We start from the raw sequence: 144,179 nt of genomic DNA on the forward strand, positions 1-144,179 counted from the left end.
ACTGAAAGGAGAATGGTGAATGACAAAGAAAATGCAGAGTGAGAGAGAGATGACAGAGTGCTGACATCAGAGGGCCAGCACTCCCTTCACATCATTCAGCATTCATGGAAAATCAATTCTCCCTGGTATGGACAATGGTGTCAGCAGGCGGCAAGACCAGCCACTCTGTGGCCTTCGTTCTGCCATTAACACTAAAAGACAGAGTGGTAATAGCACCTTCTCTAGAGGTTAACCCCATACTGATTTGTTAAATATCCCAAATCAGTAATCAAAATTATATAGTGTGATTATTTCATAATAGACAGTGAATATGAATATAAATATGGCAGGGTTCTAGCGACAATTGAGGTCCTGTAAGCAAAAGCGATACAACTGCGTAGTCTAGCATATCCTATTATTTAGCAGGCATGGAACACCTCAGTCTAAATAATCTCTATAAGCAACAACCAATGGTACTGCATGAAAACAAGTTCATCACTCTATACGACAGAGGCTAAGGGTGACAGGCTGGGATAAATAAATTAAACACAAAAATTTGCATAGGCATTAAGTATGCCTTGCTAGTACAGTTCCTTCAGAACTGCATTAATTAACAAGGTGCTGGGAAGAAATGCTGTCCCATACTGACATGATAGCATCACACAGTTGCTGCAGGTTTTTGTTTTTCTTCATGTGCATATCTCCCACTCCATCATATAACAAAGGTGCACTGTTGGAGATTTGATAACTGTGGTGGCCATTTATGTGCAGTGAACTAATTCTCATGTTCAAATAACCATTTTGTCCATTTTTTGTGAGCCTGTGCAAATTATAGCCTTCCTGTTCTTAGCTGACAAGACTGGCACCAGGTGTGGTCTTCTCTGTAGCTCATCTTCTTCAAGGTTTGACAAGTTGCCAGGTGTTCTGCTGAATACCTTTATTGTAATGAGTCATTTGAGATATTCTTGCCTTCCTAAGTTTTCAAAGCAGGCAGGACATTCTCCTCCGACTTTTACTTTCAACAGGGCATTTTCACCCACAGAACTGCCCTCACTACAAATTTTGTCTTTCTCAGACTGTTCTCTCTAAACCCTAGAGATGGTAGGGTGAGAAAATCCCAGCTGATCAGTAGTTTCTGAAATACCAGCTTGCCCTGCACCAACAACCATGTCCAATTCAAAGTCACTTAAATAATCTTACTTGCCCATTCTGATGCGTAATCTAAACTTCAAGAGGTTGTTTTGAACATGAATTGAGCTGCTGCCATGTGACTGGCTAATCAAATACGTGTGTTAACGGGCAGCTGAACAGCCATACCTAACAAAGTAACTGGTAAGCGTATTCATGCAGTTATTCACAAAAACACTATTTTAACTTCTTAAGCCCCAACGCCCCCTGATACGGGGGCAAAAGGCAGGAGATCAGGTAGGCTTGGGGCTTAAGAGGTTAATGTAGTTCTAATGTAGGTATAAATTCAGGTCTATAAAGAACACATTTTTAAATTGGCTTTCACCCGCATACATAATCCTTTTGGAGAACTATTCTAACATTTGAAATCAAAAAATCAAACCATATACAAAAACTAAAATGTTAACGTTAATCCAAAAAGAAATCATAAGACAGGGTTTGCGCTAAGAATGCACTCAACCAAACAACACAACAAAAAGTTTTTCGAGGTCATTTCATTTGAGACGACTCAGTGACAGTGATTCCACCTGGGGCCCAAGTTGATCAAAAAGCACACCTACTTGTAGTTTCCACTTAAAAAGACAAATATCCAGTAGTGGTGTAGAGGCTGTGATGATAGCTTCACTTCCCTTTGTGATGGTGCCATTTGTTAAAATGACAGAAGCAGTCTGAGCACTGTAGTCCTGGGACCTGTGTGTTAGTGTGTGCTGTGATGATAGCGCAGAATGTGGTAATAAAATGATTGAAGAGTTAGGATGTGTTTAGGTTCCATAGAGAACACAGACATTACAAAGCCACCAACAAACATCCATCTACAGTATCTTTGAATGTGTGCACCGGTACGTGTGTGACAGCTTAGTGGTCCCTGCAGTGTATATGTTTTCATATAAGATTTCCGTTGTGTCAGCACTGCCCCGCTCTGTGTGTGCTCTTGCACATTTTGAAGAACACTGGAGGTACACAGCTTGTATTTATTCATAATATGCTGCTGCAGACAGATAAACCTGGTGTGAAACAAAGATAATTAACACATGACACCCTGGTTCCTTTTCAGTGAAGTTTAAATCCGGGAAGTAAAGTTACAAGGATGTCATCCTCACAGCAGAACTGGCTCACCAGAGCAACAGAAGTTTGCAACATGTCGTCAGGCCCTGTAAAGCAGCTGCACACAGCTGGAGACCTGTTTTTACCAAAGACCAAAAGGGAAGATAGGGGAGACAGAGCGATGAGGGTAGGCCACAGAACAGGGTTCAAAGGAAGGAGATATCTCTACATGGGGAGGATAGGACTCGTTCTCCATAAGAATCAGGTTAATTTCCATCAGCTGTATTTATGTGGCTACAAAAGCTCCACAGGATGTGTACACCAACAAGTTTCAAGAATTAACCACAACTTCAGCAGAAAATCTAAACACAAACTACAGACCCTTGAAGATGATGGAAAAATGACTGACACCAGATTAAAAACACTGGCCTCAAGTCAACATAAAACTTTTTTTTTTTTATTGTTCTTCATTGTCCTGGTGTCCAACACACAGGGTTGGGGAGATGATTTGAAAACCACAGCAATAACAGTTTCATTGACTGTTCTCAAATGTCTGAGGCCAAACGGAAACAGTGGTGTTTGGCAGATCCTAGAAAGAGGACCAGTATGTTACTGTAAAGCTGTATTTTTCATGATTGCATGTTACCCCTGCTCAAAGTGAGAAATTAATTTTACACATCATGACTCTGTTTTCTCATTATCATTACTCTCCAACTGGAACCGTGTTTTCTGTATCTGCCAAGCAGGGTGATGAATACTGTTGGCTAATCTTCTCTTGCATTATTCCATGATAGTATGCCGTTGTTTGAAAAGTTCTTATCTGCTTAGGCAGAACTACCACCGGCATCATATGTTTAGCACACCTGCCTTCTATCCTCTGGTCTGTGGCTTCATAATCTGTTAACATTCACTCTCTGTACCTCCCCCACTTTCATTCTCCCTCTGTTTTTTCTCATCACCCTTGCGATTTCAGTGCCACAAAGGTCTTCCAGATAAAAAACAAGAGAAAAATTGGTGGCGGTGTCAAGCATACTGTGTTCATTGTTTGAGGAGGGCAATGTCCTCTTATTTCACTGTGCACATCTGCCTGGGACCATCTGGATAATGTCAGCATTCAACACTGAGCAGAGCAACCATCACTCTTTCCCCTCTCTGACACATCTCATCTCCTCCCAATGAGGAAAAAAATAGAGAGAAAACACAGATCTTCCGCATTAAAGTCATGAAACAAATCAACTTTAACCATGGATGATCGGAAGCAAAATGCTTTATTAGATGTGGCTGTGGACACAAGGAGGAGAGTGGAAGAGATTAAAAACAGAGGCAGAGGTGGGAAGCTGGTTAACAGATGTGGAGGATGTGGAAGAGCTGGGTCCAGCATGGATGAGTAGAGTAATAAGTGGTTTGGAATGTGTCTTGTGACAAACCTATAACAGACAGGATGTTAGTAAAAGACAGATTACTACAAATTAATGACAAAATGTTTCAATGTTAAATGTAAGATTTTTAAAAGTTGTTTATTTAAAAAGTTGGTGTGCATTGATACAATGGGAAAAATACATCATTTGGTTTGGTTTGGGGAATTTTGGAATCTTAATACTTTGTTTAATATACACACATGGAGTTATTCTTTTATCCTGGTAAGTGTTTATAGGTAGACATCAAAGACAGAATATGAATAATTACAAAATTGCTGGCTTGTTTTATCAATCTGAGATTCCTATTTAAGTGGCAGAGGCATGTTTGCATATATCTGTGTGTCTTTTTTTAAATCAATTGCAATCAATCAATCATAGTTTTGAAACTGATTTCTTCGTTAACCATTCCAATAAAGGTATGATTCATCCTGATACCCCACCTGCTGGTAAAATATGTTCTTATAACATCATGTTGAACTCATTCCAGCAGTTAAAGAAAGTTTCTTGAAAATTAATGTGACACACGTGTACTCTCTTTAATTCTGTTTTATTTATGTTGCACCAAATCACAACAATAGTTGTCTCAAGGCGTTTTATGTTGTAAGGTAAAGATCTTACAATAATACAAAGAACAAAGGACAGAAAAAACCCAAACAATCACGATTCCCTTTCAGAAAGTGCTTTGACGACAGTGGGAGGGAAAAACTCCCTTTAACAGGAAGAAACCTCCAGCACAACCAGGATCAGGGACAGGCAGCTATGGGCCATGACCAGTTGGGTTGAGGGGAGGTAGATAGGACATCATGGTTGTAAGAACTAAATTGAAATGGTTATTTAACTAACAAGCTAAACCAAGTTAAATAAAATAACATTAAACTCTAAGATCTAATCATTTCTTTCATTTGGAATTTTGATTCTGTGTATTTTAATTACATGATAAATTACCTGATTTTTATTTATATTTCACAAACCTACAGAGTTTAAAATGAAGGTTCAGTTATTTTCTTATTGTAAAGTACCCTATATTGTTATTACCAGTTCCATGAGTGCGGTTTTTGATGGTGCCTATCAGTGATCATTTGGACTATATACTTCAAATCTTAATTTTGGGATTGCTTGAATTCTGATTAAAAAATTCTCTTGGGTGTAAAATTATAAAAAAGAAAGACATTTAATAATGCTTTAGATTTAAAAAAAAAACAACTTCCACTTGTGATCTATTTAAAATGTGAATCATGCGCTCGTAATAAAAATTGTCGGCCTGCATGACTACGACATGATCAAATAAAAAAACACAGGAGCAGGTCTGTCATCATCCGTTTTTTGGAAAATATTTTGAGAATATTTATTATAAAAATATAAATGTTTCCACTACAAATCATTTTACATTAGTAGACAAGGCGATCTACATTTCCACACATAAACTCTCACACAGACACTCGAATCAGACTTGAAACATAAATTTAGGAATCTGGATATAGGGCTCATAACAGTATTGCTCTCTCAGCTGTGTCATTTTTATAAAGTAAGTCTAGAACCAAAACACAGACAGCATTGACACAGTATTTACTCTACGCCCCTCCCCCCACCCTCCCAAAAAACGAACAATGCACTGTATAATGTTAACAAATAAATAACGTAATCATAATTGCCTTTTTATTGTAGAAAAAAAAAAAAACAAAGCTGACAAATATAATTCAAAACAAGATAAAATAAAATACAAATGCTTTTTCTCTTTTTTTTTAATTAAAAATGTTGCACAATTTTTATTCAGGCTTTTATACATACAAACATTTGTACAAAAAAGGGATGGACATGTACATATAGTGGGATCTGTAGTGCTAGTTGCCATAATAACAATGGTTTACATTATGTACATGCTAATTAAAACACATAGCAGCAACAGTAGCATCCACAGGTAGACCAAAGAAAAGAAGACAGGACTGACAGACCGACCAAGGCTGGGTTTCCCAAAAGCACCAAAATCACCCCGTCTGTTAGACAAGTTTAATCTAGCGCCAAGGCAATAACATTTAATTTCAAAGTGCTGCAATACTGCGTACTAAGTGCTTGAAGAAACTTAAATATTGCATCCTTCTTGTTACATATTACCCAACCAAAAGCACAAAGTACCAAAGTGCCAGTTCAAAAAATCTGGGTACATGTTGCACTGAGGGATTGACTGGGTGACATCAAAGCAGGAGACTAGCATCGTAAAGTACTTCACTGTACAAAGGTCTTCTAAGGTGCTTTTAGGAAAGCCCATACTGGAGATATGACGCACTTGGATACTATCTCAGAAAGCAATCATCTATTAGATATGCTGCATCTCTTCCAGGGCAAAATCTAGTTAGTTTAGGTAATAACCAACTCTATATCCCAAAGAGAACAGAGAAAGAAGGCCAAGACTTTCTTGACGTCAAACCAAAACCAAGTCCAACTACAGGAGGCACTCAACTTTTTTTTTGCATTAAACACACCAAAAATAATCGGTTAAAGTTAATTTTACAATATAACAAACTATTTTTTACACAAATTTTTCCAATCAAACAAAATGACAACTCCTAAATGGCTTTTATTAATAAATTATGAATTCAAACCTAAGTTACTGGACTATAACCTCAGATAGGCAGTGTTAATCTCAACCTACTAAACCGATCTTACACAGGCAAAAATTACACTCTTTAGAAAGAAAACGAGAGTTGTGAGAGTTTGATGATGCTAACTTGTCTTCCCTAAAGAAGAAACGTGAGCTCTGAGTATATTACACTTCTGCAATACATCAGCAGCAGTAGCAGAGGGCTGACATTGATTTTACTTGTTGTCTCTCATCATCATCTCTCTGTTTTCCCTTTTCTTGCACATGTATCTTAACCTGAATTCTCAGTTCTAGTTTGCTCCATTTTCCCCATCAGTTTGTCCTTGCTTGAGAAAACATAAGGAAGTATACATCCTGAGATTTCACACAAAGGGGTTACAGAGAGAACTGCACTAAACCTGTACAATATCTGTTCATAAGCACACAGAACACAGATGTCACCATAAAGAAAAATCTGTGGGTGAAGTGATTTATGGCCCCTGTTATTTTTAAAGCACAGCATTCAATACATTTTACATGTGATAGACTCATGGCTTCCATACAATGAAATTATTCCACTGATTATATCATTATTGCTTTTAAGTGACATGTCTACTGAATGCAAATGCTATAGATCAGAGCTACAGAGTAAAATGGCTCGGTTAGCATCTCGGTGTGTCCATTCCAGCTGAGATCTCGCATGGATAGAGACGGTAAATGAAGGTAGTTGCAACAAAATCTCACGCTTCAGACTTCCTCACTCCAGGAGGGCTCTACAAGTGGGTCAGCTGCTGCTGTCCGTCGTACCCTTCTTGGCAAGGTGTTTCAGTTGTTTCACTGCCTTGGACTACAGGCTGATTCTCGGGCGTGCTGTGGGTAAGCCATAATCATGGAGACGTCCGGCTATATGTTAATGCAGTCCTTGCCCTGCATCCCAGTACAGTTCTCCTTTGTCTTCCTGATCAGGTCTCTCTGACCTTCTTCTCTTTTCTCTGCTCTCTACCCCCCTCTTAGTCTGTAAGGCAACTCAACATGGGCACAGAGGGGCAGAGGGTTGAGTCAGCCAGTTACCTAGCAGGTAGAACTGAACTGAGCTCTTCTCCACTTCTCTGCCGGGACATCTTTCAAATGAAACAATGAAAGACATCATTTGAATCATGCCATATTTTTCCGCCATTTTCAGTCTGAATATGCAGCCACTGTGTTAGAGTGCAATTAGCAAACACAGTCTGTCAACACAGACCAACAGATAGGTCTCTGGTGGTTTTCATTTGTCGGGTCCATTTTTTTAAACAGGTACTGGGCCATTCTTGTTGTGAGAATCTAGGGCTTTCAAGCTGCTCACTATCTTCTTCTGCGGTCCTACAATAGTCACTCCAACCTTTTTTAGATCCCTGGTTTGCAAGAAAAGCGAGAAAGGGGGAGAGAGGGGCAGAGTGAGGTTGAAAAATAAATGGGACAAAATCAGACAGAGAGAAAGATGGGAAGGAAAAAAATGGAAACGTGTGCGTTAGTGATAGTAAATATGACATCCGTGTGACAATAGTGGCATGCTCCCAGTGTTGCTCCCTTCGCTTCCCTGTGCGCCTGTCATTTGCAAAGGACTGCATTTCCCAGAAGGCTTCACTGACAGCTGCCATTATGACCCTGTCAGGGTAGAAAACAATAAAATACAAGGGCCACAGTGGCAGAACAGAACTAGTCTTCTGCATTGCATTAAGCTGGATTTTTTTGACAGGTACACTTAATTTTGTGGAGAGGAGCAGCACAGGGACATGTGTTGAACACGACACTGGTTCATAAAGTGCTTCTGTTAAAGCGTTAATACTCTTAAAAGCTCTTAGAAGGTTGGTTACTTGCATTCAAAGAAAAGACCACTTGAGTTAACTAGAATACAGTTGTTAAGAGTGTTATACAGTGTAAACCTGAAATAGACAAAGCAGTTAGTCAGCTTAATTTAAATATTGCACCATTTGTTCAATAATAAACATACACTAGCAAAACCTTTAAAATACATACAAAGCAGTACACAGAGTATTGATTTTACAGCACACAGCAATCACAGCACATGTTAGGACTCCTTTCTCCTAAATAGTGTATTGTATTAGTAGAAGCAGTGGGATTATGGCATTACTGCAAGAAACTCTTTCAGCCATTTAGTGCTTTTTAAAAAAAACAAAACAATGTTTTTATTTTCCATATGCAAGCAGAAAGTTTAGTTTGAAATAGAGTTAAAAAAAATATAGATACAATTTGAAAACCCAGAAACTGACAGTGATCCAAATTACAGATTCTGCCTTACTTTGTGTGACGATTTCAAGGGATAGTTGCTTCAGTGTTGATTATACAAATTATTCTGTTGTCAAGTTGGCACAATACTTGGGTTTACAACTATCTACCTTTGCAACAATAAAGATAAATAATTAATCTGTAATTTATAAGCTTTTCATTTGGTCTGTTTTCTGGTCATTAGCATGCAAAAGAGGCTGAAACCAGCATCTACTGCTGATTATGTGTGCAATACTAATCAACATTTGTAAAGTACCCTATTAGTATTTTGAGCACCAAATCAGTAGCCCTGTTTTAGAACATGTGGCATTTTACTCTTTTTTATAATTACAGCCTAAATGGGATGAAGTTACCACTCAATAAAAACTAACTATCCCTTCAAAGGTCAGACAAGTGAAAGCCCATCAGTGGTTCTGGAGGTTATTGATCTTAGACCTAGGCCTTGGTCCTCCACCCACCATCCAGAGCTTGAGTAGGGTGGAGCTGGGTGTTAGAGAGTGGTGATCCCCATGGATGGCTCCCATTCTGGGCAAGTGGCTTGTGTGACATGGACCTCCGTCAGAACCACTCTACTGAGAAACAGCCAGGCCCAGCAATGTTAACACATTAAACTAGATATTATTGTTATGGGTGGTATTAGCACATTTTGTAAGAATAAACACAAACTGCTTATCTCACCTCTGTGGCAGACAAGACACCAGTGATGACTTGTCTGCCACTGCAATGAGAATGTTTTCTAAGAGATAAGATAAGATAGAACTTTATTAATCCCTCGGGTTCCTCTGGGAAATTCGATTTCCAAAAAACAGGTAATAAAAATAAAGTGTATAGATTGTGATTATATTGTATGCTGATTTAATTTTTTGTGTGTGTGTCTATCACATTGTAAAAGAAAATCTAAAATTTAAAAAAAAAGATCCTAAAATGATTTGAAAACATTTTGACATTGACAGTGTACAGGTAAAAAAAATACTCCAAATGATGCAGTATTTATATGTCAGTCCATCTTCTCTTCTTGAAAAAGGATTAATCAATTACTCCAACAGATGACTCAGCACACTGCGGCCGAGTATGATAACTGTTCCTCTGAGGTCAGAGCATTGCCAGGCCTTGTGCTGAATATCAAGGACTAGATTAAGACTGTACAGATCAATACAGAAATCTATACAGTGCAATTCATAGTCTGAGCCAAGGCTTCTGCCTTGTAGCTGAGCTTAGGTGCCTTAGATGAAGCCTTCAGTGGATTAATACTGCGGTGATCCAATTTAGCATCTAGCCACTGAAAAGGCATTGTAGACCAATATATTATGTTTAGTGCACGATTCCTTCAGTGCAATTTGTCTTTGATGTATTTTGTCAATACTGATTGTGGATTTCCACCTAGTCTGTGCACTAAATACAACATTTTAAGATAACCTTTTCATAGATTAAACACATTCATTTATCACATTGGATAGTGACTTATAAGAGAAGAGAAAAAAACATTTTGTGTAGTACTCCTACACAAGAAAAGAACCATAATAAAAATTACAGGAAGCTGAAAGTATATATTTCAGAATTAAGCGCTCTGTGTGGAAAATAAACACACTTGAGCTTGTCTTAAGGTAGTACAGAGCATTACGTATAATATTTCCAGGAAAAACTATTCTGTTCCAGTTACAAGTCAATGAAGTCTACAGTTGGCACTGTGAGGAGGTCTGCTAAACAACAGCTTTTTTTAATATCAGCTCCAACCAATTTAACATAGTTTAAACTCATGCACAACACACAATCCTTCTTTCCAGCATATTAAGCCCAACACAGTTAATGACTCCCTGCTTTGTACAGTTATTGAGTTACAACTGCTTGTAGTACTGACCACCAGTCCCCAATTGCCCCCGCAACTGCTATCAACGCAGAGAATGGCTGCTTTGATCACAATGATTAGAAATGTCCAATTATTTACTCTGTCACATTCCACATCAATTAAACTAGCAGCAGGCCAACAGAGCGAGGAAAAAGGAGGACAGGGAGAGGGAAAGAAAGGGACCGAACAACAATACACACTGTAGGTCCTACTTTCTTACCAAGTGAACATACTGTAGGTCCTATATTGTGTGCTCGCCAGTTGTGATTTCTCTGGATGTGGCTGCCAAATAATTTTCTAGCAATCTATCCTTGCTCTATTCTTTGCATTTTAATGCTTTACAGCACAGAGAATGCCATGTCTTTGCACACCTACTTGACAGCTATGCCTTCATTTTCTCTTTCAAAGGCCCCTCTCGCTACTCTTTTATCTTGTCAAATCTCCCCTTTCATTCTCTCTCTCAATAGCGTCTCTCTTATTCCCTTTCCCTCATGGAACTCACAACTCTTCTACCCTCTCTTTCTCTTTTTTTTTGGTTTCTCTTTTTTTTTCTCTTTCTTTCAATGCTCTCACCTTCCCCTCTGGTCATACTTGCAGCATTGAAAGCATAGCTAAAGACCTGTCTTTATGAGTTACCATGAGTCTCATCTGGACACCTTTAGTAATGGCTCTATAGCTTTCTTTACTTAGTGAGAACAAGAGAATGTGTGTGCTTGTTCTTCACCAAGAGTCTCTTCAAATTCCTGGGCCTTACCTCTGATACTTGGGCCCTGTAAACACTGCTGACATGAATAGGCAAAGAAGTCTAATGTGTGTGTCTCTGTGTGTTGTTGCCTTACTCTGTGGAGGTTTTGGCCAGTGTGTCACAGGAGCTGTAGCTGACCCCAGAGAAGGCCTCCTTGCAGGGCAAGGTCCTCATTCCATCCATCCAGTCGCCCATTGTTCCCACTGAGGGAACCTCTGAACTGCTTCTGTCCAACAACAAGTTGGCTGGCCTGACAGAGAGGAGAAGAACAGTCAAGGGAGAAGCAAACATATCAATAAGTGATGATGAACCACTTGTAAGATTTTCGTGTCCTAGATGTCATTAGAGTTCACATCATACTGTAGTTTAAGGAAAACAGGAGAATAAACACCACCAGGTATCACAGTTTCTGTTTTATCTACAGCCAGCTGATGTCATAGTGAACTAGTCCTACAACTATGTATATTGTCTTTTCAAGCATACACTATTGCACCATTTACAGAGTCTGAAGCATGTTAGACATGTCAGAGTGTGTGTGCACAATGGTCTGTATGCTTTACGGTCTCAGAAACAGTTTGGCAACTGCATTTTCACAACAGACATCAGCCTTTGTTCATTGTTCATGCTATCATCAGCAGTCATTGCTTCACTGTCCTTTTTTATTATTTTGAGCTAGCAATGTTTCTGGCTAATTCCATCATTATTTCCTGTAGCAGATGTACCATGCAGCAGAACGTAACATTAGATTTCATTAGACTTGATGGTTTCAATTGGATCAAATCATATTAAATGCTCTGCGTTGGGCTTTAAAATGCTCAGTCAACTGTAGAGGGTGTAGGGAAAAACTGCAGGCACTGTTGTGACTAGCTCTGATTGATGTTTGCCAAAGGGAGGGGGGGCTGAGGAACAATGATGGGTAAAAAGACTTACAGAGAGTAAAGGTACATTAGAGCTGGAGAGTGCAGAGGGCCCAAGGAAACAATGTGCTTTATTAATGGCGACTTTCAGATACCGCAACTCATGTTTATACAAATGTGATTCCCTCAGCTACTGTGAAAGCTGAGCACATTAGTGCAGCGAACGGGAAACAAAGCCAAACCATATCAGGTCAAACTACAGCTCATAACACAATAATCAATCCAGTAGTAGCACACTGTGCATTTTCATTTTGATTTTCTGAGTATCATCTAAAACTGGGTTCCAAAAATGAAGGACACACTGCATTTGTCACAAAGATCAGATAAATACACCTGTACCAAGATATGTATGGCACTCAAGGGAATACAGCAAAGCAGGTCAAAAAAAAAGAACAACAAAAAAACAGATAGCGCTCCCTTGGGGAAAACTATTTATAGCACTGTAAACAAACTCATTAGAATACCAGAAAGTCCACCTCTGCCTAATTGACTTGGAAATTGGCAAGGAAGTTTAAAGCCACTCTAAATGTGCCAGGGTTTGTGTACCTACAGAAAAAAAGGTATAATTTCATATAATATGTTACGTGCTTTCGTCACCTGCTCTAATTAAAATGTATTTTATTGATTTGACACCTTTAATTAAATCAATATAATATAATTAATGGTGTCAGAAACAACACACTAAGCCAACAAAATATTAGGCACATTGAGATTATTGAGATGGTATCCCAAGTGGTGACAGGAGAAAAGAAGAAAAAGAAGGAGAAAAAAAGATGCACTTGAGGTGGTGGAGTGGGTGCTGTTACAGTGATTGAGTCTTTTCCTGCCAGATCAGAGGGTTGTCAAAATGCTGAGGGCCCCCAGGACCCCCTGGAAAGATGGTTTGTCTGCAAAGGAGGGAATTGAGGGCTAGATGGAGGGGGTGGTTTGCATGAGCACAAAAAGAAAGTAATATGTGAATCTTCTGACAGTAGAAACCCATTTAAAAAATATTTTAAATATGTGTTACTTCTTTTTGAAAAAAGAGGAAGAGGAATCAATAGAGATTTTTGCTGATATTTGCTGGAAAACAAATCAGGAAAAATCAGTTAAGATATATAAAAGATAACTATCTTCCATTTAAAGTTTTGGGCTATAAAAAAAAATTCTTTTTTCAGGATTATTGATCTTCTTCCCTCCCCTCCTACACCCCTTCTTCTTTCTATCTTTGATCTTTTTTCCTCTTTTTGTCTCATTTTTTCCCTTCTGCTGTCTCCACTGAGAGGTAAACTGCAGATGACCTTGATTCGTCTCCCTTATCATTTTCAATGTTTCCTTTGTTGTTACATTTTCAGCAACATCTTGTTGCAGCTCAAGAGACACGATGATTGGTGAGGAAACAGAGAGATGTGATGAATTGGAAAATCATAAAAAAAGCATCTGTCTGAGACTTGGGGTTTGGGGCGGGGGGGTATAATGTCTACTTAATACTATATAGCAAAGCAGAAAACACCCACTTGAAAATATAGATGAAAATATGACTACATCAGAGAGAAAGGGAGTCGGGTTATATATTCCCTTTTTTCATCTTTTGTTCTGTACTCCTTGTTTTAATCTCCAAATAATCTTCTGATTTTTGAGCTCACAAAAAAGGGAATGAAATTACCTTTCAGCGTGACAGCTCCAAGGCAATTCAAGGACAGTTTAGACTGATATTTAGGGGTAATATTAGCCCTTTCAGTTGCAGCCCTTTGCTGCCACTGCCAAATTGGATGATATCATGTAGTTTTAACCAGTACTCTGGTGGGCTGAGGAAAGCTAAACTGACATTTTGATTTGATTTCAGCAACAATACGTGACTGTGCTCCGAATTCTTTGTTCAATTTATTTTCACTCTGGAGTTTTGGTAGTGTCTGAGCTAACAGTTTAAGAATTTTTGGTAACTGAATTGAAGTATTGCTCATCATAAAACTATTCTATTTAACTTCTATCCAGTTTTTCATACTTGTGACTTTTTAGATATTCTCATCAACATATACCTCTCTGTGATAAATGCCTGTGTTCTTTTCTACTATCAGGCTGTTTCCATTCGCAGTTGAATGTTTGCCCATTTCAATTGCCAAGCATAGTCCAGGCACCAATCCTTGTTGCTTCCCAAGTCCTTTTATCCAACCTGTGTTCCTGGCCTCTCTGGATAAAGGTTGATATTTGAGATATTCTCTATATAAATATTTTAGATTTGATAAAACGTTGAGTGTTATGTATTTAAAGGTAATACTGTAAGCAGCCATTGGCATGCTTTGTTGTGCAGAAAAAAAACTATCTTTGATTTAGAAAGTGCGATTGCAGCAATCTCGTGTAATTTAGACACCCTGAAAGTTAAGTCAGATACACAATGGCTGCTAACCTCTACTGGACACCAGTTGGCCCATAATTAGCCCCTGACAGTCAACCTTGGCCTTCTGACTCTCTCATCATCCATATGCAGGAAGAGTAAACTGACCAGGTCCCACCCTCGAAGTTTCCAGATGCTCTACTTGGTTCACAGGCTTTGTTCTGGGCTTTGTGGAGGAGGGGGTATTGCATTAGCAAGCCAGGACAGCCCTGAGACAAACGAGGTGTGTGGAGCTGAGTGCAGCTGCTCCCGCTGTGCAACTGCCGCCGCCACCACACACATACACACATACGCACAGAGAGTTCTCATAAATCAACGCACCAGCCTCTGTCGGCCAGCCTGTGCTCACCCAGTGTTAAAAGCCAATCAGGAAAATTACATGCAAACTCCAAGGGACCTATTTTCACTTTCTTAAGAAATCATTAGTCAATGTTACTAGCTTTGACGTCTACATAATACCATGGCCGTCTGCTGCAGACCCAATGCCTGTATCCCTTCTTGCCCAGGACTGACAAGTGTATGTTGCCCTGCTTACCCACACACCCCTGGGAGAAAATGACTGATTCAATAAAGGCAAGGAACAAAGCATTAACAAGGGCAAAAAAGAAAGTAGTGTGAGAAACAAATAAGATAACATTTTTGAAAATATCAGAAAAGAGATCTGATACATTTTCTAGTGGTGCTAATTTGCATTTAAATCTTACAAGCAGAAGAAATAGGCGGTGTTTATATTGAGCTCCTTTGTGTACAGGTGGTAAAACGAGTGAAAGAAACTTCCCCATCCCAAATTTTCATGACATTAAAAATGTTAAATTATGTTATTGAGAAGTAGAACTTTCATAAATATGCTGATAATATGTCTAGTGATCACCAGCCAGAACTTTATATGACCTAAAATACAGTACTGGATTGTCTAGTACATGGCAATAAAATTAAAAGAAGAAGAGAAAAAAAGAACAACTTAGAAACCATTCAAGACTAAGAGACATTCACCAGCCTTGCATGGTTTTGACCAGCAGTTCTGGGTTTTTCTTTTCGTATTTTCTTAAGTGTAAAGTTTTATATATGCAAGTGACAACCACCTAAAAATAATAATGAAAACAAATACACGTAAGATGGCTTTGATACCTGGATGTGGTGTTCGCTGTGATTTTGAGGCTACTGGGGTTGCGGATGAGTTTATCCAGGATGCTAACTATCTGCTCAAACTTGGGCCGATTGTTCCTCTCTTTTTGCCAGCAGTCCAGCATGAGCTGGTAGAGAGTGGCAGGGCAGTCCATGGGTGGGGGCAGTCGGTAACCTTCATCTACAGCCTTTATTACCTTTATGAGGAACAACACGGACAGCATTTGAAAAAAGGCAAATAATATTCAGAACAAAATACATTGTAATAGTAAGTGATTTTTTTCTCAGTTTTGTAAGAATACTTTACTAGAGTATGTCTTTTGTCAAATGTGCAAAGGTGGTAGCCCTGCAGATGTGCATGTGTACCTATTAAAGGAATGCAACTTTGCAAATAAATAGAACTTACATCCTGATTGGACATCTCCCAGTATGGTCGTTCCCCATATGACATCACCTCCCATAGCACAATGCCATAACTCCAAGCATCACTGGCAGATGTAAACTTCCTGTAGGCGATAGCCTCTGGAGCAGTCCACCGAATAGGGATTTTACCTCCCTGAAATACAGACAATGAGAGGTCATTCATTGAGCTCATTTTGTATTTCTGTCATTCAATCTGTCATTGAAAAACATCAATAATTCTTGAGCATAACTAATTTTCTACCTAAAATTATGGGATTTTTTTATAAACCTTTTGATATTACATCTTAAAATCTTTAAAAACTTTTTAAAAATAGAATTTCAAAGTTTAGTACTGCTCGTGGATATAAATATTTAAAACTGGATGTATTCTTGAGCAAAATTTCTGAAAACCAGGATTTGGATCTGAGGTGCAGGTTTGTGTCCAATGCAAGAATATTTCTTATGAATATTATTTAGGCTGTTCTGAAACCCCTAAATCCTGGTGGTCTTTGTGGTTTGGATTTAAGGTTTGAGATCACAGCTTCAGATTCAAAACTGTAACAATTGTAAAAATAATATTTTTATTATTTTTTCCAGTCTGGTCTGGAAGAGTCTAAAGTCCATGTTTCATCACAGAAAGGTGAACCATGCATAAGCTTTTTTTTTACCTTTCACTTTCATTTCATTGTCTTTAATTAATTTGTTTTCCCAGACTGGCAAAAAAAAAAAAAGAGTCTAAGACTTCTAAAAAAGACTTTAAAATTGTCACATAAGGGGACATTGAACTTTATTGTAACAAAACACATTAAATTAAGATTTAATCAAAATGGATTATCATCAGTCTTAAAGAAAGTTAAAGCCAGAAAGAAAAACCCATTCATCAAATTGTAATCCAAGGTGTCCTGGATAACCCCATACTACAGTGTGTAGCTGTATTTGTCATTTTAGCTAAAAATCAAGACAGATGAACAAAATGGATTATAGGGTAGGAGGCTGATGGTAGCCAAAGTTAACAGAAACCTTGGCCCAATCAGTTGGGTTTTGCCCAATGCTGTGCAGTCACACTCTAAACTTTACATTCCTCTATTACTATTTCCATACTGAAGTTATGGAAATAATGGGGAATGTATGTGAGAATGAAATGCAGACAGCCAACAAATGGCGGCACACATAAAGCAGTTTACAAAGAAACACTTTATAAATACAAACAAGAAAATACACTCTGCTCTTGCACTTATACTATACCCAGCTGCTGCACAAAGATATTAAAGTCTAAAATGTGCAGAAATACCCTTAAACGTGGGACGCACATGCATGTAAACATGCACATACGACCACAAACTTTTGATTTTTTCCTAAAAAACAATGACTAAAGAAGTGGAGAGAAAAAAATCCACTGAAGCCCACATGTGCTAGCATTGTCAGTTACTTTAATGCGGCAGAGTTTATTATTCTGTCTCATTATTTCAGATTATGAATTTCTGGGAGAAAGGCAAACGGCACATTGACTGTTTATTTGACAAGCCATTCTCAGCCAGAAAATTATACTCTGTCTAAAAGGCTGCACGCACGGTTAAGACCACAGATTCCCCAGTTGAGAATGGCCACACACGCACACACTTCCAACGGTTAAGATCAGTGTCTGGATCATAATTTGCCTACTGTGTGTGTTTCAATTTGAGCATCTAATGCTAAGGCAAATAAAAAATGCTTTTACGATATTTTTTGTTTTTTAACTTTAATGGAAATGGTGGAAAGAAATCAATAAATCAATAAATGGCATAAAACATCCAGGTTCTGGTACTCAAGGTAGGTTTGAAAAAGCAGTCAAAGGCCTTTATTTCACAGGGCTAATGACATTAAAAATACATGAATGCATACCAGGTTATGCTTCTTCAGGATGTAGAGATGCAAAGACACAAACAGAGCAATTAGAGCTTCTCTCACCACAGGTGTGCAAATCTAATTACATGCATACACTTCTTTCTGAAAAATTGAATTGCCTAAACTTACTGGGAGACCATCTGTAGGATTCCATTTTTATGATCTTTCTCATAATACTAATTTTCCATTGCCTATGTGCTATTATTACATTGTTATGGGAAGTATCCTAAGTGGATTTCCAAGGTAAGTTGAAACACAGATTTTCCATCATCGTAAGAAGCACTGTAAATGTCTGAAATTGTCTTCTTGGCATGTGTGCCTATGCCTCTAAAAGCGAGACATGATACTTTTTGAAAGTATCGGTGCTTTTCCTCCTAAAGGATGAACTTTATCGACTTCTGTGTATCACCAAAAAGCAACCAATTCAGAATTTATTAGCCTGTCAAACGGCTTTTATAAGTTGTAATCAGCCCAATAGATCTGGTCAGTAGATGCCTTCTCTACTAGCTAGCAGCCTCAAGAGGCAGTTCCTGCCATTGTTGCACCAACAGATTATGCAGGATACCTCAAAGAGTTATCTGAAAAAAAGTTCAATCTAAGAAGTAAAAACCTCTGTCATATACATTATGAAAGCAAATGACAGTGGCAAAGCCCAACAATATTCTTCTCAATGAGATGCATCGTCTTATGGCACATGGGGCTTTAATGGTCTTCCCTATGACCTTCCAGTTTAGGATATGTGGATTTATGTCTGCCCTTTAACAACTAGTTTTTTATGTGCCGTTCACCCTTGCTGTGATATGTGAGGGGAACAGGTGCACAGTATCTGTGTCTGTGTATGTGTGATGACAAAAACAAAGACCGGAAGAGGATGGAGTGTGTTGCTTTTTGGTGGGGGGATTATTTTTGTTGGAGAGGATAGATATAGAATTGATATAAAACAGTGTTGTCTTTAAATGTTTTATTTGTATTTGTATTCCAACTCACCCTAGTTGTGTAAGCAGCCTCCGGGTCATCCTCCAGCACCCGGGACAAGCCAAAGTCTGACACTTTACACACCAGATTGCTGTTGACCAAAATGTTTCGAGCGGCCAAGTCTCTATGAACGTAACCCATGTCTGACAGATACTTCATGCCTGAAGCAATACCGCGCAGCATGCCAACCAACTGGATTCCTGTGAACTGGGCATCATGTTTCTAAAAAGGGAGATAAAAGAAATAATTATAGAAAGAAAAGCGTGCTTTTCCCTTTATGTTACACGTTAACATACATTATATAGTACACAAAGGGAATCTGACCTTTTGGGGTATTTGCATAAAATGAAACTTTTCTGCATTACTGTCCACAAGATTTTCATTAACCTTTAAAAATCACCTTTGACATTATGTACCTCATCTTTCGTTTCAACTATGAAATCCCAGAGCCAAATACAGAGTAATGTATGGAAATAAGGATTAGACCATAAAAATGAATTTCTTTTTTAAATAAATCACTGTTGTTATTGTGGAGCAGTTTTCATATGCAACATATGTGATGACACACATAGACAATATGAACACTGGCATCCACATATATATATTTGAATGCTGTATCTTCATCAGAAAATCATATCATGTGGAAAAAAGGGATATAATGCATTTCCATGGCACATTATCCAATGGATTTTTATAGCCAAATGTTTGCCAGGTGTTGAGTTGCAGCAGTCAAACATATAGTGGGTGAGATGTAAACACAAAACACATTTTATTGTTTGCATTGGCAAGCAGCGGTGTTTACACTGATTCAAACTGGCAAGAGTTCATAACTAGGCATATATGTTCTATGATCTGCTGCTACTATCTGAATATGAGATAAATATAAACTGAGGAAACACGAGGAGAGCCATATGAATTTTTTTTGTGCTCATTATCCATAGCGCTTTCATTTTGTCTGTTCTTGCTGCTCTTTGTATCTTCTGTTGCCCTGCATTGTCAAATTCATTCCATTCAGAATTTGAGCACAAATACTCTTATCCTATGGTTTATGTGTCTGTGTTGTCTGTTTAAGGCAATCATCCAGTCTTCTCTATAAATTCAATTTAAATAATCATCTCTTCCAAGTAACTGCAAGTTATGTAAATTTTGCATGGTCACAGTTTTTGAAGTAACTTTTTTTCTTTCAAAACTATCTACTTAAATAATCATAGGCTTTCATTAGGCTCTTTTTAGCTAGTATGGCTTGTCTGTATACATTGATAAAGATTTATTTTCACATGAAATGGCTTATTCTGAGTGTATGATAAGTATGTTTTTCTCTAAAAACCAACCAGACCTTCCACTTCATTTTGAACCATTAGTGGCCAGGACACCTGGTTTAGTCACTTCAAAGCTTTGTAGATTCATAACACAGACATAAGCTAAAGCGCAAAGCTATGAATTTCCGTGTGCGTGCTTGTGTTTATGACACATTTTCAATGATGAAGTGCAGGCCTCTGTCAAAACGTCGGCAGACAACAGCCACACGTCCTGGATTTGTCTATGTGTGTTGCAGACGCATGTGGAAAAAGGCTAAAACAGGCATTAGTACACATGCTTTCATGCCAGTGTTGCGGCTTGGCTGCCGTGCTTTGGCTAATTTCAGTAAGGCAGGTCAATTTCTCTGTAAGAGACAGAGGCATGGCAAGAAACACATTCAGTCCTGGCTGAAAGAGCAGTTCAAAATATTTTGTTCGCTGACAAGGTGTAAGAAGAGTACAGCTGAAAGAATTCTGCTAAAACCAGCATATCTCAGGTACTTTATAGTGTATACAGTGCAATGTGTTATAGTGTAGTGTTAAAACTTACTATATTAGCTGACTGTCCTAATTCGTTTCATATATAAAATATAAATAATACTTACATAAATTATAAAATAAGAACCTATGACAAAGCTGACATTGAATGTTTCTTAATTTTCAACTAGCCATTAATCGTTCATTGCAAAACTGGTTTGGGTTTTCAGTGCATTAAAATTCCATAAGTGTGTTTTTAATTATTACTCACTCTTAAGAAGCTGTCAAGAGATCCATTTTCCATGTACTCGGTGACGATCATGACAGGTTTACCTACAACAGGAAGATTTCAATAAATTCCCATATCATACCAGCAACAGGACTAAAAAAATTTAGTGCAATAACATCCTGAATACTTATATAAAAAAACCAACGAAAGAAAACCCTCTTTTGTGCCAGTATTGTATTGATTTTAGATATATTCTCTGAAACAAGCAAAAATAATAATGAGTGGACATTAAGAGCTGTACTTCGACATTAAACAGACGTACACAGACCCTGAGAGTGACCAGGCTGAACGTACTCTCTTTTCTCTCAGTTACACTCACATGCACGCCTACATACACACACGCCCACACACACCAGAATGAAATGATCCTAGTCATAGTTTTAGGGTCCCAGCAGGTCACCTGTCAGAATGTGACATCTTTATTTCTGTGGAAGATCTGGCTGTAAATCCATGCTGCCTGCTATCATCTGTACCTGATCAGACTGTGGCCAGCACAAAGTTTATTACAGAGGGGGGAAAGGGGGGGGGAGAAACTCTTTAAGAAAGCTTTAAATCAGCCATGGTTAAATGAACAGCATCCGTGTCAGGACTTGTTTGTGCCCCAGATGGCTTTGTTCTCTCAGCTTCACTCTTGACTTACCACCAGCCATATTCTTCTTTTCCATTTTTTATTCTGATTAATGTGCCCTGCTCCCTCCTCTTTCATTCCTGACCTACCTTTCCTCTATCATACCTGCCTCTCTTTCCCCATCACCCCATCCCTCCCTCTCATCTCCATCCCTCTTGCATGTATTAATGTGAACCAACCCCACATCTGGAAAGAAAGGGACTTTTTTTTCAGGAATCGCGCAGGCTGAAGGGAGAGGGTGATGGAATTAGTTGTGAAAAGAAGCAAATCTATTAAACTCAATGGAAATTTTAAGAAAAGGGTCGTTTCATGAATCTGCATTGCACTGGTAATTCATTTTCATTATCACAGCACATTTAAACAAAACAGATGTTGTCAATTTCAGCTTGAAATGACTCTGAAAGATTTTGAATCTATTTCAACTGATTCTGTTTATTTACATCTTACCAGAGTAAGCGTAGCTAAAAATGTGACGTTGACAAAATAAAAATAAACTGACTCTCACTGTGTTATGAGGTATGCACACGATAATTTATGCTAGCAATTGTTTCTTCCAACTTTTTACCTGGAAAAAAAAAAGGAGTTTCTCAGTAAGACATAGCTTTTTTTTAAAAAAGGGAGATTAAACTCACAGAACAGCATGTCTCAGGAAAGTTGCACCAATTTCACTTACAATTAGAGCAAAAATCTCTCATCATTTAAACACCGTCACAGGACCAGTACAACACCCTCCACCCACACCCTGTCCCAAAAAGGCTGTGATGGATTGTTCAGTTTAACAGAGAACTGCTTTTATAGTTGCAGACGGGCATGCACGCACCCGGTCCTCCCTCCTGTCCTCCGCCCCTTCCTTTCCCCTCTTTCTCTCTACTTTCAACATTGGCAACAAAGATAAAGGCCCCCAAGCCCCTTTGTTCTGCGGACCCAAGTGTGAGTGTACTTGTATGTGTGCAAGTGTGGATGTATGAGCTTGAGCAAGAAGTGTGCATGTGTGCGCGTGTGTGTGTGCTCCTGCAAATATGCAGCCTGTGGATCAGCCAAAAGCAGCAGCAAGGTAAATGGGGTGTGAAAGTCTCAGGATTATTAAGAATTAACAGGAGCAGCTTAATAAATCACCCGACAGCAGCGTGCATTTGTGTGTGTGTTTGTGTGTGTGTAGGTGTGTGTCTGTGTGTGGGAGCATATCAAATGGACCTCCTAAAACTATGCCCTGCACTCATGCTGCTCCTACTTATGCACATGTGCTCAGGGCATCTCTCCAAATGTCATGTGCGAAGTAGTGAATTTGGGGCCTCCCCTATTAGTCTCAAACCAGCAAATGAAACCGCAGTCTTGTGTTATTGCAGCATTTCTCACAGGTCGGACATTAACAGGAAGAGTGGTTTAAGATGTATTAGGCAAACAATGTGTGATGAGGGATCACACACATACACACACACACACACACACACACAGACTTTCACTTTCAGAGTGGACTGATTTCATTCATCAGTACAGTGCAGAACCATGCCGCACGTTCTAACTGAAAAATTATTCTAAAAGAGACAAAACTGGATGAAGGAGTATGATTAGCTTCTGTTGTTCTGGTTACTGTTTTCTATTATTTGACCTTATTTACTGACATTATTTTACAAATACATGCGTATTAGCATGTTTAACAAGTTTCTCCTACAAAAACTGCATAAGTGACAGTTTAGTAGCATAATTTGTGCCACTGTTGACTCAAAATGATATGTTATAAGATATTAACTGGTGTTGTTCTGTCTTCCTTCTATTGTTTTGTCCTTCATCCCTCCTTCCTTCCTGCTTCCTTTGTGTTATTTCTTTGTGTTTTTCAATTTTTCCATCCATCCTTCCTCCCTTCCTTCCATCCTTTCTATTGTTTGTTTATTTATTTATTTCATTCTACTGTCATTACTTTCTTTCTCCCTTTGTTCCTCCCCTTGTTCCTTTCTTAACTTCTTTTTTGGTTCTTTCCTTCCCTCCTGTTTCCTGCCTTCTATCATTCTTTCCTTGCTTCCTTTGTTTCTTTTGGCGTTCCATCCCTCCTTTCTTTTTTCTACTTTCCTTCCATCCTTCATTCCTTCCCTCCCTCCTTTCCTTCCCTTCTTTTTTCTTTTTTTCCTTCTTTCTTTGTAGAGATGAAGCATAATCAGAACAATATGGTTTACATGCCCAGTTCATTGCTGTTTGGAAATTACATTACATTGTAAGACTGGGCTGTTTTTGATTACAAGTCACGGCAGTAAGTTGCTAAGAAGATAAGTTAGGGAAGCAGGTAAAACAAGTTGATGTAAGACAAGGTGGAGACGAGGAAGCAAAGAACAAATGAGACGGAACAGAAAAACCTAAAATCCAGAATAATAAAGAGAAGGCAAGTTCACTTGGTATTTTATTCTACTCTTTAGAATAACAATACTGGCAGAACTACTTAACAAGCCAAGTGCCGCAGGGAAATATAGAGGCCAGGACTGTTTCTTTGCGACAAAGTTCAGACTCATTATTTCCCTTTTCTGCAGTCATTCCATTTTAAAGAGGCCTTCTGTGTGCTAATGATAGTCTTATAAAGAGGCCCAGAGGGAAGCTAGTCAGAGATATGGATTTATGGATTTATGCCTGCTTTGGACACAGGCTTTGATCAGAGCACATTGATCTGCAGAGATTTACACCACGGCAACTCAATAAAACTCCTTTGCTCTTTCACAGAAGTGTCGGCCACTTTAGAGCCATTTGTCAAAGACAACTGCAAATCCGGAATCGGTAAAAAGACTCTCAGGAGAAGCCTGCTCTCTTATGGAATGTGACTAAAAATTGTTGTGTTCTCTGAAACATCATGCTTCTGAAAAAGTAAGTGCTTCATAGATTAATATTCTCCAAGAACCAGAGTAACATATAATTATCAAAATAGCACCTGGTAATTCAATTCTCTTCAGTTTGTTGTGGAACTTACTGCGTGTTACCACCCCCTCCAGCCTGATGATGTTAGGGTGGTCAAACTGTCCCATGATTGATGCCTCAGAAAGGAAGTCCCGCCTCTGTTTGTCTGTATATCCACCTTTGAGAGTTTTGATGGCCACGCAGATCTCCTTTTTGTTGGGCAACTTCAGGCGACCACTGCAGACTTCTCCAAATTCACCTAAAGATAAAATAAAGGCAAGTTTTATGTATGATGTCTATGACATTGCCATGAAAAGCATTTTGGAGTGAATATGGCTAACTTAACTAGCTCTCTTGTACCAGAGTACATGATCAGCAGTAAAACCACAAAGACAGGTTGCATGCTGATACTCCTTAAACCTACGGCTAGGTCAGCTTCACCACTGAGAGCCCAGCATCTAGCATAGCATGAGTCAGAAAATCCTGACTGCTCTGATGTACAACAGGGGTTCAGATGCGTTTTAAGGTGTTACAACATGTGATTTTTACAGCTGCCTGTCAGTGATTCATTCAGACAAAGCTGCAGATCATGAAGGATCTTAAAATTTCCATCTGTAATAACTTAACTCCAATTAATCAGGAAATGCTTTGGTTGATGTTGGACAAAAAACAGCATTTCCTGATTAATGCATAGCGTGTACCCATAGCCAAAATAACAAAGTGAATAGACAGCAATACAACTTTTCAGCTTCATTTGTATGTCAAATTAAAACACAAAATGACTTAACATCCACTCGGGGAGAGCTCAATTAGCATTCTTCGCTGGTGAGGGGATGCATGAATTTCAGTTACTACTTGTAAGTATGTGCATGCAATGGGGAGCTATCCAGAAGGTACTGTAAGTTTTGTAGGTATGCTGGCCACTTCAAAGGCAGTCCTGGAGACAGAGTTTTGGCTGGACTGCAGAAGATGAGGGGTGTGTGTATATGTGTGTGTATATATATATATGTGTGTGTGTATGTGTGTGTGTGTGTACTGAATGTAAGTAGGTGTTTGAACAGAACGTACATGCATGCTGAGTGTGCTCAAGAATGGTGATGTCAGAACTAAGATATGCAGATCTCATTCTTCATCCAGTACAATCATGTCCCATAGCTGCTCTGGATCAGAGAGCATGGGTCAAATCCTGGACTTGAAGCAATGGCATCTGGAAGGACTTAAGCCTGAATAATTATAACCTGTCTAAATACCCAGACCATCCCTGTTCTTTCCTTCTCTGCTTTGCACCTCTTGTCCTGAGCAGTGGACGGGCAAGTCAAGCCAAGGCACCTTTTTATGTGGTCACTCAGAGAAAGAAGATCTTCGTCTAATAAGGCTTGATTAGGGACACTCGTTCCTTTCCTGTTATGAGTAGAGCTAGGTATCTCACTTTGATGTTAAAGTCTAACCCATGTAAGCAGAGTGGAGCATGTGTTTCATGTCTTTTAACACACAATCACCGATTGGCAAGAGGATCAAAGTCCCTTTAACGTGTTTAATGAAGACAGATGGAGTTGAGGCAGGAATGGAGAAAGAGAAGGTATGTTGTATATTGTTCAGAGTGCTTATGTGGCTTTATAAAAATCACACAGATGGGTGGCAGGGTGCATTGAAGCTGACGGACAAAAATGTTTACATCATGGCTGGAGCTTTAATGTTCACCTCTGGTGTTCGGTTCACATTTTATGAAGTTAAAATAGATTAGCAAGAGCAGGCCAAAGTCCCCTTTCTTCTCCTCTCATCTCACATTTGGATCTGTAAATTTATGGTTTTCTCATATAAGGTTTCTGGCTTTTATCTGAAAATCTTTCAGGGATTTTCTGTCCACCTTTCTAAAATTAAACTGCTCTGAACTACTAAGTTGCTTTTCAAAAGTAATCACCCTGTCAACTTGTCATTTTATTTATATTGTCCAGAACATGTTCTCAAAGTTGCACTCTCCTTTCTTTGTGTTACTATGGAAGAACACTAAAATAAATACACTTTGAATCAGCTATGCACTGTACACATTAAAAATGTATAGTACAGTATAGACTTTTCTGCTGTAAATCGACTATGGGTTAAGGTATTACTCAGCTAATACTGGTTTAGAATGACGATAAATTGGAGCTACTCTTCATCTATTTGCATTTTCGATAGATCATGTTTCACTGCTGTTTCACTTTTCATGCCTCAAACATCAAATTGCATGTATTTAATAATATTAAATGAAGTATGGACATTAGTTTGTGTGCATTTCTTGCAAATGGTCATGCAGATTTGAAGAAGTTAATGCTTGTGTAAAATCAAAATGACAGCCACAGTGAACTGTGGACAAATGTGTACCACATTTTTTATTATATTAAAAGAGAACGGCTGATTTTGTTTTTTATATGTGGTTTTAATATATAAACAGTTATCTCCTATGTACCATTGCAGCCCTGTGAAAATCATTGTGCTTTGTGTCTGCTATGTATGAAAAATATATTGTGGTTAGCACTGCAGAGTGTGAGTCCAGTGTATACTCAGGTAATAGACTCTCAGGCTGTCCTGACAGTTTTACAGTGTGAAGGGCCGGTGGGACTCTGGAGACCAGTCTGCTGTTATGTGCTGTGTGCTTTAGTCTCCATCTATTCTGACTGCACTCGACATGAATCATAATGCATTACCCTCCCGTCTGCACTCCTGCTCAAGTTATCAGGGAGTACATGAGTGGAGAGGAAAAGAGGAGACAAGGCTTCAATTACTATTGCAATTACTGTACATCGGGAGTTACGAACTGGAGCTTAAGCTACGGAAAATGGAAAGAAAAATAAAGGAAGGAAAGAAAGGGTTAAAGGAGACATGAACCAACTGAAGGTTTTCTCATTTCACCACCTTTCCCTCCATCCTAGGTGAGGGCTGGAAAGAAGAGACATCAAGCTGGGGCATAGAATGCTTTCTCATTCCCGGCTGTGCAGCATGACGCATAGATAACTAGCTCACTGCTATGAAAATATAGATGTATAGGAGCTCTGTATATACTCCATTTTCCTTAAAGTGGTTGTGCACTTGGTTTGTCTTTGTCATTTAAATAGAGCATGAAAGAGTGCAAAAGTAAAAGGAAGTAACTGATACGAAAGTGGGAAAAGTCTTTTTTGATTTCCCTTTTTTTATGTATCCCACCAAGCTCATTTTGATTATTGTTTTGAAAATATTAGAAATGACATGAATTTTTTGCAATATTGCCAAACCTATATGGAATCTATACAAGCAGCAGCATCTGGCCATACATTTTCCTTTGCCTATTCTCACCTGCTCCCACCACTTTATCTATGGCAATGCAGGAGGCATCCAGTTCCTTGGCAAATTCGTGCACAGCCTGGCTCGGGTCCTCATATGTGTGGGGGTCCACATAGGTTCTGATCCCTGGCAGACGCACTGCAGCAGCACAGGAAAGTTGCATTGGTTACCAACTAGTTAAAAACTCCAAAATAGCACAGCTTACAGTAATATTGCACTTTCAGAGGAGTCTAGGAAACACACAGGGTGGCAAAAGATCCAACTAACCCTGCACAATGAAACCAAAACCATGAAGACGATATAGTCCTGAGTATTTCAATGATTGAATTTTAGGGAAGAATTTCCCTCAAGGAGCAGACAGGGCTGAGATTTTCTCACTTAATATATTATGCATTAAAGCAACAGTCACTTATCAAATGGATATGAAGACACTTTTAGCTGTTTTAATGGAAAGAGTTTTTTTTACAATTCCCTCTTTTCTCTTTCCCCAGAGAGTCTCTCTTATTGAGATTTGATGGAGGAACAACAACAAAAAGAGGAATTATACCCTTCATAACACATCAAGTTTAAGAAACACTATGTTTCAGAGATATGTTTTATTTTATGATAAACTTGAAAACGAAGGGAAGATATGTAACACAGCTGTATTTTAGTAGTCCCTGTGTGTTAAAATTTATGCTCTGGGTTTGACCCATCCAAACTACTCATGAAGCAGTGGGCAGATGCTCTTCAGTACCCTGAGGAATTCTAGAAGCCTTGGTCAAATTTAAAGGTAGGACTATTTCAAATAAATAACATCTCGTAAAGACAGAAAGAGAGAAGAAACAAGGAATAAAGGGATGAGGAAGTAGAATGAAAAGAAAATTAAATTACTATTTATTTAGTACTGACTCTAATAGTAGAAGTAATATCAAGAAACTTTTTTATTTGGAAAGTAGAAACTAAAGCGCAGATTTAGCCACTTCACTTGGCTGGTTTGGAAAACAGTGTTATTTTGTTCTCCTTTTAAATGAAGCCTCAAGTACTTGTTTCTAAATGGGCCAAAAACATGGTCATAACATGGTCTTGTTTGATTATTGTCTTCTCGTATGAAAAAACAAAGATATATCTAAACTTAAAGGGGAAATCCACTTCAAGCTTTGACCATACTATACTTTAACCACTACTCTAAAACAACCGCTATTGGTCAAAAGGTTCTCAGAAGGACATGCATATTCAAATAACATCCCTCAAATTATCTTTTATGTAACTAGCTAGTTCTATCTGTATTCAGTGACTAGTAAAGTACGGCAAGGAGAGACAGAGCCAATTCTCAGATAAACAAAGTCCAGTACTTACAGTGTCCATTGCCAAAATGCAGTCTTTTTTCATCAGGATGTTTGGATTTGCTCCGGCAACAAAACCTGCCAATGCAAACAGAGAAAGACCAGAAGTAGTGCCACATCTTCAATAAAAATTCGCCCACAAGCCCAGCCCAAACGCTACCAAGATCCATGTGTGCATACTTATGTCTGTGTGTATATACTTCTGGCTCTTATAACCCAAAAGAGTATCAGTAAGTCTTATAATGTGATGTGGATTTATACTCTTTCCTGAAACCTGCTGACCACCAACTTCAGCCGCGCTCACATTGGCATTCAAACGCCCGTGTTGTGCATGAACGCACTGAAAAGATTCCATTTATTGAAGATGCTCATGTTTTTTGATTGAGTGGCAACTAAGCCAAGAGCAACTTCAGCTGAAGTGTGTATAGATCTGGACTTTAAAGGACCATACAGGCTATCAGAATTAACTGGTGTTTTTTAATTTTCCCTCTTTTATGGCACATCATTTAACTTGTTTCTTCTAAGCTTTTGAAAGTACATTTTGGAAAAGTGCACACAGAATCAACTGAAAGGAGAGAGTACAGATGGTGTGACTAAATGAGACAATGCTCAAGGCGAGAATCCAGGCAAGTGATTGGTGGACAGACCTGCTAATCAGGACGTAGAGAAGCACAGTGAGCAGGATGATGGCTACGGCAGAAGAAATGGCAATCAAAACAACCTGGCTGCTTTCACTTGAGATAGAGAAGGCTGCTGAAAGACAGAAAGAAACAAGTAATAAGCAGTGCTAACTTTGTTTTGTTAACATTACAGCACATCACAATACAAACTTCAATTACCTGCTAGTCCTATTCCAACGTACTGCATGCACATCAAGAATAAATATACCTTTGATTCAATAAGATATTGTATTTAGTTCCCACAAGAGCAGGTAAAGGTGATTCAGCTCACTCTAGAGACACTTACACATATTTGGCAGCAAAATTGATATAAACAATAATGTGCTTTCACAGCTTTTATCCCATGGAACAGTAACAGCTAAATGAAACAACTTGGGCGTGTAACAGACACAAAGTAAAGCAAAAATCTTGGGCAGTATTTTCACATTTTCCCCAAAGCACTTGCATGTTTGCTGCAATAAAAAATGTGATGGTTGAATTCACTTCTGAAATTCTGCCAAAGTTACTGCATGAATATCTAAATTTCACCAACAGCAAGAAAGGAAAGAAAATTGTTCTTGTCAGCGAACATGTTTGAAACAGCTGCTACACAACTGGACATAAGGTCTTCTAACAAAAAAAAAATAACATGCACACATCCTGCCAGAGAGGTTTCATAACCCCACAATTCAAAATAAAAAATTGTATGTAAAAGGCTAATGGACTATCATATAATTTAATTTCATTTTAATCTCTACTGAGCTTACAGTCAGGGCTGGTCTCGAACTGGAAAGTGGGGCTGCTGGCTCCATATCCTGCTGCGGTACGGGCTCTGATTTGAAGTAAGTAGGCAGTGTTGGGCTTCAAACCATTCAGGGTCACATTACAACCTCGAGCACGGAGGATTGTGTAGCTGGTCTCCTGCTCCTCCTGTAGAAAAAAGAGAAAAAAGAAACAGGATGACAGATGAGAAATCAAATCATTTTGAGGAATTAAATATTTATTTAACATACTGATTTAGTACTATGTAATTTATAGATGCAGTAGTGTAAACTAATAATGAATACAATGTGTGTACATATATACATATATATATATATATATATACATAAAATTTTCCATAGTAGAATCATGTATCTCTGTTTTTGTACTGATGCAAATGCGTAAACATCCCAGACAGTTTGATAGCATTCTTGCAAATCTGATAAATTATGCCCTTTACGTTTTATGACTTCTCTCCTACTGATCTCCACTGATAAAACAACAAGAGGATTTACACACCAGGTCTGTATTCAACACATTGTTTCCAGATGTGGAAGGAAAAGAAAAAAAGAGAGAAAAAAAACAAACTGAAAGAAAAGAGAGGGCAGAGAAAAAGTGGGATGGTGGAAAGTAGCACTCTATGAAATTAATTAACACTGAGTACATCTTACAGAGGTACAAAACAAGATCTCATTGTATAATAGAATACACATGCACACAGTTCTGTATTTTATAGCCTTCAACTGTCCTGAGTAAAATTTGCTAGATTTGTCCATGCCCACAGAGGACTGCAGGCACATTATTGCTGACCCAGTTCTGGTATAAAACAAACTTTGGATTAAGAGGAAAACCGCACAAGGCCACTTGTTAATATTAATGACAACCTATTAGGGATGACTTCAGCAATCCTAAAAATGAGCTACATGTTTTGCAATGTAGCCAATGTTATAAAATTCCTGACACTGTCATATTCTCTTTTTTCAAAGACCCTGGCATGTAAAAATTCAGTCCCCCAAAGAAACTTAATGCTTATTAATGGACTAGATCAGAGTTTTATGGTGCACAAAGCTTTTTAAAATGGGCATGTGTGTGAGGCAGTAACTGATACACCAGACCTGCACTGGAACAACCCTTCATCACAGCTATAAATCTCTTACAGCTTGTCATTGTTCAGGACAGCATGTCATCCCCTGAAAATCATACACAGGTGTGGCACAAGTATCTTTGTGTGTGTGTGTGTGTGTGTGTGTGTGTGTATATATATATATATATATATATATATAGGTAGATAGATAGATAGATAGATGTGTGTGTGTATGTGTGGGTGTGCATGTGGACTTTCTGTTCTGTGCATGAGCCTCCATGTACTTTTTTGTGTGTTGAACACCAGAACGCTGTAAGGATTTAATATGGTCTCAGTGCTGAATTGTGCTTTGATAACATAAACAAAGCTGCAGTAAATTATAGCTTAAACACACACACACACAAGACACAGAGGCAAAAACATACAGATCCTAAGATGGGTGATGTACAGCAGAAGTCTTGTGAATTGTTTTAGTAAAAATCCCTTTTGTCTAAGACTAAATAAACAGCCTAAATAAATTTTATCTGGAGTTCTCTCTCGGCTCTCGGCTCTTTAGATTATAGTGATAAAACACGCAAAAATAATTAGCAAAGTGTATTCGCACAAATTCGATTTCCACAAAGTGCACTAGGAACTGTCTTATCGGTCTGCCCTTTAGGTTGTTTAACGGACACGGAGAGCATGGGGCTACCATGGGATTTCCAAAAGATGAAACACCTCTCTTCTTCTGGGAAGCCTTCTAGTTGGAAATTCCCAAGATTATTACAAAACCTCCCCATCCCCAAATATGGGACATAAAATGTGCAGCCCCTCCAATTCAGACATTCTGACCCATCAGTTTTACAAGTGTGCTAGCGAGAGCAAAGTGAGCAAAGCCAGAGGTAGAAAACTGGTTAGCTGTGGTTCATTTAATTATAATGAGTTGGCTTGTTTGTCTGGTATAACCCTTCCCAGGTAGTATTCATTTTAGATTTAAGCTCCTCAATGTATAGTGATTTATTGAGGCCTCTCTTTAATGTTTTGGGTTTTTTTTACTTTTCAGAACAGTTCTATGTTGACACAATATTTGCGATGTTTTTTACAGCTCTGGGTTTTATTTGGTTTGTTTTTGTTAGGTTTTGGCTGCTGCTAACCTCAACTTTTGGGATTTAAAAAAAAGTATCTCTCTTTTTATTATTATTCCTGCCATTCTGCAATAAAACACTTTTTTGTATCCAGTGCTTTTTTTCACTTATGTTATATATAAAATTTCACATCTGTTGAATACTGGATATCAAAGGAATATGATTATTTTTAATCAAGCCGCTAACACTATACTTAGTGCCTTATCTTCACGTGGTTTCATCTTGAAGTAACGTGGTCTATTAAGTTTACACAGATGTCTGGAAAATACACATTTTTATCAGTTAGCAGAAAATACGTTGCAATTTGGTGCATTAGGAAGGCCAATAATCACAGGATTTAGAGCGGTAGCCCACAATATGAGATGAAATGACTTGTGACAAATAACATTTTTGTTTTGCCTCACATTAACATCCCAGTAGAGAACTCCTGTTTTTAAATTTTACCAGTGAAATATGTTATGGTCCAAAATTAAACTATGAAGTGTTTATATAAAACAGTATTTGATTTTATCACCCAACAAAAACAACAAGGCTGTAATTTTATAACTTTCCTTTCTGGCTTCAGTGGGTTCACCCCCCCAAAAAAATGTTGGTCCACTGAGGATCCATTACTCTATGCACTATATGCTCGGCATTTTTTGATATGACTGCAGTTTCTACAGTGACAGATGCTAGGCTGGAGTCGCTGGTAAATTTCTACTGGATTACTGAATTCTTCTCACTGCAAATGTCTGTTTTAAACTTGTTTAAATCCAGACAGGAAACCACAGCAAAAAAAAGAAGAAAAAAAGTCTGGCTGTTGATGTAAACCTGAACATCACTTCCTTGGCAAAAGCTCTCTCTTTTAATCTCTTTAATCTTAGTCTGTTTTTGTGTTCTGTTTCACCATCCTGTTTATGTCTATGTGCAATTATATCTGTGTGTCTGTGCATGTGTCTCTAAAAGCCTCTTTCTGTCTCATAAGTGAGTCATGGTGTGGTCTTGGTGTGGGGAATTCGTGTTCCAGTGTTTCTCCTTCTGTGGCCTTTATCCTTGGCATGCTAGTTGCCCTCAGTGTCCCTGTGCCTACAACAAGAAGAGGCCTCTGTCTGGCATTCGTCTTGGGATCTACCATGATTCTCCAAGTTTGCTCTTCTGCGTGGAAGAGCCTTTTGTCAGGGGTTTAAAATCCCTGGGTATGTATGTCTAGTGAGGAGAATCCTATGGGAACTTGCTTTGTGGGTATGCGTGTTTGTGTCTCCAGCACTTCCTGAAAGATAATGCGGTTACCAAGCAAAATACCCAGAAGGCTTTATTACAAAATGCTTTACTTTAGCTCCACCCTCATATTTTTCCTGTCCTTTTTGAACGAGCGTGCATTGGTGATAAGTGAGCATGTGTGTGCAATTGGAAAACCACAGCTGAGAATAAGACCTGCAGTGAGCTCTGACCCAGCATCACTCATTAACTTTTCCTCTCACTGTTTTCCGGCCTTGTTTTAACATCTTAGGTAGGGATGGCTGAGCAGAGACCAGAGTTTAGAGAGGAAACAGCTTCTGTCAGCCTACTAATCAAGAGATTAGGGGCCACTGTTGGCATTCAAGCAAACTGATTTGGGGCACACACACACACATATACACACACAAACACACAGACACACACACTGAATCTGCCAGAGTGATTAAACTTGCATCCACGGCTAATTTCACCATCAAATGTCAGCCATAGCCCAGCATTGGTGCTGAAAGCCAGTGTAATTCGTTCTGCACTAATTTCCCTCACAGAAGAATGAGGGACCCCACAGATGCATTTACTGTCTGCCATAAAACTTGTCTCCATTAAGGAGTGGACTAGAGAGGAGGGCAGCATGAGAGATGGAAGGATAGATAGAAAGAGAAGAGAAGCAAAAAGAAAGGAAGAATGTAAAAATTGTCACATGAAAAAGAAAACATGGTGGAAAGGGAGGTCTTCTGATGAAGAGATTTCTTTTATTGTAAAAATAAAACATTATGCACAACATAACGACAACTACATTTTCATTTCATTTTAATTTATATTAACTTAAATTGTACCTGAAAACCCAAAACTACAACTTGCATTAGTTCAAATAACATTTACAAAGACTATAAGGGTTAGAGTTGAGTTAAATTTTATTATTTTCACAGAAATTCAGTCTACTAGGCCAGAGAATAAGTCCAGGATGTGCTTCCAAATGTTAGAGAAAGACTGATGGATATACTACATGGGCCTAAAAAGGTGGAAATGTAAGTAAACCTTTTCAGTCTATACCCCTGGTGAGAAATATTTTCAGGAAATTCAAGTGACCAGTTTTCAGGGTATTTATTTCTCTTTGATGCCTAAATTGGAGACACAGCTGGATTGAAATAATAAAATACTAGAATCTATTCGCAAGCAGCTCACGAATTACTATGCCATATGCGTTTATCTTCTGAATTTAGCATCATTCTTACCAGACGTTTAGAGAATGCTTACAATCTTCCCATCTTAGGTGTACTCCCCCAAATGAGTTTGGGTTAGATATTTTTTCTCTTAGAGAGGCACATTTTATGATGCAAATGCACACAAGGAAAACTTTAACAGTGATATATACTGAACCAACCTTTTCGTAGTATTTGATCTCATAGTCGAGGATGATACCGTTGGGTCTTTCTGGCTCCTGCCAGGACAGGGAGACACTGCTTCGAGTTGTCTTCTCCTTTTTGATCACTGCTACTGGAGAGGGAGCTGGGCAGGAGACACAGACAGTCAGAGAGTGAGTTCCGTTAGTGTAAGGTTCAGTGGAAGTTCAGTCCACAGTGTTGAATCCTGGCAATTGTCTATAGTTCCTGTTAGCCTAATTCAGTTTGCTGCTTGGTGGGGTGGCATTCTAAAGCAAAGGCCCAGGGTTGTGAGTGGAACAAGACCGTGTGAAGTAATGTACAAGAAACTGCACTGGATCAACATATCGGAATTTTCTACTGGTTTTAAATTGATCAAAATGTGTATCGATATTTGTCGTTTTAAGTAAAGATTAGGACCAGTAAGATTTACATGTTTACCAAAAACAAGCAAAAGCACGATAATTTCTGCTATTTCTGATCAGAGTATAGTAGTTTGTCCTCCATCACTTATATTTAAAACACTATAAACAATTTCCTCTCTGCTGTCCTCATCCATTTTGGTTAGTCGCTTTCTCTCTCGCCAATCTTCCTCGCCAATCCTTCGCCCATGCACCGCTTTGCCTCAGGGAGTTCACATGGTCCCAATCTAGTAATTCAGCACATCTCTCCTTCTATCAAGACTCGCACCCCTCTCTCGTTCTGTGTCTCTCTCCTCACTCCCTTTCTCATTTCCCTTTTTTACTGCTCTCTAATTGCCAGGCAGCTCCAGGGCCAGCTCGGCATCTGAGGCATCGACTTTTAATTTTATTAGACCACAGGAAAAAACATGTTTGTCTTTGAAATGTTCAAGCCTTTCTTGATTGTGATTATATGGCTGCAGAATGCGTCTGAGTGTGTGTGTACATTTACTCGTGTGTATTTCCGCGGGAAGTTATTTTTTCTCCTGTAATGAATCCAGATGGGGAGAATCTGTTTCTATACCCCCTGCTCCTCCTCTTCTCCTCTCCCTCTGCTTCTGATAGTGGGGTGAGGCTGTGCTTTTTATTGGCTCTGTGGTTTATGGTGGTAATGATTTACTGTGTCTGGGTCGCTTAGAGGCAGCTTCAAGTTCCTCTACTCCTCTGTTTCCTTTGCCTTGCTTCCCTTTCTATCTTCCTCGGCATGTCTACTGCTAAGCACTTAATTTGCTGTCACTCTGTTTTTTGTCTGAGGCATAACTGATACAGTATACCAGGCCTGTACTGGTGTTAAAAACTGTCCTTCTTTGTCATTCACTCGTAATTTGAGGGCCATGCTGCAGATGTTGAAACAGTGACCTCTACAACACTGGCACACAGTTAGAAGTAATTATTATTGGAAACTAAATTAAACAAGATGCTATTCAATGGCAAAAATCATTGCCCAAATGAGAGAAAATATACAACTTTGCCTTTACTTTCTCATTGTTTAACAGCTATCATCACCAACCATATTATCATATCACTAGAGATATGCAACTAGATATTACTCTGCATCTGAATCACAGTTACTCTGTTCTTAGCATAGTTATGAAATAAGTGGAGGGCAAAGGAGGCGAGAGGAGGAGAACTGTCTGACAGCACCTTGACAGCACAACCAGGACACACTGCTCCTTCCAGGGAAACACTTAATCCAGCTTTTAACAGCTTTGGCATCTATACGTGTGTGCTGGTGTGTAAGTATGTGTGTTTATTCGAGGGAAAGCATATAGACGGGTGGGGCAAGTGCACTGACATACTTAATCCTTGTAAACTCTGAGGGCTGATGGAGAGTGTGCAGCTGCAGGCTGAGATATTTGTTAAAGAGAGAGGGGATTGTAAGTGTGTATAGCCGGGACAGAGGGTGTAGTACTGAGGTGTGTATGTTGTCCTTCTCGGTGTGTAAATCTGCTTGCATCTATGTGAGCACACTGATAAATGGTAAGTAAAGATGAGTTTCATTTCATCTGATTATCACTTAGGCACTAAGATGGCTTTTGATATTCTGTGCACACACAGACCTCTTAGTGTTGATAAGCCCTCTTCAAATCTAATATATATTCAGATTGCAGAGATAATCCTACTAACTAACCACACACTTACAATATAATGCTTACTAAAAATGTGCTTATTTTTTTATTTTTTTGTCCAAATTTGTATATTTTTAATTTTGCTTTAATCTGAACTTTTGATGCATGTGCACTTAAACATACGAGCACCCAGAAAGACACTTAAAATCTACATTTAACGCTTATCCCTATTTTGTCATTTAAAAGGCACACACACAGCAGACTCTTTATATGGTATGTGATTTATATATACCAAAGCTCCTGCATTTCTATTTGTGTGTCTAGTTTAAAAGTTTCCACAAGTACACTGTTTACTCTATGCAGTGCCTCTTTTGAGTCTCCCTCTTGGAACTCTCTGAAGCTTAAACTACATGCTGTAGTACATGCATGTTTTCTATCACAAGAAAATCAGCCTGTCACCAAGTCAGCCCAACACGACATTTCACAAAGACTGCTGCAAGTAGTGAATCAGTTATCCAATACAATCCAACCCTCATGGTATTTCCCGTTGAGCGTACCCACAGGTGTGAGGCTGTTTTTACAATTTTGGATCTGTTGTTATAATATTTAACATTTTACATTACTTGATTTTCATTTTTCTCCACACAGCTTTCCTGATTTACAGGCATGTGAATTCCAAGGGGACTACATTACTGATACTGATACTAAGAATAATCAGTACACCCTGTAACCTGTGAGAGAAAGCGTCTCTTTCATTCATAAAGCAGAGGCACCAAGACTCGATATTTGCATGCAACTTTTAAAACAAGCAAAAGACTTGAAGTACTAAAGGTTTCATTGCATTTTGCTTGAAGGCATCTCTACTCTGACTCTGTTTAAATTCATTGCTCTTGCCATCTGCCTATCATCATCGATGTGATGGAGTCTGACCTTGCTGTATGACAGCTTATGAGAGAAATTCGCATCTGTCTGGTCTGTAAAAAAAAAAAAAAAACACCCTTCCAGGTGCTAAATCAACCTTCAAGGTTTAGAAGAAGAGCCATACAGAAAAAGAGAGGAACACGTTAGAAAAACTGGGTGTGGGGTTGGTTTGGGACATGACAGGCAGAAGTAAAGGAGGTCGGTAGGGCGGTGGGGGGGATGTAGGGAACCACACTGCTTGAGAAAAAAAAATGCTGAGCTTCCAAACACAAAGGCAAAATGTGTAGGGGAACACTGAAGGAATGGCAAAAAGAAGAAAATAAGCTGATGAACTAGACTGGGACCTTTGCGCATTCCTTGCTAGAGTCATGGATTTCTGAGGTTTGGCACTTTCTGCTGCAGCTAGATTTATTTTACCCTTGGAATTTCACGGCACTGCTTTCCTTTGCCGTCTTTTTCTTGTAAGAACTGGATGTGTGGAGAGATATTTGTATAAAAAGATTGATGGGAGTTTTAGGAGCCCATCCTCACGTTAAGAGAGTATGTTAAAAGGAGGAGTTATATTTTGGAAAAGGAGGAGGACATTCGATCCTGGTCGTTAAACAAGAGAATAGCGGCCTGGGATCGCCTTGTAAATGTCCAGGGTTGATGGTTGTAGTACATATGTTTGAGGTATATAAACCATAGGCTAGGGTATTATTTTATGAGAATATTCAGAAGCACAGGGGGAAAGGGGGTCGAAGCTCGTGTATGTTATCAACATGGTAGCTATTTTTATTTACACACAGTACTTGTTATTACATATATAATATACTTGTATTAAATGCACTTTTCTTCATGCATGAATCAGCCATTCCATAGTTCCCAGTCCTCAGACCAGCTAAAAATAGAGATAAGCAAGATCTTGCAACCTGCAGGAGATGACCAACCTGCTTATCCTAAGATCTGCCAGAGGCTATTTTTTCTTTGTCGTTGGAGAATGGGCCTATGTTTTTACATCAGTGATCTATCTTTTTTATTGATTATACGCAGACAACTTTCAATCGATATCCAAAATGGTTCAAAATTATTGCTGTTATTGTGTATAGTCAATCGTCTCAGCTCATATCTTTAGCTAGCCACCCATACATCATGACATCTCACCCGCTTGGTTGGTGGTGATGGTGACGGCAGCGTACTGTCTCATCTTTGGTGCCAGCGATGACACACCGTTCTGTGCTTCAATCTCAAATGTGTAGTTAGTGTGGGCTAACAAGTCGCCAACCGTCACTGTGGTGTTGTGTAGTCCCATGGCTCTTGGCAGAAAGCGAACATTGCTCCGGCAAGGTTCACAGCGCTGGGTCCCACTGCTGCTGCCATTAGCAGCAACAGCACGGCAACGTTTGCAAAGGACAGTGAAGGTGATATCCCTGCGCCCTCCGGTGTCCTCAGGCCAGCTCCATTCCAGGATAACAGAAGTTTCATTGATGGAAGAGATTACGTTCCGGGGAGCTGAAGGAGGTCCTGGTAGACAGAAGGAGATGAGGTGAGATCGAGAGGCAGGTCACTGGATTTACAGAAGGACAGAACGCTTAGTAGTATAAAAAACACACAAAAACTGATTAGCATGAGCTTTAAATCTAACTATATGGTCATTTTACTTCTTTGCTGTTATGTCTTTCTCTTTGAGAATTGGAGCAGGGTTGTGAAAAATCACCCATTTATAGCTGGATTTGGTGTTTATTCTTCCTTAAATTTCCCAAGGCAAATATATATATATATATATATATATATATATATATATATATATATATATTTCACAATGCATTATTTGCCTACTTGGACATCTTCATGGAAGAAAATTCTTACTATGAGTGCTATACAGTGAATGAGTTGTCGTAATACTAGGGTTATGTTAATGTAAATCAGTGAATCTACTACAGTATGTATGTGTTTACATCTCACTTTCAATCAAATTCCGTAAGAAATAAGAGGAGCATGGCACAGTCGGAGCAAGTGAGTCTGACTCACTCAGACTAACATAAAATCTGTCTTATTACAAACAGATTTCCAGATACTCATATGAAAAACTATGACTAATTACATGGGGGACATAGCAAAACTGCCAAATAGCTCAGTGGGGGAAACTGAGAAGGCAGAGGAAGGGAAAAAAAAGATTCAAATGGGCTTACTGGATTGTGTCTTGAGATAAAACGCTTTGTTTAGTTTGTTTTGCTGAATTTACTTCACTCCTAAACTATGCGCAGCGGCTGTCTCAGTTATCTGCATCGCAGATATTTATGTGCTTGAGCCAGAGAAATCAAAAGAAAAATACACACACGATTTGACTGCAAGGAAGTTCTGATAACTTGGATATCTGCAAGTCTCATGAATCTAACTTTGAAAGACATGTCAAATTACATGTCAAGTTACATGATTCAAACTTTTTAACTCTAAATACAGTTACACACAAGAAGTTTCTAAAAGTCAGTCATTTAAATATCTAAATGGTAAAAACAGGTCTGAAACATCAGTAAAAAAATGTACAACTAACATAACATCCACTGACCACATCAGAGTTTTGAGTCTGCATTTCAGCTTAGCTTTTACCCATATGTGCATACATGTATATGCACTGCACTGCTTGTATGCACATGCATACAGGGAAGCTAAAGTAAAAGTCAAAATGATTGAACACATCTTGACTGGCACGTGAAACCAAACACAATGTGTTAAAGCTAAAGGTGCAAAACTACTGTGGAAGAAGTTTCAGTCACTTATATTTTCTTTAACTTTAACAGTTTGGATTCGTCATTGAAAATTAAATTCCTCCAAGACGTCATTTAACTCATTTTACTTTCAGCAATGTACATTTTTGCTGTGTACTGCATGTACTGCAACTTAGAACTACAAACTCAGAATTAACAGCCATGAAAATACTCAATATGTCACGGACCCAGTTCCAGGGATTCGGGGTCCGTGAGCAGTCTGGACTACTATGGTAGTTATTATCATTATTATTGTGGTTATTGTTATTATGGTTGTGTCTGCTGTCCTGTTTTCCGTGTTGGTGTACTGTCAGGTGTTTATGGGTGTGTGCATGTGTGTGAGGGTGCGGTCGTGGCAGGCACTTCTAGGCCTGGTGGGTGTGGCCCTGCCAGCTGACCGGTCCCACCCAGGAATCCACACACACCTGGCGCCGATCAAGCCTCGTCAGAGGAGCTTCAAAACAGTGTGGCTGAGAGCTCCTCGACGCTGGATCGTTGAGTGACTTCCCGTCAGTCTTAAGTGTATTGTGCAAGGTTAGTGCAAGTCTACTGTTAGGTTTTGTACTCACGGCTGCCTTTGGTATACGTGTTTCCTCAGGAGGAATTGTGGCGACCAGGAGGCAGCACACGGAGAGTACACAGGGAACGGAGACAGAGCACGGAGCACGGGACAAAGGAGAAGACACGGAACGGGAGTTGGGATCGCACGGGGGAATTTATTGTTGTTCGGATTGTCACCACTGTAAATAAACACTGTTGCACTGTAGAGTCCTGCATTTTGGGTCCTCCTTTCCCCACATCCCCACGGTCTGCCAGCGAGACCGTGACACAATACTCAAATACTCAGATCAATACTCAGAGTTATCCACAAATACAGTAACCAGTGGTGCCTCTGCTTTTGAACACAAATTATTTTGTTATCCTACTAAACTAACACTGTTTATTAATGTTACAGATGTGCTGGGCTGCGCCATTAACATTATTGTTTTATTATATATATAGTAGCTAGCCAGTAAACGCCTTAGTTAAATGACAAACGTTATCATGTGCTATTTAATGCTTCCGTGATGTATAAACGGGAGCATCAGTGACCTCTCCAAATCCCTCAAAGTGTTGTTCATCGTTCTGAAGGTCAACTACCTTACCTGCTAGCAAGGAGAGGGGCTGCGTACCTGCCTGTCTGCAACTGTGCTGTGTGATAGGGTTGTGCTGATGAGCGACGATGTCGTGGATCAACAATGATCGAAGTAAGCGCAATAGCTCATAACTCAAGGTGAATTTTCTTTCATTTACCAATTGGTGCATGAAATCAATATCATTATTATAAGGTTCATAATAAACTTCAAATAGCACCTTCACATATAAGCAATATTTGTAAGAAAGACATGTCTGGGCATGCAGGGGCGTGCAAACACAAGTTTACACCCAGAATTCTGTATGCTTTGAAGTTAATGAGCGTGGAGCAGCTACACTAATCCATCATCAGCATCAAGTGAGAGAAAACAGAAGAAGATACTTTTGACTGCTGGATGGATTTTTAAAACCCCATTATGTGACTTTCATTTGCAGATGCTGGCTTATCTTGTTAACTTTTTTTTTCTCCACAGTGTGTATGCAGCGCATGGTGAAGACCGAAGGGAAGACAGATGAAATATTTAACACCTAAACAAACAAACAAACAAACAAACAAAAAAAAAGAACTGTAGGACAGCTATACTATAGGTCTAATTTAAAAAAGTAACAAGCCAGAAAATGTGATGAATTAATACAGTTTTAGCTGTTCAGCTGATATCTGTCTAATTATGGTCAGCTCTCACCTCTGCGCCTTTTACATGTGGGCCACACTTTGTGTGTCATGAACGGTGCTACCATAATTGTGCAGTTTAACTTCCTCTGCTGCCCTGCAGCAATGCTATCGGTCATCGGCAATGGCACGGTCATGATCATGTGCAAAGCGCCTAACCCTAATGTGTGAAGTGGTCAGCTAAAGCAGGAAAAAGTGGCCCTAATCTCTAATTATTAGTCGGTCAACATTACAATACGGTTGTGGAAAAGTCAAGTCAAGATGAACAGCAACATACTGTAATTTTTTAACGTCATATGTAAGTGGTACTGTGCGACATGGAGGGACCGCATTGTTACATTTTAATAATAGCAATAATGCAATGATTCATACTGAATGAAGAACAAAATAGAAACATTTTCTCCTTTTCTTCAACCTTCCCTCTGACCTTTGAAATTTTCTTGCCAACAAATTTCCAAAGTCAGCTTGAAACAACCTTTATCACACCGCTAACAGTAAAAGACCTCTCCTGAGATAATCACGATCATTATCTCCTAACAACTTATCTATTCATTTTCAGCTCCAGCGCTGCTCAGTTTGTCCCAATGAGATGAAATTTGCGTAGTTGACAAGATGATGTTGAGATAATCACAACAGGGACCTGCTGTGATTGTCGTTGTAATTAGCATTCTGTCTGCGGCTCCGGGCGTTGATTTATATTTTCCACCAATCCCCACACAGTTTTTTTTCTTCCTAACCCCGTTAGTAACGGATGTATCAATAATCTGACATCAGGGAATGCAGTGATTTATTGGTTTAGAGAGAATGCATTTTTGAATACTTGCAGGAGTCGTCTGCATCTGCAATCCATTTGCATGAGATGGAGGCAAAGAGATTCACACAGGAAGTGCAAAAGGTGGTAGAAAATGTGACCTTTTAAACAAAATGAGGGATTTTTATCTTCCTGTGTCCACTTATTCACTGTTTTCCCAGTGTGTTATCTCTGGAATTCCAATGTTGTGCTGAAGGTGTTTATTTTCATGGGCAAACATGGACGACTGCAAAACAATAAGTTGTTTAAAATGTCTGGAAACCTTTATATTAGTGACACAAAACACAAACTGCAACATATGAGACTCACTGACTCACTATGTGATAGCTCACCAGGAAATGTTAGTGCTATTTACACTGGGGGAAAATGCACACTTACGAGTACAGGCCATAGAAGCAGGGTCTCCCTCAGCACGGAAGTAGTTTTTCTCACAGCCACAGTGAAGAGACCCCTCATGGTGAGAGAAACTATGAGGTGGACACTTTGAGCACTCCATATTCCCGAGAGTAGATTTGTAGAAGCCTGCCCTGCACGCTGAAAACAAAAACAACACAGACAGATACATGAGCATCGCGCTGAACCAGCACATCGGCAGCTGTGTAATAGCTGCATTCTTCTTCAGAGCACCTTCAACAATTGCAAGTCAAAAAATGAAAGATTGGACATGTTTAATGCACTCTCTTTGTCTCTCACACACACACAAACACACAGACACACTGACACCAACAAAGTGCTGGAAGGAGACAGAATGTATATCTCCTGTTAATGTAACAGGAATCCATTGGCTGCTAGTAAAAACAATAATTCTCTGAAATGTCTTTGCATCTATTTCCTCCTCCCTTCAACTCTCAGAGGGCACAGCATGAATAATGCAGATTGTCCCCTCAGATAAAAGGGATGTTCTCTTTAAATATCTGTGGTATTAAATGTGCACTCAGCAGCTCTTTTAACTCCTACTCACCACTAATCTGTTGCAATCTGTGCAAGTAGGGTGACACTCTACCTGTGTAAAGTATATTGCATGTGAAAGTAGACTGTATGTGTGTCTGTTTTTCTGTGTAGGATGGAAGATCAAGGGGGGAAGATTAAAAAAAAAGACTTTCCCTTGTGTTTTTCTGTTCTTCTTCCTTTCTCTACATATTTAGTTCCACTCTACTTTATTCAGTGCTCCCCTTTTCTCCCACCACCAAAGGTTGAAACCTCTGTCAACTTATCCAGAGTTATAGTGAGATAAAAAGCATTTAGGCATACAAACTGTCTCTTTCCATGATGGTCAACTGCATTTAGAGTTCACCATCAACAGTACTGTATTTCCAAGCATGAGCGGTATCTCCACTGCCGAACCACAGTAACTGGAAATTCAAGCTCCTATAACCATTCCTCCAGTTCCTGCCACAAAAATGGCAGAAATTTTATATCTTAGAATTGGAATACTGTATGAATGTCCTATCCATCTATCCATTTTCTTAAACATATCCAAGTCAAAGTCAAAGTGATTATAAAATCAATTCAGCTAAGTGTGCATAAGCTGTCTAGATGGGATGTGCTAATATGATGTTAATATAGTACGATTTTTACTTATGGCAGCTCATAGGTGTGTCTTTATGGCATGCTTTTATGGATGGATCTCTTAGGCATGTGTTTCACCAGCTCTTTGAAGACAGATATTTATCATCTGTTTAGCGTAGTATTGCTTTTAATTCTTCATCTCTTACAGCTTATAAATTAAAAGTAAAAAAACAAGGTCTCAGAGGACAATTTCAGTTTGCAAGTCTTCTTTGTTTAGAAGGAAAAAAAGAGCATAATGTATTCCAAGACTGAGTCCATGTGCAGAAAGATCGAGGCAAGGAAGTAATCAGGTTTAAATGTTTATTTTGTGCATTTTTCACTTTTTATGAAAAAGTTTAAACCAACAGCTACTGTGTTTGTCTTTTTTGGCCATTAAGGTGTATTTGATGACCTTTTTATTTTCTGCTGGATTTATAACCAATTGCAGTTGTAATATATGCTCCTTGTAAACCCAGTGTTGTGCACATACTCAGACAAGCTTGCGCTCTGTCTCTGTCTCTTTCTCTCTCTCTCTCTCTCTCTCTCTCTCTCACACACACACACACACACACACACACACACACACACACACACACACACACGCACACACACAAGCGATTAAAGAAATAGCTAGCAGCAATAGCAGCCAGCCAGCAGAATGTGTGGGCTCAGCAGAACAGATCTGACAGATCCCAGTGGTGGACAACACACTTCTGCAAAAGCCAAGACTGCTGATCCTACTGCCATATCCATCACTGACACTGCCACACCAAGGTCCCTGTGCTGCACTAAATACTACCTCTCCTCCACAATGTGGTAGTCTGTAAGAGAGGGTACATGCATGCTTGTGTGAGAGAGTAATATAATGTGAAGCTGATTCAAACACCCCCAGTATGATCCTACTGATGGAAGAGCAACCCCAACACTTGCTGACACACAGAAAACAGACCACCCTGATTGGAGGACACGCCAGGAAATTACACCTGACAGCCAATCGTATAACAGAAGCAGAGGAAATTGCTGGGTTAACAGAATTGTGGAATATAAAAGAGAATTATAGATAATAGGCAAGAGTTAAAATGCATTAGTCTCATACTAGCGGGAGAGACTGATTAGTCTAGCCATGAGCAGACTTTGATAGAGTATGTATGCCACTAACAATTCACCACTGGATAACACCAAACAAAGATGCATTTACCATATATACTGGCCAGCTAAGTCACTGGGCTCAAGTCCAAGTAGATCTGTTTTCTTTTAGGTACCGTATTATACCAACTTCACTCAAGGGTAGAAACAAATCACTTATGCAGACACATGCATATTCATAGGAGAAGTTATTTTTCACATGTGGCAGATTTTTTTCCAAGTCATTTATATCATAGCTTAGAGTTTTGCATGGATATTGCCAGAGAATGTAAATCAAGTTGTTTTTTCCCCTGCATACATGTTAGAAATAGACAAAAAAAAAGGCATGTATATATATACATGTTTTTGTTTTTGTTTTTTAGCAAAGCTTGCTCGCACAATAAGGCATTGCAAATTAGCTTGGACTATTTCCAGCTATAGATTAATACACATCTTAAGTACTTGAGCTCATTTATAAATTTCATAAATTTGTGGAACTAAAATTAAATTACTGAGTAGCTTTATTAACCTCTGCACCTACTAAATGAACTTCACATCTTCCATCCATTTATCCATTTTCTTAACTGCTACAGTGTCATTATCCTATTCATCACAGGGCCAGAGGCGGGGCATAGCGTGTAAAGGTGGCCAGTCCATTGCAGGGCATACTAAATGACTCTGGCGAGTCAACACTGAAGACTTTTCAACACATCTATGAAACTTATTGGATACCGAGAGAATCTTAGAGAACAAAATCTCTACTTACAGTATGAGATATTTCATATGTCAGTGTACAGATTTTTTCATGACCACAACCATATTTTTACAACTGCTGGAAACGGATAATATAGGTCTGCCAGAATAAAAAGCCGCTCTAAAAGAGACTGATGGTAAAATCATATTTGTACCCAGGGGATAAACTCCTCATCCAATCAGGAAGTGTTACACTGACATTCAGAGAAAAATATGAAGGTTTTCCACCATTAATTATCTTTTATTTATTCGCAGTCAATAGCGTGCAAAGGCTCTGCCACTATTCCTACAAGTACTCGTTTCTTTAACCATATAAACAGCCGTTCAACTGATGGTCTTAAATACTCACGCACACATAAAGGTATAACATGATGTCTTTTTACTTTCTACATATCAGCAGATGGAACAATCCTTTTACACACTTTGAAACAGCAGTTATACACGCACAGAAGTACACACGTGTACACATACACAGCTGCAGAAGCCACATGACACGGTGGTTGAAAAATAACTGGGAATGCATTCTGCTCAATCAATACTCCTCTTCTTGTTTCAGCTGGTCCCTTTAGGGGTCGCCACAGCGGATCATCTGCCTCCATCTCACCCTATCCCTAGCATCCTCCTGTGTAATACAAACCCTCTGCATGTCCTCCTTCACTAAATCCATGAATCTTCTCTGTGGTCTTCCTCTTTTTGTCCTGCCTAGATCTTCAGCATCCTTTGTCGAATATATCATCTCAGCCTTTCCTGTCTAACTCTGTCTCAAAATGCTTAACCTGAGCTGTGCCTCTGACATGCTCATTTCTAATTTTTTCCATCCTGGTCTCTTCCAATGAAAACCTTAACATCTTTAACTCAGCTACCCTACAATTTAGCCTCCTGTCTTTTTGTTAAAGCCATCATTTCCAAACCGTACATCACAGCAGGTCTAACTATTATCTTGTAAACCTTCCCTTTCACTCTTGCAGCTGTTCTTCTGACACAAACGTCCTCTGACACTCACCTCCAGCTATTCCACTCTCTTCTTCACCTTTCTTGTGTATTGTCCATTGCTTTAAATTTGGTTGACATTGGGTATCTAATCTCATCTTCTGTACATTTAATACCTCTACTTCTTGGATCTTCACTGTTCACCACTCTTCATCTCATTCAAACACATGCTTTCTGCATTACTTCTACTGACTTTCATTCCAGAGCATACCTCCACCTGTTCAGGCTCTCTTTCACCTGCGCTTCACACTCACTACAGGTCATAGTGTTGTCTGCGAACATCACAGTCCATGGAGTCTCCTGCCTGACCTCATTTATCAACATATCCATGACCACTGCAAACAAGAAGGGGCTTCCTTTCCAATAATTAGCATAAGTGCTAGATCATTGGTTTAATTTTGTTGTATTTATCCACAAGGCCGGTCCGTGAAAATATTGCCGGACATAAACTGGTCCGTGAAAAAAGGTTGGGGACTGCTGTACTAGATGGTCTAGCCATCATCCATTCATCCATCCATCCATCCATCCACTTCCGCTACACCCCAAACAAGTCGCCAGTCTGTCATAGGGCTAACACATAGACACAGACAACCATTCGCACTCACATTCACTTCCACAGTCACACCTATGGGCAATTAAGAATTTCCATTTAACCTATTCCCACTAACTACATGTCTTTGGATTGTGGATCTAGTTCCTTGATTTTTTTTACTAGTAGTGACCATTACCAGTAGTGATCATTATTATAATTTGGTGTCCAGTCCAGTACTTCAACAATTCTACATGCTTTGACTGCTGTTTAGGATGGAAGGTCTCATTTCGTACAAGACTTCCGTTCAATGTCTTTATCATCTTCCATTAAAGGAACTCAAGGGGAAGAAAAATCCTGTTACGCTGATGCTGTTTCCCTTTTTTTTAAGTTGAAAATCTGTGATATACAGCTTTCAAGTGGCACCTGCAGTCTGTGTGTGAAAGGTCGCCAAAACTCAGCTACAAGGTAAAGAACTGGGAAAATCCAAATCACTACACTATTAAAAGACATTAAGCTCATTTTATTAAACTACCTTGTGATAATTTTATCAAAATGTGATGACATTCAGAATGTTACTTGTCACATGATCAGTGTCTTAACCCCTGAAGATAACTTGCAAATTGATACATGTTACAACAATCAATTTACAGTGGGAAAGTGGGAAAGTGCTCTGCCCTTGACTCCCTATCATTGCATCATGCTTCAGTCTTGATCCCAGCATAGTGCTTTCTCCCATTCTCACACTTCAAGGTTAAGTCTAGCTGCAAACAGAGCCAAACCAAAACGCAGGCCCAACAATTGATTTCCTGTTTCCAAACCACCTCTCTTTTTCACTCCAATAAGATTGCAATGACTTTCACTCCTTCTCTCCTCCTCTTCCATTTCCCTCCATGTCCGCCTCCCTTCCTCTTGCACTCCCTCCTTGAGTTCTTTTCTGCGGCTTTTCCCTCTCATTCTTTTGCTCCAACTTTCTTTCCTTAATTGGAATAGCTCTCTTTGAAATGGAAAAGTTATTTACTTTGACAGCTTAGGCATTTGGCTGGCGGTCTTATCCGGAGCCACTTGTAATGTTACTGGAGACATGGCAACAGTAAACATCTTGCCCCCTGCCATGAAATCCTGCTTCAGGCAGAACCAGTAACAAGTTACAGAAATCTCAGAAAGGTCAAAGTCTTTTATGAAAGGGTGGCATATTTTGGTGGGATTTTTTTGTCTTCCTAATAATGGGGTTGATGTAGAAACATGTTAAGCAAACTGTTGACTAACGCATAAAAATACACATGTTTTTTTTTAATATTCAAAGTGCAGTTTTGCAGTTATTTTATGATCTCCCATCTTAAGTTTTTTCAATGCACTTCAGTTTGGCATGAAATGTTAGATATAAGCGGCTATAATACACTAATATTACCATTTTTATTACCTTAAAAAAAACCTGCAAAATATACCCTAGAAAGTCTTATTGAGGTAAGAAAAACTAATTTATGAATATATAACTCAGTATTCTGATATACAGAGTAACATGGATATCCAGTACGCTGAATTGCAAACAATTTGCTGAAGTTAATATGTCTGTAACCCAATAAACCAAATTAATTTTGTCAGAAATATAAATGAAAACAATCATCAGAATTGATAGGCTGTGTCTCAAGGCAAATCACTACACATTTTTATCTCTTTATGTTCAATTATCATGTCATTTACCCTGCTAATCACTACAGGGACATGTGAGAATATATTCAGATGTCAGTAGTCAGTATTGTCGACCAATGCAGAAGTTATTCTCTGCATTTTCAAGCCTCCAGAAGGTCAGGAGCAAGAATTCATTTTAACAGTGCCTCCAATTCAGGTTTGTTTTTTGTTTTTTTGTAAATGGGATGAAAGCTACTGAAGCCAATTGAATAACAAGAAGGGTTTTATTAGACTCTAAACTTTCAGGGTCATATTTTTTGATCCTTATACTGTTTTTGTTTGGGTCACTTGTTTGCACATAGCTTGCAAGAAGAAGAGGGGATGTAGAAGTGACAACAAGTTTATTACAGTTTCTTATTTTTTCTTTCTTTTTTTTTGCTAGATTTAAACTATAAATATTATTTTTTTTGTTTGCTACTTTTTAATACCAGTAAATAAACCAATCTGTATCGAAAAACTTTGGTATTGCTGTATTTAATTAAGACTAAGTTCAAATTCCTCACTAATATTAATTAATGAGCTAGCTCTGTCAAGAGCACCTATACATGGTACATCAGTTTCAGACCATGCTATTTAGTTTTACCACCACAATCTCATAAGTAGCACTTTTAGGAGCAATAGGAATGAAGCAGTTGGCATTGTAAGGTGAGCAGCGGAGGGCCAGATTGGAGTATAGATACTAACTGCAGGCTAATGACTTGGGAAAACCCTCCTATTCAAGTCTTTTTATCTGCGCTCACTCAAAGAGGTGCTTCTGCTGCACAGAGGGACCGCTTGTGTGTTTGTGAGCATGATTTCAGACTCCGAATACCAATCATTAAACCTCCCAGTTCCTTTAATGTTTGTTTAAAAGTTAGGATGAGTATGTGTTATTGTGCCTGAGAGTGTGCTTTGTACATGTGTGTTAGATTTCACACGCAAACTGGCATAGTAAAGCTTAATTAAGTGATGCGGTCCAACACTGATTTGCATAATAAAGCAGCCTGATGAGAGGGTAAGTGGAGGACCAAAGGAAATAGAGGAGGATGAAAGGAGGAAGAGGAGGAGGAGGATAGGATGAGTTGAAGAAAGGATGAAGAGGAGGAGGACGGTTTATACTACTGATACTTTGATACACAAGCAAAAAAAGCATATATTTTTGAAGTTAGATACTTAAAGGCACATCATCATAGTAACAAACCAAATACTATATGTGTTTGTTTTAAATATATATAAAAGAAAATTATATGATACAGGGTTTATGTGAAGTAACGGATCATTCTTTGTGTTTTCTAAAAGCAGATTCACCAGATGTAGCCTTTGAAATTAAACTTCATTAATTCCAGCAAATTAAAATCATGTTAATTAGTGTAATGTAATCATAAAACAAGCAGTGTGCTAACTGCACTATATTAGATTTTAATTGGAGCAAGTATCGGCCTTCATATATCAGTCTAATCTTCTTGATTTAATAAAAAGAGGAAACTCAAGCTTCCCCCCCCCCTCCCTTTCATATTCACAAAAGCTTCAGTTTGAGAGAAAATGATCAAAATCAACAGAACAGATGCCAATTAAAATATATTGTTTACTGAGATGCTACACGGTGAAATCAGCGTAGCATTTTTAAATCAGAAAAGCACTGAGATGAAAACACGACATGTTTTGAATCTCATATTTATAGTAAATTTCACATTTTTGTTGTTTGTATCTGCGCAAATTACATAGGTCAAAAAAATCTCCCCATCATCAGGAATTTAAAATGTCTTGCTAATTTATTTTTTCCATTTTATTATTAGCAAATACAATGAAAGCTACTCTAAGTCACATTACTCCACATTGCATTTGATTTGACAAGGGCACTTTTATTAAAATAGCATGTGTGCGTATGTATGTGTGCAAAGCTGCTGTGAAGGACAATAAACTGGGACAAAAACAGGGCAAGGACTCTACTAACCCCACACATGCAGAGGCATGGATCAACTCCCTGCTGTATCCATCAAGGATGCAATAACTGTTTCCTACACACTCCACACTCCAGAGATTAGCCAGGTCAGTAAGAAAATCCAGGGCAACCGGCACACCAGCCGGAACAAACTTCAGAAACATACACACACGTACCCCCACACACCCACACCCCTACACACCCACCCACCCACACAGTGAGGTTATGTTAATTTCAATAATAAAGGGGTGATGTGACTGTAAGGAGGCAGAAGTTTAACCTTGCACTTGATGGAGTGATAGTGGAGAAAGTATATAGCAACTTTTTTTTTCGTTGCTATACACTTTGGTTTTTCTGCCAAGAAAATTTGTTCCGATGTCTCTATTCTGCAACTGGCTCAGGATTTTAATTTGTACCTGCCACACATACTACGAGGCATAAAAGTGTGAGAGACATAGACCCTGGGGACTAAATTTTCCATCTCTAGCATTAAAGGAAGGAAATGTTTGTTATATATCAATAAACAATGAATTATGGTTAACCTCATTCCAAAGACACAAATGATTTCACCTTCCCTAATTATTGAAAATGAGTGGACAGATATCAGTTGAACAACTTAGGGTAACAATGTTATTAGCAAATTACTCCCCCCCTTTTTTTTTTTACCTCTTTGAACTCATTTTATGAGCATTTACCAAACAAACAAGCATTTTACTTTATAGTTAATGCTTGTTTCTAGAAAACCTTTTCAAAATATTTCTGAGTGGTTGACTTTTGCTAAAGTGCTGAGCGTCCCCCCAAAACCTGGATTCAATTCTTGTTTAAACGTTTATGATACAGGTTATAGTCAGTGCACCGTTTATTTAACTGCATGCTACATCACTGAGTTTGCTCGCTGCAAATAATAAAAAGTGTGTACTTACTAAGTGTGTACATTTAACAGATGGATTCTAGGTCTTATATTAATGATCCCATAAAGAAATTTCTACACTTTACATAAGCCCTTTTTTTTCATTGTCCTGATGTCTGCAGAAATGTTGCTTGTCAATAAAAAGTGAGTAACTCATTTCTAGATATCATACTCTTTATCATCATATTAACTTTTCTGCCTTTATCCACTACACAAGACAAAAAAAACACAGTCCTTGTTTTTAAATTCAACACATGTGGGGTGTTTATCTGTTTGTATGCAGTCACTGTGTTTGAAGAAGACATTGGCCTCTTATTGCCCTCGCACTTGCCCAAATCCAAGTGCACACACATACATAGACATTCCACTTTTACAGTCCCTGGCAACACAGCAGTCAACCCAATCAGCATTTAAACCCATTGGTCTCCCCTAATGCCCTACAGGGCTATTGTGCTTCTGTTAACACTAGCGATAACCAGTCATGTACACATGTCGTCATCTTGTTGATTTAGCTGGCCAGGCTATAGTACCCTAAACCCATTTATGGCAGTAGTAACAAATGGCAACTGCATTACTATTTGCAAGCTTGTTTATGAGAAACTGATCTGTAGTTGACAGATTCCCATCTCTTGCTTTATTTTCTAGTTTATTTTTCCAGAAAGTTTTTTTTTTTTTTATTATCGCTATTGAAAAAAACTTCATAATAACAGTACTGAGCATAAGCAATCCATTATTCGAGATGATGAAACTCACAACATCCTCTCTTTAAGTGCATGTCAAGCATTCTGTGTCGCTGTTATTCTCTGAAGAAATACTTCAAAGCCAAACATATTTATCATTTGAAATCGTTTACTGTAAGAGCGAATACGAGAAATGGAAACTGTTTTTAATGAACGATATTTTTTTTGTATGTTTTACGCGTATTGGGGGTTCTTAACAGGAAAGAAAAATATTTTTTAAGATGCAGACAGATAAAGAGTATAACAAAGAATGGATAATGGGAAAACTGAAAAACATACTCAAGTTGTAGTGCAGTTTTCAATAAAATGAGGAAATGTGCTCATATTTGCATGTCTGCTTGGGTGTGTGTGTGTGTATGCGTGTGTGTGTGTGTGTGTGTGTGTGTGTGTGTGTGTGTGTGTGTGTGTGTGTGTGTGTGTGTGTGTGTATAGGGGGAAAAAAAAATCCTTGCTTGTCCCCTCCTGTTTTTAGAGTTAAGCTCCAACAGGGCAGTTTTATTGACCAGTGCTGCAGAGGACATGCTCTCTTCTTTAAAAGAAAATAGGTCAGCTGCACTGCTGCTGGACACACACACACACACACACAATGAAAGTGCAATGACAGTGACCCACTTCACCGAATGAACTCAGTCGGCAATACTTTAACAACTAGTAGTAATTGATGTGATGATTGCCTGCCCACAAGACTACAATATTGAAATACTACAATAATGATGCATATTACACTATCACACTGTGTACTGGAAGTGATTACAAAAAGGCATTCTGTTTAAATGTAATTCAAATATTTTCTCCTTGTTTAAAATTAATGATGATACAAATTTTATTTTAAAGGCTTCCCCAACATTACATCTATATCTATATTTATTTGATGTCTTATTACAATGGCTCATGCGTTCTCACTCCAGTTTAAAGTCCCCTCAGTACTGTAATTCAGATTAATAGGCATCCATGTGATTGCTGACACTGAGCCTCAGTCGGGGACATGTTACTCTGCCTGCTGAGGTGCGTGTGTGGGGAATTAGAGTAAAGAACACTTTATTGCCAGAACACCTGAGAACAGCTGAAGGAAACATGCAGACAGATGCATACTAACACGCACATAAACACACATCGCATATGACTATGCTGACAGGCACCTCAGGCACAAGCCTCAGAATGTAGCTGCTGCCATATGCTAAAGAGCCCCCGGGCTCCTTTCACTTCAGACAATATGACACTCTGGTTTTCATATAGCCCACAGTGTTACTCTCAATGGGATCTATGTAACCAGTACTGACGAGGGGTTGTTGGGAAACAATTTAAATAGAAGAGAGAAATATTTATTGGAAACTGGTAAATCCTGGGGGTTGCTTTCTCAGTTTTGATATGCTTTATTGCCGAGTTAACACATATAAGTTTAAAATCTGATCAGCACTTAGCGTCGATTCACTCTTTCTTGTTTTAATAATGTGTCAATTATGCAGTCTTTCATTCTGAAAACAAATAGCGACAACACTGGTGTTCCGTAATCTGACACCCCAACATCTGGTTTTCATTTGTTACTAAGGGAAACAACATAAACTACTGTAAAAACAGGGATATAATTCAAGCAATTGTATCCACTTTGAGTTTCCACTGTGTAAAGCTAAAAATGTTTTTTCACTTGGGCTTCAGTGAGAGCCTTCTTAGATCATGCTTCCTAAGAGTGTGTTTTGCCATGTCTTGGACTTTGGAAGGAAAATAAACATCCATGTGTGTTGAAATTTAAATTCAGTAGAAAACTGTTGTTTTCAAGAGTTTAGAAATGGTAAAAAAAAAAAAGGTCCTTCATCTAAAGCTAGGATGCACCTGATTTTAAAGACTTAATTACCCTAGTGCATTGCAATGTTATCTCAAAAATCACATTAAATCAGATATGTTGCACGTACCTCATTAGTTCTCACCTTGAAAGTGAACAACACAACAAATTTCTGACAAAGACAGGAAGGTCAGAATGTATTTGTACAGTGCAGGCGTGAGGGGGCCAATAAGATTCCCCCATATGTAGCAGGGAATATAACAGGCAATTTAATCAAGGTTTCATATAAACATAATAATAATGAAATTCTCAGCTTTATACCAACATTGAAGCCCATTCTACTTACAGTGTTGACCATTCAGATTAGTGTTGTTTTATGCTTTATTCCATTATATACCGTAACTAAACAGAAACACATCTGCTGTCCTACAATGTGCAAAATCAAGCTTTTTTAATGCTGTCCATTACAGCCAGTAACTGTATTATACTGCTGTAATGGAAAAACACATCTCCTCAAGGAAATAATGTACAAATGCTGTTACATATTTTGGATTACTTTTAGAGGAGCTTGAATAAATCGTTGCCGTATAATTAGTGAACAGTGTTTCAACATCTTTGAAACTGGACAGTGGCCACTTACAGGTCCCCTTGTAAAAGATTAATTAGCTAGTAAAAAATGGGGAATATACAGAAGAATGCCTCAGTTCATGATCCACTCAGAGCTGGTATGTAAGAATTTGTGAAAATAGCACAATGGGGTCTAATCAGGCTGTAGAGACCAGAGCATTTAGAGGTTTTGGTAGTGCTTAACCACTTTGTTAGTATGTGTCCATCATATGCTTGCATCTGTGTGTAAATGTGTGTCTCTGTGTGTGTATAGAGCAGGATTCCTGGGGCAGGTGGCTCAGCAGTGGTTGGGGTAGAACAGCACTAAATCACTCCTCAAATGACACACCTCACCACGGGTGTCCCACCATGTGTTGCTGCTAAGAAAGAGGAGAGAGAGAGAGAGACGGCGGGAGGGAGGCAGAGAGAAAAACTCATGGGCAATGGTTAGTGGGTCACACAGAGAGAAAGACAGAGAGACAGAATGAGGAGAAACCTCTCTAAAACCTTCCTATGAAACAGAAACTTTTGATTGAGATGTGTGTATGTTATGCTTTGCCTATTCCTATCAGTGTTATGAGGTTACGCGTGCGTGTGTGGGCTTGTGTGAGTGACAGACCAGCGCAGGTGAACCACAGACAGGGCCAGACATCCTGGCACGATCAAAATACACATCAGGACTCTCGTCTTACCCTCTTCTTCCCAGCTCTTCTCTCTGCCCCTACTCTCAGTCTCCCATCACCCTCGGCTGGCGCAGCGTACAGACATGTAAGGTGAGTTAATGTCAGCGAGTAATGCTTATTTTTATACATTTGTAATTATTTTCACATGTGATTACACGCCATCCTATGTGTTACTGTGTGTGACATTTAATACCTATGAGCGCATGTGTATTCAGATGAGCGCACACCCGCTTTAATCAAATTAAAGGCACATGCCCAAACATACAAAGACAGACACAAAATCCTGCTGAGTGTGTAAACAAGATGTTGTGTGGAAAGTGGGTTTGGGATAATGAGTCAGCACTGACTCATAGATAGAATTCACATGAGTCCATTTAAAACAAACTCCTTGAACACGCACACAGATAAACCGCACACCACCACAGTTGCTGTGGGAATGAATAAAAGCCCTGTGAAACAATGCACTGGAAACAAATTAAGATAAATTGAAATAATGGCAAAACCTTAATTATTAAACATGCAAAGACTGTTTAGGATGAGGAACAATATATGAAGTTTATGAATATGAAAGAAGAGCTACACTAGCATATTTTAACTATGATATCATTGTCATATAGCTGGTAGGTTCATGGAGAATGTGGACTTAATTACCAAGGCGGAGCCATAGATTACTGAAGATAAAGCAGAATGAAAAAAACTGTAAACTGTATCATAGAGCATTATTATATTAAATGTAATTAATGTGTGCTTTATATGGGTATAAAAGTATCCAAGACTAAAGAGTTATCCTAAACAATGCTAATAAATCAAAAATCTGAAATGCTTTTCACTTTCATTTATTCAGAACTGACACAATCATGCCTTCCTAAACTTTTGTTTCTGTGACTTTCTGTGCCCTTGGGATGCAGAGAAGATGATGTTTGGTGATAGTGAGGCTGAGATACTTGGAGAAGTGCAGGTTCAGCAAAAGTGTATTTCTAGTGTGGCGCCCTGCAGAGCTAATGTTAGTGGGAGATTGTGAAGCTCCAGCACATTGCAGTGGGACACAAATGTTAAATGACAATTACAAAATATGCTCTGCTCTGGATCCTACATTCTTACAGGCACTCATACAAACCTTGCACACTAACTGATAAACTCAATCATGTATATTGTGTCGCCAGTTAGTCACGCTGATGGAACTGGCAACTGAGACAAGAAATACAACATTTCCAGACACCACTTATGTCATTTTTGCATCCCTACAAATACAATCTAGTGACACAAACATATTGTACATGAATGCATATACACAATCAACAATGAACTTCACACTGTGTAAAACGTCCCTCACTCTATCTCAAAAAGCTCAAGACTTATAGTACGTCATGATAGTCTAAAAACTGTTTCAGAAGCTTTACCTGCCATGGGAACAGTTACATGTTGCAGACACAAAGAAATCCAGTTTTAAGGTCTTATCCCGAGTGCCTTATGTGAAATTAATGAATACAATGACAATCTGCCAAGGACAGCATCAACTTAGTTAAGCTCCTCTTTTCCCACAGTCTATACTGTTTGTGGAACATTTAATTGACGGCATTACTAATTCTCTTGTATTTTGCATAGGAACCAGAAACCACAACAGTAAATCAATTAATTAATCCTTCCTCCTGAAAATTTCCCTTCTTAAAGATATTAGTTAGCATTACTTAAAGTTGTTATTATGAGGAATGGCAGGAGCCAGAAAGGTTCTCACTGGCATCATTCATCAAGGGAGAAAGAGGACATTCATCATAGGGTTGCTAAAGAGTCTTGTAAAGAATGTGCTTCCATGGGCCATTTAAGCTGAAACCACAATTTGAATCCTTTTGTGTATTATTTTAGCATTAAGCAACATTATTAAGGACCCATGTATATTGTTTCTTTCTACTTGAGAAATGGCCTGCAATTAGGGTAATGGCGAATATTTAGGAAAACACATAGCTGGATGGACGTTGTCTGTTTCCCCCGTTTCACACACACAGAGACAATCATGCATACATACGCTGGTGTCCCCCCTTAATACTGGGGCTAGTGACAGGCTGAAAGGCGAGAGTGATGGATGGGAAGGGCTTAATCACCTTTAATCAGCTCTGTCCTTGAATAATGATGAACAGCCATCTTTGCACACACACAATGCCGGAAAAAGGGGAGAATCTTTGAGAAAAGATGTGTGACGCATACTCGTTGAATTTATAAGTAGTGGCAGATGTTGTTCTTCTTGCTCTGCTTTCACTCCACACATCCACTTTGTCAATGCAGCAGATGCTGTGAATTCTTCTGCTTTGCTCAGGCAACGTCATGAAATTATCTTTTGTATGTAAAGGGATCAAATAGCATTTAACTCAGAAAATACCAGGCGGTTTGGATTTCCTTTATTATGTGCCTGCCACTTTAATACATATATTTCATGTTAAGCTGAGACAGAGATGAAATCAAGAGACAAATCGAGAGCGAAGTGTAGTTTAAGGCAATTGATTTTCTTCTTTGCCACTAACTTTTCCCCTCACTTTTTAGTTTATGAATTATACTTCACGCCTCATATGAGGAAATCTAAAATATGCACTTGTGATAAGCAATTCAAATTTTGCCAGAAACTTATGAAAGTCATACTTGTGGTGAAAAAAAAATGAATAAAAAATAATTCAAGCTAACTAAAAGCTATATTAACCCCATCCTTGACCCCATTCTCCCATTGAGCTCCCATCAACCATCGTGGACTTGGTGTGGCTGACAGGCAGCTGAAGGGCAGTGCTGTCAGGGAGGCCAAAGGGGGAAACGTGGGGGGCCTAGTGGGGCAGCTGAGCCCCAGTACAATGCCATTACAGTGGGGATGAGAACTGCATGAATGACCTGAGGAAATCATGGGGCCAGCAGGAATGTTATCCTGCTGGGCGAGCACATGGTATTTCACTCTACAGCAGGGTGATAACCCCACTCTTCCCAATAACAGCTACTCAGGGTAGTCCATCATTAAAAAGAAACTTGGTGAAAGATTGTCATCTCAGGCAGATGCAGAATGCATAGAAACGTGAAAACAACTTCAGGATCTTTACACGTTATCTCCTGAACTCATCACACTCTTTATTTCTTTTTAGATAACTGATTAGTTGCACCGACGAGAGATTTTCTGAGTTATGATGATATTCTCAGATCTTCTTTCAAACCTTCAGAGTACTCTACTGCTTAAGCAAACATAAAATCATCCTTCCAGTGTATCTGACAACAGTACATGTGAGCGGCCTCCTGTTAGGGTTACCTTGAGTTCTATGTATTCTCATGTAAGCCCATTTTTTTAAGCTTTAAAAGACCCAGCAAGCATGTTACAACCCCTCACAGACTAATCTTTAGTGCATTTTACACTTCATTGTTAGTCACTACAGGTTACCCAGGTTCACTGGCTGACAGAAAGTCTTGCAGTTTAAAGTCACTGGACTTCAAATGGTAGGGAGAACATTCCCAGGACTACAGGGTACGGGTAAGGAATAACTGCACAGTTGTCAGCCAGGCTAACTATGACCTTATTTTTGTCCCCACAAATCTAATTCTGATCATACTGTGTTTTTAACAGTGAGTTATAATACAAATTTAATTCAGCTGTCAATCAGCTTACAAATAAAAATAAGCAACAGTCATGTTCATGTAATCAAAAACCCACATGTATTTTAAACACTGTCTTACTCGCACACTAATGTCTTTTATTTTGATCACACAATTCCAGATTGGCATCATCAAGTAGCACAGTACCAGACTTTTGTCTATCTGTTGTTGTTGACAGTTCTCTTGGAACAATGCTTTATTTTTTCAGCTGGATAACAGAGATAAGGCTGCTGTAGATGTTCTACATCTCACTGCTGAAGTTTATTCAACTTGAGGCATGAAGAAACAATAGAGGGCTATTGGGTAGATATGGTTATGGGTGCTGCAAATATACAAAGTGAGGCATCAGCTTCTAAAGACAAATTATAGCATGTTAAACTTACACCATACTTGTGACAGAGGTGAAGTAAGTGCACCCAGTACAAACTTGTATATGTAAGGGTAAACATACAAAAATTACCACAATAACACAATTTAAATATGTGCTTTTTACAAACAGTAAAAAATAGCTTCTCAATTACTTTGTTTCACGGACATGCTAAAGATGATTGAGCTTTCCTGCCATCATGAGCTATTTGGGGTAGAGGGTTTTGACCAAAGACATTTGAGTGGAGTGTCATGGATCAAACCACTAATGTCAGGAAAACCTGCTCTACCACCTGAGGCATGGCTGCTCATATTAAAATTGATATGAAGTTTACAGTTCAACAGTTTGTGAAAGTTTAAGAATGTGCTATAATTGTCCTACAATGCTACCGTCAATATTAATGAATTCTAACCTCAAATTATTGCATTGTAGTCTGTGTTTGGTTTTCTAAAAATCTGTCTGCATAGCCAGAGTAAATTCCCATTTATTTATTTTAGTTTTTGTATGAAATATTGACTTAAGTACTTTTAATTTTTCAAATGAATACTGGGTATTTGTAACCATTGTCCAATGTTAACCAGATGTTAAGGGTCAAGTGCAATTAACTGAAAATTATGTGGTATGCTCCATCTAATTTGACAGGCTTCCTCATCTTTCCCATGCTTTGGAAGTATCTTTTTTTGCCAGTAAAACCCTTACTCTCTTTCCTTATTGTTTTTATAGGCCCATAAATAGTCCGGGCTAAATTAATGAGGCCACAGAGACAGTGATGGAGGAGTGAGGGGATAAAGGAATGGAGAGATGAAAGGAATGATAGATGGCATCATTATAACACAGCACATCTCACTTAACAGAACTGTTGGCTTTGGAAGTTTCGTGTTTTAGCATGTGCCAATTGTAGTCTCGCCATGCTTGAATGTACAAACACACCCACCCACACACACACACACACACACAGAAAAAGTGCTTCAAAGCATCATATCCACTCGCACACACAACTCCAAACAGATATACATAAACATATACACAGACATACACACACACAGTGCACACCAAATCATACACATACAAATGCACGTAGAAGCTTCCACTCTCAAGTGGCCCTAAACATACACAGATGACAGAAAAGGCTTTGCCAGCACAAGCCGCTTGCACACACTCACCATCATAATTAGCTCAACTGCAGTTATGAGAAATGACGATAGAGCCTATTCTTTCCCCACCTGGGGACAATTTACTGAGTATCTCAGTTAAGCTGAGCACATTCGTAATTAACGCTGAACCTCAGCCAGTATGCTAGCTGATAGCAAGACTCGGGAAGAGCACAGCTAGGATGAGCTATTCTTCACACTTAAAGGAAACTTAAAAATGATACTTGGAATATCAATTACTGTAAAACTAGAATAGGTTTGCAAGAGAGGAATGCAGAATAATTGTTTATCATGTGACACTCAAATGACACTTTCATGATCACAGATATTACAGAGTACAGAAAGGTAAGATTATTTCTTATCATTATAAATTTTATGACTATTTCTAGCTTTTGAGACTGTAATGAAACACAAAAACTCAAATAACTACCTTTTTTTTTTTTTTTTTACGAAATTATGAATATCAATGAAGTAAAAAAAATATTGAACCTACATAAAAAAAAACTCCTCATGTGCAGGGGTCTAGTGGGAGATTGACAGATCAAAGATGTTTGTTTCGTAATTAAAAGGTGTGTGCACCCACAGTTGATGTATGGCATTGCAATTAACACCCTATTTTGCAGATAATGGGATGTGGCGCAATCTATCAAAGATCAAGCAGTCATGTCTCTCTCTCTCCCTGAGACACTTTTAGTCTCTCAGCTCCTAAATTTCTGCATTCGTGTTGAGTGTCACTCAGCACAACATTAGCATGGTAAGTACATGCAGATGGCAGCCACAGCCAGTAACCTTTCAGGAGCCATTTACATGTAAATCGATGGATTAATTGGCTAAAGCTCATTAGATTTGAGGTCTCATCAATACAATACACCTAAATTACCTCTGGCACCGAGCTGTCATCCTCAGCCCACCCCCACTGACACACACACACACATGCATAGCAACGAGTGAGGCTCTTTGACCAGGAAATTGCAATTCACCAAGAATGAAAATAAATAGTCTGAAAAGTGGAAATTTCTTTAATATCTTCTTATTATTATTATCATTATTGTTCTATTGTCTGAATGCTGCTATTATTCTATTAATTCATATTTATCACATGCTCACTGGAGAGCTTTTCTATCATATTGTATTGACATCTGATAATACTAAATCCACACACACACATACACAAGAAAAATATTGCAGTGTCACACTGCATAATTAATTTCTAACTCAATTTAGTGAATCAGCTTTCCTGTTTACGTGTTTATGAAATTAATGTATCAGATGGACAGGACAAAACAAAACAGATTTTTGTGCAACACAAGTATCAGCACAGTGCACATCACTGTAGGCATTTGCATCAACAGCAGTACAAAGCCACTAGAAACAGGCAGGAGTGAGTGCAGGGGTGTTGCATTAATCAGTGAGATTTCTCTAACATTCCTGGAGGCTTTGCTCTTTGGCATCACCTCCAGGTGCTGAAATTGAACACTTAATAGCAAAAGACTAGCAGAGCGGAAGAATGGAAAAATTGGTTGGTTGTATTGCGAGGCATGGGGCGCTCTACCTTCACCTTGACAAATGTCTGGTGCCATCCATTTGAACAGACAGAGGCGGAAGGAAATGAATTGGTGGAGGTTGGAAATCTGTGGATGATGAGTACAGTAATCTTGTTGGACATTGCTGTCTGCCATTTTACTTTGCTCATCTTCACACTGCACCCCCAACCTTCCATGCATATTTGTGCGTGTGTGTGTGTGTGTGTGGTGAGTGTGTGTAATTGTAAGAAAGGTCATCTCTGCAATATCCCTCAACCTTTAAAGGTTGGATTCTTTGTCCTGGTATAAGTGGCACTTCACTCAAGCCTCTAGAAGAGGAGAGGCTGAGAGAAAGGCACACAGAGACACCTCTGTTTTGAGGGAAGTGGCGTTTAACATTTTTGGCAGTGCAAACACTTCCTGGCACACAAATCTGGGATTAATAAAAGACAGCATTATGGGGCTATGCTGAAAAAAAAAAGAAAGGGCTGCACGAATGATTTTGAAATAGGTGTTGCATCATGCATCTTATCATGATATTATTGTGATGGCTCAATAAGTCTGCAAGAACTTGCAACACAAAAACATTAATATTGACCAAGTTCTTGGAACAGACGTTTCCTTTAAATGTCAGGGTGATGAATTGTGGCGTCGAAACTCCCATAGTCTAACTTTTGCTCGTACAGCATGAATGACTTAAAAATTTGCTTGACAAATCAGAGTTAAAGCTTAGGAAGGAATACATAAAGACTAAGACTCGCACACTCAGTAGTGCTTTGTTTAGATGCTGAAAATTGGAAGATGGAGAAAAAGTGGCTTTTTGAAAACTTTTTTTCCCCCATCTATATAACTTTATGTTGTAGTAAATGCAGGCCATTTACCATGTTGTCTGTGAAGAGCATAAAGGAGAATAAAAAGATGAAAAACATGCACACAGCTGCAGTCCTTTAAGGTTGTCCAGTGTGGTCTAGCATTGCAGACTCTATGCTTGGCTGCACTGGGAATCCTCGGTTGTGTTTGGCATTCGAAGTGCAAGCAGAAGGCCCGATCACTGAGGCCTGACTGCCTTTAATCAGCACCAAAAACTGTGCGTGCACTCACATGCATACACAGCAGCAGCATATTTCTCACACACAAATGGCCCATTCCTCTCTCACAGATGAACACTTTCCCACACACACAGATGCATGCACATTTACACCGTGGGGCATGTCGTTCCATTTGACACCATTTTTAAGTTAACCGCCACTGATGAAGGTAAAATGTCACCACTCTTCTTCGTGCGCAAGGATGGGGATGGCTAGAGTATGCATTAAATGAGTGCAGAGACCTTTTACTTTATCTCTATCAACTGTTGGAGGAGGAAGAATCAAGGATGCGTGGCGTCTGAGTCTATGGATCATTTCAGGAAGACAGCACTGTCTGGGACATCAGAAACTTCTGCAGGGGCACCAAAACAGATATATATTATCCTCTGCTTACTTTATTTTGTGTTTCTTCACATAAAGAAGAAGGCAATGCAAGGAGGAATGAGTAAGTAGAGTACACTTATTTGTCTGTGCCATTCGCTGATTTTTCATTTTTTTCAGCAAAATGGCCTGTCAAAAAAACTAAACAAAAACCAAAAATAAAGAGATAAAATAAACCTTTTCAGGTAAATATCAGATCTACCTTGAAATACCACTCATTTCGGCCTATTTTGTCATGGTCCGGGTGAGTGCGGGATTTTCCAGCATGCCAGTGAATCCATCACTGGGCAGGGGTTTGCCACACCTCCTCGTTTGTTGCACCTGTGTGTAAATCAGCTGGCAGGCTCTTAAGACCAGCGTTCTCAAACTTTCGTTGCTGGAATGTCAGCCAACTCTCGTCAGTGAAAGTCACAGACATGTAAATCCTGTTTTAGTGTGTCTTCTGGAGCTAAACTTGTCTTCTCGCCCTCTGCAGCTTCAGGGAAATTTGGATCTCGCCGTCATAAACCTGCTCAACTCTCAGTCACTGGTTTGTTTTCTGTTCTCGGCGTACTCTGCCTGCCTCCCTGCCCAGGACCTCATCGTGAGTGACGTGAACTGTTTTAGCCTCACCTGGACCTTTCTTCCCCCCAAGCCTCACCTCCACCTAGAAAAGTAAGACTAATGCATTTTAGCCCTCACTCCCCAGACTGCTGCTTGGGCTCGCTCTGACTTCACTCTCCTTTGTTTCAGTGACTCAGTGAGTGTTGCCCTGTAATCTTCCACCTAAGTGTGCCTGCTCTGGAAAATACCCAGTATTGAGCCCAGGCTGTTTTTCCCCAGTTCATTAAGAGCGACCTTTTCTTTTGGACTCTGCTGCTGTACTCGCGGTGTGATTCTTGTTTACATGTTTGATTATCGTTGAGATTGCTCTAGCCAAGAATAGTGCTTCATAGTTTTGCTTGCGTCACAGCATCTCATAGAATACTTTTGTGTAGTATTTAGTGATTTTGAAGTTCTTGCCAGTCACAGTGTCTGTTACAGGTTCTTAGTCCCCTGGTGTGAAGCTTTATGTTAGTATTGTAATTGAGCAAACTCAGAGGTTTAGTGTTTTCCCTGTCGCCCTTAGTTCATGTTTAGTACTTCTGTTTGCGTGTTCCATTTCCATGTGCCAAAATAAATCTTCACAAATCTTTTTTTATTTTATTTTTCCACTATACCTCCGAGTCTCCATATGCTATCTGCATTTGAGTCCACTTTCCAGCGTTCGACCTCCCGGTTGTGACATATCTGATATTATTACCAGGTTTGCCACCTTCATTGAGCTCTTGCACCAACTAAAGGAGCCTAAAGTTCAACTTCAACTGCTGTGTCCACAGTGCTTGTCGTCATAATTCTATAATTTTCCAGGAGCAAGCTTAAGTTTGTGGGTCAAAACAAAAACACATGTAAGTCATTTTTTCTCTTAACCACAGAGGCACAATATATATACATATAAAACCACAGACATATTCCCAACATGTTTTTCATGCACACTTGTAAACAAAATCAAAGTACACCTAAATTCAGGGCAGCAGGCACTGGTTCAGTCCATTTCCTGTACAGCTTCAAAATGGAAACCGATCCAATCGTGGCCTCTTTAACTAAAAGCACAGCTCAATATACAGAAAAGTAAGGCACTTCTTTATCAAAGCCTTAATCCTACTCTCAAAGGCAACATATTCTGTTATTACATACAACTAACTGCGCCTTAGGCATAGAAATACAGAAATTGGATCTGGAAACTCAAAAACAAAATCTTTTTAAAGGCTAGAAGTGCTGTATTAAAACAAACAACTTCTGCTGGGGTTTATTTAAAACATAAAGCGGGAAAGTCATTTATGGCATCTATTTTTTTTTTAAAAAATGTAATAAAAGAATGAATAGACACAAAAAATTAAATAATACTCCACCAGTAAAAACAGACTCAGATTTGGTGTGTGTGTGTGTGTGTGTATCGACATGTGTCAGTGGTTGCTGTCATAGTAAGCACCTTCTCTCTAATGATCGCTGTAACATTAAAAGGCTTACTGTACGTCACGTACTAATTCTCACTCTTATACACATAAGCACATATAGATCCCAGAGGAACTGTGAAGCCCCACATCTTTCAGAAGTGATTAAGATGGAAGACGCAAACAATATTAGCACCAAGGTCACGGTAGTAAGGTCAATGACTCACAAGCAAACACACGTAGAAGGAAACAAGCGCATTCAAATATACAAAAGAGGGTAAAGAAGGAATAAAAGCCCCACTCTTAGATATACAGGGACCAGAGACCATAGACATTCGAGGACTAAATGTGAAAAAAATAAATAATATATAATTTTAAAAAACTGTGAGCACGTCCCACTAAACTTTTCTCAACTTTGAGGTGAGTGATTTAAGTATCCAGCGCAGCTATTGGTGACTAACTAATGGCAGAGTAGTAAATAAATTAGAGGGTTACCTAGGCAACTGGACCCTGGGATGAATAGTCCCTGCTCACTCTGTCATCTTCTCCTCCTTCCTCTATGTAGGCACTCTCCTCCCTCATCTCAATGTCATTCCATCCTCCTTACTTAAAGCCTCATGTCCTGAACTACAATCAATACTTTAGCATACAAAAAACCCATACATAAACAGCATTGTTGCATTTAGCTAAGTTATTGTTAGCAGATGAGATGTGAAACTCTCCTGCAGAGGAAAGTAAATCGTCTCCGGACAGCTGACCATTAGCAACTATAGCAACAACAACAACACCAGTTTATAAGCTAAAATTATACCAGGACCATAATTTGGACTCAAGTATCCTAAAAAAGGAGCATACTTTCCCTGCACTGAACAGTTTAATTTCATAGAAACCAGCTGCTGAGAGGATTAGCTTTACTTCAAATAACACTTCAGTAACACCACCTAACAGAGGCTAACAATTCCTAACACCACTGGCAGTCATTAGCTAACACTAACAAAAAAAAAGCACCTAAGGCAGTAAAGTATCACCTCAGTATCACTGTCACTAAACAGAATTGATGCTCCATTGACTCATTGCCTTTCCTTGGACTCCTTTCACAAAGATTTTCAGCTTCTTGAAGAGTTAATAGACATGCCACACTGACAGGCTATTCTTATTACAGACGAATGCCATCAAGGCATTTGAGGTGACTCAGGAGGAAAAACTGAAAAATACTGCGAAAATATGTAATTGACATACGAGAATTGATATTATTCACATAGAATAAAAAACAGTCTGTATAACAATGTTTTCATACATAGACAATCATAGAAACTACGCAACAGAAAAACAATGAATTGTATGAATTTAGAAGAGCTGCCCTCAGCTGCTATGGGATACACGGGGTTAAATCAAAACTGAGCTAAATAAAACAATTAAACTTGATTTGACTTTGTGTAACAAGGAATTGGGTTAGGTGGACATTGTGCCGTCCTTGTTGCCCTTGCAGATCATTTGTGGTTGCTTTTGCAGACTGTAGGCTGCTGTGTCAAATTAGCCGTCAACTGCATTATAGTATGCTAATTAAGTCTTACCTCTGATGTTTACCTGCTTTACCATATATAGCATATAGAGATTCCCTGTTTGTATATTGCGCAGTACAAATAATTGACTTAAACTGGCTATAGCCAAGTCTAAAATACTGTTATCTTACACAACAACCTTCCACAACAAAGTCAATCTGACAAGGTTTTAGATCATACTGATTATGATGTATTGATATGTGTCACATAACTTAGCATTAGAGCAGCATATGAATGCAGAAAAGAATAAAAATATCAGATATCATAAAACATCTGAATGTCTAGGAGGCTTCTGTAGCAACAGAGGTATCTGACAAATAAGTACATCAGTTCTAATGTGCCACCACATCAACGGTAACTGTCTCTACATTAACTGACTCAGGCCTCACTGCAGAATTACCACCAGACTTCCATGCTGTGCCCTAACCTTCAGAAGTTTTAAAACAGACACTGCCTTTTGTTTTCATTTTTCCTTTTTTTCTTTTTGCTTGGCTGACATTAAAGAATGTAGCGTTTGTTAAAACGGAAAGGTTGTTATGCTGACATCTGTGATGCAGCAGCACAGCAAGATCAGACAGCTGCTCGAAGACAGACATTTATGTGGTGACGCTAGGGTTTTTCAACTGAAATGACACTGAGAGGGCTCTCTCCACTGAACGCATCTCATCTATACAATAAGATGATGCTTCTGACAACTACTCAGTGTCACTATACATGCCTGCAGTGCGGGCTTAGATAAGTGAGACACTTGACAGTCGCAGCCTCTAGAAGTGTCTGAGGTTGCAGCTTCAGCACCAAGGACAGCAGAGATCACACAAAATAGATTTACATTATTAGGCCTCTTTTATTCATAACTTTAATTAAGAATGTGATATAAGTGTAGGCTGCATATCAATTTCTAGTATAAGTAGCCATATTATTGGTAGTAGTAGCATTCTAATGAATGTTTCATTACAGTATTTTCTGACATTATATGGTCCTCTAATATGTCTTTTGTGCAGTCAGTCAGCTCCATTACCAACTGAAAGTGGTAATGGAGCTTGGTTATGGTTGCACAGATATACAAAAAAAAAGTCATTGCAGAAGGGGGAGAAATAATTTGAAATACAAAAGAGCTTCTGATTATGCTGCATCCAGTTTCCCAAGAAAGAATCACACACACACAAATATATAGATAGATAGATAGATAGATAGATAGATAGATAGATAGATAGATAGATAAGGCTTGCTTACTAATGGTGTTTCTAGAATTCCTTATCAAGAAAGATTTTGTAATAATATTGTGTTTTCCTTTGATTCGTCTTTTTTAAATAAAAAGTGAACATACAACTGAGTAGAATATGTTAAGGTGATAGGTTAAATTACAATAAGTTAAGCAGTTCCAAAGAAAAACTAAATATGCACTGACTTTTGTAAATGTCACACATAGTCATTTCATCTTGTGACACACCTGCCTGTTTTAAACTATCGTGGATAATCACTGCATGGGCTAATATGCAGAAATGTTTTAAAATAGCACAAGTGGAAAACAATTTGAGGAGCAAAGCAGAAAGAACGACGCAGATGTCAAATTAATGCCGGTGACATCATAAATCATAAAACCGACATTCAGCACCAGTTAACAGCGGGGGTCTACATCCCAATGACAGCTGCTTTCTTTCTTCCTTGCCTTCACCTCCCCATCTCCTCCTCCAGCTCTTTCCAACTACTTGCTTCTCATCTATCAGAAATGATGGAGTGACTGCCGTGTTGTACTGCACCGTTTCCCTCCTGTGTTACATTACATGTATACTAAACATTTACTTCATCACACAGGATGTTTCCTCTGGTGTCCATCCTTCAGTCCTTGACTTTCCACTGAAACAATGACACATATGCTCACATGCATTCTTGGAGTGGTCAAATACTGATGCCAAACCTGTTGCAGTTGCGGATTTGGTGACAATATTATGATGGGGGTTTTTTTTGGTAATGGTAAGGAAGATCCTAATTATGAATCAACATATAACTGTTGTTTAGGCCCCCTCGGCTTCTTATTTAAATGTTTTGTCTATGCTTAAGTAGCCTAAAACTTTTTTTTTTCACCAAAGCTTATTTTCCTAAACTTAACCACATACTTGTACAAGCACTAAAAGCAAATGAAGATGAAATTTATTGTCAGGTGAAAGCCAAACAAAGCAAAGTACAAACACAAAACTTCCAAACTTTCACAAAGTGATAAACTTTGTCTGATGTATCACGGCACTGAAGCCAAACAGACACTTTGCGCATATGTCTGTGATAGAGCTGCTTTTGGCAAAATGGGAGTACTAGATGCCCTGAGATTAAAATGTATTGCTAAATCCACAGTTATCATCCATCAGTATTAAGCTACACCCATGGGCTGCATCTGTGGATATGGCCGTAACACCAAAATCAAAGCTATGCATGTCCATCTATACATATGCTGTTCTTTTCTTTTGTGTATTTGTTTTCTGTCTGGACACACATACTGCCTGTACACTCTATCTCTGTGAACAGATCAGGCACAAACACCCACATGCATCACACACATACACAAAGACTGGTCGCTGTGAAGAGGTTCGGTCAACTGGCAGGGGCCTCTCCAACAAATAAACACCCCATCTATCTATCCCTCTTGTTTCTGCTACAGGCACGGTTTTGTGTGTGCATTTGTGTATATTTGTCTGTGACTGTGTGTTAACTTGAATTCCTGAGCCTGTGGTTACCAAAAGCTTTGAAGTCCCAACAGCACCAGTGCTCTGGGTTGACAGGCTTACCCGCTACCCCCAGCCTGCACTGGAAGGCTCATAAAGAGAAAAGTAAACAGGCAGTAATACCAAGAATGAGCAAACCTTTCCTGCTTCCTTGGCTACCGCTTCCTGAATGCCAGCCACATATGCACACACACACACACACCTACACACACAAACGATGCATCAATATACTATAAGACTACACAAAGAGATAAGGAAGTACACAGTGATTTAAAGATGAACTGAGACTTTGATGCTATATTTCAGGCTGCAAATGAATCAGTGGATGAATGTGGTCTCTCTCTCTTTGTCTCATATACACCGTATACGCCCTACAGTAAATAAGCATATTCAAGATCATTGCTGAGGTTTTTCATCCACTTACACTACAGCTCAATAAAATCTGTAATTATGTCTGTTTTTGTGACACTTCTTGTCCTTTTTACCTGCTTGAACACACAAACACACACATAATTCACACATACAGTATAGTCTCCTAGCTGCTGTGAAATGAGAGTTAGTATAAGGGTGGCAGGGCGATTGATATGAATCCCCCCCGATATTTTTTTAACCTATTTTTTAACAAAGACTGTGTAAAATAAATTTTGATCTACATCAGGGTGGGGTGTAAATTTTGTGTAACTACATATAATGTAGAGTTAGCATCATGATCTTGAACCTTTCTCTCCGAAGCACTCAATCCACCCCTTGTCTTTCTTCTCTAGCCTCTTTTCTTCTTTTCAGCTCCAAAGCGGCTACACGCCAGGCAGCACACAGCCAAAACGCTGCAGCAGAAAAAGCATCCCCACTAAGCTAAACTGACAAGAGATGAGGAGACCGATGCAATGGAACACCAGTGTTAGAACAGAGCCGTGTACTGTATAATGCTCAATTCACCCATCCAAACACACACACGCAAACACACACAGTGACACATGGGACAGATTTAACTGATGTGATTGCCTGGATTCGATTTTTAAATGTGTGTGTGGCAATAGTCTAAAAAAGACCTCCATTCTCAACCACAAAGAGCAAAGGTGCCCTTCATTAAAGAACCGAATACTGAATAATACAGGCTATTGCTATACTGAGCTAGGCTGCTTTCTTCATCATGAATGTGGGAAGGACGGTATATGAAGTGCAGGAGGATTCTGCTGGAAAACTGAATAATGTCCCACCACACCACTCAGTGAACGGGACACATAAGTGCTACAACAGACAGATGTGTAAAAATGTACCTGAATGCAGAAAAGAAGGCATGATAAATTTTAGTTTTGTCGTGGGTTAGAAATAATAAATGCAGTTTAGAAGGCAGTGCTACGTATATGTGCATTTCAATTGGTTTGTGGGTTTGTGTAAATTTGCGGGTACAAGTGACATGTTTTGTGAGAGCTAGGCAGTTATATAATGGCCAACACAAACAAACAGAGTCCTTCCAAAGCACCAGAGGAGAGCCAGCAGCTCCATGAATTCACAGCACTCAACTTCAACAGTCTGACAGAAAAGTATACAACAAAGACACTACAGCAACAGCATGGAAAAAACACACACACACGAAAAATATTAAGCATAACTGTAGGAGCTCTGCAGGGATATTAAGAGTATTTTTCTCACGTGTGTGTGCATAAAATACATGGGCCATTGACAATGTAATATTTTTTTATAAATCCAGGGTTTTTATATGAAACATGTAGTTGCATTAAAGGATTTCTGATCACTAGGGGGCAGGGAGAGTCCAAAACAAAAATAGATGGACATTTGTCACAAAAAGAACAACAGTGAAACCATGCTGGCATTTAGCTCTTACAACCAGCTTCATGCAAATTGGATTGGCCATATATTTTCCTGTTATGGTGATAATATATGGGCCATCCAAATTGCATGATAGCGAGTCAGTAGATTGGGAATAAACAACAAATAAGTGTGTCAGGGAAGAAGTTATTTTCTTGTCTTTCTATACATAATCGTCTTATAAGACGCTAAAGTCGGTGTTGAATATCTTCAGGCTAAGCTTGAGTATTTCTTTGACCAAGCTGTTGCAGGTTTGCGTGACAGTGTCAGTGAAAGATGTATAATGTGAGTCCAGAATGTCTGCTTGAAAGCCATGCAGTTCAGTGCATGAGGGCAGCAGCTAAATCACTTAAGTGAAAGAGTGGAGAGTGAAATAAAACATTTGACATGAGATGGACGACGGGCTTTGATCCGGCAGCCAAGTCGATCGGGCGCTGGGATGAATGGAGAGGAAGGAAACAGAAAGGGAAAATGAACTTTTATTTGGTGTTGGTCCAGTCGCCAGTGGCAAATGATTTTAAAAAGAGAAGTTAAAACCACTTTTAAAACAGCTCGCCTTCCTCCTCTTATCGTGAAAGCATACGGTAAGCAATGCTGGCGAGTAACAACTGAGGCTTATGTGTGACACTTTGTCTGTGTAATTGTAATAAGCTTTACGTTACTGGAAGGTTTCAGGATTGTGTGTCTTGATAAATCCAGCAAGAATGTAAACTTAGGTCTCTCGTCAACGTATGAGCGAACAGCTGCTTGCATTTGCAACGTGCATGCGCAAACACACAGTCACACACGCGTACACAAACTGGCATGCGTTTGCTGTTTTAGGATCAAATTAGGGTTGCAGGAATTTCACACTGATGGTAGATAGGAGTTGGTTCACCTGCTCCAGTCTGTTCTGACAGATGAAAGAGTGCCTTAGCGAGATTAAATCTGGCCTCACATTCTCTGTGTGGAAAGGCTGAAGGCTGCTCACAAAACATACAGTAATCCAGGCGATCAGCGACACGTCCATTCGCATTGTACTGTATTATAATCTTCATCTTTATCTTTTCACAGAGTTTCATCGCAACAAAAATTGGATAAAAGTCGCGGCTCTGACATGGATTCAAACCACACACACACACACACACACACACACACACACACACACATATATATACATACATACATATATATATATATATAGATAGATAGATAGATAGATAGATAGACATAGCGGAATATTGTAAAGTTTATATTGACACACAGTCTGACTCAGATGCACAAAAGAGCATACACATGCTCGTATAACTGCCGTGTCCCTTTGCCTAAGCCAGACAGAATTCACATGCTCCTTTGAAGGCGCCACTGAAACAACATCCTTGCTTTGACAAACACTGCTGACTATGGACACAAACACGCACATACACACATACACAGTCTAGAAAGATAATGATGGTTTAATGCTAGAGTCGACTTTATTAAAGCCCTTAAACACACTTTGGAGTCTGTGTAAACAAAAGCAACTGCTTGCGAACTCTTTCTCTTCCCCCTTCACTCGATCAAAAACAGACAGACAGACTCACGAAGTAGAGAAGGAGGAGAGGAGGTGCTGCAACAAGGCATCTTATCAAAGAAAACAAAGCATAAAATATTCAGTAAAGGTGCTTAATCTTCACTGTCAACAATACTTAGTCCAAGCATTTTTGTCTTTAAATCCACCTTGTTATTCCTGCCAGAAAAAATAAATGTTTCATCAGTTCAATGTTTGTCTGTGTTTTTAAGCATCTTAATAACATATTTGTTTATTTTTGTCAAATAGCAACAGAAATTTCTCAGGACACCGGGGTGCCTCGGAAGAGTTTACCAACAGAAGAGTTTTCTTTGTCTATAATTAATATCACTGAAGTATCTCTCTACAATATACAGTGCTATTTATTCTCCACTTCTCCATTTTCTTTTTCCCAGAAAATGTTGTGGCTTGTTGTTCGTAGCACTGTAAATATGTCTTTTTTTCTTTTTGCTATCAGTTTGGGATGACCTAACCCCATTCAGCCATCTATCTGTTAACACAGAAGGCCTGGAGAGCAAGCTGCATGATGGGGCCCCCAACGGCTGCATGCAGGGATTGTGGGGGCCTGTTGGTGCAGCTGTCCCACTCCATGGTAACATAAGACCTTATTAGAGTCCATTAGACCACTCTGAAACTAATAAGAGATTGTCAAATACATCTAAACATTCACACAATTCACAGAGGCAGGAAGTGAGAGGAGGGGGGAGCAGGGGGGGGACAGGGGTGAGCCATTTGTCTGTACAATGTCCCATTCTTGAAATGACATGTCGTACTCTTTCAAATATAGGGACAAAAAGCAGAAAAATAAGAAAGATATAAATGAAAAATTACACTTTTTCTGTGTAATTTGGAAAAACAAAACCAAAATAAATGCAATCCAAAAATGAAAATCACAGGTGACACTTGGGAGAAATTCTAATTACTCTGAAGATGTTAATCACCGGGGACAAAGGGGTTCAGCAGTAGATACTAGAGATGGCACGATACCACTTTTTTATGTCCGATACCGATACCGATATCATAAATTTGGATATCTGTCGATACCGATATGAATCCGATATAGTGTTTTTTAATCAACAAAACTGTTTTTTTTAAATATCTTGCTGCATTTTGTATAAGTTCATACTCAAGTTTAAAACAACAACTACACTAAAGCTATTCTGTTATACCTGTATGCAAAAAAAATATTTCATAGTTCAGCAATACTGATCAATCTAATAAACTTAAACCTACACCATCCTCCCTATTCTGGTATTTTAAAGAGTACTTAGCGTAAATATTAAGCAACCTAACTAATAGGGTTCCAACTCCCAGCAACAACAAAAATAAAAAAATAAAAAAATAGGGAACCACCCCCCACCCTCCACCTCATGATGCTTAATCGACGTAATCAACCTTAATTTGATGCAGTTTGAAAAAAAATGCACAGAAATCAATTATTTTTCAATATATTAAAATATTAAATAGATTCAACATCTTTCTTCAACAAAATTGCAGACTGCACAGATGGTACCTTCCCAAAGGAAAAAGTACTATAGCTTACTAGGATATATATATTAGACTTAATTGTTACTATATACAGTAATGGACTTCTATACATTTTACATCAAATTAAAACTTTGGGTGTCAGATAATTATTTATTAAAAGCTAGACATTTTAAATGAGAATAAGAAAGAAAAGTGTGTCTTTGTGCCCAGGGGCGGAGCGTGGGGGTGGCTTACTGGGCTTAAGCCCGGGTTGTTTTGTCAGAAGCCCGGGGTCTTTTGGGGTGTAATTTTTTCATAGTTAGATGCCTGGCTGACAACTGTATAAAACAAAAAGTACACACAATATTCGAAGCACATAGTGCACACTGTGGGAATTTACGACTGTGCGTGAATCCCCCCTGATATTGGTATGATCCGAGCTCAGGCACTAAGCGACTGAGCGAGGGGGCGGGGCAGCTGCCGCCTGTGAGTGCGATGTTGGAGAAACGGAGCCACCCATACTAAGGAGAGCTTAAGTTTGACCAGGTACCAAAGCGAATCATTCGTACCGTACAAATAATGTAAATATGACGGTGAATCACGAAAGATTGATATCAAACTGATCACTTGACCAATATTACGTTACTTGCTCTTCAAGTGAATCAACAAATGGCGAAATGAAAAGCCGAACAAATGCTATTTTTTTTAGAGAGTCTTAGCTTACGTGTGTTTTTTTCATATTTTCAGTTCTTACCCTCCCCGACTAGATCGGTTTCAGTTATGTACTGAAATATAAGAATGGACATTAGAGGCTTCTTTCAAAGAAAAAACTCAGGTAAATGTTATTTTATATATTATGCTTTGTATGTTGTTCAGTATATTTCTATGCAAAACAAGAGGGATTTCAGTACACAGCAGGATATTCACATTTGTAACCAGATATTTACATACACTTTAGGGAGAAAACATAAAACATTTTTACTGTACAACATCAATTTAGAGTAAAGGTTTTTTTTAGATAAATATTGAAATATCTTTTGAATTATTTAAATGTCAGAATAAAGAGAGACAGAGCTGTCTATTTTTTATCACTTTGATCAAATGTAGGAGTACATGTACACTAAGTTTGTTAATTAATAAGAAAACTCCAGACGATTCCATTCTGAGCTGAAGAAGCTTCTGATAGGTTAGTAGAGTCCATGTGGATAAATTGGTGGCACACCTGTGGATGCATATAAGGCAAAACACAGAGCCTGTTTCTTTGACATGGGAAAATCAAGAGATGTCAACCAAAACACCAGGAAAAGAACTGTGGAGCTCCATAAGTGTGGCTCAATTTTGAATACAATTTGGTGCCATTTGCAATTAAGAAATACAGATAGTTTCTCTCTTTACTCTTAAAGTTAACAAATATGTTTTTTATATTTATCAATCTAAAAAAATAAACATTTAGTCTGATTTGATGTTACAATTAAAAAAGTGTTTGTGTTTTGATCTGAAGAGTACATAAATATCTGGTTTCAACTGTATATTTGATGATTGTCAGCACAAAGAGGGAGAGAGAGGAACAGAGAGGGAGATGGAGAATGAGGACAGAACAGAGATGGAACAAGAGCAGGTGAGACACATGTTAGTCAAATGGTTGTTTACCAAAAGTATCACCGTATCATAGGTACTCATGTATCTCGTACCTAGTGTTTCTTTTTAGGTTTGCTATTTTTCAAATTCTACATTTATTAAGTTATGCAGGCTTGTTTGCACAACAAGGCTAAATAATTATATAAACTTTTCTCAATCTAAATAGTGTACTTTGGTAGAATTAAAAAAATAAGTGTAGTGCAGGTCTATGATGATTTTTAGTGCTACTATCATCTAGTTCTGATTGTGGTTCTGTCTTGGTTAAATCCTAAGTAGTCCTGATTTTGAACTGTTGTAGTCCTGTTTTAATTCTGGATCAGTTCTGCATCTGGTTGAATTGGGGTTTAGTCCTCGTGTCTTGATACAGCCCCGACTTTGTTCTGCCTTGCTGCTTAATTAAAAAACTAGTTTAAGGTGTCCTGCATGTGTGATATATATTTTTCCCTATATGAAGTCATTCTTTTTTGAACAAAACTCAAAACAGAGCCTATTAATCTTTCAGTCATTTCTAACCCCCCCCCCCCAAAAAGAAAAAAAAAAAAAATCCCACATGCATACTACCCTTTAGGGCTAAGCCCCGGGTGTTTCAAATGTCTGGCTCCGCCTCTGTTTGTGCCCCCTTTTCCCTGTTAATGCCCTATCGGCCCCCCTGGCTAAACTTTGCTAGATCCGCCCCTGCACAGTTACCAGCGTCAGCTGCGTAGAAAAAGATCCTGGTGTAGAAAGTAATATTAAATAAATTCTAACAACAGCTTATCAAGCTTAAACGTGCTGCTGTTGTTCAGCTGCTGGTTTCCTCTTTCTGGTGCAAAGTGGGCCAAAAACAAACCAGAGAGATGGACTCGTGACAGAAAAGCCGATCAGCTGATCATTAAGCAGTTTCATGATTGAAGTAGCAGCAAGATGAGGCAGTCGCTCCATATATCGCTTGTTAAGCTTAACGCAGGAATGCTTTACAAACATTCAGAGATGGACTTACACACTTGCTTTACTTCTCTGGGGGATAACTTTGTCGGAGATGAAATGCCGGGTTGCTAGCGAAGCTCCAAATGCTATCCAGACCACCGACAGGTCCCGCATGCCACAGCCGCTCTATCACGTGATGCATACTGCTCCGACGTGCTAACGTTCTGAGGCGAGTTACGGCGTGTTGCAAGTTTTGTGAGGTGCTTTCGTGATATTTAATGGATCGGATTAAATTTTTTATTTTTCTCCGATATCCGATCCAGGAATTTTAGGTCAGTATCGGACCGATACCGATACGTAATATCGGATCGGTCCATCTCTAGTAGATACCATTGGCTTTTAATGAGTAAATTCAGAAAAATATACTGACAAGTGTGGAAAAAGTTTTCCCTCCTATCTGTACAGTTAGACAGGTTGGCCTGGAGTTCACAGCAACAGAAAAAAAAACAACACTTCCCCCTGGCCCTGACAGCAGGGGCTTGACCTGGGAGACCATCTTTGATCTTTAATTAACACTGGGCATGGCTCTGGAAAAGAGAGAACTGATGAACAAGGGACCATTTGGGACCCACTATAATAACCTAGAATGCTAAAGACGGATTTCCTTTTCAGAAACTTCAACACCGTTTTAACTTTAAAGTCATTCTGGGACAGCCGCAGTGCAGGGGTGGCTGCTTTCAGATGGATGCTGTGTCTGGCTTCTTAAGCAGAGAAGATCTCACAGAAAATAAGTAAAGAGGAGCAGATATAGAGCATCATGGAAACCTTCAGCTAACTTTGGTCTTGTTTGCCACTATTTTATATTTTGTATAATCAAACAAAAATGTATAAATGTAATATAATGTAATCATATCCATAGTGGCATTTACATTTATATGAACTGAACACATCTGCATTGTATTGTTCACACCAGGGACCACTTTCTACTTCTTCTTTTTTTTTATGCATGGAAACACCGATGAAGTACTGTAACTGTAATTGATGAAAGCTGTTATAGCAGCCACAGAAGCAAAACAGAGGAAATTTTATTTTGTGTAAAGTGGTGTAATGATGTCCTATCTGTGTACATGTCTACAAGATTTAAAACCCAGATCCAAATATATATGTTTGGGAAGTTTATGATGCATTACACCATGAATATTGAAGACTTTGTTATTTTCATTTTTTATGCTAATCCCTTTTTATCCCAAAATGGATAACTTTACTTCTTTTGACAAAGTTGTTAAGGCAAAATGATGTGAGGAGGAACAACAACAATCAGAGGCATTTTACATGTTGTCTACTATACTTTAAACTCTCATGTAGAGATGTGTTGCAGAGCAAGGTGTCACCCCACTGGCCAAGCACAACTCTTTAACTCTAGCAGCCAAAGTATCACTGCAATCATTCTGACAAGCTCACTTTAAAAACCATCCAGCAGCAACAAAAAATAGTCCCCTGCATAACATGTGTGACGATAGTACGGAAGACCAGTCCTGTTGGTCAGGACATGAAAGGCAATTCTAGACATGCAGATTTGCATACTTTTGAAACCACATCAAATGACTACTCATTGCTACCTTCACCAACACCCACAACCATCACCGCAGCTATCCCATCATTCACCATCCACTCCAGCCCACTCCTTTCTTCTGTGTTATCAGTCCCATCTTTCTGCTCTGCTTAAAATCTTCCCATAGCTAATGATGTGTCACAGAGAAAATTACTATTGAACCTCTATATGCTGCACCCTGGACCTGGACAACACTCTACTCACATGTATGGGAATATGCACGTATAACTACCGACCAATCACCTAGCACCTTGGGAATTTGGGGTTAGTTTGAAGAGCTCACATAAACAATGCATACACACACAAACATATACACACATGCACACAGAGAGTGTATTTGACATTAAACCTTCTGGACTGACAGATATGAAGCGTGAGAGTCCTGATATCACACTGTTTACTTTTACGGCTTTAAAAAAATCTGCTTGTTTAGGCCAAAGGTTCAAATAAGGGAAATGTGTAGAAGAGAAGTGACACGTGCATTTATACATGCAGAATCAATGCATGGCAAGGCATGTGTGAGAGCACTGTTGAGAAATAGTTGCAAAACAAAAATGTTTCTTACTTTGGCAGGTGCTGCTTCTCTCCTCATATCCTGGGTTACACAGACACTTCCCAATAGGCACAAGCCACTCCCCTTCTGTGCTACAGTACATTCGAGGAGGCTCTTCCTCTTTGGAGTGATTGACGCATGAGCCTTTGACTTCCACCAGTGACTGGGAGTCCATGGGCACAGTATCAGGGAAAGAGGCAAGATTCCTCACAGTGTGTGGGCACTTCTTGAAGTAAACCCTTACTGACACTAAAGCTACACAGGCGCCCACGTCCTGGAATGCGAGGTAGAAACCCTTCTTGGTCATGGGACCCACCTCGCGTACCTCAGTATTGAGCTTGAGAATGCGATCTCCAAGGTCAGTTTGAGTAAAACTCTCATCAGCAGCAATGGTATCAATCTTGGAGAACTGATGCTCTTGGAAGTGGCTGCCCTGGTCATCATCTGCCTCTAGGTAGAGGAGGTTGAATGTCTCCTTGCAGGTGCCCAGTACCAACGGGATTGAGTTGCAGTCCCTCAGAGTGAACTTCAGCTCCACATAGATCTTCTGAGCAGATTGGCGAGGGATCCAGTTGGTCCGAAGCCAGTTGTTCTGGCTGTAGTCCATCACATTGCAGACCTGAAAGGTCCTGATGGGAGTGTAGTGCTCATCCACCCCACTGATCTCCTCCCACTGGAAAAAATAGAGACAAGGAAAGGTCGAAGGGAGAAACAGAGGAAGACAAGGAAGAGTAATAGACAAGAGAGACCAAATACAGAAAAAAGGGGAGAAGGTAGATTTAAAGATTGAGAGCGATAGATAACAAGGAATAGATGCAAAAGAAGGAAAAGTAGAAGAAGCATAGATACAGGAAAGACAGATTTTTTTTATGAGTAATGAAAAGGATCAAGTGAAAATATATTAGATTTAAAAAAGGAAAGCAAGGGGATTGGGACGTTTGGGGTCAAAAGAGAAGCAAAGGGAGTAAAGGGAATGGAATGAGTTAAAGACAGAACAAATGAGGAAAGTGAGAATTTGCAGTCAAAGAAGGAGGAATAAGAGGAAAGGAGGGGAAGATAGCAGAGAAAAAATAAAGTTATCTCCACCCTGTAAGCATTTAGGGATGAATTATTTAGATCCAGAAACATTCTTGCTGAATACTAAGCATCTAATAAACACTTAAGGGTGAAAAATCACACTACCAGATCTCTTGTAAATTGTTGAAATTAATTAAAAGCAAACTTGCTGGCTTAGCCAAATTTTCTACATTAGAAGGCTCTGAAAATATCGTCAAGAAAAAAAGCTAGAAAACGTGATCTTCAATTTTTTTTAAATTTGTGTGAGGCAGCTTAATTAATTTTAAATATTAACAAAATCTCATAGTGTTTCTTTTTTCCACCCTTATACTAAAATGTTTTTCTCTAAAAGTGAGGACTTTCAAGCTGCAGTCTTGGTTATTTGCATCACAGTACTACTTCTACTAAAGGAAACGTGCTGAATCCACTATGAAACAAAAGGAGCTACGACGTATAGACAGATGAGAGTGTATACCAGGAACGTTTGTGTCTATCTTACATTTTCCCTCCACTGGGAGAAAGCAAAGAGAGAGGAGAGGAGAAAAAGAAAGTGGGGTCATTCCTTTTGAATTCAACACAGCGGGTAGACTCATTGATCATGTGCTTTGGCTTTGCTGTCCCGGCAAATCAACGCTGAATCAGAGTGATGATGAATGGACAAACACCTGAAATAGCAGGCTCATAGTGGCTGAAATGGCAGTCATTAGAACAAATGGGCGTAAATGCGTAAATGGATGCTTTTGTGTATATTTTCTCATGGTGAAATCCAGAATGCATGTGTGTCTAAATGAGCAGCACTTTCTTCAGAGACGGAGAGATATACAGAGAAAGAATTTTGTGGTAACTGGAACCTAAATTATTGCTCCTTTCACCCACAAGCATTAATGGTAACATAAACCCACACACGCACTCACATAAAGCTCATGTGAAGTGTTTAAAGTCTCATAGCAGGCAAACACAGCAGGTGCCTTCAGCTGAACTCAGAAATTAATGACGAGCTAAGAAGGAGTTGGTTCTCTGTTACATGTTTTTGTCTGCCTGTGTGTGGGGGTGTGCGGGTGTAAAGCATATGTATGAATGTCTGATGTTCAAGAGGCTCTCAGGCTGAGGGATAGCCACTCACTTTTCATCTCACGGCAAAGTTAATGAAACACCCCTGAGAGAGCGAGAGAATGAGGAGGACAGGGGAGAGAAAACAAGAGGAAATAAAGAAAAGCGCTAAAAAAAAGGAAAAAGAAGAAAGCAAGAGATAAAGTGAAATGAAAACTGAGGGCCGATACTTCTTTGGTGTTTAGTCTCCCCCATCACCCTCTTTGGTATCACGTCATTCATCAGCCAGTAGTCCTAGCTCTTTGGAGGTCTAACAATAACATGGAAATGTCTGCAGGAGTGAGTGGGACTAAATATAGAGAGGTAAAGCTAAACTTAACATTTCACCTTGCTTTACTCAAAGGTGTAAGAGCACAACTTTAAACAGAAGCATAAAAATGATGTGATGACATGCAAAAAGCTATGTTGAAAGACTTTGACATAACAAAAAGGAAAGTGAAGGCAAGGACTGCCACTTTGATTAATGATTTTGCTGACATTAAATTTTACAAGATAATAGACTTCTGTGAACATGAGAATAATAATATATCCTATTATGCTTGTCCTTTATATAGATGTGTGCTTTTTGTCATGGTTAAAGCAGTGTGTTTCTGCCAGGAGAGTTCAACCAGTAATTTAACTTTTTTTTGTGGTGACCTGCTTAAAAGAGAAGTGACAGATGTTTGCGTTCTGTCTAAAAATACATGAAATTGGGTGACTTGTGCCAGTGAAGGTGCTAAGAACGGCAACAAAAAAGATTAAAGCTGAGGATAGAACCATACTGCATATGAGTAAATTGTAGCATATCAATCCCATAATACAGCATATATCATTCAATATTACAGTGGAAGAACAGTTATTTTCCAAAAATTGGATGAAAAACTACAGTTTTGTCATGTAAAACATCAACATTTTTTCAGTTGCTGTTTATTGACTTTTTATACATTTTTTAGGATTAACAAAGGATGATACTGTGGATAAAGGCTGTATCAGGTGACCCTGAATGTTCTATGTTACGCTGCAATAGGCCTAGTGTTTGTTCTTTACTCACCTATTTTCACTCACAATGTCTTTATCACCACTTAATATACCAGATTGGTTACTATTAATCTCTGGATTTCTTTCTCAGTGGGTCTTTTGTCCTCCCTCCCATTGCCGCTAACAGGTCGCAGCAGATGGCAGTGCCTCCCTGAGTCTGGTTCTGCCAGAGGTTTCTGTTAAAAGGGAGTTTTGCCTTCCCATTGTCGTCAACTTCTTGCTCATAGGGGGTCGTCTAATTGTTGGGGTTTCCTTTCTATTAATGGAGGGTCTTTACCCTACAATATAAAGTCCCTTGGGGTGACTGTTGTTGTGGTTTGGCATTATTATAAATAAAATTGAACTTAACAGGAATGAAATATAGCAGTTTATGGACTTCTACCATTCTGCAAACAGCCTTCTCCTCCATTTTCCTTTTTTTTTTTTTTTAAACAGGTGACAAGTCCAGTGAGACATTGTACTTCTTCTTCAAGTTAGGCTCATAGAGTACCCCTTCAGGTAGGGGTACTACCTACTGTACTTTACAATGAGGTAACAGACTGCCCTGTTCAACCATCAGTTCTTTGTGTAATGAGTTTGGAGTGAGACAGCCTTTGTGTGAATCCTGTTTATTCTCAGTAGTGCAGATCTCAGTGTGAGCTACTAGCTTTGTGTCATTCCTTTTTATACTCGTCCAGTATGCTCCAAACTGGGCTTAATCTAAAGCAACTATGACTGATGGCAGTCTGTAAGCTGTCTTATGGAGAAGCTTGCCAAACACAAACACAGAAAGGTTTTCAAATCAAATCCAGTATATGTCTGTATGTGCCTGCGCAAGTGTGCATTAAGTACGCTATATGAGAATATGACTCAGCTTCAGCAACTTTCTGCCAAAGTAAATGAGAGGGATATAAATGTCTCCCCATCATTGTCCCTAAACATTACATCATAGGAGTTAACTTGTCTAACCTTGAATCACTTCACTTTATTTCTAAGTTGCAACTCTCTGTCCTTTAGACCAGAAGTAAAAAAGAAATAAGAAGAAATAGAGAATATGTTAACATCATTATCCGTATTTAGTTGATTGTTACATTATGTGTGGGTCAGTGGAGGTGTACCACAGTACCCATGAGTTTCTAGACCCAACATTTCCACTAATATTGCTATTACTCACTCATTGCAATACATGAAAGCTCTTCCACCTACACAAGAAACGCTGAATGTCAGTCAGGATGAAAAAAAGATCTAGTCAGCAGCTATTCCCTTGTTTCTCTTCAAGGGGTTGAGGGTGTAACTCCCATCCCCCTGCCCTCTAATTGATATATAACAACACTAGGACCCTACAGCAGTCCACGTGACCTTTGACCCTGACCCCTGATGGTCACAGCTGGGACAAAGTTCAGTGTAATCTTGCCCCTGGTTTCTCTGATCTGTGCTGTAGGTGAAGTAGCTAAAGGGACAGTAAAATGAAGTGTGGTAACTTGATCTGCTCTGGACATACCTAGAGCAACAGGCACATCTCTGAGTCACAGAGTCAGCACACCAGTTTATCCACTTCAAAGACACTCAGGTCAATGGTAGTTAATGGGCCAGTATATGGACTTGTAAAGGGCAGCAATACATTAAAAGCAAGTCTTGTTAAGTGTAAGAAAACAAGCTCAATCATGCTCTTATCACAAGTCTAACTTGCTCAACAAGAGCTTAACATAACAAATGTTTCATTATGTTATAGTTTAGATAATTTATAACATAGTGCATAATTCAGTTTAATCAAGTTATGTAAAATATATTTTTTTATTTAAAGATTTTGATAATTATTTCAACTTAATTTGCGGGAGAAAAACAATTACTTGCTGTTAAAATCAAAACCAGAATGGTTCACATTTTGGTTTTTACTTTTAAAATAAGCTCTTTATTTACTCATCTGCCAAAATTGGCTATTTGTGATTTTGGGATATCAGATTACTGAACGGAAAAAGAAAACAATTATAATTACAACGTTCTGTTAAATCTCTACAGCTGGAGAGGGTGATCCTAAAAGCCGGAGTGTCTGCAACAAATGCTGGTCGAGAAGCTTAGAGCACAGAGGTCTTTGGGGTTACAGGCTCAACAACTGCAACATATCAAATAGAGGATATTTCATCACTCTGTCCGGCCAAAGGAAAACCTGAATGTTTATGTGATCCCTCCTTGTATTCATCCCATCTCTTGTTTATCTGCGACCCTGAGCTTTGCCTGACTAATCATTGTTTGTGTTTTGTTCAAGGACAGACTAGCTGATGGCAATTGTTTGGGGATGCTGGAATCACAAATGCTGTTCATTTATATTTAAACAGTACTCAAGAAAGAAAAATGTGAGTACTGTAATTCTCAAAGTTCTTAATGTTCTTTTTCTTTACTTTTTTCATTTTTTAAGATACGCTTGCCTCAAAAATGTCATGATCTTCACTGCACTGGTAAAATATATGTTTACTTGTTACTAATTTCCCTCTTTGTAACACTAAGGTCTAAGATTTTCATAGTTTAGGGAGGTTTAGTACAAAATCTGACTGTGCTTATCAGTACAGTTGTATAATGCATAAAACTTTTAATAGGATGTAATAAAATAAACTCCTCAGGATTTGTGCCAACTTATCTCAGGAACACGAAAGTAACAATAAATCATTTTACCCTCCCCCTTCCTCCTTACCTCTGGTCTCTTGCATTACCAAACTAATCCTTGTTTAAGGATAGGTTTGCTCTCTTTCTCCCTTTAAAGCAGTTTATCTGGTCAGGCTGATTTTGCACATGAAGTAGACGCAGTTCGTGGGGGCTTTTAAGCACTTGGATGATTAAAGAAGCTGAAACAGCAGTTGTCAAAATGAAAGAAGACAGATAGAGAAAGAGAAAGAGTAGGCTGACTGGTGGGCCTGATCCCAAAGCATAATCAGCCCTGCTATTATTTGCCTGTCACCTCACCCTCTCATTCCAGACCTGAGAATTGGAATGTGAGGTGTGAATGTGTTTTGGTTCAATTTTTTTGTGCGAGTCCAGACACTATAAGCAAAGTTCACATACTGTGAGCACTGGCTTTTTATTCTACAGATGTCAAGCTTCTTTATCATCAACAATACAAATGTTACTGCGCTTTTACTAAAGTCTGACACAGTAATGTAGACTGTTGAACCCATGTAAAAACAATTACAAGGCAATGTTTTTACTGTATAAATAGTTTTAAACTTTTTTATTTTTGCTGATTAGCATGTAGCAAATAACTGACATAAACTTGGTATTTAATCAGAAAATCAAACTACAGTTAAACTATAACTTGTGGTAAACACTTTGGGTCTAAATGCTGCAGCGACTTTATTTATTTGAAAAACAATGAATCTAAGTTCCAAGTACAACCAGAAAGGACACTGTATTCTCCCTTCTTATGAAGAATGGACTTTAGTTTGTAATTATCCATTAATTCTATTTTGTATGCACAGCCAGTGTCTAGGGTGTTGGTTTGTTGCTGAAGAATGCTTTCAAAGCATGCAAGAATGTAATCTTTAACACTCTTTAGTGATGGGCTAAGCCCCCTGGACACTGCTAAGCAATCAGCCAGCTTCCAAGACAGATAACTGTATATCTGGATCACACGCACACAGACACACACGCACACACACTCATGCACTCATCAGTCCAGTCGGTGGCTCTGGAGTGAACATCCTGGGGAGGCTAAGCTCTTAATTTGTTCTGACCGGAGCACGTTGTGTCTCGGTAGGCCAATAGCCACGGCCTCTCCATCAATGTGAATGAGTGTTTGTCTGTGTATGTGTGTGTGCGTGAGAAAGGGAGGGAGTGAGGGCTCAGTGCCACTGCCACATTATGAGAAATCATTTGTGAGCAGGAGTCTCTCAGGGCACTCTGCTTATCGGAGCGCAGTCAGTGGATGACGTGAGTAATTACAGATGATTCACCTTGAGGACTTGATCATCAGCAATATCTGTGTGTGTGACTCTCTCTCCCTCATTCCTTCCTGTCCTTTCCTCTCCCTGCTTCCGTCTCCCTCTCCCCACCCCTCTCTCTTCATCCCTTTTGCCTCTATCAGTCTCCTTCTTTTTGATCCTCCCCCCATTCCCTTCTCTATCTCTCTGGAGTTATTCTCATTTAACAATGACATTGACTCACATTCCTGCAGCATTTTTATGAATTATATAACCACACGCTCTTCATCTGAACTTGGTCAAAGCAAAAAACTTGAAGTAAAACAGACATGGTTGCACAAATTGCCTAACCTCTGTCAAAAAAGTCTGGTGTCCAGCGCTGGATCAAATAGCCGTATCAATGAGTATTTCCCTAGCTGCTTACATGTGAATAATGTCTATCAACACAACATCAATCTGGCCTGTCAGCTGGTCATGCAGTTGTTGTGTAGGTTGCAATTGTCTTTTGACTAAATACATTTTAAGGACCTGAAGTTTTTCCTTTGGGTAATTTTTTCATTGTGGTTGAACCTCATGAAAAAACCGAGTGCTCTGTTGGTGCCAGCTCTGTATATGGCCGAGAGAAACAAGGTTTGGCAGCTCAATGGAACAAATGACTGGATTACCTTAAGCCACTGCCAAGGAGTAATTCTAACACTTAATAAAGGAGAAAGAAGGAAGTGTGTGTGTGCGTGTGTGAATGAGTGTGTGTGTGTGTGAGAGAGAGAGACAGTGGGCTTGCTCAGAGGCACAGAAGTCTAACTAGTTGGAGAAATAAACACTGAACGAGAGCCCATTGGAGGATTTTAGAAGCAGAGACTGATATATGAGCTTTTTTTTTTTTTTTACATCCAATGAAATAATACTAATACTAAAAACAATATTAATGTGATTCCTCCTTGTGCTCCTGTTAATTTCAATTGCATTAATGGATAAAACAAACTTGGAAAAATGCTTGATAAATGGTTACAGTAGTTTCTGTAATATAATGAAAGACAGACAAAATGAAGTGTTGCATATTATGGATTAGCAAATCAAAGGTTTACTTGATATTGCCATGTGGGTGGGTGTTGTTTATACGACTATAAATTAATGTTGGTCCATGGCGACTGACTGAACTGACCTATCAGATTGCTGTGATGTCCTAGCTGTGCTATTGTGAGAATAAGGCCATAAAACACTAGCCCCATTAGCCCTGTGGGGCAGAAGTATTATCAATAGAAGAAAATACATAGAGTTGACATTGTGGTAAATGAATAGATTAAAACACAGGACTATCACTAGATGTGTTTATGAAAGTCAAAGTTGAGTTAATATTTTTAGATGAAGTTAATGTTTTTGCTTGTTTTCAGTCACATTCTGTTGATTTTACACAATACTTGTGTAGGCTTCAGCAACACAGGCCTAGAGGTTGATACATGACCCCTTTGTCAACCTGCAGGTCACTAGGGATAAATATATATTCCCCGACCGGATGGCAAGCAGTTGCTGACTGATTGAAATCGGTCGCAAAAAGGGTGCTCTAAAAACTTCCTTGCGATTGCTTTAGTGACTGGCAGTATGACACAACTGCCCATCGTTTGCAACGAAACTTAAAACTTGTCCACAAACACTCACTAAGTAACCACAGAGTGATAGTGAGACATAAAAAAGTGCCACACAAACTGGAAACAGAGAACACCATCTCCATTTCCGATTGCACTGTTCACAATTCCATAACCTCTCCGTAAGCAATTGGTGCATTTTTTGCAGACAACTCATCATCTTCCAAAGAAATTACTGGCATCCACGCCAATGTGGTAGCGATCAAAGCAATCACAAGAACCTTTTCAGTGCATCACTGTTCATGACCAATTTCACAAAACAACACAAAGCTACATCTCACAACCATTTGCCAGTCAGTCAGGGAATGAACATTTTTTCCAAGTGATCGCTAGTTATCATGGGGTCATTGACCAGTGTTTAGGCCTGCATAACTGAGATGTAATTTGTTTGGTTTAATCACCAAAACTACTTGATGTTAAGAAAACAAAAATATGATTTGGGTTAATATAAACCCATTTGATGATGATTATATAAACCCATGATTTCTGGAACAAAGGTATTAAAAGTATGACATGAGAACGGTGTGTCTAGTCAGTGATGGCCATTTAACACCATTATTTAAGATACTGTAGGAACAATACTAACATGGCAATATCACATTGTGCAACAAGTCAGCTTTTGATGGAATTTCCTGTTAAACGCTATCTGAGTTGTTAATGGGAGGCTGGAAGTAAATCTGGAATTCTTTTGCAGATGTTTTTGGACCAGAAGTCCAAAATGTATGCTTTTTCATGTTTAATCTTTATTTATACATACATGTATTCAAAAACACAAACACATATACAGGCAGTATGATTGTATGGTGAGCTCTGAATACTTTACCCTGCTAGATAAAAAAATGAACAAAATGCCTAAAAAAGTGGGTTAATCGTCATTGGATGATTGTTTCAACATGACATAGTGAGAACGACAAAAATCTGAAAAAGCTGATTTCACGGTTGAAGCTGACATTCAATTCATGTTATTGGATCTGTTTCCTAAATGCAAACATATTCAGGCATGATGTGGGTAAATATAGAGATGGAAGATACTCACCCCATGTGATGGGTAGGAAATCCATCCTAACTCCCCTTGGCTTGCTTTTGAGTCTAACAGGTTGACTGTGGTGAGGAAGAGAGAGAGGAAAAACAAAGAAAACATATGAGTGTCTAGCCCTTGTTAGCCCCAATTAGCCTTTATCTAATCCCACAGGAGGATTCACCAACCTCAAGCACTGATCATGACTCTATTTACTCAGCTGCCCCCCACGCACACACAGACATATGCACATACACACAACCACAAGCACTTGTACTGATGTCTTTGTGAGGACATTCATTGATATAACCCATTCCCTAGACCCTTAGCCTACCCGTCCCTAAACCGATTTAACTCTAAAACTAAGTGTTAACACTTAAGGGGCTCTTGGAAGAGAGGAGAAAGTTAAGACTGGTCAAATTGTCCTCACTTCTCCGACACATCCTTGTTCTGAAGGTAAGTGAATAAAGTAGGCTTTGTATCCTTGCTTTGTAAGGCATCAAATCAAAACTTCACTGGGCAAACAATGAAAATATCCTGAAAAGGTACTAAACTAAAGTACAGTCAGTTTTTCAAAAACCACCAGATGTCTTTTTTCCTTTTTTTTTTCTTTCTTTTTTTAAGGACTTTTCTTTTGACCCATCTGACCCCCATTCTACCGACCCACACACATATCCATGGAAAATAGAGTGTAACCAGGTGAAGCAAAACTCTATTGGATCTAAATTCAAATGCAATCACCGGTTTCAGAGGTGGTCCGAAATTCAATTGGCCACACTGAAATCAAAATATAAATCCAATCCAGAATGAATGGAAAAAAACAGTTTTAAGTGTGTCTCCTGCCAGAAATTCGTTCTTTTCAAACAGACATCAAGCAGCAGAAGGGGATCCATGTCTAATAGAGGAAATATGACTGAGGACAAATAAGACAAGGAGCTTCAGTGGTTTAATCATGCAAGTGCAGGCTCTGGCTTTGCAAAACAGGATTCAAATTATGGAATTTAAGGGACCGAACGAATAACTATGTCAGTTGTGCAGCAGTTTTGAAGTCACAAATTACTTGTGAAAGCGCTTTTATTGCCTACCTCCACAGAACATAATTAGAAGTACACTTGCGAATAGTAGATGTGATGGCCAAATTGACTCTGACACAGAGTATCTTAAAAGGAGCTGAAGCATTTTCTATTCTTAGTGTATACACTTGGCTGTGGAGTGAATAATTGTCATTGAATACAACTGTCAGCATGGGTCATGACACATGGAGTGAGGAATGTGAAGGCAGCTTTATGCTCAAAGGATGCCCCACTTCAGCAACCAAACTGTCACGAGCAATTTGGCAATAGATTCTGTCTAGCGACACAAAGCTCAGACAATAGCTAATAAAGCTTTTGAGTGCTCTCACCTCAAACAACAATTTATGGAGTTAGAATAAAATACACAAAAAGATTTTGGTGGTGTTCATGACGTAAATTATTTACAGTTAATCCATTTTAGTCCTGTTTTTCAAACAGTACTGAGGAAAAATAGGATGCTTAAATATAATGTTTCTGACAAGCAATGGTATGGTGGAGAAAAAAAGCACATAAACCTACAGTGGGCTAAATTGGGACACATTATACTTTTAATATGTTACTGCACAATAGAAAATGTAGCTTAGGATTATGTGAATTGGGTAAAAAAGTAAAGGACAGACAACCATTTATTATAAAGAAAAAAAGAGCAATACACTTCATCAGTTCCAGCAACACTGACTCAGCCTCTTTTTACTTATCCCGTTGAGAGCAAAGCAGTCGACAGCTCTGAACACTCAAACAAGTAGCAAACACTTAACAACGCAAGTGGACACATACAGCAAAGTGAAGCAGCAGTGCAGTAGAGGCCCTGCAGCTGTAACTCTATTCACTGTGAGAATATGAAGAATGCATTCTTCCTTCATTCTCCTGTGCAAGGCTTCAGTAAGCAAGAATGTCCACATATCAAGTATGTATCAAGTCATGATGGACCGCTGGCTCACAGGGAAGCCTTTTAAGTCAAACACAATCTACCCCTGTCAAGCACCGGGATCTAAATTTGCAAGAAGAAGCGATCTCACTTCTCTGTGAATGGGTCGTTGTTTTGTACTACAGGAAAAGTTGGAGAAGGAAGTGATTCTTTGTTTCAGACTTATCAGGTAAACATCAGCCAATGTGGCATAAAAGGACCTTAAAAATGAAGCACAGAAAGGCAGACACAAACACCTAGATTTATTATTCTGGACTCAAAACACAATAGATGTTCACCTGAGCTGCAGTCATGCTAAACTGCTGAGCCAGTTGAGTGGCAGTGGACACATTCATATTAGAGTCTAATGAAGCTATCTGTTCATGTCAGATAATAGCAGCTCAGCATCCAGGGCCATTGCTTCCAATTTACATTTCTCAACGAGCCGAGCCCAACACTCAAATTGAGCCGAGTGAGGGAATTTGAGAGCAGAAAATTAGACAGCTCTCATATCGCAGGAGTAAAAAGCCCCCTCCAGCTGCACTTGGCTGAAGAAATCAGTACCCACACATGCGCACAAATGCATGTACGTTCACAAATACATGCAAAGCACAACAAACACAAAGGACGCATCCTCAACTAAGAAGCAAGAAGAACTGAGATACTCTGAAACACAAAAAACGCTATATACTGAGAGGTAGTCAAATGATGCCAACACATGAAATCCTCCAAAGGAAAGCGTTTGCAAGAACATGATGTAGTTGGACATGGACACGCACATCTACTGTATGCATTCATTTTTTGTAGAACCTGACCAAAACGTGCAGTTTTTCTCACACATGCGCATTCAAGCAAACACAAGTGCACACATCAACATTTGCTGACAGTCTTTTTACTCTCTCGCTCAATCTCTCTCTCTCTCTCTCTCTCACACACACACACACACAAGTTAGCAAGCTAGCGTCAGCCAAGCATATAGCCCCTGCCCCAACAGGGAGTGCCTCTAAACGGGAACTACGAGTATTAATAGCAAACTCAGCCAGCCTGTCTGGGAGGGAGCAAAACATCACAGAGGTAGAAACAGGTGAATCAATATATAAAGCAAACTAAGGTCACCATCAAACGCCCACACTCATAACCCTAGCCCCGAGGAATGGAAGACATCCTTTTTTCACTTGCTGGTGACCTATATCACTTGGCATATTATGTGTTGAACACTGTAGCAAACAAAGCAAGAAAGGGTACTTTTTCTGATGCCAGTGTTACCATGAGTAACGGCTCAGATGAAAATAATAACTGTACAATACAAAATCTCATGAAATAGTTCTCCACTGCAGCCACATATTTCACAGCTGATGTTAGAGGGGAGAAAGAAGAGTCAGTCAGTCAGAGACTAAAGAGAGGGGCATGACCAAAGAATCAGCTTCCTCCATAATAGAATAGCATAGAACACATGTCCTTATCTATCAATATCTGCTATTTGACAGAGTGGATGATGCTTTGCAGCCTGGTTCCATGCATCTGAAGGTTGGCAGGCCGCAGTGCAGGCAAAGCAAGCGACTTGTGTCTGTGTTAAAGGGTGAAGTGTTCACCTCCCATTATGAATTATTCAAGAGCAGAGTCGCTCTGTCTGATGTTGCTGCTGCTTGCCCAGCCCCTCTGCTCCCATTTCTTTCTTTCTTTCTTTCTTTCTTTCTTTCTTTCTTTCTTTCTCATATAATTTACACAGACGTAAAGGCATGGAGCACTCCTGCACACCATGACCACGTACTGTATATCTACACATGTAGTGTCCCTAAATACGGATTTTTTTCGCCTAACTCTGAAGATGAAACGTTAAAATGAGGATGACACCCTTCGGTCAGCATACACATATAAATATAGGCATTTAGAATACATGGGGACGGGGGTGAGGGGTATTTTGCGTCTGCGCACATTTCCATCCCCTCTGAAAAGTACCATCGCTCTGAGACGCACATCAGCCCCAGCGGGACTGCTGAGCCGGGCTCTCCGGGCCAAGCCTCCCTAACGCCGACTAAAAATACCAGAGGCCTCCGGACGTCCCGCAGCGAGCCAGCATTACACCACCTAGAAGGACATGCTGCACCACATCATAGAAACTAATGACTTTCGAAACTTTAGATATTTTTTTCTTCTAATTATGTGGAATTTAAACGATATCGGATAGCTAATGTCAGCACAAAGTCTCCTCAAAGGCTTCTCAAAGTGAAAATGAATCCTCTCCGCTGAAATCTATTACTGAGGCGTTTCTCTGTATTTCCTTAAACTTTCCCTAAAGTTTTACGGGATCATTAAGACCTAATGAAAACCACACAGTAAAATTAAATAAAAATGCTTGCTAAGGTGCGGTGCGGAGACGGAAAATTCAACGAAGTACAGACGCGAGGAAAACATCATAAGTTTGTCGTCATCCTTTTAAACTTGAGGTTTCTTTTCTACTGATGCTTTTTTTTTCCCCTTTACTTGTTATAACGCACTTGATTCATTTCCTAATTTACTGATAGCTTATATAAACTACAGTAAGACGTCAGCGAAGTCACAGAAGATGTTTTTATGGCCATCGAGTTTTAAACGTACAAACAGCCCCCCATGGTCAAGTGGACTGTTTTATAATCTCTGCGCCAGGGTAGATTTTATCACCTTCAACTTATTGGCGTGAAATAAAAAATAAAGCCTGTAAAAGTGACGTTATGTTTCGGTCGTGTAAACAGTGACCTACAGTTCAACGTAAAAGATCATGAAAAAAGAGTGTCTTCGAATTCGTCACATTATGTTTATGAAAATCAGTATTTTCAAAATTGGTACAGCTTTCCAGCGTGTTTATTGTCTGCTTTATTTTTAAAGCAAAAGTTTATGATCTAAATAAAGATTAAGAAAGATCCAAGAAAGCCCTTTAAGTGCATATATACTCTGTGATTATACCTCTGATTTTCTTTTGTGTCACAGAAAAAAAATGTGTGTGGACCTCATTCTAAGGTTTGTAGTAAATTACTATGTTTTTTCTACTTTGTTACTTGTAGAAATTAATGCCGGTGAACGATCGATATGAGTTCTCTTTCATCGTGAGGACTGTCAAACTTGACCAAAACAGACGTGTGTTTCCATCTGTTTAACTTTTAACCCGAACCGGAGAAACAGCGCTTAAGTGATTCAAAACGTCTTTGTCGTCTTCATATTTGTGGTGTACAAGTCTATATGAATTTCTATACAATGTGCTGTATAGACGAGGCAGCTCGATACTGACACTCTCTGGCTGATTTATGACTCTGGAGGGCGAACGTAATTGCCTGATTTCTTCATTGTATTGACACTTTCCCTGTTCCAGCTAACATGCAAACTGTTTAGTTAGTTTATCTGTTTGTGTGTGTGTGTGTGTGTGTGTCTTCTCATCGTTTCTTTTCTCTCTGATATTCACTCGTATAAATTACAGGTTTATCCTAAACTCTTAAATTATCCCCCGCCCCACTCACTCCGCGTTCTGTATCGTCTCACTTTCTCCCTTTCCTCCAAACGCACAATAAAATACTAACACATTCCTACCAGTGGAATTGTGTGTATTTTTTTAGGGTCAATGTGTATTTGCTTATTTTTTTTACCATCGTGAGCCAAACTAAAACTTCACCAGTCTTATTTTTCAATCAAATGCTTATATGTGGATTTGCATTAGGCCTGGGTGGCTTTGACTCTTTTCTAATTTTTTTTTTTTTTTGCTTCACCACAGAACTGCACATTTTCCCGACCCATGCCTTCGTGTCAAACACCATAAATTAAATCGTATGCTCTCTTGCATTGCGTTAACAACTAAGGAGATATATTTCCCAGACACCAAATGCTGTGCGTAAAAAAGGGGGACAGTCTTTTTTTTTTTTTTTTTTTTGCATTAAATGAATGGTTTACATTCCACAAACATTTTTCGTTAAGAAAACATTGATTTTAGGCTTGATGGCTTAAAAGAAATCACAAAACTTATAGGGTCAGAAGAAAATCCACTGAAATGTGACTGGCCTGATGAATTAATTCATTTATTAAGTGCGCGACAAGTGAAACTTTTAGTTTGATAATCGTTGGATTATAAAACAGATCCTTTGGCGTGACCTACAAACTAATGTCCAAAACTTTCCAAACTTCTCCAACAACATCAGCCTTAATCTGGAAGTTTACACGGGGTGGGTTTGTCTCTGAACATTCAATTACTGTGGTGTAAACTGAAACATCTACAGTATACGGACGGATTCCATTACTTTCTCGCCATTAAGGTTTAAACTGTTGGGTCCTAAACTGAGACCTTTGAGCCGGCGTGTGCTGATAATTCACATAAAGCACCATTTAGATGGCTATCGTGTTAATAGGTTCTATTCATATTTACAGACTCATTTTTCATTTTTTCTTTCGGACTTTTACCCATAATAACTTTAAACATTATCCTTTACTTGATGTGACATAAACCACAGAGAACTGGACATTAAAAATAAACTCAATTACATTTTTTCTGTCTCTTGTGGAGTGCTAAGGGTTGGAGCTCATCCTCAGAGTGCATTTGCATTTACTGCCCCTGCTTAACACACACACATACACACACTTTGACCCGAACATGTTAAAGTTTTAAAGATGTCAGGATGTAAACCAATAATTTACAAAGTTCAAACCAAACCTCCCTCTGTTGCGTAAAGTTTTTTTTTCCTTTCTTTATTGTTTGTAGTTTAGTTTCATATGTTTGAATAAATGACTGTGCTGAGAGTGGACGTGTCTACCGTAGCCTTTTTCTGCCCCGGCTTCAAAATACTGCCACAAGCTTATATTCGCCTAGAAAGCGACCAAGACCCAAAGAGAGATAAAGTGCAACGTCTTTGTCGCTCATTTATCATGAAATCGGCTTTAAATGCAACTTTTAAAAAAGTCGTGAAACTGCAGATTTACATGATCACAAAGATAGACTTTAATCTTTATTCGAGTCGAACCCATTAAAAAAGCAGCCACGTTTTTACGCACTATGCGAATATTCTCATATTCTATTTATTGCCTTAAAACTGAGTTAAGCTCACAGTTACCCAGTAACTGGGGCGTCTACCCCAAATGGATTCTTGGGTAAAACAGACAGACGCGCACATCTCATATAAACACAAATATCGGAGTTTCTTTACGTCCATTCGTCCCACAATCACGCGTCTTTGGGAGCTGTCTCGACATCACTTAGTTTATTCATCTCTATTTGAAAACTATTAAGTCATCTTAGCCAAATTATCGGAAATCGCGCTACCTTGTCTGGCTTGTTCGGATTTGGATTCAAGTTTACTCTCTGATTATTACTATCTGCTGGCGATCTGATCCAGTTTTATCGGTGATGTCCGGTGTCATCGTGATTCGCTCTGGATAGTCCTTTGATTTTTGAGACTATAATTTAGACAGTAAGCCCTCGACGAGAGCACAGCTCTGACCGCGATACGTGCCGTAGCGCACCATTCATACATAAACACAAGTGCGCACATACACACAAACACACATGTCCGCAGCCTGAGTTCCCTTACCTTCATTGGGGGGATAGAAGACGGGAAACGCGGGGATAACGCAGGACAACAAAAGAAGTAAAACGAAAAGGAGTGATCGCGGATTGCAATCCATGGCGGCGGATCAGAGACACATAACTCCATGAAGCCACTGACTAATCTGGGAACGTCTTCTCCCCACTCAGCTTTCTCACTCTCTCTTGCTCCGTCTCCCTCCGGTTGGAGGAGTTTTCCGCTGGGTCCTACAGAGTCTTAACATACATCAAAACAGCGTTCAAGTTCATCACAGGTCATTTTAGAATTTCTACCACAGGCGTCTTTAAAAAAGAAAAAGAAAGAAAGAAAAGAATGACGAATTCAACAGTTCAGCGTATTTTATCGTCTATTTCACCGAAATCTGTAACATGAATCAATTCGAATGGAGAGCAGGGGCTGAGATACATGTAATGGGTTTATCTAGAAACAACAGTCTGCACTATGTTTTCTTTTACCAAATCTTCCCTTACACTTAAAGAGTGTTTATTCTCTCCCAAAATATCTGATCATAATGGATTACATTTGGCTCAGTTACTATTATGAATGAAAATGCAGTGTGAGCCCGTGTTTAAACAAAGCCACATAAGCACCATGAGAAACTTTATTTATTTATTAAATATATAAATAACACAAAGTCTGTGGTTAAAGGCCATACATTAATTTATTTGTTCGTTTTGGTTTAAGCTTTGACTTTTAGTGACCTCTTGTTTTTAAACTGGAAACTGGGGCAGACAACAGTATGATGTTATGGTGTCAATCCTGCTTTGGCAAAAACTGTAAAGCACTGCAAATGTGCAAAAGAACAGTGAGTCACACGGGATTATTAAATAAGGGTACAAAAACAATTGTTTTGTCATATTATGCGGCTGTTTTGTAATATAACATTGACAAATTTATATTATATTTAAGCTTATAGCTATGTTTAACCTATAATTCATACTATATAAACATATAATTCTGAAGAACCAAAATACCTATTTGTTTATACTGTTTTCCATGTTGTAATACTCACCCACAGTAGGATGAAGTTTTATTTATCTTTGTGCTGAAGGACATATGTTGTATGTGTATTTCATCCTACTGTCTGCATTTTACTTTGAAGGCCATTAGGGGCCCCTGACACCACAATACTTGACGTATACTGAAAGGCTGGGGTGGCAGTGTAACGTCATGGCACTTGCTGAGACGCCAGCTGTTGTGGTGGGGGGTTGAAGGCTTGTGATGTATGGGAAAAGTTAAAGGACATAACACACACAGAGAAACAATGCCGCTTCACTTGGATTTGAAATATCTGCTCGTGAATATAAATCATTTTATCAGTTTACTGATGAAATATATTTTATCCTGTCATAAATCAAATAAAAATAAATATTGTTTTAGCCTCTATTGAAGGTTTAATTTACAAATAAGGCTGCTAAGGAATATAGTACCCAGTTGAAGTAATGATAATAATATGGAGTCACTGAATTAAACTAAACTTTAAAACAAACCACTGAACACACAGCTAAATGTGATGTGAAGAAACCTACAGATTTCACAGCTTTAGAATAACATTTGCTCCATTAAATTATTGCATATATAACACAATCCTGCAAATCAAGGACAGCAGTTTTAATTTCGCCATCTGTCGAGCTCAGTGAGTTATGTAGCTTGTAGGATGTTAAACCATCCTTCGGTAAATCAGTTGTTAGTTTGCAGTATATTTAACCTAAATATTAGAAACAATAATAACTTAGCAGTCAGCTTAAAAAACCACCAGAGAAATTTATGAGCTTCAGGTTGTCAATGGATACAGTGAAGAATGATGCCAGGAGGTCTCTGACTGCATTATTAAGTGACTGTGGCATGTGGATTTACAGCAGGTTTTAGACATGCCAGCCTTTGTCATACATCATCTTCTACATCCCACTAATTCACTTATTACACACTGAAAGAGATTAATACAAGAGGCCCCACAGCTAGCAATCAATTCAAAGGATGGTCATTCTGGGCTCACAGTTTACAGGCTTTAGCTTCACAGCAGAATCTCCTTTTATTTTTTTCATTCTGCATGTTTGTAGAATATTAGATGAATTATACTCAAATCTGGAAAGGATTTTATTTCTTTTAGACACCAAAGTCACTGCTGCCACAAAAGAGCACAATTAAAAATGGCAAACTCCCATTAGAATGAAAATAATGTGAACTAATTCAAGTTCTCAATGTAAGTGACTAAGATTATAACTTGGCATTTAAAGGATCTTCATTCTGACAGTCAAACATAATTAGTAGTTATCGTTTTCATTTGGTCGTCTGAGAGGCACTGTCACTATGGCTTTAGTCAATAAACCTGCAAGTTAGTTCAGACTAATTGCTGGAAATCTGTTTCTGATTGTGGTGAATTGAAAGAATGCAATGGGTGCCTCCCATCTATCCACTCCAGCATCCCCCCCCCCTCTCAATGAGCGCTTGTCCATCTTGAACTCTTGCCAGTGGAACAATCCAGTATGAGATGGAGGAAAATATTGATTTAAAGCCGCAATTGTAAGTCATCATGTGCTCTGACAAGGCTGTTTTAGCGTTCCAAACTCATAGAACAGATGTTTTTTAGAAGCAGCTTTGAAGCCTCCAAGACTTGGCCTTCTTATGCAGTAACATACATGCAAACAAACAAACAAACAGAAAAGCTGACTGTGATTATTGCTTGCTGTCATTACTCTCTTCCTCCCTGTGGTTCTCAGACGGCACATTCCTCCATACGCACAGCGTACAGCAGGAGGAGAAGCCAGCAGGCTGCTGGCATGTAACACTATCCCCCCCACACCAAACATCATACCACGGAGGCTTTCTTACCATTGCCAGCACCACAACTTTTCACCCTTTCCCCCGATCCTTTTATTTTCTTAGAAGGATTATTTACAATATTATACTCATGTGGACTAGAAGAACACAACTAAAAAATTTTATGCATCCATTAAAGAGAAATACTAATATTTGTTTTTAAAGTAACATTTGTTCGACAGTACCATGTGTCAGCTTGCTACCAGAAATTGAATGGAGGTGCAATATTTCTTTGAATGTACTGAAAACAACGTAGTATAGACAGGATTATTCCCCGTCTTGAATTTGCTGATGGTGTCAAATTGATTAAAAGTTGATTAAAGGGAGTCGAAGCATCTGATTACAAAAACCTTCGTGTTTTTCACAGATGCAACCAATTCCCCGTGAACGTCTGTGATCTAAGATCACGGAAAGGAAATCTTTATGCTGGGAAAAGACGTTAATTACAGCATCACACATGGAGCATTCACTCTTATCGTATGAAGAATGTGTTCAGTTGAGTGTGTCTAACTACACAACTAAACAAAAACTCAACTGCCCCTCCATTTCCTGGATTTGCACCAATGAATAATTGGGTTATGGTTCATGTGGTAAATCCCCCCACTCTTACCCTTAGAGAGAGATGGCTCTGATAAGTCTGAATGACCAGCCATGACAGAGTGAAGCAGAGCAAGGCGTCTTTCCACATCCACTCATGATCATGTCCTCTCATACTGTCACACTTTAGTGGGTGGGGGTGACAAGGCCAAATTTATAAATCATGTTGGGGCAGATTTTTCAGTTGTTTTGTGAGTTTGTTTTGATATAAATAGGAAAAAGACTGGTTGTTAAATGTGACTATTGTTCTCTGTTAACACTGTCAATAAACAGTTCCCATCAACAAAACCTCAAACTATATGGAGCTCTTGCAGAAATCGGCATGCTCTTCAGTTTATCATTAATTTCCTATGTTTTCCTGCATGACTCTTGACTGGCTTGTTTCTGCTTTGGTGCAAGTATCGGTTAAATCTGTGTCCACTCATGTAGCACAAAACCAGTGTTAGACAAAAAGTCTTTAACTAAAATCAAAGGACCAATACTGCAGTGCAACGCTATGTTGCTCTATTCAAAGTATTGCTTAAGACATATAAACAATTTCCAGCCCAATCTTGTAAAATTGCTGCAAGCGAATGCTTTGGACTGTCCAGGGGATGTTCCTGGTTTGAGATCAGTTACAGAATGATGCCAAAAAAAAAAAAAAATCAGAAAGAGGACAGAAAGAACTGGTGTGTTTAACCCTCTGAAGCACTTATGCATTTTTTAATCCCATATAAATGTAAACATGTGCAAAAGTTTCCTTCCTTTCTGTCTTTCCTTCGGTATTTTGAGACATGACATTTCAATTACCTTTTATTGAGACAAGGAATTTCTGCTAGTTTTTAACTTTTTTAATTAAAAAAAAACAGTTACTTGTAAATGAAACCGTGTGGAAATGGTTTATTTTTATTTCCCGCCTCTCTCTGTCTTTCCTCTTCTTTCTCACCTCTTTTCTCTGACTACTTAGCCAAAGTGGGTATTGTTGTTCAAACCTGTTCCCTACTTTTTGTTTTCTTTTTTTTTCACTTATGATTACATTTGGTTGCAACATAATTGCTGGCTGGTTAACCTTGTTATGTGAATGAATGCATTGGCATGGTTTGTGTTGTCAGCAGGGGGTGATAAGGAGTGGATGTCAGGTGTGCACAAGTTGCACAACTCTCACCAAACAAGGAAACCTGGGAGTTCCCTCAGTGGTTAGATTTGCGAGACAAAAACACTTCATGTTTAAGAAAATAAATGTAATCTTAAATATCAAATAAATAAGACATGCCCTGGGCCAATATAAACATCTTTCTCACAGCTTAACCAAGCCGAAAGATGACAAAAGATTCCAAATATATTCCGTTTTTCTTAAGTTGCTACAAATGTAAAAAGAGATATTGTCAATGAATATATTACTGATGCATATGTGTGGCTTTATGAAAATGTTAGTTAAAGGAATTTTGTTATTAGATTCATTAAAAAAGTAATTGGTTTTCCTCAAAATAATTTGCTGATGCAATTAAGTTTTATACAGACGTAAACTGTCAGAGAGCGGCTTGTGTTGCTGTTGCGTACAGACCATTTCAAACTAATTAACTAGCAAAATGACAAACACATAACTTCCCACATGCCTGAGGATTCTCCCTTGGGAAAGCAAATCCGTCATGAATTTGCTACAGCTAACAGCCTTACTCATGTATGTCTGCCGTATACGTTAGCAACAAGGAACACAGTGACATACATGTGGATACTTTTTTCCTCTAAAAGAATGTACACAAAAACTCAGTCCCACCTGGCAGCATATTTAGCTAAAGAATTGCTCGAAACTAAACAGTCTGACATAAGGGTTTATTTACTGTAGGACAACTAAACAAGGCTAGACCATAAGAGCCGGTAATTAGAGAGCGAGGAAACAACATGGTCTCCTTGATGGCATTGAGGTTTTGTCACGAGGAGACACAAAAATCCAAACATGCTGACAGAAACTTTCTTTCTGAAACTCAGAAAGAAAGTTTCCTCTCTCTCCTTTTACTTTTTTCTTTCTGCTCCCTCTCTCACACACACATGCATATGCACACACACACACGGCCTCGACTGTGTTTTGGAGACATTCAAGGAGTTGGCTGTAAATGTTTAAAACTGCCCCGATGATACATGTACTTGAAATTTAATGAATATGAATCCATAACTAATCCAATTATATTTACTTCTGCACTCCTTTATGATTTTATAATACGCAAAATAAATAAATATGTAAAATAATGATCATATGCATGCTATCTCCAACTCAACTCAAACTGAAAAGCTGTTTTGGCTTCATATGTGAAAAATCTATTGTTTCCACAGGCGAAAAAAAGAAAAGAAAACCCTCCTGTGAAGCACTTGATCACTAATTTTACTGTAATAATAAACTCATTTCATAGTGTTGCAACATAAGAGTCCAGGCCAAATACTGCTTGAGATAATTAGCTCAAGTGAATGAAAGGGTTGTGTTTTGTGGGCTACGCGGAGACGGCTCTGTCCTGATACAACAATGTGTTCATATTAGAACCAGTTTTATTCAACCTTTGAAGGACAGCGTCCTTACTCCCTGCTCACTCCCTATAGCGTTCCTTCTGCCAGTATTGTCTTGGATACCAATCCTCCTCCATCTGCTAGGATTAAACTTCTGCACACCCCAACACACATGCCTCCCACCCCCCCCAAGACAGGTTTTATAACTATGCCAAATGAGACCTGGACGGCAGTGCACTCCACTTCCTAAACAAATCCACTCTTTTTAAAATTCTTTACTTGAAAAGTTTAGCATTTTGCATTTCTGGTATTTAGTTTTAATAAACAATAACTATTTAGAAGGAATCAGTAATAAAAGTCTGTATTTCCACTGATTATTCTTTCAGAGTGTAGTTAGATTGCATTTTAAATCTCAGTGTAAAAATGTTCAATGTGAAGGTCTAACCAACATAATGTTATTGAATGAATAATTGTAATCACGCCTGTGTAGTCTGTGTGATTTCTAATGGTTTCACTCTGAGAGCAGCATACTTCAGTGAGAAGACAGTTCAAAGAAGGCTTGTTGCTGCACTGTTGCAGAGACACTTAACTAAAATATTCAGGAGAAAAGCACCTTAATTATACAGATGATAGAGTACAGGCCCTGAAGTTGTGCGCGTGAGTGTGTATCAACATTGCACAGCTTCCATAATAGCTGCTAATTGGCTAATGGCTCTACAGACTTGTCACTTTCATTGGTGCATCTTTGTTGCTGTTGTTGTCTAGACCAGTGGTTCCCAAACTTTTTTTTTCTAGGCCCCCCTTTGTTTTACAAGAAAAATGTTGCCCCCCCCCAGCGCGCGCGCACACACACACACGTACAAACACATCCTCCAACCACATACACACATATTTTGCTCCATTGCGGTTTATTTCACACCTCAAACAGTAAATAATTAAGCAAATACAAGTAATCTGCAATAAATTACAGGTAGTAAGAAAATAAACTACTAACTCTTTTACGCTACGTCCACACCTACATGGGTATTTTTGAAAACGCAGCTGTTTCGTCCACACGTAAACGGCGTTTCGAATCACCAAAAACGGAGATTTTTTAAAACTCCTTTTTTGCGTTTATGTGTGGACGAGGAATACAGAGTTCGTCACGCAACATCAAAGGTATGTGCCTTTTTTCACGTCACGCTGTGCGCCACGTTATTGTTTACATGAGATGAACTGCAGAATGGCAGATAGTCAGATTAACAGTATTTTGTCTCTATCTTCAGGTTTTACACGCTTACATAAACACACGCAGTTACTGTCCCTCCATTTAGAAAGGCAGAGGCACCACGATGTAATTATTTTACATGCAGTTGTTTTTTTCCTGTGTAATAATATTCAACATTGCTTTCAATACATTTTTCAAAAAATGCTTCTCTGTGCAAAATGGGTTTAAAAACATAAACAGCTGTGGGATACTATTGGTCTGTGATTTGAACCGGAGGAACAAATCATGGCAGGATCAGCCTGATATTATTTGTATCCTGCTGTAACTTTACTGTATAAAGAGCTAAAATCTCCAAAATGTCAGGAGTAGTTAATTATTACAAGTGTTTGTGAACTAAAAATCAAGAATGTGGGATACTGTTTGCCCATGATTTGGAGAGCCCAGCGTGTGCTCCCGACGCAGGGAAAACCAATTATGCAGGAGAGACCTACCTTGGCACTTGTGCAGGTGAAACCAAAGGGAAAATATGCTTCACCATATTTTCTAGTCTTTGGCTTAGAATGAAGTTGGTTTGGAAACATATTCAGCTATGCTTCATCTCCTGCTTTGCGTTTGTGTGAGCGCCCCGTGCTAGCAGTGTCCAAGCCTTGTTTTTTTGTTTTTTTCCCTTTTCATACCGCGCCCCCTGCAATGGCTAGGGGGAGCGGGCCCCACACTTTGGGAAGGTCTGGTCTAGACTGTTGCTGCACTTTTTATTTTTGATACTCAAACATGCGTGTATGTATATATAAATGCAAAAGCACAAAGTGTCTCTGAATATTTGCACACCATAAACATGTAAAAGACACAGTGATCCACAGTTAAAGTAAACATTTCACATCAGTAAAAACAAAGATGGGTGAATCGTGCAAGTCTATTGGTTTTAAGTCTTGTGAAGATACACAGATGCACACACACACACACACACACACACACACACACACACAAACACACACACACGTGTTGCTTGAATCCTGCCAAAGCTACAAAATGAGGTGTTCCTTTCTAATTAATCATGGCTGCTTATAAGGTTACCTGAACAACAGTTCAAGCTGTTGAGCCAAAAAGCAAGACAGCTGGAGCACTGAGTGACACTGAACAGTGTCACGTGAGTCCTAATTACATCACATTAATATGATTATTTCAGCACTTATTCATCAAATTACACTCTTGCAGACTGAACATTTACACTGAACGTTGATTTAGGCGTGTAAAGAAAATGAACAGGGGTCTGACACAGAAGAAAGTGCTGCAGATACAGAATGGCATCAAAATTAATGTGCCCTTTGACAGATGATGCAAAACAAGTCCTAGCCAAAGCTAAAACAGAACAGAATGTAAAGTGAAAATCCTAATAATAACACCTTTTTCCAAGGCCGTAGACCTAAACTACCCTAGTTTCTGTCATCTGCTTCTAGTCTTGCCTGTGGAGCTGTAACAATTTGGCACGCCTGGTGAAAACCAAGCCTATGGGTGTGGTGCACAGCTACAAATTTAATCCCAACTGCGTTACTAAGACCCTGTGTTGAAACATTATGAATGTCCGGGCTAAGTTCTTACTCGAGGTCTCACGGGAATGTTGTTTTGTTTGTGGCAACACTCTTGAGTGTGCTACTATGCATAAAATGCAAATTACAAGCCCACTGGAAACCCAGCTAGACATTTCATACAATATAGTTATTCATTAGTCAAACTTCTCAACCACAATATATTTCACTTTAACAGTAAATCAGTATGTATGGTATTTCACAGCAGCAAAGATAAACTTTTCTTATCATCTAACAACTTTAACAAGCTATGAGATTTAATACTGCCTTTGGCTACGCTGTTGACCGAAAAAGTGCAAAACCTCCACCTTTTACATACTGGATGGGGCTTTGAATGCAGCTATAAACACACATTTACAGGGCAGTTATGGATCATTAAAAGCTTTATAGAAACTGCAGTTGTTCATGCGTAAGCAAGCAAAACTCTGCCACAGAACTCAAAAGTAAAACGTTTGAGGGAAAGTGATGCTGAGCTGCTGATGTGAGCAAGTGAATAATTGGTGTGCTTCTCGGACTGGGGGTGATTGTGTTTGTTCGGTTGAAAATAATCACCTCAACTCATAATAAGAGGTTGTCACATCCATGATTACACATTGCTGACTCATCAAATTAAGTTGCACACTCAGATAAAAACAGCCATGTATGATTATTAACACATCGTATTGCTTTCCCACAGCAAGTGAGTTGAATGTTTTCATGCTTTTCTAGCTATACAATAACACTTCTAAGATATTAAGTACAACCAGTTCAATGTGCCTGCACTAAGAATTTCTAAGCTTAAGCTCTTGAAAACAAAGCCTAATCAGTGTATTTTCTTTTCTCGAAATTTGAACCAATTTGTTTGCCAGATCTGCCAAAGGTTCTGACACATGAAAGCATTTAGGAATTATTGAAAGCTACAGTAAAGTATAGGCAAAGGCTCTTAGCTTTGCTGATCATAACCGAGCCTGTTCCCGTAAAACCCACATGGCACTTCATCATGGAACAGGTATGCTGGCAAGCATTAGTGTATTATTTGTCAGCACAGTCAAAGTATGTATGTCCTCTGGAAACACATGGTTACCATCAGCACAACTCAAGCCACAAAACCACAGTGTTAGTCTAATCTCTAAATACCGTGTGTAATGGACTCTGTGTCATTATGCTCCTTTGCTTTATGACACACACGAAACAGCGCAATGTATTTGTAGCACATTTAACCAGAGAACTGAGTGGGAAAACCTTCATCAGTCATCAGTCGTGACTCTTTCATGTAAAACGTGTCTGATGCTCTTCCTGTCTTGTTTAAGTCGTTTTGAAATGATTCTGGGGAAGGATTCGCAAGCTTTTGCTAACAAGCACACTCAGTGGCTGAATACGAGTTTGAGCAAATCTTTGTGATTTAGCGTCTGGTTTCGGGCCTGGCTTGAGGTGTGGCCTGACTGTCTTTAGCCTACACCGCTTCTCTGACTAAGTGTCTCTGGCTCATCTTTTCCTCTACAAAGAAAAAACTGAGATTACATCAATTTGCCTGGATTAGAGTATTTTGCAGGACATTGCTTCAAGATAGCTTCAAGCTAAACCACTGAAGGAATCCATGTATGGACTTTGGAGAACTTCAACTTGCCTCTCTTGTCTTGTTCGCCTCTCTTCTGCATCATATCTATGTGTGTGTGTAAGAGTGAGCGTGTGCGCGTTCACCTCATGTGAGAGAGTGCGGGAAGTATTGAGAAGACAACAAACCAGAAAATTACCCTGCGCAGCCAGCTGTTTCTGAATCTCATCATAGGAATTTATCAACACGCATATTTCTGGCTCCAACCTCCTACGGTGCTACAAATATTTCTGTGAAAAGAATAATCATACAACTTTCTCTCTCTTTCTTGAGAGCTAGCTGCTTATCATGGGTATTTTGAGTTTTTCATTTCATTCGGATGAATGCATAAATGAATTATTCTTGCATATCTGAAATTCTAGGGAGGAGAGGGTGTTTGATCCATTCTAATATATGGATGATTGCAATACACTGTGATTCAAATTATGAAGCATGTACTCATCCTCAAAAACACAGTATACAGTCCAACTGGCAGCTGAAATGCTCCTAATTGCAAAGCAAAAACAAACATGAAAAATGAAGCAACTGTGCCCAATTAGGAGATATTTTTTGCTTTGCATTCTATGGTTCTATGGATGATTAGATGCCTGTATAGGTAAGCAGTTAAAAAAGGAGTGCTTTTGAAATGCGAATAGTCAGGTCAGAAGTGAGGATCCAAAATTTGGAGTTGTGCTATACCATGATGTATTCTTGGCATGTTAATTATACTCAATTGTTAATTGAAATGTGAGGAGTTAATTGTGTTGTAACATACTTGTTTTCTCTTGTCCAAATGTCTTACTGAACATGCACAGGGATAGGAAACCGACAATGACTAAAGGTGGTTTCCGTTGGAAGACAGCTTTCCACTCCTCTTCTTCTTTGAAAAAATATCACAAGTGATTTGTTTAGTGACTTAAAATTTTAGAATTTGATCCCTTTTTGTGAAGGTCAAAACCAAGCACTACTGGTGTCCACAGTAAATTAAATTACATTAAATTAAGAGCAACTTCAGGGTAAAAGGTATTTGCATCTTTGCTGCGTACGCCTATGACCAAGAAACTTCTACTGATGTAGCGCTTTAAGAAGTCTAAGCACTTTTTTAGCACAAGCCTCATTTACACACACATTCATACACCCACCTTTCTATGCCCAAGCCATTTTTTAACTCAACACTCACACATTCAAACTCCGATGGATACATTAGGGGCAACTTTGGATTCAGTATCTTGCCCAAGGACACTTTAGCAAGTGGACTAGGCAACCTCCTGAGCCACAACTGCCCAGTATTTGCCCAGTAAAAAATAATCAATTATGAATATATAAAAAACACTCTGACAGCTTTCCACAGATTTCAATATGGTGACTAAAATCTTGATGTTTTTTTTATGCAACACAAAAATAATTAAAAAAGAACTATTTGTGTCATTAAAACGTGACAACACTGACCATTTGTGTGTGGTTGCTGGAGGTTGCTGTCACCTTATAAAGAATGATGGAATCAGTTGCAAAGAGGCGCTACATCAAAAACCTTCTCATGATTGCTTTATTTGTGACCAAATGCATCTCTTTGCAACTAGTTTCATGCTAATGACTCCTAGCACTCACCAACTTTTCACGGGCTAGACGCTTTTCCCTAGGTGCTAATGATTGCCATTGGTCACTCACTATGCCTGTGTGAATGGGGCTTTAGCAGTTGATTTTGACTGCCAGCAACCTCTCAAAAGTGCACAGACATTCCTGGTTGTCAGTTAGTTGCAGATAGGTCACTAGGCCTGTTTGACTGAGGCCACATTCAGAACTAGTGAGGTAATGTTTGTTAGGCTTGTTGTAGGCTTGAAATTCAGTGGCTACAGTTAATTAGCTTACCTCCAAATCAGTGCGCAGGTTAGATGTTTAGATTTGGTAAGAGGTTATATAAACATTAGTGGGTAAATAAACTTTACTTAAATATGGATAAAAATTCAGCCTCAGCATTAAATGATTCAAATCAGATTTATTAAGGCCTGTGTTTAAGTCTTATGTGCTCAGTACACACACATAAATCGACTTTGTCAAAGTAATTTAAGTAATTGTACTTCCAACTTTTGCTTCCAATTTTGCTTGACAAGCAGCAAGTCTTTATGGACTTGGCCCAATAATCATAGCACTATTCCCATCACACAAATTATTTGCACACTTTTCCCATGTGAAAATTGTGCAAGCACCTTCCTTGTGTATAGCATACCTAGTTTGCTTAAGTGAACATACTGTAAAAATCCTGTTATAATCCCAAAGGGCAACATTGCATCACTGTTGGTTCAGAGGGTAACAACAGAGAAGGGCAACACACTAAAACAAAAACATGCAGAATGCTGAATGTATCTCGTGTCAGTGTCAGGACACAGTGCACTGAATTTGCATGATGTCTCTGGCTTGCGTGTATACACAAGCTAATATACACACACATGCATGTTAGACAGACTTAAGCGTTGTGACACAGGCCCAGTGGCACAATTTCTCTGACACACAAGCTTAGCATCATGGCATCCATTACTTTGCTTCCAAATGACTATTTTCTTGTAACTTCTCAGCAGACCTGCTGTCATTAATTGGGGCTGGCCTTAAGCCAAATGTGCTCTTTTCTTTCGCAATCTGTGCAACAATGCACACGACTATTGGTGCCTTTCTTTAGTCATTATCTCAGGTCAGTGGAGTGTCTAACAAGGGATGGCATTAACACATAAAACAATGTTTCGCTAATTTCAAATGAGTTGACATGCCAACAAAGATGTTGTTTTACAAAGTTACAACTACTCTGACAAGATTTTTTTTTAAACTTAAGATAGTCCTCTGATTGCTATCAGCTGGACTAATAGACTAATAGTGTATGAGATACATTCTTACAGGGAGATGTCATTTGTGAGAGGCACTTACCAGGGTTTGTTTATAACTGAAAGGTTTACAATCCAAACACCTTGATTTTTGGCAAAAAGAAATAGGATTCACACAATAAAAGGAAACCATAAAAGTAGGTCTGCTATTCAAAAATGTGTTACTTACCATATAAATATAATATAAAATCCGTTATAAAATGTGAACGCTACAACAACTGAAAACATTGTTGTACATGGAACACAGTGTGCTTATTCTAACAAAGTCAAAAGATTTGAATGCCATTATAGCATAATCAAAACATTAGTAACCAGTTTTGAGCTTTGGAGGCTGTGATGATCACAACTTTAGATGGGCCTGCAGTAAGAGAAGAGAGAAAAGAAGGACATAAAGAGACAAAGACTAGATGCACACTATGGGAGAAAGAAGAAAATGCAGTAATGGCATGCAATAGTGGCATATAAATGCATGGAGAGTGAAAAATGGGGCGGTCCTTACTGTATCATGGGAAGTCCCACAGCAGCCTGAAGCTATAGCAACAGAACCCAGGGATGATTCAAGGTCAACTGATTGAGTGCTAGCGCTGTTATAAACCTAATCTTAAAAGTCGAGAGGATGTCTGTCCAAACTGGGAGCAGCACTTTTAATGTTGGAAGAAGAATTTAAATTTAAATTCTAGAATTAATAAGGAGTGATTGAAGAATTCCCAGTATGAGAGAAATATAATTTCTCCTTCCAGTTCCCTCTACTACTTTCACCATGTCTTTTGAGGAAGATTTTAGAATTGCGTGTTAATACAGAATTAAAATTGTCTAGCCTAAAAGCAACAAATGTTTGAGCTAGGTTTTCAGCATCACTCTGAGTCAAGATGTTTCTGCTAAATAGTCTTGGGTCAGAGCACAGCTATCTTCAAATTTAGCTTCAACTAGCCCTCTCATGCACAACACTGGTGAGAGACTGGTGGAGTTTGGTAGTGATGTTGGCTTGGGCTTTCTACAGAGGATTGATTCAATGTGATTAGAGGTGCCATGCTGTCTGCCAGAGTACTCAGGCACCACTTAGATTCTGCTCAATTTGCCAACCCAGTGTTATACTTCCACTGTCCTCCCATCCTTTATTTCCTCCCATCCATTGGAGAGTATGCCAGGGCCAGAACCACACGGGCAGTTTCACAGAGAACAGCATTGTAATTGCACTGAGCGAAAAAAAAAAAAAGTCCTCAGTTGACCTGTTTGGTTAAACGAAGAAGGGTAATACCATCCCCTTTTTCCACACATGGTTTGTCCTGTCTTTCTTCACTTCCTTCCCTCACTGCCTCCTATCCTTCAAAGTCAAGGCCATTCCAAGCCTTGCCAAGTTGAAGAATTCAGCTGCACGTCAGAGATCTCACTTTAATACACTACTGCTCCATTTTATTTTATTTTTCTGCCAGCCTCCCACCTCACCATTCCTCAGGCTTTCATGGAAAATCACGCCCTTTGTTTTGCCAAAAGTTGCATCCTAACACCCCATCCCTCCTTCTTTCAAGGTATTGAGTGGGAGCCGAGAACTTCAAGAAGGATTATTTTGCTTCTTAACAAAGTAATAAATCATACTGTGGGCCATCCAAGGAAGGGCATTGCCATTTTTCCCATTACAAAATAACAGCAATCAGGGCAGCCAGAGTGTTGCCTGTTCAAGGATAAACAGCCACAGAGTTACTCTGATATCTTCTTCGGGTTTCACACAAATATTGGATCAATCCAAGTAAACTTGAAGTTCTGAAAAAAATATACTTGAATATGTTAGTTAGATTTTTTAGTTTCAGCAGGAGTAATTTTCAGTGCTTATATTGATGTTAGAGTAGAAATCTGACACTCAATTTACAACTCCACATCACCACTATAGTAACAATTATATTAGTAAATGTCTAACAAGTTTATAGACACATTTTTTAATCAATTCCTGTTTAGCTCATCAGATGACAGTCACTGTAATACCAATCAATGACAGCCTCTTAGATATAGCTGGCTGGTATTTAGCTTAACATATGGAAAAACTGACATGCTGGCTGAAATCTTGCAAGCTCAAACATATGCAGGCATACTGCCAGAACAGTGGGCCAAAATTTAGACATCTTTCCACTAAGAACACGCAGACTCCCACCTTCACCCCTCATAGCCATTTCTGTTCTGTTTGTTTCTCTCTGATCACCTATAGATTTACACCAGACCACCAGCGCGGTTACAAACCAAGCATATACACAGACATGCACAGACAGATTCACACACGAAATATAACCAGAATCTCTGCTGCTGGGAGGCAGCCGAGATTACTGAATCTCAGGAAAGGAAGTGCTGTGATTGATGTCTAAACACCGAGGAACAAATGAAACCAATCAGAACTAATCGGGACTGGCAGCTCTATACAGCGGAAGCTGAGCAAACATAAGGAATATGTCCGCAGGTTGACAAGGATGCAGCTACATCCTCTGATTACAATACCAGCGTGCCGTACTTTGTGCAGTTTGCTTCAGCGTGAGTCTCACTTCAGTGTACAAATGTTTACTTTGAGCAGCGGATGATGAACAATGACTTTCGTGGGAAATTCTGCAAATAAACATTGTTTTACTGACAGTTACTTGCAACATTCAAGAGGTGTTTTGGCCAGAGACGGTGCAGAAGTAAACAGACCGATCCACATTCGTCCTCACATTGCAAAGCTATAGGGAGGCAGATTAAAACTGTAGAATGTGAACTGCCATTTGATGCTTTTAACTCCAGACTGTTAAATTATAAATGTGAACGATGGTCTGTACATCATATTGTTTATTATGATAAGACCTTGGGATAAGCAATTAAAAAGGAAATAGTATGATAATGGTTGTAGTACAGCACTGTCGATGTATGCTAATATCCTTGAAAGTCTTACAGTTATGAGCACTGTTTTTACAATATATTTAGAATTGTTACTTGAATCGTGTAGAGGCCTTCTCTGTCCTGCACAACTTCACCGTTTTGGTTTTTCACTTCTTTTAGAGTGTCCTTTATAGATAAAACAAGAACCTGTTGAAAAATAAAATAAAATAAACTGCTCCCATAAACCATAGCATATACTAACATAAATGAAAACATTATTCCACAGGTGCTTTGTAAGCAGATGTTAAATCAATTTCACAACTATCCCTAAACTGGCTTACCATATTTTTTTTTTTTTTGAATAACAAAAAAACAGCTATTTAGTTTTATAACTCGTGCATTCACTGATGCTGTTGGGATATAGGGATTCATGAAATTAATTTCAAAAACATAAAAGGTATTAAAAGATACCTGATATTGTTTTCACTGTACGCAACATGAAATAACATATGGAAAGCATTCATACATCGGAAAATCACTTTGCATGTTATCGCATTGCATTACATATTTTGTGTGAAGTTACACCAATATGTAAAGTGACACAAGGCTTGACCCTTACTTTATCTGTAACCTGCTTACATTTAATTCAACATAATAAAATAATAGGCAGATGGTTAAAAGTGTATGTATGACTCCATCACTAAAAAAGAAAGAATTTCCTACTTTTGGTCAGGAAGGGGTTTTAGCCACTTTATTGGTGCACAAAAAGGAACATCTGGGGGGCTGTATATTGGCTTCAAAGCTCAGAAATGTATGAAATCAACAAATAATGGATAAACGACGAGAAAGAAATTTTCAATAAAACAGGGTGGGTATCTTTTAATGGTTCCAAAGAAATGAACAGAATACAGTAATTGAGTGTTGCCAGAATTACAGTCACAAAACTGCAGAAATTCTTTGATTTTAATTAGAAACAGGGGATTGGAGCCATATTAATGACTTCGACTTTGAATGACTTTCTCCAGTCTGAAGGTTATTCATGAATCCTTCATTGTTATTATTGTTCTGCATGTTGATGACAGATGTCTCTCGTGTCAGCCAGTTACTGGCATTGCAAACTGCCTGTAAGAAAATGTAGTAACAGTAACTGTACCATTGACCACGTGTCTGTGGTGAACTTACTCACCCCTCACAGCAAACACACATATATAAACACATTAGCACATAACGGTGGTGCAGTTATTCATTCTTAATAAAAAGAACCTTGTTTACTTAAGCAACCGCTACAAGTAATGAAGTTAAACTCTACATATAAGGCATACAGTGCACGAAAAAGCACAAATCACTTCAAGGGAGACACAAACATGACTTTTACGACGAGATGCTATTTTTGGGGAGGGTTTACAATTATTATGGCTTTATCTTGGACCTCAGGAGGAAAAAATTTGGAAGAAAGCCACGTCTTACTGCCGCATGCAAGTTTAAATGAGGAGTAACCCATCAACTCACCTGAGTTTTCAGACAATATCAGCTATTCAGCTGTCTTATGTCTTAAATATTAGTAGACTTACAGTGTTTTGTTCTGCTCACTCTACTTCCAAACATACAAAAAACATATTTAATATTAAATTTAATTAAATATTAAATTATTATTACTATTACATTTATATTAAAATAATGAAAATATTAACATGAAATGTAAACCTTTAAATTGCATTTTGTTTTACCCCAAATTGTTCAAATTTCCAAGATGGGAACACATGGCTCATAGCTTTACATGTTTGAAGAAATAGTAAAACCAAAAAAAAAAGTCACCAACTCAACCAAAGCATAACCTTATCAATCAAACATGTTTGGATTCTGTTATGGCTTAGACATTTACTGCTGGCAGTGGAACTGTAACTGGCATTTATGGCTATTTACATGAATAGTCTATGTGCTCAAATGCAGATAAATGCATCAAAACATATTTGTGCTGTAGACATTTCACCAGGCAGCAGTTCAAAGGCATACAGTGCTTAAAAAAAATTATTAGACCACCGCCCAATGTAAGGGGTGCAAGCCTAAAATAACACAAACTTATTAAATGGTGTGCTTGATTAATTTCTGACATTTCCAGTGTGCTGGCTCAAATCGTGAAAAATGTGATTTCTGTTTAGTGAATTCAATAATTTAAAGTTTTGAAAAAAAAAAAGTCTTCTTGTTTTTATGACAGGTGATCTTATAACTTTCTTTAGCACTGTACATCAGTAAAAAAAAAAAAATACCTGCAATGCAATCAAAGTACTTTTCAGACTGATGAGTTGGAATCTGGTTGAGTAAACCATGTGATCTCAAACCAAAGAGGCGAAAAATGTTTCCTGTTCCTATATATTACAAGAATTCGATTAGCTATTATACATATTAAAGCCTTATAAAATCCGTCCCAACCTATATTTTATTCTCTAAATTGTATTCTAAAGTGAAATTATAAGTGGTGAGAGTATTTGCTTGTATAAGCCAAGTTTCGTAGGCCTCATTCCTACTTTTGTGTTGTGATGTCCTGTTTGTGCTCATTAGTATTCTTGTTGCTTACCCCTCTCAATAGCCCATTAGATTTTATGCTGGAAGAGCACCCACTATATTATAATGCTGGTACTGTATCCAGTTAGCTGACTCTACATAATTTGGCAGTTGTTAGTACAGGGATCATGCAACGTTGTCTACACAACATGGCCAAAGCACAGCAACAATGCTGTGTGAGGAAAGAAACAATGACTCATGTCACCCAGTAACAGCCTTAGGCCATGTTTTAAGCAGACTTTGGTGTGTGCATCAAAGGCATATGCCCGGTGCAACTTCATTATTGCAGATTTTTATGTTATTGCCTTTGTACTTATTTCAAGAAATAATTAACTGAAAAAGCTAAAACCTCTTAGAGTCGATAAATATCACAATAAGAATCATATGGACAAACATGCACAAAACCAATAATTTCTGCAGATATAAAGTAGTGGATAAACAATGACTGACGTGTTTATATATTTTTTTCTTTCTTTTTCTTTGATCACTTTTCAAAAAATCAAAAGCAGTGCTGTGATTTCTTGACCTTAGGTTGTATTTTACAATTGCACCTTCTCACACAGCCAGTCAAAGCTACTCTAAAAGGATCAATATTTGTAAAACTTTCAATCCTAACCGGCTAGTCTTCGCTTCAGCTAAAGTCATTAAGGCCACATGCCATCAGTGAACCACCTTGGAAAGGAGTACATCCTGTTTTCCAGACAATCACAGTATTGAGTTGTTCTCCCAACAGGCCTTTCCTCTGCTCCAGACACGTTAAGTCATTACACAGCGTGAGGACGATGAAGTCTCCCCTGGAGGTGGTGAAGAAGTAAATTGGAACTGAAGTGAGGGGTTCTGTGTCCACGGTGCAGAGCAGGGTCCGGAGAAACCCTGGGGTCTTCGGGCCCTTCGTTAGCAGACTGGCCTACATGTTTTCATTTGCTGGCAGACTGCAGGAGGTCAATTGCTGCTAAATTACAAGCTTTGGCTGGGAAAACAGCATGCAGATAATTAGTTCACTCTGCCTGTCCACACGATTAGGTTTTCTGAAAAACATTCTAAGAGATGATTCAGGGCTCCAGTGCTGCAATTAGACCTACATTAGTCCAGCTTTCGTGCCTGCATGTGGATCTGTTGCTGAGGGGCAAGTGGGAAGCATGAGAGAAGAACACTGCTCAGTGTTTAACACATAAAAGCATCTTGTGTCCGATGCAGCTGCAAATATGAGAACCTGTGTTGGCTGAATTTTGTTGAAATTACATGTATTTTTGACAGTTCAAACATATACTACTGAATATGGTAAATAACACGTTGTTTGCTATTTTAAAATCTAAACAAAATACAACCTAAACTTGATTTAAGTGATAAATCTCATTTTTTTAGAGTGAAAATTACAGATAAATTAGCTTTATTTTTTGCCAGTTTCCAAGTACTTCTCTAACTTTTAAAAGCACTTTGTGCAAACCCTTAAAGTTCATGTAAATGGTCTTTATATCCATGCTGAATATTGCAGTTTAATTTCATATTTTATTATTATTGTTGTTACTTTACGCCTGTCTAACTACTTCTTTAACGGGAGATTGCACATGCGAGTAAGTACCGGTATGTGTGTCCACTTGTCTTTCTTTATTCTTTAGAGACACCGCCGAGACTTTTAATTAGCAGGCAAACCAAAGAGAATCCGAAATAATATATTGTTTAAAATGAATGGAACTGGTGTAAGCACTTAAGTAAAAAATATATATATAATATTTTTCTTGAGTTTCCCATTTTTGTCTAAGACAAAAACAAATATTCACATTTGAAATGGAAAGGTTAATGGCACCATTGCCCGGTGATAGAAGCAACACTGACAGACTCTATAAGCAAGCTTGTTATCTCTAATTATCTGCAGTTTATAATCCATAGGATAAACAGAAAGTAATATTTGGGTTGTGGACACAAGGATTTCCTCTCTTATGTGCAGAATCAGGGATGCAAACACAATTATCTGTGACACATCCATCCAGCCGCAGGAGAACTGCTCAGTTTTAAATGCAAGATTCATGCAAGCTAACAGACAAAGCAAACGTAAGCTTACACTAATTACTTGCATGCATGCTTTAAATGGGCAAACATAGTGAATGGGAGAATTCATGCATGTGTGCAGGCTGTGCACAAGGGCATATAAAACACAAGACATAATATATATTGTTATTCTATTATCTGACCCTCTCGGGTATCTCCATCATACAGGCCTCCTGTGACCTCAGGGGTCAAAGCAGGGTGTGTGTCCTCCCCCACAATCAATGACCTTTGTTGAGATTTGCTGAGGAGACCCCCAGGGATGCTCTGCAGCAAGGACACATGCACACGTGCACACAGACGCACACACACTTCCCACACGCTTCATACTGTGAAATAAAGATATAAAAAATATATAACAGGATAACCATAGTCGTAAAGTTCCTGTCATATGGACTGGTTGGGACAGAAGAAGAAAGAAAGTACAATAAAGAAGCCTAATAAATATTTTTACGCTGAGACACTTGCAAGCTATCATTTTTGAACCAACACATCCCTTCTTAGCTGAACAGGGATCAAACTGCATCATTCTCTTATGTGTATCACCAAGTTATGTGCTGATGTTCAGAAATAAGTCAGTTTATTATTGCTTGGTTACTTGGACATCTAGTTAATGGTTCATTCTATTCAGCAGTGAAACATAAGACTTGAGATTTCCTTGTTAGAAATTATAGTGCAGTCTCAGTCTCCCACAACTGAACATTTCTCAGATGTGCATAACTGCATTAAATTTTAATTAAACTTGTGGTAGAGAAAGGATGTAATTATGGACTTACCCTACTATATGTGACCATTTGTGTGTGTGGCTATGTTACAGAGCAAGAAAGTGTGTATTCCATTGTCCCAACAATACTTCTTTTTGTTTTGCAAAATTACTTTTAGGTGTGAGATATCAGTCCAGAGAATCAGTTTGGTTAAAAACTCAAAAATAAAGCCATCTTCCAGTCTGTATGACATCATTACCACCATTTTCAATGTGCAAATCTGAGGGGTCATTACTGGCCAAATCTCCCCCCATCAAGGATTGGCTTCCAGTTAATCCAGCAATTGTTATTCATTAGGCCTGTCTCGTATCTGAGCTTCATCGGTGACCTTTGACTCTTCTGTCGAAACAGATTAGCTCATCATCTTTAGTTAGGACATCATCTGCCCCACCTCAGGGGTCAAGTTCATTATGCACCATCCTAATTACAGATTTACCTTGCTTAATTGGATGTTTGTGGCTGAGGAACACAGCGTCATTTGAAGATGGATTAAGAGTTGAAGTTAAACTTTATCATATAACAGGAAATTTAGGAATTAAATTATATGGGCCAGAATTAGGTGCTGATTTTGAATATATTATGCTGAGTGAGTAAGGATAATGTAAGTGAGTCTCCACAGAGCACTACTGGGAATAAATGAGTGTCATCATAAAAAATGTCCTGAGACCAACCATCAAAATAATTAAACCTTCCATTGAAGTGCTTCACCCTGGTTCTCTCATCTATTTCCAATTCATGTTGCAAAAGTCGCCTTTATCTGGCTGGTATATGCGATTGCTGGCCATAACTCAAGGAGATGGAGTGAAAGGAATGAGAAAAGGAAAGGAGTGTGAACAGTAAAGTGAAATATACACCTGACGCTCAGAAAGGAGCTTTTTTTTTTTTGTCCTTTTTTTCTCTTTCTGAATCAAACTGGTAGAAATGGAATATGTAATGAGGTTATATTTAGGGGCTGATAACATGACTCCAATGAGTAATGGAACTGCAAAGGTGAAGATTCATTACCTGCCACATTATGATTTAATCAAACTGCATAGAATTATATTCATTTTTCTCTCACAAATGGCTCCTTCTTATGTGGCCTTTCCCCCGTGTGCATGCATTAGGAAGGTGGTTTTACAGGAGAAATCTTGGGCCTATAGCTTAAGGTCTGCAGCAGAGAAAAAGAAAAATCCTTTAATTTCACAAGCAGTAAGGAAAATAAAAGGATTGAATTTTTAAGATACTTGCTGTTTTATATATTAAATGGTCCCTTTAATTAACCGAATCTGCAGAATTTAATTAATAATTGAATAATGTGTTGTAATAATGTGCAGTCCTATGGTTGAAACGCATACATCACCAGTAGGCTGAATATGCAAGTGTGTAAAGACCCACCATAGGAAGCCTTTCTGGAAGGACGGCCATTTACCATTATGCACTAAAGGGAAACTCCCCTGACTATGGTTGTTGTTTTTCCAGAATTGTGACTCATTAATTCCAATGTTTCTCCAGGAACATTAAGAATGTGTGTGTGTGTGTGTGTTTTTTTTCCCGAATACCTTCAATATGGCAATATCAGATACATCTGCAAAGCATACCTCCTAACTTAACTAAACCTCAAAAAAACTATACTGCCATCACACAAATTCGAATGCTTTGCAGAAGTCTTGAGCCATCCCTTATTTCTTTATATTTTGATGGGACAATGGGAAACATGTGCAGCAATTTATTGAAACTTGTGCAAACACACATGGTAATACAGTATATGCAGAAAAGTCTGCACAATGTTATGAGGCTTGAAAGCCAATATTTATGTAGTATATTATATGACCAGATCTTCTCTTCAACACAGTCTGAACTCTCTTAAACAAGCATTCTTGTAATTTCTTTAAGTAGTCTTCAGGAACAGTTCTATAGGCTTGCAACAAGCTCATTTTTGAATGTTGGTTCCTTTTTGTTCTATTCTCTGTCAAGATAATCCCACAATGCTTCAATAATGTTAAGGTCTCAGTCTGGGGAGGTGAATCCATGACTCACAGTGTTCCACCGTGTGATTTTCTATCCAGGTATTATTTTAGTAAATGCTAAAAAATTTCCAGACAGTATTGTATGGTGGATCTAAATCTGAACCGTTCATAATTCCACCTATTTTTCTGACAAGATCCCCAACACCGTGGCTGAAATGTAGCCCCAAACCACAACAAAGTTGATACCATATTTTACAGATGGCTGTTGACAATGTTTCCACTGATTTCCAGTCCAGATCTTTTGGATCCCTTTGGTTTCCCTTTTGTAAAAAATGTTTGTTTTGTTTTTTTCATTCCATTCATCCAGCACTGCATCTTTCAGTCCATTTTCCTCTGCTATGTGTATCCAGGTTGTGGGAGCAGCAGCCTAAGCACAGAAGCCCACACCTACCTCTCCCTAGGCACCACCTCCAGTTTTTCCAGGGGAACACTGAGGCGTTTCCAGGCCAGGAGAGAGATATAATCTCTCTAGCATGTCCTGGGTCTACCCCCCGAGATCCTCCCGTGTGACATGCCCAGAACACCTAATCCAGGAGGCGTCCTTGTCAGATGCCCCAACCACCTCAACTGTCGCCTTTTGACATGGAGGAGTAGTGGCTCTACTCTGAGCACCTCCTGGATGGCTGAGCTCCTCAACCCCTATTTCCACAGTCTCAATCTTTCAGTCACTACCCAGAGCTCGTGACCACAGGTGGAGATAGAGACATAGATCAACCGGTAAATCGAGAGTTTCGCTTTCATGCTCAGCTCTCTCTTCACCAAGATGGACCGGTACAGCATCAACATCACTACAGAGCAGCCCCAATCTGTCTGTTGATCTGCTTCTCCCCTCACTCCTGACCAAGACCCCCAGACACTTAAATACCTCTACTTAGGGTAGAAATTTGTCTCTGATTGGGATTGGATTCTCCACCCTTTTCTGTATGTGTGTGTGTGTACACAACCATTCCATTCAGTGAACAGTAAATGGATCAACTGAAGGACCAGATGGGTCTCTTGTGTCCTGTATGAGTGTAAAAGTTTTAAACAAGATTTTTAAACAAGATTTTTTTTTCCCTATTTCTTAAGGACATTACTTTCAGATACTCTTAATCTATTTTCATGCACAAGAACACTTGGGTCTTTCAGATCAAAGCATAAAGAAACGAGGGGTGGATCATAAATTTTACACACCGCTGTATGCAAGGACCAAATTTATAATATTACATCCATTTTCATGGACAAGGATCTCTGACCCAGAGATCCTTGTTGCCATTATAACAATGGCCCTTGTTTTCTTTCCCTTCAAATCTGTTGACTGTTACATACTGTCACAACCCGGCTCATAGGAAGTGACAATCAAGAGGGAGACCACACACAGGCTTTTAAAGATTTCTTTTCTGGCGATCCGGGGTAGCAATCAGATAATTCTGTTCAGACCATTTCTGTACCACGGTGTAAGGCCCAGCAAACCGTGCCTGGAATGGTGACCCTGCAATCGGCAGTAAAGCCAAAACCTGGTCACCCGCACTAAACTGCTGCTCTTCAGAACGCCGGTCATGAAAATATTTCATCTTGACCTGAGCCTTTTCAAGGTTCTGTTTTGCCAACCGACCTGCCACATACAGTCTGTGCCGAAAATCATTAACATAATCTATCAAGTTCACTGGTGGTTCACCTGACAACCACTTATCACACAGCACTTTCAAGGGTCCCCGAACTTTGTGGCCAAAGACCAAGTCATTTGGGCTAAACCCAGTACTCTCCTGGCACACTTCTCGCACTGCCAACAGAAGCCACAGTAAACCTTCCTCCCAGTCACTCCTCATTTCGGTGCAATAGGCACGTAACAAGGACTTCAGTGTTTGATGGGAGCGCTCTAAAGCACCTTGGCTCTGTGGATGATAAGGAGAGGCTTTATTATGTGTGATGTTTAACAGCTTGAGAACACACAGTCAATGAGCAAATGTTCAAATGGGTTACTCACAGCAGGGATGGGACAAAGTGGAGCAGGTTTAATAGACTGATTGAAACATCACGCTTAAGACGTGGCCAAAAGAAGTAGCGCGAGATGTAATTGTAAGTCTTCATCACTCCCAAATGCCCAGATTTGTCATGAGAACACTTCAACACCTCATCTCGGATTTAGTCGGAACCACAATCTGGACAACTGGACTTCCAACACAGTCCAACCCTTGCAGAATCCACCTACGGACTAGTACATCCTTCTCCAGAAAATAACCAGAGCCCGCACTTCTAGCGTCAACACTAGGTTGCACTTTGTGAAACAGCCCAGTCAGTGAAGCATCAGCACGCTGTGCTTGAATTAATTCTTGCTGGGAAACTGACAAATGTTCAGGAACAATCAAATCTGGTTCAACCTGACACTCTTCTGCTTGAGTTACAGGCTCTGCATCCCTTTTAGCTGCAGCCGTTGTAACAGCACAAGCTGCAAAGTCAGAAAAACCCTGTTCACACTCAGGGGACTCATTCAGAACTCTAGATTCAACAGGTAAAGAACTGTCAGCCCAGACTCGATTTCCAGCCAAATCATTCCCCACGCCCTCAAGTAGCAAAGCAGGACGAACACCAAGGCAGATATCATCATCCACAAAACTGCATGACAGCCTGACTTTATGCAATGGGGCACAGATAGTGGTTAAACCCATGCCTTGAACAAGTACACACTCACCAGTACCAGTAACCTGTGAAAATGGCAACACGGAGGCTAAGACAAAAGAATCCTTCGCTCCTGTGTCACGCAAAATCTTTACAGGAACTTTATGAACATCACCTGGGAGTGATACAAACCCATCTGACACAAAATCCTTTAAAACCCAGAATAGCTCTCTGAGTCAGACTTAGGCAAAACTAGCGTTTCCCGAGGGACTACTGAAACTTCCCGTGCAGGAATGGTAAGAGCTACAGGCTTAACCTGTTTGCCTGTACGCGCCAACTTGCTTTTCAACAAGGGACATTCTGCTTTCCAGTGTCCATCGCCATGGCAGTAGTTGCAAGCTTGACCAAACTTACTGGGCTTCACACCACCATTGGCCTTCGCAGGAACCGATGACATAAACTTAGTTTGACCAAAAGCTCTAGCGGGAGCACCAACTGAAAAACAGTTTCTACCAACCTGCCCCTTATGTGCCAAGATATATTCATCTGCCAATTTAGCAGCGTCAGAAACGGTTGTCACTTCCCGTTCAGCAATGTAAGTGGCAACCACAGGAGGAACACAATCTTTAAACTGCTCCAATACCATTAACTCACATAAATCCTGAAAAGTAATCACTCCCAGTGCAGAACACCATCTGTTGAAGTGCTTGGTTAAATCCCTCGCAAACTCTACATGCGACTGCTTATCAGACTTCCTCCATGATCTGAAACGTTGACGGTAAGCTTCCGGTACCAACTCATACGCTTTCAGAACTGCATCTTTAACAGTAGCAAAACTCTGACAATCAACTGCACTGAGTGCTGAATAAGCTTCCTGAGCCTTTCCAGTCAAAACAGACTCTAACATAATCACACAGTCAGCTTCTGGCCATCCTCTCAATTCGGCAATGCGTTCAAAAAGAGAGAAAAGGGCATCTGGCTCTCTTTCATCAAATTTTGGCACCAAACGCAAATTACGCACAATATCAAAAATTTCAAATCCTTGTAGAGAAGACTCTTCAGCCTCAACACCACCTGATAACTTGCCCGCCTTGATTAGGTCTAGGTGATACTGCTCTAGCTCCATCTTTTCCTTTTCTAAAGAATGCCTCACACGTTCTTTCTCAATGCTCAGCTTGTCCCTTTCCATTTGTAAGAGTAACAACTCCTTTTGCTGCTCAAAAGACAAAGCAACTGTAGTCGAGACCACAGACTGATCAACATCAGCCACTAAAGTCTTCATTTTACCTGGCAACACGCCTTTCTTTACTAATGCAGCCTTTAACACTCCTTTAACCTCATCTTTCAACCGTTTATCCCCAACATCGGCATCATAATGTTCAACAAGTTTCAACAGTTGTTCTTTAGTACAACTATTCAAGAGTTCCTCCGATGGAGACTGAACAAAAGCATCAACTGTAGCCATAACAAAGTATTGATCCTTGACATGCAATTGAAAACAGCACTTTCCCACTAACTGCCTAACCAAAATCTACTTAACTAAAGCCTAGTCTTCATGCAGTTACTTACAGTGGGTACTTATGCACTAAAAACCGCCAGAAAGAGAAAAGCAACTGCACAAACAGTGACCCCCTCAATTCTGGGGACGTGCTCCCGAGACAACTGCTCTAACCGTGTTCACCGCAACAGAAATTTCATGAATGATTCTCAAGAGAGAAACACTCCTTCAACCTAACAGGGAAAGCACTGATTTTAACTTGTGCATATTCAATAATCAATACAGCTCATACTGTATTTCACACAAAGTTCACACAAGACAGCACACCAACAGTAGCGCCAGTAAACTTAAGTCTATAGCAAAACAACAGTATTAACATGACTGCCGCCACTTAATCTTCCTAACCATGTGGCCTCCCAAAAACAATACACAGCAAACCCAGAATATCAAATCACCACAAATAACCAAACTCATCAGCAATCAACTCAACAATTGCCTGCAAGGCAAGTCCTAGCCAAGACACAACTAGACAAAGTCACCTAAACAGATGACATCAAACAGCACTAGTTGCAATCAGCTGCAAACAGACCATCTCTCAATCAAATGTTAGAAAGCTTACCAAACCAGGATAATTGCACAGACGAGCCCCCATTTCTCACAACCCGGCTCATAGGAAGTGACAAGTAAGAGGGAGACCACACACAGGCTTTTAAAGGCTGTAAAACATATTTAATGAAAATAAGGTAAGGCAACTTAAACAGAATTTAAAGGACATACCAGCCATAACTGAAACTTCCAAATGAACATGATGGGTGACAGACAGAGAGAGCCAGAGCCAGAACAAGACAGCTGGTTCAGTCAAGGTGTCTTTATATACACTGGGACTAGGCTTCTCAGGTGTGCTCCATCTATAATTGGGTCAGCTCCACCTACCTGCAAGAAACAGGTAACAGAAAAAGCAAAACACAAGGCCAGCCCACTGGCCGTCACAATACAGACATAAATGTCAAAATATTAAATAGGGTTTTGCATATTAAATCTTTCACTTTCTTTTTGATCTGACTTACACAAGCATGTAAGAAAGATCCTCTCACCCTTCTGGCACAACTGGTGCTTTCAAAATCCAGTACTGGTCAAAGTTCTCCTGGCTGTAAGCCAAAATCGAATAAGCAATGTCTACTTTGTTTTAAATCAGCCACACAGACTTACATTAGATATGTATAGACATGAACAACATGAACCTAGCATCCCAGTAGCTCCATGAACAGGTCAGCAGGGCACACAAAGGGAAATGGCAGGAAAATGGGACTCACCTGTGAATATAGTTCACATTTGGTAGTAGAATTAGTTGCTTTATATGATAACTAAAATTTAGTTTGATGATTAATTACATGAGACTTCATTACCATTTTCTTTTACACTGTTAATATAATAATTACTAACCAATACCTCTATTAATGTGATGTTGTTATTTGTTTCTCAAAAAAAAAAAAAAAATTTTTACTTTTCCCATCAACTCCAGCCTGGTCTGTGCTTTGTGGGTGAAAAACAATATGAAAGTTACAAATACCCAATATATTAATAATAACCAAAACTTATAACTACATGCTAACTTAATCCCTAACATTTCGGTGTAATGATATAATTGAAACTTTTGCTTGTTTGACTTTCCTTGTATGTATGAATGGTTGTTTGTGTGCTGTCCCTTCAATAGACTGGTGACCTGTCCAGGGTATAACCCACCTCTCACCCCTCGGCAGCTGGGACAGGCCCCAGCCCTCCAGCAATCCTGGATTGTGCAATCCCGGATAAGTTGATAAGAAATGAATGGACTGATGGATGTTTTAATTAATGATCTACTCTCAAATAAAATGAAATGTCCAGTTCACTTCTTGCTAAAGCCAACTTTTTTATAGGGTTCTGTGTATCGTTCCACTTAAAGTTTCAGTGCAATACCATAATTGTTTTGCAATACAGTTTGTTTCAGTATGGCCTATATTGAGGACTAAATGTTGTCATAGTGTCATTTCACGAGTTACCCATGACTCTCAGCCTTATATCCGTGTCTCCTGGTGCCAAGTAAAATCATTCGCTCAAGAAGATTGTTTGTTAATACCACTGACCCTGTTATGCTTGCTGCCACTGCAATACCTCATTGAGATGCACACTTTGCAAGGTAAACAGTGTTCTAAAGGATTCTAAATGAGGTAATCCAGCTGTGGCCTCTCCTCCTCTTGCCTCAGGCAGGGTTTTCAATGCAAGAACTGTTACACACCCTCTTTTATGTTAATCTGCTGCGCTGGCTGCAAAATAGGAACCACATGTCTGGCACAAAGTGCTTGAGAGAGCAATGACAGACTGGTCTTTCACAGGGTGGATGCTGTAGGACCTGGCAGAGACACAAGCGGACTGCCTGAAAGACAGAGGCATGCAATCTTGAAAGGATCTTACCACATCTTAGAAGATCAGATAAAATTATTTAATAAGCCTCACACTGATAAATCTTGATTGAGGGACACCGACTTCATAGATTCCATTGCAGATCTGTTAGAACTAATAGCTTCATAATACTCAATACACTGCTACCCGTTTCTCTCTGTGACATACTTGTACACAGCTATTTCTGTCATACTTGTATCCACCTATTTCATTGATTTGTAAAATGCCAAAACGTGGGTTAAGTGCTGAGAGGGGAGCAGGACGTGAACATTTTAGTCAAGGGTTCCTCAATGACATCCCCAGGCCAGAGAAAATGGAGGATGACAGTAAGCACCTATACCATAAAGGGCTGTTTTGAGAAGGACGACTTCCCTGCTGTCAAAATGCTGAATGCAGTGAGCTCTACCAGGTCGAGTTACTGACTCCAGCCCAATAATTCCTGAAACTGGAGAAGTAAAAGTGTGAGAGATGAAGATAAGATTTGGATTTGGTAAATTATTTTGCTACAGCAATAAATAACAACAACAACAACAGCAACCACAAGAGCTGGCCCTAACAATACGAAATAACAGCAGGAAATTGTGCAGGTAAGAGGTAAACAGAGGTTACACTCAGCCAGAGTTCCAGAATTGATCTTAATTTTAGAAGGAAGTGGAGTTGGTGGGTTACTTGGTTATCTTTATTAACAGACTGCGGAGAACATACTAAATGGCCAGAGGACTCCAGAGTAGACTGGGAGAGAGCAGTGGAGGATGGGCAGGCAGATAATTCCAACTTTTACTGCAAGTATTCCTGAAGTAGCTGCTAGCCGACTTGTAATAACAGGTTGAAGCAGTAGCAGCTTTGGACTCTTGAATCACCACAATAATACAGGAATAGCAAAGGAAAACATCAACCATCCTTTCACAGGAGCCAATCAAGAGAGCACAGTTAAACAGGGCACAAAGCAAAAATCAGCTCGGAGTATGAGGGAGCCAAAAACACTTCCATCAATGTGCAAAAACCTAGGGGAGAATGAAAACATAAGTTGGTCCTTAAGTACTACTGACTGATGAGAAGATGAGAGACAGGTGTGACAGCTGAAACCTGGAAACAGAGGCTCCACCAGCAGGTGGGCCCGGGGAGAACAGCCGCCCGCAACTGCACCTGAAAAGAGAAAGAGAGCAAGAGTCAGAAAAGGGTGGGAGGGGGGGGACAGACAACCCAGACCATGACAAACAATAAGATACGTAAATAAAATATCTCAGACTCAGTGAAGATTCAAATTCCTATATTTGTCATAAAGTCAATGCACAGAGAAAAACAAGAAAAACGCAATAAAAAAAAATAAATGAAAAATAAAAAAACAAGCTATAGAGACAAATAAAATAAGGTATATAAAAAGATTTATGAAGCAAAGAACTAAATAAACAATTTATTTAAAACCAAACATACAAAGTAAAAACTGCCGCTGTTATTTGTGCTCAGCTATTGCACTGTATCTGTATATTGTGTAAGCAAAATAAAACTTTAAATATCAATAAAATGTTAGACTTAAAGAGTGGGTGACTCTCTGTCAGACAGATGTAGTGTATTATAAAGCTTTATTGCATGTGGTATGGATGATTTCCTGTATCTGACCTTCTGGCAGCAGAGCTAAATCAGTCTGTTAGAGAAAGTGCTCTGCTGCCTGTCCAGTAAGTGGTGCAAAGGGTGGTAATGAATATCTATAATGGATAAAATTGTTAAGTGACCTCCTCTCCACCACAGCTTCAAAAGTGTGCAGTTTGCAGCCAATCTCATAGCCAGACTTCCTAATCAGTTTATTCAGTCTGTTGGTGCTGCACCTCCAGCTCTGATTCTGGTCCCCCAGCAGACCACAAACACTGTGCTCACCACACATGACTGATCTCCAACATTTTGTTGCACATGTAGAAGAATCTCAGCCTCCTTGGGAAAGCCAGACTGCTCAACCATTTTTTATTTATTTAATTTTTATTTATAAAGCCTCAGTGTTGGTTAGATTTCTGTCAGTTTTGACGTTAAGGTACTCCAGCACATCAAGACCCTGCTTGGGGATTGCCATGGACTATGCAGCTGTCCTCATGCTTGAAGTAGATAACTATCTCTCTAGTCCAGGCCTATGTGGAGGTCTTTTAATTGACATCACCAAGTTTGACAACCCAGTCCCACACACTGGAGCTGGTCGCTTATATGGTCAATATCCATGAGATAGTGGATGTGTTCACTGGCATTTCCTGCCACTTCTCTCTCAGTAGAAGGTTGGGGATCTAAATCCTGGCCAGGGCATGCATTTAGTATGCAAGCCTACCTGGTAACATGACTGAGAGATATGTAACTGAAGACTGCCATATGTGACAAGTTGGGAGTGACAGACCTGTCTCACTATTAACTAAAGGGATATCAGGGACAGATATCAAAGGATGCTTTGAAATCTGACGACATAAGTTGTTTTTATTAAACTTTCACAGCATGTCTTTTATCCTGTCTTCCCCAACTGGTCGCGGCAGATGATCACTGACATTCATTCGCACTGGTTCACATGGACTAAAAAGTTTCACAACTAAGAAAAATGTGTAATTGTGCACTGCCTCTTAAAGTACCTTTCCTTTGAGTAAACTGACAAATGTGACTCTAAGTTTCTCCTTGTAACTCCATCTTACTTTATCTCTTAGAGCTTTTATATGAATCCTCTGGCCAGCACATCGATTTGCCGTCCAACTGTCTGTTACGACGCAGCGTTCTTCAAGCTGCTGTAAGCTCCCAGATGTGTTACTCTAATTAAATCTATAGTGTAGTTTACTTCATTGACAGCTCATTCTAAAAGTTATCCATCATTCCCTTGAAGCACGCTGGTACTCACTCTGTGTAATTGAAAGATTTCCCTGGAAATCTTCCAGGCTTAATGTGTCGGATATTTGCAGCCCATGGCTCTTTGCCTTTTTCTTTTGCACTTCTAATACATTAGCCATCTTGTTGTGATTTATAAAAGAAGTAGATCTTTCAAAAGGCCAAACGATTGGCAATTACAGTTATTGGTTTCCTGAATGCTTTTTACTTGTGGTATGAACTTCAATGCTAAAAAGTGAATATATTATAGGGATTGTATACTAAATGAGTAAGCAATATTTCTTTTAAAAACAACAGAGTTAGTTATTATTCAGCAAAAACCAACATAGCTATGGCTAAGAGTCTATATTTTGAACTGTTTTCTGGTCATGTCAAACAGAAGCATTACAAATTGTGACCCAAGTAATTATGACGAATTATACAATGTTCTATATTTCAGCATCTAACCACTCAATGATGCACATGGGAGGCCAGCAGACTGCAATCCGATCTCTGCGCTAGGTTTACTTTACCAGCACTATAAGTGTGGTGCAATTATACCAATTTTCAGGTGATAACACCATGTGTAATATTCATATAGGTTTACTGTTCAGTCTCAGTCTTCTCACGTTAAATTATTAACAGACCCAACTGACCAACTGAAGGAAGAAAGGCAATATTCTTTGTTTAGCAAGAAACCTACTGTGGCCAACTGTACGTGCAGACATGTACAGCCACAAAAGAGAAAAGGGCCGTCGAAAAGAGAGGGCAGCAGTGGGTTGAGAGTATACATGTGTAAGCCATTTCATAGACCCACACCATGGGAAATAATCTGCCTTATACGCTCAGCTCCAGTTTCCATAAGATTAATTCAGGGAGAAATAATAACAAAACTGGAGCACTTGTTAATTGGGTCATATTTCAACACTTACACAAGCCCGTCTATTAATGAAACTAAAACACACAAAACTGAAATGTTTTTCTTATACCTAGGAAAGGTAGGGACTGCCCCATGTGCACAGAGAAGTTAGAAAAGGTATTTACATCTTTGTGGGAATGTACAGTAAAAGGTGGAGTGGATCACTTTTCTCATTTCCTCTTCCTGTTTCTACTCCTCAGGTGTATGTGTCTATGTGTGTCAGACTATGTCTCTAAACCTGAGCGGCGATCATTAACTATGAAAAGCTGTTACAGAATGTCTCAGTGGTCATTTCCCCTCCTAATACCAGCATTTACCACTTGAGCCTTTAATTTCCAATTCTTAAGTAGAAGTACAGCAAGAGAGAGAGAGAGAGAGAGAGAGAGAGAGAGAGAGAGGAGTACTGGTGTTGCTAAATTTCCACAATTCAGAGAATGGATAGATACGCATAGTCAGTAATACAAATTACAAATTAGTTAGTAAAAGAAATTACAAACTATTTGAATAACCATTGGTTTTTTTTTTTCTTTTGTTTTGTTTTGTTTGTTTCTTTCATGGATGAATATTACTAGATGCATGTTTTCACACATTTTTGTAACCTCGCAGTAGTTAGTCTCCCACTCTTTACCCCCATTGGTAACAGTTGTGGTCAGAAGTTTACATACACTCAATATGAAAATGAACGGTCATTTGCGGCTTTTAATGATTTATCAGAACTGTTCTTTTTCCATTGTGGAATGATTGTACAGCATGCATCATTATACACCCCCATTAATATTTGGTTAAATGTCCCTGAGTAAGTTACACCTTGACCAGATGTCTTTAGTAGCCATTAACAAGTTTCTGACATACTTCTGGCTGGATATTTGACCACTGTTCTAGACAGAATTGGTAGAGTTTCATGTAAATTGGTTGGTTTCCTGGCATGGCCCTGATTTTTAAGCATACTTTGCAAATTGGGGTTGAGGTCAGTTCTTTGGGAAGCCTATTCCAGAAGCTTGAACTGATGATCTTGGAATCTGCAGTTGTTTAGAAATGAGTCCAAGAGACCTTCCCAACTTGTGTAAATCTGCAATTCTCCTTCTTAGATCTTCAGTGAGTTCCTTGGACATTCCCATTGTTCAGATTATTGGTCGATCCACCGAGTGCTGTCAGACCATAGTTGGGTTGCGGTCACGTGGTTCTGATGACATGCGGAGGCAGCGCGATTTTTGAGTGGAGGGCGGAAGTAAACATGGAGGACACTGTGGAGAGTCAGGAGAGCAGCTATTGTGCAACTTTAGACCCCGTTTCTCGGGAGAGATATAAACAGATAGTTAAAAAATATATCGGACGTGATCCGTATTCTTTGAAAATGTCCGAATACACCACAGAAGTAAAGGATTTGCCTACTATCGAGGCTGTGGATATCACCAACTACTTGGTCCTCCAGACTTCTTACTACACTAGGCAGCAAATGAAAGCTTTCAAGAGTCTGGAGGCGTACAATTTTTTTGTCAGCGGGTGGGTCCACAACCTTGGAACAAAACGTCTCCGTGATGGATACAGTTTGGTGTTTGCAAGGGTGAGTGTTTGTTCTTATATTGCTTTATCTTAAACACGCTAACAGTTAGCGGTAGCGGCTTTAACGTCAACAAACATGCCACATCCTTAGGACTTCGTTAGAGTGACAGTTGTTTGTTTCAAGGTAAACCATTCTCAGAGGTCTAACGAGGTCTAACTTCACACTGAAGTCTTCTGGTTGTGGATTCTCAGCTGGAAGCTGCAGTTCGGGGTTCTCCACTGTCACTAGGCTCAAATCCGGGCTCTCAGCCGTCTGTTGCATATCCAAAATCGCCTCTGCACATCGATGCTGTTCTGCCTTAAGCTTCATTCTTTTCTCTCGTTTGAGAACTGATTCCGATCTGGGTTTTCGTTCGTAGCCGAGATTGACCGTCGGAGCCCAGTCCTCCGACTCTTCGTCATCCAAAGCACTTGGGCAGCCTATAGTCCCAATCAAGTCAATATTAGACTACTAACTTAAAAGCACTAAGTAAACGAGAATTTAACGACAACCTAATGCTAATAAGTTCGTTTGCAAACATAACATTACCTCTGACGAAGTGGTCGCTGCAGACACGGGCATTGGCAGACTCTGCTCCTCCCGACTGTAAACGTAAATTTAAAATCCATTTTTTCCTACGTTTTTCGGTTAGAATTTTCCATTTTTCTCCTCTTCGTTGGGCTATTTTTGGTACCCTAAAATACCGTTTATCAGTTTCTCGGGTCGACCTACTGGAGCATCCGTAAACACAACAGGACATAGGCATTTTGCGTACTGTCTGTCTGTGATTTTGCGCTTATCTTTTTCACTTCCGACCGCCAGTCAAATTTCGCGCTTTACGTCGACGTCACGTCTACGTCAAATGAAACCTAGCTATTCCATTTTTTCTGCCAACGAGAAACTACCACTTGCGATCAAGAAGGTAATAAGCTTTGGCGCTGTCAAGTTGAAAGACACTGTAGCACCCTGAGCACCACTTATTAAAAGGTTTAAGTGAGTGTGTTTATGTATTATAGCCTGTGTGTGTACTTTCAAACATGTGCACACAATACTTTTTATAGAGTCATTAAAGATGTATGCTGGAGAACCATTTCACACTGGAGAAAGACTAGTCCAAAGAAATCATTAAAAGCCCAGAATTAGCATGATATTCATGTCTATGATGAGTTTTTAAAAACTGCAAGTGTATGTAAAAATTGCTATGTTAAAATTATTCTTCATGTTTATGCCATTGATAGTCTTCTTATAAATACTGAAGATATTTACAATCATCTTTGCAACTGTCAGTAACATGCACCACCATGAAGAAGCCCTTAAAAGGAAACGCTGCATGAACATACTAAATAAACCATTAAAGAGAATCATTAAAATCTGCACATTTGCTCAAAATGGAACAAAATGCATTCCCATACTTGTGCAAGAGATTAGGAACACAGGGGTCAGCCCTATCTGAACCCCCTTCACATAAATAACATCTCTAAAACTCCATTAACCACCCAAATCCCATCTGCAAGTGCTTATTATCTAATGGAGAGCAAGAATCCGGAAGTTTTAACCGAGATTCAGTTCAGCCTTTATCCTTTCTTCACCCGTCTTTTCCTCCACCTCTCCGTCGCCCTGTGTTGCTCATCTCCTACACTGCGGATGTGCTTGAGCATGTCTCCCTTCACCGTAGCCCGGTTTATCCAAAGACATTGTCCTGGCTCCTTAAGTAATTTCTCTCTCTGCCACCATTGCACAATGCCCTCTTACCAACAACTGTGTTACGACCGCTCAACTGTACACGCATTACTATGGGAGCATAGATTGAGACCATGCTACAGGAATTAGGTGCACACAAACACATAACAACAAGTGCCACAATGCGCGCACACAAGATGCACACATATACACACAAAGAGAAAAGCACACCATAACTGCCAAGTGAATCATCGGATTTGCATCTCATTTCTCTATGTGTGTATTAGTTTTAGTGTGTGTGCGTGTGTGTTTTTAGCTCTCTGAATACCTTGGTGCCATAAAAAGGCTCCCCCCTTCTTTCTCTCTCTCTCTCTCTCTCTCTCTCTCTCTCTCTCTCTCACTCGCTTGCTTTTTCTTTTTTCTTTTTTTTTGCTCTCTTTCTCTTTCTCTCTCCAAAAAGGCCTGTACTATTGCAATAGGGAACAGATTTAGATGTGCAGTGACAGCTTAATAAACGGAATGTCTTTGGATGCCTCCGTCTGTAGGGGGAGGCGTCTAGGTGGTTCGGGGAGCTGCTCAAGATGCATCAATAGGAGGAGGATCTTTCTATGGTGCTGCTAAGGTCTTTACAAAGCCCGCAGTGGCTGACCTACAAAATGGTGGTCAAGATGGGGCTTTATGTTTAAGGGCTGAAAGGGAGGAGAGGTCTGATTAGTAGGTTAGGGAGAGTTCAGTGGCTCTGTAAGGCTCTGGAAGACCTGCTGACTGGGGTTTGAATAGCCCCGGTGGCATGGTAAACAAGCTGAATAGGAATCCAAGGCAAAGGGAGTGGAGCTGTAGCGCTAGGTGGGAGGGGTAACACTTGTCTGGGTTCAGGGAGCCCTCACAGGAGCTGTGTTGAGGGCACTGGCCCTGATTATAGAACCCACTGAGGCTGGCGCTCTGCAAAAATGGGGCTCCATGCAAGGTGTTAAACCAATCCTACTTCACAGCTAACCTCTCATTTATTCATCATCAAAGGAGCCTCCTGATCATAAAAGCCTCAGGGCAAACTTGGCAAAGTGGTGAACACTCTCCATATCAAATCTGAACACCTTTTCTCATTTTTCTAATATGTTTTACATGCTTAAAGAGAGAAAATAAAATAAAACAAATAAAATTATATATATATATATATATATATATATATATATATATATATATAATATGTATATATATATATATATATATATATATGTATATATATATATATATATCACAATTTAAGTTCCTTTTGTTCATGAAGCCAATTCCCAGACTTTCATTCATTGATCTGTCTGCTTTTCATAACGCACTCATCTGTTTTTTGTCTTGCTTTTTGTTTTTATTTGTTTGTTTTTTTGTTTTTAGTATCCAAAAAATCAAGCCTCTCCAATGCTGTTTTTCATTATTGTTATTGAGTTCAAAATAGAACCCAAACTAGGACTAGGGGGATTGTGTGCACATGAGTGTTTTGAGACATGGAGAGAGAATGAGAGAGAAAAGTGAGAGTGTCGATGTCAGCCACAATAAGATCTCTTTCTTTATGTAGTCAGACTTACTGTAAAGCAGAAGTGTGTAGCAGATATGTCCTTGGTCTCTCACAACTCACCAACAATTCCAGCAACTGCACTACAGCTTTACTACTACATATTACAGACTGCGTACTTCATGCAGTACTATATCTTCTATAATCCCTCTATCAAGAGATCCACCAATCCTCTTCCCCCATCCCAGGGCAATTCATGGAGTTCAGCACCAGTCCTCCCAGCTCAATCAGAGTGAATTAGGTGAGCTGGAATGGAAAATGCTCGGTAACTTCTGCTGTGCTTCAGTGTCCAGCAATTATGCTAATACTAATCAGTGACCCTGTGTGCCTAGCCCCAGGCCAGAGAAAGTGGACCACTCCCCATTCAGGCATTTATCCCCAATCTAATGCTCCATTAGACCCACAGTACTATACCTTTCAGTTTGAATGGAAACTGGCTGCTTTTTTGGGGGGTAAGATCGGCTCTGTGTAATCCACCCTTTTGCTTTCAACATGTGTTTGTTTGAAAGGATTTTTGTGAGACTAGAATGAACAATAGTATGGTAACCATTCACATTCTAGTTTTATGCAAATGAGTGAATAAACAATGTGATCCTGATGGAAAAACTTTATTTTTCCTATCCTTTCCTTTCCTATCCTGCATATTAGATTGTGTCTGATTAGTCCAATATATGTTTTGCTCCATGATAACGACCTGTAATACCCGATGAAAGAACTACCAAGAACAAGAAGTCTTCAGACATAATAATAGAGATTACTGACACTCAAATAATCCTGAATCTCTACAGGAGAATTCCATCATGTCAGTGATGGAAGTAATGGTTTACTCAAAGACAATCAACAGAAGAACTGGGAGTAACATGAGCCACTCTTATTGTTCCTCTAAGGCTTGCCCAGAGTGGAGATTCAAGACAGTTATAGCTGTGTCGTATAGAGATAAGTGTACTTATCATATTTTCTACTTTAAAGGATAACATAAAGCCACCAAACCTTTGCATGATATAATATGTTTTGCTTTGATGGTGAAGTGACTGTTTAGAAAATCACTTTTTGAAATTCTAAATACATCTACAAATTTTTCCTTGACTGTGTGTATCGCTCTGTTGCTCTGGTGAGAATAGAAGTATTCGTCCTGATAATGGGAATCATGTTTGTCTATTCAGAGTTGTTTGACGGTGCACGGCTAGCTTTTCACTCTTTACTGGAACAACTGAATCAGTCAAAACAATTCAGTGTCCTGAAACTGTATGAAAAGTGCTCCCTTCAATACAGAGCATCCATTATTCAAGTGAAATCTTACCCACACAGCTAGCATATTAGCATTGTCATGAATTTAATATCTCAGCCCGTGTGGACATCTCCTAATGAGTCTGTCTAGGCCTGTTTTCCCATAATATGACTGGATGCTACCTAACACTATGACAACATTAGTCTGGATCCTTAGATTTTTCTGCAGAGCGAGACAGAGGGGGAAACCATTATTAAATTCCAACAGCGATCCTCATTCTGAGCCAGACCTAGCTCATTAAATTAAAATGACGAGGATCTTTGTTTGCTGCAACAACAGAAGAATCTGCTAATTGCCTTTTTGATATGAGGAGCTTTTGACTCCAAAATAAATCACTTCAACTTCTTAAATAAGCCAAAGGAGCTGTGAGACGCAGATGATTTTGGATAGTGTGGAAAAAAAAAGAAAAATATATTCTCATTTCTCGCCAGTGCAAGTCTGATAATATAAATTCTTTTGCTAGTTGGTAGAAGAAGAAAAAAAAACACCCTTCAGCATTCAGAAAAGGGTAAACGATAATCCTTTATTTTACACCAATGGAATATGTAAGTCTGATCAAGCCTGTTAAAAGCCTTATCCTTGCCTGGCCTTCATTTGTTTTGGATGAACCAGAGTTCACCATGGTTAAGCTGAACCCGCTAGCCCACATCTCTTGGCTCACACCGTGCCCCTGACTATGTGTGCGTGTGTGTGCACGTGTGAGTGCGTGTGTGCGTGCAAACAGGATTTATCTAGCATGTCGTACAAAAGGCTGTGGTAACTGGCAATCTGGATGACCACAGTGGGAAACTGAGCCTCACAGTATTGAGTGGACTCCCTCTCTATGCACGCACACACACACACAGAGTGAGAGAGAAAAGAAAAAAAAATACTGAGAGAAAGATGCTTGAAAATCCCATTTGCTTTGTGCCTGGACATGGTATCCTAGAGCCACACAACTACACTCCTAAAAACTCCTGAAAACACCAAGCTTAGTCCTTAGTCCTATATCTGCAATTCCCATATAATAATATCCTTCACATATACACACACAAAAAGACCACATATACAACAAATTGTGTTCATTCATTCATTCATTGTAATGAATGATATATGATGATTTCTTTTGTGTTATTCTTATGTTTCTCTGATCTATCTGATGTAACACTGTGAAGCCAAGCATTTTTAATTTTTACTGTTAAAGTGATGTCATAGTTGGCTAGACTGGCACATATCCACCCAATTAGAAAGTTCCTAATAAGCCTTTTTTTTAGTTTTGTTTTTCTTCTTCTTTATGGCTGAATTTAAAAATTTCAAGCGTTTCCTCGCTGCTCCTTTACATCTCCTCTTCTATAGAAGAGCAGCTCAAAACAACAGACATCAATTACCACTTGAGTCTTCTGTTTCCTAGCTCACTGTCTTGCCTTCCAGTGTGCGATCCCTCTCGCTCCCTCTCTCTCTCTCACACACACAAACACACACACACACACACACACACACACACACACACACACACACACACACACACACACACACACACACACACCCATAGGGTTTTGGCCAACGCAAGCAGAAACACATTTCTGCACAAGGACAAAGTAGTTGTTTTCCACCCTTTCCTGTTCTAGTCAGCAGCGAAATATTTCTCTCACGTCAAGCTGCACTGGAGGAACAAGTGAAAGGAGAAAGGTGTATTTATAGTGACTGCTTTGACATGCAACCTTTTCCTTCATCCGCTTACTAGTATTCCACATTCCATACACCTCCACTGTCTCCACTGCCTTTAAATCCAATGTGTCAAATGACCTGTCAGTTAAAAAATTTAATTTGCTAATTGATTGATTACTATGTGTTAGCTTCTATTACTGCCGGAAATGTATTATTTTCTTTCTTCATAAGTTTAAACATATGACATATTAGCAGTAAGGATACAATTACACGGGTGGAAGTGTTCATTATAGTGGGATTCAAGTGAATTTAGTCTGCAAGTAAAATTTATGTTACTCCTGTGTTTCATATAACCGTATCATTATATTTGTATAAAGTTTTCTATAATTATAAAAGTGCTCTCCCAAACAACCATACACCACCATCCTAAATAATTATTTGCAAATGCAAATAAAACTTCACCAGTATGCAGGGGTTTTGTCCCAGCAAAATAAGCTGTTAAACCACAGGTGGTAACAGTCAATGTCAAACACTGCACTGTCCCATCTTATTACTTTCAGGTTTATTTAAACAGGGGAATCGAGAATACTCAAGAGCTTTGCGTAAACTTTGGGTCTTGTAATCTTCTCATTAGTTGTTGAAGGAACACTTATTACTCCAACCCAAATGTAAAACTTCAGTTTTGACATGTCTGAAAAGATACAGTTACAGATATATTATTATGACTATGATTCTGATTATTATGAGCAGTGACAGGAGCAGTATTAGCTGTACGCTGTGTAATAGTAACAGATCGATAAACATATCTCTGTTTATAGAGAACTGAGCAAGAGTAATGATATATGAATGATGAATTAAACACTTGCTTTTATACCTTACGAATGCTTAATAGTGTGACATTATTCTACAGTGATACTAAGTAGCTTTAAAGTAGTGAGCTTTCATTCTCTGAGCTAGGGTGACAGTAACTTTCATGGGTTTTATTAAAGTATACTGAGAGCACTGGATAAATATATATATATATATATATATATATATATATATATATATTTCAGATAATTCAATTTCAAAGTTTCTTGAATAACCACTGCACTTAAATTTTACAAATGCCTATTAATCAGTTCTTAAACATCACTGCAAAAAAACCCATATAACTAGCTTGAAATGTATGATTACATAAAATCTATCTATCTATCTATCTATCTATCTATCTATCTATCTATCTATCTATCTATCGAAAAAGAGGGAGACTGTCAGGCGTAGCAGAAGGTACTCTAGTCTCATCAAAACAAGACGGGGAGCACAGAGAAATAAAACGACAACTTACAACGGGAGCACAACTGTTGATTGCAATTTGCTTTTATTGTTCGTGCTTCAAAGTGAATCATGTCTGCTGTGTCCTTGCCTTGCTCCCTCCACCGTATATGGAGATGGAGACACAAAGAACCAAAGAAAACATTTCTCTTTCCCCATTTCTCACCCTCCATTTATTCCTCCCTTCCGTAATTCTCACAAAAGATGGGGCCATTACAAATGTCACATTGACAGGTGGGAACTATCCATCACCCTATTAGAGCTCCAGTTTTTGGGATTTGTAGCCGCCCATTTCACAGCGCTGCTAAAGTGTGGGTGGGCTAAACAAGTGGCACAATTAGTTCCACTCAGATATAGTCAAATGTAAAGGTAAAAGTATCTTTCAAGAAACAGCTCAAAATATTACTTTAAAAGAGAGGCCAGTAGATAATGAGTAAGAGGAGAAAATAAATGTGAGTAAAATATCTATAAAATATACCACTTTAGATCCATTTGATCATTTATCATGGTTTAAAGAATTATCACAACTTTTACATCTAGAAAATATATACTATATACTTTAATATGTATGCACATTAAAGAAGAAGAAGAAGTTAGATTTTTATCAGAAAACAGCATGTCAAGTAACTAGTCCACTGCACAAAATTTTAAGATAGTTTTTAAAAGAAAAACTTCATTTGTGAGAAGGCTGCATTTTTAGCAGTGTATTAAAAAATTGGGTATTGTGCAAAAGTCTTGACCCAGCCTCATTTCTTTATATCTTGCTTCTAACGAGACAGACGTTTTTGTAATTTTTATTTATAGTGGTCTTGAGCATATTTTTTTCCCATTTCTTGAATTATATCTATAAAAATATCAATGATAGCACAGCTTGACAGGCAAAAAAAAAGCACTTTTGCACCAAGAAGGTGATTCCCAAAGAGTGAAAATTTGGCTTGCTGTGAAGAGTTGTGAAGAGTGCCCTTAAAAATATGAGTAAACTGGACAAATGGTGGAGAAAAGAAGTGGTATGTCTAAAACAAACAAATAAAAAAAATCCCTACAGCAGTTAAACTGTTTCTGAAAGTCATGTCATAAAGAAATAGGAGAAATCCATCAAAGACCTGACACAGGACCTGAGAGATGCATCTGGCCCTTGAGTTGATCCATCTACTGTTCACTGAAGCTTCACCAGAAATGATCTCAGTGGAAGGACGGCTGTCAGGAATCCATTCTTAAAGAAGGGAAACAGGAAGAAAAGGCTGTGGTATGCCAAATTACACAAGGACTGGACTGAACATTAGTGGTAACAAGTCTTATGCAGTGACGTTTAAATATTATGGCTCAAATGTTATGCATGTGTGCCATACATAAGTACAGAGGAGGTCATGAGGGAAGTGTCTATAGAACACAGTTGAGGCTCTGTCAACATTTTGGACGGCATTTCAGCCAGTGGTGTTAGAGATCATGGAAAAAACTGAATTATGAATAGAGAAATGTACCCTTAGAGTTTGATCCACCATGCAAAATATGGAATGGCTTCATTTTTCAGCATGACAATAATCCCAAACACACTGCCAGACACAATGGCCTCCATCCATGTCCTACGCTATCAGTCATGGATTGGTCTCCTCAGAGCCTGGACCTCAGCATATAGCGGGGTGGGATTATCTCAACTGAAGATGGCACAAAGAGCGCTTTGAATGTCCTTCAAGGATACTGGAGAACTATTTCTGAAAACTACTTAAAAAAATAACAGAAAGCTTGCTGAAGAGAGTTCAGGTGTTTCTAGAGTAAAGGTGGTCACAGGAAATATTTACTTTCAAGCTCACTACATTGCATTTTCATGTATTTTTGCACCAATTTCAGTAAATGACTGCACTGATTTCCCATTTTCCTAACTAAATATAAAGAAACGAAGAGTGGTTCGAGAGTTTTGACAGTACTTTCTTATAAAAGTAGTAGGATAATACCGAATAAATTAAAATTAAACAAAATAAAGTCTTAATAGAACATGGAAAAAGATCAAAGTCCTGTCTCCTATGAGAAAGTCCTACACCACTTGACACCACTCACCTTCTCATGAACATTTTTTACTAGTCTTTCTTTTTCTAAAAAGAAAGAAAACTGATTTTCATATGATGTTTATTCAATCCTACAGAAAAGAACAGGCAAAAAAACACTTTCCATTTTTACGCATTTCTTGTAATATTAATACTTCATATGCTGTCTTCTAATTTAGCTATTAGACATTTTAATATGAGATGGTTTTGGGAGCTTTTGCAAACAAATATTGCTCACAAAGAGAGACAAATGAACAGATGCAGTCGGAACACTGATAAGGAAAAGAATAATGTTACAACAGATATTAAACACATATTTATAAAAAAAGAAAAGAAAAAGAAAACTGTAAAGCAAATGTCACTCAAATATTGTTAACGAAGAATGGACTGCAGACACTCAAAGCATTGTTCACAGTAATGTAAATAACAATGCAGCATAGATCTGCAAAAATAAGTTTAAATGTGTAATAAACCCCAGCCGCCTCAAGGGAAAGCTTAAAAATGCACATTTAGTGACGGTCAATAAAGATAATAAATTGACTGGCAGCTATCTATCTTATACACAAAATGTTGCACTCCAGACTAATTCCTACAGCTCCAATCCTCTCGAAGGAGAAACAAGAACAATTGGTATTCAAGGTCACAATGGTCTGATTAAAATCAGCCAAATAGCACGAGCACAAGATGAAAGCTAAATGACCCTGGGTGATGGAGTGAGCGAAACAAACAGCAAAAGATGGTCAACTAACTGAGTACTAATGAAACTCTCTGTGGTCACGGTGAACACTTGAGGGTTGCAGGATTTATGCATAATGCATAATTTATGATTTATAAACTGTCATATGAATTTGCACAAATCTACATGTGTACACACGTCCCGGCAGAATGGCTGTTGTCATTTACTTTGTTTGTGGAAAGTGTTGAGAGTAGTCCAGCTCATTTTCTCTGTGTTTGCGTGTGTTCATCTGTCTGCGCACTTACTAAAATACTCCAAGGATCTAATACAGAGACAAAATGTTTGGTGCTAAGACTGACAAATAACACGTCTCCACGCTCCTGTCAAAATGCTGCGTTTAGATGAACAGAATCGACTTTCTGGGAATTTCCTAACCTGGATTATTAAGCATGGATTTTTGAACACGTCTTCATTTCCATGTTAGAATTTAAAACAGAAAACAAAACAAAAGAAACAAAACAAAAACCAAGTAACTGTCTGTGCAACAGAACATTTGTTTGCTTTATTGATCATCAAGCGTATTTCACTTTTTAAAGAATGAAAGCTTGAGTGAGTGCTACGCTTACAGTTTCACTTCATCCTGAATGAAACTTGATTTGTTTAATTTAAAATTCAGGGCATAAATGTGGAATTTGTCCTTGGTGTGGAACTAAAAAACAGCTGTTTTATCCTCCCCAAAGCACCGGAGTGATCATGAATCTCGGATTTTGATACGACCTTTGTTCCAAGCTGTCTTGTCCTTG

At 39.0% G+C, this 144,179-nt stretch overlaps 1 protein-coding gene and 1 long non-coding RNA gene across 7 annotated transcripts; one reads left to right on the forward strand and one right to left on the reverse strand.

Annotated features, from left to right (window-relative positions):
* Positions 1-4,936: 4,936 nt before the first annotated feature.
* epha3 (eph receptor A3) lies at positions 4,937-98,150 on the reverse strand. 6 transcript variants are annotated; one of them, XM_040028309.1, is made up of 19 exons: positions 97,969-98,149; positions 90,461-90,525; positions 82,264-82,275; positions 80,721-81,381; positions 43,875-44,030; positions 39,278-39,637; positions 35,187-35,311; positions 30,385-30,547; positions 29,606-29,711; positions 28,972-29,036; positions 27,646-27,771; positions 24,407-24,592; positions 20,811-20,872; positions 18,777-18,986; positions 15,910-16,059; positions 15,507-15,700; positions 11,182-11,337; positions 8,955-9,065; positions 7,488-7,601 (listed from the first exon to the last, which is right to left on the reverse strand). In XM_040028309.1, exons 1-18 carry the CDS (start codon positions 98,060-98,062, stop codon positions 8,987-8,989), a joined length of 2,970 nt encoding a protein of 989 aa, XP_039884243.1. In that variant the 5' UTR covers positions 98,063-98,149; the 3' UTR covers positions 7,488-7,601; positions 8,955-8,986. The 6 variants fall into 6 exon arrangements, with proteins under 6 accessions (XP_039884239.1, XP_039884238.1, XP_039884241.1 ...); XM_040028308.1 differs by having other exon boundaries at positions 8,955-9,068; positions 97,969-98,148; XM_040028305.1 differs by lacking the exon at positions 8,955-9,065 and having other exon boundaries at positions 4,937-7,601; positions 29,606-29,708; positions 97,969-98,150.
* LOC120731358 lies at positions 41,051-41,710 on the forward strand. Its single transcript, XR_005695335.1, has 2 exons — positions 41,051-41,390; positions 41,480-41,710. It is a non-coding gene; the product is annotated as an uncharacterized LOC120731358 (long non-coding RNA).
* Positions 98,151-144,179: the final 46,029 nt, after the last annotated feature.

This window comes from Simochromis diagramma, unplaced genomic scaffold (genome assembly GCF_900408965.1).
Source record: "Simochromis diagramma unplaced genomic scaffold, fSimDia1.1 OVJJ01000343.1, whole genome shotgun sequence".
Taxonomy (NCBI): Eukaryota; Metazoa; Chordata; class Actinopteri; order Cichliformes; family Cichlidae; genus Simochromis; species Simochromis diagramma.

Bases quoted from the DNA above. Each gene is read 5' to 3' on its own strand.
- epha3 (XM_040028304.1), bottom strand. From the start codon at position 98,062: ATGGATTGCAATCCGCGATCACTCCTTTTCGTTTTACTTCTTTTGTTG. The intron at 29,712-30,384 runs GTAAGCTCAGTA...TCTGTCTTTCAG, and splicing joins GTTCGAGACCAGCCCTGACT to CAGCCTTCTCTATCTCAAGT. The intron at 29,037-29,605 runs GTCTGTCCACCA...TTGCATTGGCAG, and splicing joins CTCTACGTCCTGATTAGCAG to GTTTTGTTGCCGGAGCAAAT.